Source organism: Grampus griseus (assembly GCF_964374135.1).
Source record: "Grampus griseus genome assembly, chromosome: 16".
In the NCBI taxonomy this organism is placed as follows: Eukaryota; Metazoa; Chordata; class Mammalia; order Artiodactyla; family Delphinidae; genus Grampus; species Grampus griseus.
Window position 1 is genome coordinate 12,930,376 of NC_139010.1, and position 132,064 is coordinate 13,062,439.

The 132,064-nt window shown below is 54.0% G+C and overlaps 1 protein-coding gene across 13 annotated transcripts; it reads left to right on the forward strand.

The window, feature by feature from the left end:
* Nucleotides 1-60,559: 60,559 nt before the first annotated feature.
* RET (ret proto-oncogene) lies at nucleotides 60,560-121,539 on the forward strand (the record flags this gene model as incomplete). Of its 13 annotated transcripts, none has more annotated exons than XM_082674286.1 (20): nucleotides 60,560-60,764; nucleotides 89,681-89,944; nucleotides 91,937-92,224; nucleotides 94,468-94,709; nucleotides 96,040-96,235; nucleotides 97,574-97,773; nucleotides 99,859-100,117; nucleotides 100,846-100,971; nucleotides 102,624-102,753; nucleotides 103,320-103,432; nucleotides 105,072-105,328; nucleotides 107,977-108,124; nucleotides 109,566-109,673; nucleotides 110,765-110,979; nucleotides 111,063-111,185; nucleotides 113,406-113,476; nucleotides 114,993-115,130; nucleotides 116,190-116,289; nucleotides 117,996-118,143; nucleotides 119,471-121,539. In XM_082674286.1, exons 1-20 carry the CDS (start codon nucleotides 60,698-60,700, stop codon nucleotides 119,626-119,628), a joined length of 3,351 nt encoding a protein of 1,116 aa, XP_082530412.1. In that variant the 5' UTR covers nucleotides 60,560-60,697. The 13 variants fall into 13 exon arrangements, with proteins under 13 accessions (XP_082530412.1, XP_082530417.1, XP_082530418.1 ...); XM_082674291.1 differs by having other exon boundaries at nucleotides 102,624-102,734; nucleotides 103,310-103,432; nucleotides 117,996-118,083; XM_082674292.1 differs by having other exon boundaries at nucleotides 102,624-102,734; nucleotides 103,310-103,432; nucleotides 105,207-105,328.
* Between the last annotated feature and the right edge of the window lie 10,525 nt (nucleotides 121,540-132,064).

Sequence of the window (132,064 nt, forward strand, 5' to 3'; positions counted from 1 at the left end):
CTTCATCTGTTTGGGGCAGTGCAGTCAGGGAGCACAGGGAGAGCAGACAGCACAGGGCCATGAGGCCACCGTAGACTTGGCTTCACTCAGAGCAGAATACACCTTAAACAGAGTCCCTCTTTTTCGTGCTTCTTGTGTCTGCCTGCCATTTCCTCCCTCACTCAGCAGTGTCCTTGGTCAGCCTGCTCTGCTGGCTGGGGCTCCGATCTCTTTGGCTTGGGGCTGAGGAAATAACACGGGTGGCACAATTGAGCGTCCCGACGGTCCCCACGTACATATGTGCCGCGCAGACCCCAGTGCCAGACTCATCTCCAAAGAACCAGGTCCCCGATTTGATTTGGCTTTGGCCTCCCAGCACCTCTCGCCCGTAGGCCGGGGCCTGTCTTTTTAGAGGATAATTGTAGGAAGTAATTCTATTTGAGGAACAATCACTCCAGCAATATGATGGTGTACTCAAAGCTAATGGATCCAGCGTCCTTGCATACTAAGGACATGTTTCCACTGAGCACAGGGTGTTCTTCGAGAGAAAGGTCTCATTACCCATCAAGGCTCTGCCCTCTGAGCTATCACCAGGCAGGCTGAGAACAGGAGCGTCAATGGGAGGCGGGGGCTCAGAGGGGCTGTGTGCGCTCAGCCCCTTCCAGGGTCCGGGGCAGCCAGGGGCAGAAGCTCAGCCTGCAGGGGCCTGGGCTGTGGGCAGCTGCTCTGCACACCAACCTCATCTAACTTCAGTCTGCCCTTGAGAGATTCCCACTGTTAGCCCATTTTACAGGTGAGGACATTGAGGATGGGAAAATAAAGGAACATACCCAAGTCCACGCAGCTGGTGAACGGGGAAGCTGCGAACCCTCTAGAAAATTGCTCATACGCCACCCCCCACCCCACTCCCACTCTCCTTTGGCCGACTCAGTTTCCCCCTTCCTGCCTGGCTCATGGTACTGCCCCCTCACTGTCCTCCCTGCATTTTCTCTCCCCTCCAATCCGTCCCGCCCACCACCAGCTTAAACTTCTAAATGCAAAATGTTCTCACTCCCTTCTTTTTTGGTGTCTTTTTAAAATTTATTTATTTTTATTGACGTATAGTTGATTTACAGTGAAAGTACTGCTGTACAGCAAAGTGATTCAGTTAAACATACATACACATTCTTTTTTCTTAATATATATTCTTTTCCATTATGGCTTATCATAGGATATTGAATATAGCTCTCTGTACTATACACTAGGACCTTGTTGTTTTTCCATTCTACAGTCTTTATAAAAGCTTACATCCGCTAATCCCAACCTCCCCCTCCATCCCTCCCCCAACCCCCTCCCCCTTGGCAACCACAAGTCTGTTTTCTATGTCCGTGATTCTGTTTCTGTTTCAGAGATAGGTTCGTTTGTGTCATAGTTTAGATTCCACATATAAGTGATATCACATGGTATTTGTCTTTGTCTGTCTGACTTACTTCACTTAGTATGATCATCTCTAGTTTCATCCATGTTGCTGCAAATGGCATTATTTCGTTCTTTTTATGGCTGAGTGATATTCCATTGTATATATGTACCACATCTTCTTTATCCGTTCCTCCATCGATGGCCACTTAGGTTGCTTCCATGTCTTGCCTATTGTGAATAGCGCTGCTATGAACATACGTAGGCATGTATCTTCTTGAATTATAGTTTTGTCGGGATATATGCCCACTCACTCCCCCGGTTAAAATTCTTCCCTGCAATTCAAGAGGTGTTGGAGCTCCACGATGCTGTGCTTGCACCCCTGCAACTAGTCCCTGCCTGTCTTGAGTTCACATTCGCCAGCCCTCTCCTGGCCACACTGCACCCCAGGCAGTGTGCTATTCAGGCCTGGACACTTTCATTCAACAGTCATTGATTGAGGGCCCACTGTGTTTCAGGCCCGACTCTGGGCACTCGGACACCGCAGCGACAGGACAAACAAGAAACCTGCCCAAAGGGCTGCATTGTTCACCGAGGACAGCCCGCATTGAGGAACCAAGCAGGACAAGCACCGGAGCTAGGGCCCTGGCCAGGCGTGGCCTGGAGGATTAGAGATGAGCACGGGGCCAGCGGAGGCAGGACCTGGAGGACGAGCAGGGCAAGGTCAAAGAAGTTGCTGTGGGGAGGAGGGCGGCCACTGCTGGGTTCTGACTTAAGCCTCAGAAGGACTACTGTGGCTTCTGGGAGAGGACAGACTGTAGGGCAGGGAGGCACAGAAGAACAGGCATTGGCTAGTGCAGGAACTGAGTAAGAGACGTTAGGGCTTCGGTGGGGTGGGCAGGGAGGTGAGCAGAAGTCAGGTTCTGGTGTATTTGGAAGGTGCAGGCCACAGGATCTGCTGGAAGATGCACCGTGAGGGATGGGAGGAAAAGGCACTGGGAGACACCAGGACTTGTTACTTAAGAAACTGGAAGGTCGGAGCTGCCATCAGCTGGGGTGGGGGGAGGGGAGACTTGCTGGGGAGGGAGACCAGGCAGGTGCCTTTTGAAAACCTACTGGGCACCCCAGTGGAAGTGTGTGTGACTGGACACTGGATCTGTGAGCCCGCCGTGACATCACCGCTCTGGGCCCTTGTCCCTGGCCTCCCACAGGGTCAGCACAGCACCAATGCAGCAAATCCCCTAGGGATCCTGGCGGATGTGATGGGACCTGGGTACCACACATGGGCCTGACACGCAGGGTTGCCTAGTGCCTATATTGTCCCTGAGGGCTGTCCCTGCCTTAGTGGACATTCTCTGGGAGCCAGTGCCCTGATGGTGGTGAGGTGAGGGACAGGTCTGTGCCTTGGACTGGAGCAGGGGGAGGGTAGCCTGGAAGCCATGGCCCTCAGACACCTGCTGGGCCCTGTGCATCCGAGCCCTCCACTCCCAGGATTGCTGCTGCATGCCTTCCCTGGGACCAGGCCCCTGGAGGTTGAACTCCTTGCCTGTCACTGTTGAGGGATGACTTTTCTTCTCTTCACAAGCGGGCAAATTAATTCATACCATCTATTTTCCCGACTCAGATCAAAGGTTGTCAAATTCCTTTACCCACTTAATGATCTGTAATATACCTTTCTATTTCCTGACCAGGCTATTAGATGCATTAGAATTCATAATAGCCTCCTGACAGCATCTGTGCACCTGTGTACATGTGCAGGGTCAGGCAGGACCCTAGGAGGCCCCTCAGCCAGGGTACAGACTTTTTCAAGAGAGTCTTCAAACCAGGTCTCAAGCCATGTGGCATTCTTGGTACCAAACAGATTCTGTGGTTCATCGAAGCTAAAAATATATGACATAGATTTTTATGTTCCACCACTGCCTATTCCATGCCCATGGCAGACATTATTAATCAATTATAGGCACTCTTCACCCCAGAGTTCAGACATGGCTCCCCTACACAGCCATCAACAGATGATATTAGTGAGCATGGACAAGGAAACTTCTTGACCATCTAGACAAGAGAAGTTAATTAATGGCTCGTACCACCCTTCCTTCCTCCCTCCCTCCCTCCCTCCCTTCCTCCTTCCTTCTTTCCTTCCCTCCTTCCTTCCTTCTTTCCTTCCTTCCTTCCTTCCTCCCTCCCTCCTTCCCTCCCTTCCTCCTTCCTTCCTTCCTTCCTTCCTTCCTTCCTCCCTCCCTCCCTCCTTCCCTCCCTTCCTCCTTCCTTCTTTCCTTCCTTCCTTCCTTCCTTCCTCCCTCCCTTCCTCCCTTCCTTCCTTCATTACAACTTCTGAGCATGGATAACATTAGGTGACTGTGTTCCTCCAGCTGAACTTCCTCCAGGCTGTTAAAGTGGACCCAGCCCAGGACTGTATTCCAGGGTCAGGAAAGAGCAGCCCCAAGCCTGCCTACCTCCCGTCCTACAGGGCTGTTGTGTAGACCACCCCAGATGCTTGCTAGACAAGGCCGGGATTACTGGCAGTCACCAGCAAACAAGCTGTGCTCCGTTGGTTTATGATATTGGAGAGTGAACATCAAGGCCGACTGTCAAGGCTGAGGAAAGCCTATGGCCGCCTGTCCTGCCTCCTTCCCTGCGAGGAGGGGTTGCTCTCAGCCTGAGTGTGACAGCGGGTTGGGGCACAGATTCCCCACCAGCTCCCTGGTTGTTTGAGAACCGTGTCAGCACTGGCCCCTCTGCTGGCCTTGGCCCACATGGGCCTGCCCGCTCCCTCCCTTCTGTCATGGCTCACAGGGCACGGCCTCCTCTCCCAGCTCTTCTCAGCTGGGCCCGAGGGACAGGCTGTTGGGAAGAGCAGAGGAGGCCAGGATGGGGGCCTGCAAGTGGGCTGAAGAGTTGCCTCCAGAGGAAGCCAGGACCTCACTGTCAGCCCGGCTCCGAGAAAAGGGCTTCAAGAAGAGGGGAGGACGGAGCTAGAGGGAAGTTTGGGGAATGGAGGTGACGCTGAACTGGCTGCCAGCTTTGCTACATGTCCCTTTGTCACCAGCCCCTTCTGGCCCCTGGTGGTTTCCGTCGACCACAGCGTGGTCTTCCTGGACCTGCAGCCATGCTCTCTGGAGCCGTGAGGCCCGCTTCCCTCACCCCTGCCTCGACCTGAGCCTTTTAAGCAAATCAGCAATGTAATTATTGATCCGTAAGAGAAAAGGAATTAATACGGCCGCCCACATCCTTTGTACAGAAGAGTATTTAACAATGAACTCTGCTTAAACTTCATAAGAGCCTCTTCAGCAAATCAGCGCACAAGTATTGATCTGGAAGCGCGCCTGTGAATCCCAGCTATCTGCCTCTCCCACTGAAGGGCCATTAGTTTGTCCTGCTGGACTCGTTTTTATGTTTATGGCCTGGCGCTTACCTCCCGGGACGTTTCTGCTGCCTCTCAGCGAGGGCTGCGCTGCCCTGTTTTGCTGACCCTCCCTTTTCCTGGAGTCCGGGCTATTGACTCAGGAGCGCCGGGCGGGTGCTCTCAGGCCGGGAGTCCTGCAGGCTCCTGCTGGCTCCGCACCCAGAGGCTCACCCCTGCCCCTCCCGCCCCACAGCTGGGGCACCTGAGCCCCTCTTCTCACTCAGCGTCCCATCAACCCCAGGCATTCCGGTCTCCACATTGCAGAGCAGAAAACCAAGGCTCGAGGTGTCCCCACCCTCCCAGGATTAAATAGATGGTGAGGGCCGGGCGCTGGAATTCAAGCCAATAGCCTGAACAACTTTCTTCTTGGAAATGGGAGTCCAGGGTTGGCATTGCCCACAGTAGAGCAAATTGGGCCAACTGTCCATGATACCACGGGCTGTAGGGCAGACGTGTCCCTCCCCAAGGAGGCCAAGGAGTCCAGCAGGGCTCAGCCTGGGCACCTGCTGAACCTGCCTCCAACAAGATGACTTTTTTTTTTTCTTTTTGATTCAGGGAACAATCTTTAATTGATGCTAAATCTAGAAGAAATTTTGATAAGGATCAGGATGTTTTTATCATCTTAAATGGTTCTCTCACAGATTGCTTAATTTTTTTTCAATATTTTCTTTTTTTAAATTGAAGTATAGCTGTTTTACAATGTTATATTAATAACTGCTGTACAGCAAAGTGATTCAGTTATACATATATATACCTTCTTTTTTTTTTTAACTGTATTCTTTTCCATCATGGTTTATCATAGGATATTGAATATAGTTCTCTGTGCTATACGGTAGGACCTTGTTGTTTATCCATTCTATATGTAAAAGCTTACGTCTGCTAACACCAACCTCCCACTCCATCCCTCCTCCAACCCCCTCCCCCTCGGCAACCACCAGTCTGTTATGTATGTCCATGAGTCTGTTTCTGTTTCACAGATAGGTTCATTTGTGTCATATGTTAGATTACACGTATAAGTGACATCATATGGTATTTGTCTTTCTCTTTCTGACGTACTTCACTAAGTATGGTAATCTCTAGTTGCATGCATGTTGCTGCAGATGGCATTATTTTGTTCTTTTTTACGGCTGAGTAGTGTTCCACTGTATATATGTACCACATTCTCTTTATCCATTCCTCGTCGATGAACATTTAGGTTGCTTCCACATCTTGTGTATTGTGAATAGCGCTGCTATGAACATAGGGGTGCATGTATCTTTTTGAATTATAGTTTTGTCCAGGTGTATGCCCAGGGGTGGGATTCCAGCAGGATGACTTTGACCCTTGACACTTTCCTGTCCACCCTGGACACTTTCCTTTCCACCCTGGACCCAGCCTATCAGCCCACCCATGTGCCTATCACTGCATATTCATGGCCAGGGGGCCCCGTCCTGGCTAACTGGGAAGTGGCGGGGGCCACCTGTGGGGAGGGTCAGTCCTACCCTCCATGGCAGTGCTCTGAGCCCCTCATCTGCCCAGCCCCGGGAGCCAGGCCACCTGTGCCTCTTGGCCTTTTCATGTCCACCCTCTTAGCTTAGGCTTTGATTTGGGGGGGGGGGGTGCCGGCGGGAGCCTGGGTGAGGAGTCTGGGTCTCTGGGTTTGGCCCAGCTCAGGGCTGACTTCCGGGGGGTCCAAAACCCATGCTTCTCTGGCCGCGGTGGCTGCCTCAGTGAAAGGGGCTCAGGCTGTGGTCTCTAAGACCCCTCCAGCCCTGGCACTCTGCACGGCAGCAGAGCAGGGGCCCAGAGAGCCCCACGCTAAGACCCCAAGTCACTGGCCCAGTCCCTCAGAAATGCTCAGCGCCTAAGTGTGCTGCCCCGGGAACTGGCTGCAGGATCGTCCTCCCCCTCCTCTCCATGAAACACCAGCTCCCTCCTGCCCTTGTCCTGGCTTCAGCCTCAGTGCCTCTCTTCCTTCTCTGGTCTCCTTCACACCGTCCTCTCTGTCTCTCTTTCTTCTGTCTTTGCCTCCCTGTCTGTCATTCTTTTTCCTTTCTCTTAGTCTCTTTCTTATTTTTCTCTGCTTCTCCTTCTGACATCCTGTCTGTCTGTCCAACCCATCCCCACAATGACCCATGTCCAGTTTTCCCTGGACCAGGATTGGTGATGTTCACGGCCAGGTCTCGGGAAGGCCCTCGGTGCTGGGATGCCTGAGCCTGGAACGGGTGATGGGCTGCCCTGCACGGGGGCCTTTGCCCCAGTGGCTCGGAGGTCTCCTCCTGCTGGGAGGCTCCTGCCCTGCCGCGGCATCACAGGGAACCGCGTTGGGTGGGCTCCCCTGAGGTGAGCTCACATGGTGCCCTCGCTGCCCCTGCAGGCCTCACTGTTCCCACCCACGTTTGCTGAGCCTTACAGGCCTGAACAGCCTGGAGGCCTGGGTCTGGGTTCTGGAGAATCTCCCCAGCATTCAGTGGATACCATGTTTCACAGCATCCCTTCCTCACGCCCCTCCACTCCTGGCTGCTGCTGGCAGGGAGAGGCAAGGTCAGGTTTGAGGGGTGACCAGGACTCTGCCTCTGTGTGGACCATCAGGGGCTGAGGGTCACTGCCAACCGCGGGCCAGGCTGGACGAGGTTCCAATCTCAGGCTCAGACAGCTTCCGTAGAACGCCGGTTCCCAACGGCATAGGCTCTGGTGAGAGAATATTTAGAGGCCCTTGACATGTGGGTACTGCACCCACTGGGAAGGGCGCCCTACTGGGCCATGGGCTGGATGCTTAGGCCTTAGTTGCCTGCACCCCTGGGGGAAAACTGGGGTGAGCCAGGCAGGGGCGGCCTGGGTGCCAGGCTCCATACGTGTCCGTAGTTGCGGAAGAAGGGGCACCATGCCTCAGAGCACCCTGCCAGCTCAGAGGCTGGGACCCCAAGCTTCGTCAGGCCACCTTTAGGGCCTTCCTTAAATTCAGGCTGCATTAGGAGGGTGTTCAGACCTCGGCACAGGGGATCGGAGTAGCATCGGGTCCTCAGATTTCTCAAGAAAGAAGCTGAGGTGTGGGCAGCTGAGGGGTCCCTGCTGGCAGGGACAGGTGGCCCAGAGGGGCCGTGCAGAGAGCATTTTGAGGAGCCGCCGTGCAGCTTGTTCACTTCAGCCTGTCTCCTGGAGGTTGTCACTTCTGCAAGGGCAGGGAGAGTTCCAAGAGGGGCTCTGGAAAAGGGTCGGCCCCACCCTCCCGGAGCTGCCAGCCCTCCTGGTTGGTCAAGGCATACTGGGGCCCGCTGAGCTCGCTCTGGAGCACCCTCCCCGGACCTCCCTAGGCTGGGCCCTTCCTCCGTGGACAGTTCCATCCAGGTCAGGGGCCTGCCCCGCAGAGCCCTGCCCTCCTGTCCCCTCACCTGCCACCCCCAAGTCCAGGACACTCAGAGAGCCGGTCAACAGTGGTGTGTGTCAGGAAGCGCAGCCCCCCTTCTTGACTACTCTGCATCCTGCCGCCCTGAGATCAAAGGGTGTCTCCCGGGTGGCAGTTCCTGTCATCAGCCTTAATGGAAGCTCTCCCTATTAGCACACGGGCCGGGACGAGAGGCAGCCAGGAGGGCAGTGCGAGCCTCAGACCTGGGCCCTGGCCTGGGAAGGAGCGAAGGGGAAGGCTCAACCCCCTCTGCCCCAGGTCCAGCACAGGATTTAAGAGTGCTCACGCCTGGGCCTTGCCAGAACACAGTCTGCAGGCGGGACTGCCCTGGGCCCCTGGTGTCTCAGAGCTGCCCACGTGGAGGGGACATGGGGTGATAGGGTAGGGGACAGGTATATCCTGCCTCTGCTTTTCAAAATCTCAAAAGGGTGGCCATTCCCCACAACGACCCTCATGAGTGTGCAAAGAGCATGGGTGGGGCAACAGCCTGGGCCCGGGCCTGAGTCCTCTCTGCGGCCCGAGGCCTGAGGTCCCACCTTCCTTAACCCATCTCCCCATGGGTGTAGCAAGGATGGGTCTCATGGCTGTCTTTGCCCTTGTCCTTCTGTGAGCCCCGTGCTCAGGCAGGGACAGCGTGTCACAGACAGCGGTCGAGGCCCTGCCCAGAAAAGCTTGTTGGGGGCCCACACCCGCATCCCTGGCAGAGTTCGATCTGGGCCGTGTCCTAGGCAGGGCACTCGGGGACAGCTCGCAGGAGGGCTGTGAAGACCTGGCAGTTGTCCGCGGGGAGAAGTGAGGACCCCTGACATTTCTGCTGCGCTCCAAAGGCCTCAGGGCCAGTGGTGCGTAAGACAAAGGACAGGAGGGGCGAAGGCTGGTAAGGAGGGTCTCTGGCCAGGCCCGGAAGGGCCCTGCATGCCCACTCTGAGACGAAGTGTCCTCAGCGGTCTCGGAGGTGAGGGACGGCCGCGCAGCACTGCCCCGCAGCCCTCACTTGACTCTCCTCACTGGGCCTCCAGCAGCACGCTGTCACCATTCCCACGGAAGCACCTGCTGACAGCAGCATCCCGAGGAGAACTTGTCGCCTTGTGGCCAGTGCAGGGCTTGGGCGATAAGCCCGCCCTCGTGGCACCACCACAACCAGCACCCCACTGGCTCCAGGCTGTGAAGCTGGAGGGCCGCCAGGCTGGCCCAAGGGCGCTAGAAGGCCCGTGAGACACACAAGCACCTGGACGTTGAGCCTGACCAGGGAGTGGAGCCCAGGGCGGGCAGCAGACGGACAGCTGGCTCACGACTCAGGGATCCGCAGCCTGGCCAGGCCCAGCTGGCTGTGCGGCCTTGAGCAGGCCCCTCCCTAGCAGTCAGGGCCTGAGGGTCGCGGCACAACCCCATCCTTCGGACACACTGTGGGCTCACTGGGGCCAGGGCCCCTTTGTCCCTCGTCCCTCCCAGGCTGGGTCCGCTGTCCGAGCCTTGGAGCCTCGCCAGGCCGGGAGGTTTGTGTCTGTCAGCTCCTAGCATTTAGCTGCCTCTAGCCAGGACCCCTCTGTAATTCAGTGCAGTGATATGTGGAGACACTATTACTGACAACATGCCTATCGGGAGAGAGATGGGGGAGGGTGCTGACCAGCTGCACCTTCCTCCATGTTGCCTGGCCAGGGGCTGGCATCCCGTTTTCACAGACGGGAGGTGGTAACTCCAAAGACAGGGGGTTGATAGAAGCCCATGTGGTTATTGCGTGTGACCTCCTTTCATTCCCTGGGAGTGGGGGTGGCACAGGGGCAGTGGCTGGCCTCTGGGACTCCTGATTACAGAAAGTCTGGGTCCCTGCACTGGCCAGGCTGGAGGCTCAGGCCAAGGGGCCATGGGTAGGCTGCGCCCTTGCACCCAGGGCCAGACCAGGCCAAGGAGCCGGAGGGCTTGTGCAAGGTGGTGAGGCAGCGGCTGTCAGGGCTTCGCTGTAGAGGGGAGGGGGCACCCGGGGGGGCTGGTCAGCCCCTTGGAGAAAGAGCCCACATCTCAGCCACATGAGCGGGTACCTTAGCTGTGGACCTCCTTCCCGCATCCCCAGCTCGCACCACTACCTGCTCTGGGCCGCAGGGTGAACCCCACGTGATTCAGAGGCCAACGTCACTTCCTCTGAAACACCAGCTCAGAGACAACAGCTTGTGGGCCTAACCCCCAAACTTTCAGCTCAGGAGGACGTGAACACTCCGGGGTGGACCCGAGAATGTTGTGAGGACCCCTTGTCACCTCTAGGCAGGGACAGGCCCAGAGGGGCTCACCGTGGGGGCAGATGCAGATCCCCAGGAGGAAGGAACTCCTGCTCAATAGCAGGCCCATCACACCCAGTGGTCAGCCAGCCCAGACCAGCTCGTGGTGAGGTGTTCCCCTCGGGGCCCGCCCTGCAGCCCTGCAGATCGCTCTCCGGCCTGCGTGGGACATGCACCCAGGGCCACCCGTGTCCACCACCTACGCTGGGGGCTGCTCCACAGAGATGACCGGAGGGCAGGCCTGAGGGGGCGGGTGGCAGGTGGCCAGGGACCCCCAGAACTGCCCGCGTCAGCACCAGGAGGCAAGCCCCACCTTGTCTCTTCATCCAAACAGGTCCAGGTAAAGGCCGTTTCCGTCCTGGGAAATGTGGCTGGTCAGGAGGCAGGAGAGAGCCTGCGCCATCCTGCAGGCCACAGAGACCAACGGTGGGCAGCTCTGGACGGGACGAAGCCTGCAGGCCAGCACTCCCGTGAGAGCTCCCCTTACACAGGTGGGATCTGCCTGGCGTGTCAGCCACCCATGAGGACAGTCTGTGACACGTGTCACCTGAGCTCGCTCAGGGTGAAGGTGAGCTTCAGTGGCTAAAGGATCAGCCGACTGCAACAGCCGAGGCTGAGGCTGGGGAGTGGCACAGGTGGGGGTCCAGTTCCAGGCAGGGGAGGGTGAGGTAAGGCAGGTCAGAGAAGGTCATGGCGGCCTATGGCCGCCAGTCGGAGGGGCGGGGACTCAGAGCCAGCCCCCCACATTCACCGGGCTCTGGGCTGCCAGCTGGGCGCAGCTGTGGCCGGGGGTGGGAGGGAGACCTGCTCCTCCCAAAGCAAAGTGGTCAGGGAGGAACTCAGGCCCGGCCCGGCCTTTCCAAGGTGCGATCGACCCGACGACCAAGCTATTGGGACCTCTGGGCGTTGAGCTCAGGGGCGGGTTGCCTGTAAGCAAGAATCCCGCGTGCTTCATCAGCAGGCTGCCTCATGCAATAGGTAGCAGCTCGTTAACGCGCACTCCCAGGACGGAGCCCGAAGAGGCACAGGAGCAGGCCTAGGTGGTTCCCCGGTGCGCCAGGCGGGGACGAGGGGTCTGCGCCCCACGGCAGAGCCTGCGGGCCTCTCCTTCTTGCTGCCCTTCCATCGCTACCAGGCCTGCAGTCGAGGTGGGCAGCAAAGCTGGCACCAGCACCAGCACTGGGGGTCACTTACACCCCCATCCCTTCTGAACCCAGATGAGTCGTCAGGATCTTTCTCAACTGGGGGCCCCGGGGGCCTTAGGGGGGCTCGCAGCCCCTCCTCCTCAAAGCCACTTTGTGAACCTTGACGAGGACTTGAACATTCAACGGAAGATCCTTCACCGTCCGTTGAAGAGGCCGCAGGAGGCAGAGCCAGGATCAAATCTCAACTCCACCCCGTCTCTGTGCGACTGTTGTAGGGCAGGTCTCCTGCTGCGGGCCCCAGCTTCCCTGTCCCCAAAACGGGCACAGCAAACTCCATTCCAGCCATCCTGGAGACCTTGGAAATCCTCTCCCCTTACCCCACCCCGTCCACACGGGGCTTAGAAAAACTGGGCAACATATAACAAACAACATTTAAATGCACGACTGAGCTTTCGAGGCAGCGAGGGGCATTTCCAGAGACAGAGATGAAGAGCGAGAAAGCACAGCATGTGAACCCAGGCACTGATCTGATTCTGTGCCAATGAGAGCAGGGCCGGGGACGGCTGCCTAGCCCAGGACTGGGGCTTGAAGACACACACAAAAGACCGACTGCACCCCACAACCTCAGCATCCAGCTAGCTGGACCTGCCTTAGAGGGCTGCCAGCAGCTAAACCTTCACAGAAAGCTTTAGAAACTGTTAACAATTCTATCACCCAATAGCTGCACACTTCATTTTCATCAAGGAAACAAATGTTTCTTAAATTGGTAAGTTTGCCATATTGGTCAGCTGGCAAAGCCTGTCTTCAGCAAATTGATTTTTTGAAAAACCGACTTTCAGCAAATTGACTTTCCATGAATTAGCCCTTTGGTGAATGTAGCCTCTTGGCCTGCTTCCAGTTTTAAAGGTCCTCACAGGAGAGGAGTCAAGAGCTTGGACCCTCTTCCCTGGTGGCACAGTGGTTGAGAGTCCGCCTGCCGATGCAGGGGACGCGGGTTCGTGCCCAGGTCCGGGAAGATCCCACGTGCCGCGGAGCGGCTGGGCCCGTGAGCCATGGCCGCTGAGCCTGTGCGTCCAGAGCCTGTGCTCCGCAACGGGAGAGGCCACAACAGTGAGAGGCCCGCGTACCGCAAAAAAAAAAAAAGAGCTTGGGCCCGTAAGAGAAGGTGGGAATGGATATACTGAGCAGCAAAGTCCAGCACACTCGCACGGAGCAGGGCAGAGATGCTGACTGTGTCTAAGAAGAGTCTGCATGTTCTAGTAGACAGGGAAAGAATTTCAGGGCAACTTATTAAAGTAGTAGAAGTAGAAAATATGACCTCTGTTTCCTGTGACCGCTACAACAAGTCACCACAGAATTGGTGGTTGACAGCAACAGAAACTTCGTCTACAGCTCTGGTGGCCGGAAGACAGAAACCAAGTGTCAAGAAGGCAGCGCAGTTCTCCCTCCTGAGGATTTATGGGAGAATCTTTCCTTGCCCCTTCCAGCTTCTGGTGGCTGCCCTAGCTTTCCTGGGCTTGTGGCCACATCACTGCAGTCTCTGCCAGTCTTTAAAAAGCCTTCTCGTCTGTGTAGGTTTGTGTAAGATCTCCCGCTGCTTCTCCCTTATAAGGATATATGTGATTGCATTTAGGGCCCACCCAGAGAACCCAGGATAAACTTCTGCTCTCGAGATCATTAATTTCAGGACATATTTGCATATAAGGTAATATTCTCAGGTTCTGGGAATTAGTGCGCGATTGTGTCTTTGGGAACTATTATCAGCCAACCACGACTTCCAAACCCTTAAGAAGAGGAAAAGGGAAGACAGAAAATTTAGTCACTCTGATAGGAGTTAGGAAGGAGAGGGAAAATAGAAGTCTAGAAAAATCCAGGACAAAAATTAAGAGCTGGAATGAAGTTCTCATAGATCAATAAAAACAATAACCACAAATGTACTCCACAGAGACTGTCAGATTGGACACAAAAGCAAAATCTAGGCTTCTGTTGCTGACAAGTGTCACACTGAAGCATAGAAAGGTAGAAGGCAAGAGGTTAGGGGAATCCTGTCACATGAGCACTAAATGTGGATGTGTTCATCCCCAAACAATATGGACTTTCAGATACCAAGTGTCACGGGGATATATATGGCCACTGGGAGAAGACACAGGAGAAAGTGAAGCTCGCTTTCCTCTACTGAACCCTCACACCTATGAGGTCAAGTCAGTCATGGCATGTGGCCTGGCTTTGCAAAGAAAAAGGCATTTCCTTGAAGGTTGTGGTGTCATGGTCAAGATCCGCTCAGGACAGCCTGGCTCCCAGAGAACAGCCCGACCAACCCCGTCCTTCTAGGGACGGGGCCGTCCAATGAGAGGCTGCAGAGCAAAGCTTGACTCCTTAAGTCAAGAACTGCCTGAACCATCTTCATCTCTATGAGTCATTTTCATCGAGACAGTGTGTGGAGGGAAAAGAGACCCAAGTACGTTGAGAGACTGTTCGAAGGCTGACATTGCTTAGGATGAGACTAGGTTAAAAAGCGAGTTGATTTACAGGAAGTGATAACAAAGCTAAAGTGATTGTGGACAAGACACAAAGGGAGAAGGAGGGGCTGACCCCTGGGGTCCAGTGTGGGGCAGTGACCAAGCACCTGGCTGGCCTTGGCATGTGGGGCCTGGCAGGAACCTGCTCCTTTCCCTCAGGGGCCTCATCTGGAAGACAGAGGAGGGGTGTGCGGGTCTCTGAGGCCTGGCGGGTGTGAACTGTGTGGACCTGGGTCTCGCCGTGAGCGGCCGTAGGCCAGAGCTTTCCCTGCCAGGGATGCTCATTGTTTTTCTCAACAGCCTCCATCTCTGGGTCCTGAGCCCTCAAGGACCCTGTCAAAAGTGTGCCAGCCTTAAGCAGAACCCTGGATCCACCCTCCAGGACCTTGAAGGCCATCCTCTGTGGTTGGAAGCCTGCTTAGGGCCACACTCACCCCCATCTCTCACACACACACACACACACACACACACACACACACACACACACACACACACACACACACACACACACACACACACACACACACACACACACACACACACACACACACACACACACACACACACACACACACCGGGACTTTGGACCCAGTTCTACAAATCTCAGCATGTACCAGAATTACTTCAGTATGTAATGGCCCATCCTGATTTTTAGAAGGAGCCGTTCTTAAACTGCATGTGAAGATCATTCTGTCTGGAATCTTACGGCCAGTCTAGGGGTTGCCATGTGGGGGTCATCTCACCACGGCATTGGGAGACTTGCCCCCTTCGAGGACATCCAGCCTCCCTAACTGCCTCTTCTGGACAATCCCCTGCGAGGCCAGCCCCTGGTGGGTTCAAGGGAGAGACATGGTCCTCTCTCGGCAGGAGAGAGTTGCCCTCTTCACCCTTGGGGTCCCCCACTCTGCATGCTTCCTCTTCACATCCCAAACTGTTCCGGGGACCCCAGGCTGGCAGGCCGCCCAACTTCAGAAACAGCCGTGAGCCCAGTGAGAGTGGGGAAACACACCATCCCCTAGCGGGAGGCAGGCAGCAGAATAGGCTGGGGCTGGGAGCCAGAGCACCTGGGTTCAGATCCCGGCAGCACCTCTGACTGACTGTGGGACCTCTCCGAATCCCAGTGCCCTGGTCTACACTGCATGGGTCACTGGTCATGGACAGTACACCCACGTACGGAGGAGGAAGGAGGTTCAGAGTGTGAAGGGCATGCCCAGGGGACGTGCTGTTAACTGATCTCATCCACATCCAGGCCCTACAGCCAAAGCCTGTCCCAGAGCAAGGTGTATGGCTGGGAGCTGGCGCGCACTCGGGGCTCCTGGGCCTGAAGTCTCAGAACCTGTGATAGTGAATTCTATGCGTCAGCATGACTAGGTCGGTGGGGTGCCGGGATATTTGCTCAAGCAGTATTCTGAGTGTTTCTGTGAGGGTGTTTCTGGATGACATTAGCATGTTTTAAATTGAAGTATAGTTGAGTTACAGTGTTGTGTTAGTGACATTAGCATTGAATCAGAAGACGATATAAAGCAGATTTCCCTCCCTGATGCGGGTGGGCCTCATCCAGTCAGTTGAAAACCTGAATAGCACAAAAGGCTGAGCCTCCCCAGAACAAAAGGGAACTCCTCCTGCCTGACTGTTGAACTGAGACATCGATCTTTTCTGACCTTCAGACTTGAAATACTGCGTCTCAAGCCTGTCAGACTAGAACTTATCCCATCAGCATTCCTGGGTCTCCAGCTGCCAACTGCAAATCTTGGGACTTCTCAGCCTCCACAATCAGGTGAGCCAATTCTTTATAATAAATCTCCCTAGATAGATGCATAGATAGATAGATGATAGATAGATGATAGATAGATGCATAGATAGATGATAGATAGGTAAATAGATAGGTAGATAGATAGATAGATAGATAGATAGATAGATAGATAGATAGATAGATAGATAGATGGATAGAAAGGGTATCTTACTGGTTCTGTTTCTCTGGAGAACCCTAATACAGAGTCCAAGAGTGGGGGATGACCCTGGGCCCACCGTACCCAGAAAGGATCCACTCTTCTGTGCTTCCAGGAAGGGTCCCTCAAGTAGGGCAGGACCCCACTGCCTCAGCCAGCACTTCTGGGGTCTGTGAGGTCGGCAGCCATGGGCTGAGGGAACCGCCCCCAAGGTCAATGCTGCTGTGAAGAGAGGCAGCCTGGGCTGTGAAGTTCAGCGGGTTGAGGTGTAAACCTGACTCAGACCCTCAACCAGCTGTGGCCTGGGGCAAGCTACCTACCCTCAGTTACCTCTCTGTGAAATAGGGATGTGAGAGCTCTTGCCTCACAGGGTTGTAAATACCCAGCGTAGTGCTTGTCACACAGCTGACACTGGATAAGTATTAGCTGGTGGCAGAAAACCTGGAACGCAAACAGCTGGCCCCCATAAAAAGGCCAGACTTGTCCCATATCTAGCCGTGGACAGAGGGTTGAGCCCCATTGCTGAAGAGCCCAGGACTGCATGCCAAGAGGCACCTGGCCCAGGACACCTGCAACTGTCCATCAGATGCATCTACTGGGAGTGGGAGCCCCAGGGGAGACAGAAGGTGCAGCCCCCGAGACCCCGACCTTGAAATCCTTGTTCCTCTGTGGTTTGTGTGCCCAGCTCCTCTGGGAGTGCCCAGGAGGGTAAGCCCGTACTCCCCACTGGGAGGCATCCAGGGCCTGCATCTGTGCCATGGGTCATACCCTGGAGGTTGGACCTCATGGAAACCTCAGGTCCCCAGCCAAGAGTAACACCCGCAATATGCCTGTCCCATGACAGCTGGCCCAAGAGCTAACTTCCAGGGATGTGTTGGTCACCTTGCACTTTCAACCCTCAATGCCAATCTTGTCATCAGCTTGTCATCAGTGGTCTCAGACACCTTTGAGGACTGCTCAGCACCACGATCCAGCTCCACAGTGGGCCCAGTATGTCCCTGGCTTCAGAGGCGTTCTCCAGGGGAGGGGTCCTGTGAGCCCCAGTCCCTATAGGCCCCACTTCCAGGCACCTGTGCTGTCTGTGCCTCTTGCTGATCATACCCCTGCTGCCCCAGACTCACAGCCCAGAGCATCTTTCTCTGTACAACATTCCTACTGGGGCCATTGTATCAGTCAGCTAAGGCTGCTATCCAACAGAAATTTATTTCTCACAGTTCTGAAGGCAGGGTTGGTTTCTGGTGAGGCCTCTCTTCCTAGATTGTAGGCAGCCACCTTCTCCCATGTCCTTACATGGCCTGTCCTCCATGCATGTGGAAAGAGGGAGAGAAAGAGGTGGAGAGCTCTCTGAGGTCTCTTCCTCTTCTTATAAGGACACCAGTCCTGGGACTTCCCTGGCGGTCCAGTGGTTAAGACTTCGCCTTCCAATGCAGGGGGTGTGGGTTCGATCCCAGGTTGGGGAGCTAAGATCCCACATGCCTTGCGGCCAAAAAACCAAAACACAAAACTGAAGCAATATTGTAACAAATTCAATAAAGACTTTAAAAATGGTTCACATCAAAAAAAAATCTTAAAAAAAAAAAATAAGGACACCAGTCCTATCAGATTAGGGCCCCACCCTCATGACCCCATTTAACCTTAATTACCTCCCTTTAGGCCCGGTCTCCCAGTACAGTCACAGTAGGGGCTAGGGCTTCAACATATGCATTTGAGGAGGACACAGTTTAATTCATAACTGCTCTCACAGCATGTCCCCTGCCCAGCTGTGTGCTGGTGAACCCCAGGAGATCCAAGGCCCTCAGACAGAGCCGGGACAGGTCCAGGGCACCCCCAGGGGTCCTGCCTGCCCTCCCTGGAATCCAGAAACCCTGAACCAGCCTCCCTTTAGAGGGATGGAGGTCATCAGGTACCGAGGGCTGTTAGTCCCCAGTTCTCTCCCTGCTGATCCCACCACCACTGTGCTGACCCCATGCCTGTGAGCCCACCTGGTGACCCCGACAGGAGCTGGTGTTTCCATGAGACATGTGGGACTTGCCATGTCCTGGAGAAGGCAAGGCCCCGAAAGAAAGAGGGCCTGGGAATCTGCATCCCAACTCTGATGCTCCAGAGCAGGTCCAGGAGCCCCATGCAGTCCATCTCCAGACCTCTGGCCTTAGGCCCTCTGCTGAGAGCTCCTTTCTGCGCTCTGCAGCTTTGGGGCCTCACCCAGGAGTTCCTCAGGGCTCTCCCAAGTGGCGGTGCTCAGCGCTCACCCCTCCCTAGACTAGGCTCCAGGCTTCCTGGCCCAGTACGGACGTTCCTCAGGGGCTCCAGCTTGCAGCTTCAGGCTGAGGTGGGGGTGTGGGGTTGAGGGTGGCAGGGCCTGAGACCCAGAGCAGCCCGTACCTCCCAGGCCCCTGAGCCCTCATCCTGCTGGTGCTCTGCACCCTAGGGTCCCTTTGGGGGAAGACACCCATACTGTGCTCTCCTCAGCTGGGCATCTCTGATTGATCCACTTACGGGGGTGCAGATGAGAGAGCCCTATGGAAGGCCAGGTTGCAGAGCCATGGCCCTCTGTGTCCCCCAAGGCTCCTGCATGGGCAGAGACCATTACTTCCTTTTAGAAAGAGCTCTTTGAAGAGGGAGCGCTTTAGAAGGAGCGTTTCCCAGCAGAGATCTCATATCAGGCCCTGGTGTGGGATTCGTATCATTGATTTTATTGATACACAGAAAACACAGCTTGACAAAAAACAAGAAAGGGCTATTATAAATACATGAAGATGGAGCAGAGCCTGTTTTCTGGAGGGAGTGGAGTGGGGCTCTCAGACTTGCCCTGAGATGCACCTGACTGCCGCCTGCCTGCCTGGATCCGGCCCCTGCCTGGGGAGAGGTGGTGAGAGGCACTGGGGCCCCTGACATTTGGTGGTGACCTCCTCGGGTGGCCTCACCTGCCTCCCTGTGAGGCCCCCCAGGTCTGCTGCTCTGAGCTCTGCTCTCAGGGATCTCCTTCCCCGTGCGGGCAGCACCTGGCAGGGGTGATGGGTCTAGAGGTGAGGTCAGGGCTGGAATGCAGTGAGGAGGGCTGCGTTTAGGGCGTGGTGCCGTGCCCCAGCAGGAGAGGGCACGCAGCAGAGGGGATGCTGAGGTCGGTCCCAGGAGGGCAGGGTGAGGGGTGGATGCTTGGGGAAGCTCCCCACCACCACAGGAGCTAAGCCTTGGTGGAGACACGGCTACTCACCCCTAGGAGGGGGCTGGGACCCCCACCCATCCCCAGGTAAATGGACCCGACCAGGTTGGCTGGAGGAGGCTTCGCTGGACTCTAGGGACTGAGTTAGACTGTGCAGGAGGGAACGTCCTGGGTACGCCAAGGCCTGCCTCAGCCTCCCAGCAGGGCTCCCAGGGCCGCAGAGCCAGTGGAGAGCAGTGCGGATCATGTCCACTTCCGTGCGGGCTGGAGGAGAAATGATGCAGTCCAGCTGCCAGGAGGTGAGAGCACCACACGGTTGTGGCATTTTCCATGCTGTGAGGTTGCTGGGAGGGGAAGGCCTTTCAGAGGGACATTCAGCCCAGCAGGGAAGGGACACCGCCTCAGACAGTCTCCCTGTATGGCAGGGGCAAGTCTCAGGCCAGCATCTCCTGGCCTGGTTGTCACCCCGAGTAAAACGAGGTGACACCAAGGCTGGTGGGCAACTGGGAGCAGAATCCCACACAGCATCCTCGTGGCTCCGGGGAGAGACAGAGCCCTGAGCAGCAGACTTCTAGAGGCAGCCTCTTAAGTTCTTTCCTGAAGCGTCACACCTCGTGTTCAGGCTACGTTGGCCTGAGTGACGGTATTTAGCTTTCCTTTTGTGAGGAAAAACCCATGGAATTGACCTCCTTTTTATATTTCCACTGGGGCTGCAGCTTACACCTTAAATGTGAGTATGTCAGGATAACAGGGGGTCAGGGGACTTGCTGGGTGCAAGTCCAGTTCTCTGAGTTGTCCATCAGGGCAATGGGAGCATGCCCGAGCTCTGCTGGCCTACTTGGGGATGGAACAGGGTGCTGGCTGACTTCATGATGGTGACTCAGGCTCTGTTGAGAGGCTCCTGTGGGCCCCAGTGAGATCAGAGCTGCCACGGAATTCCCGAGCCACAAGGCAGAAGCTGCCATCTACCCAGGCAAACTGATCCTCGGAGAAGCTCACCTGTATGGCCGTATTTCCTTTGAGGTAATGGGGTTGTGGGTTTCCAAGGGAAACTGGGGCTTTAGGGAGATGGGGATTGTGACTTTGATCTTTCAGCTCAGATATTTTATCTGCCCATTTTCTGATTAGTTTTTGTCTGACAGGAGCCTCAGGGCCAGCACTCAGTCCCAGGGTCTTAGGGTAGGAAATGTCATGCCCTAATTTTCCTACAGAATATTTGATCATGGTGGAGGAACCATAAAACTTTCAGTTAAACTTGGCTGATTGAGCATCTCATTTATTTTCGCTCTCTCCCCAAATCCTACCAAAGTGACCATACATAAAAAGAGAAGTTTGAAACCTACAAAGACAAAATAAACAACAAGTCAATTAAAACACAGGGGAAGAGACAACCGAACAACTGATACCAACACACTGTGGGAACATGGAAAGCAGGTGATGTGGTGGAAACAGCCCTGAGTCCAATGGAGGGAAATGGATGAAAAGCAGTGACGGATCCCCAGTGTCAGGCCTCAAGACCCCCACCGCATGCCTGCAGGAGGTAGGAGGTGTGTTCCCAGGTGAGCCAGAGAGGTCCTACTGAAAAGGGGAGGCATCATGTTGGAAGTGAGGGGCAGGTGAGTTAACATCTGCCTTCTGAGCGATGACATGGGCTCCCCACCCCCTTCTGCCATGAAGCAGCAGCGCAAGTACCAGCAGCCTTTCTGTAGCCCCCAGGCCAGAAATTAGAGGACTTTTCTCCAGGGAAATGAAATCATCCCAGAGAAAAGGCGTTTAGGGAAAGATCCTTTCCTTAAAATGCTGGCGCATCAATCACATCTCTCTATACAAAACTTCCAATCCATCTTTTAAAATAAAAATTTTATTTTAGAAGAGCGTTAGATTTACAGAACGATTGTGAAGATAGGACAGAGAGTTCTCCTATACCCCACACCCAGTTTCCCCTATTATTAGCATCTTATGTCAATATGGTACACTTGTCACAACTAAGGTACCGATATTAATACATTATCATTAATTAAACAGTACATCTTATTTGGATTTTCATGGTTTTACCTGATGTCCTTTTTCTGTGCCAGGACCCCATCCAGGATACCACATTACATGTAATCATCGTGTCTCCTTCAGCTCCACTTGGCCGTGACCGTTTCTCAGACTTTCCTTGTTTTTAATGATCTTGATAGTTTCAAGGAGTACTGGTCAGGTATTTTGTAGGGTATCCATCAGTTGGGATATGTCTGATGGTACATCATGATTAGACTGGAGTAATATGTTTTGGAGAGGAAGACCACAGAGAAAAAATGCCCTTCTCGGCTTCCCTGGTGGCGCAGTGGTTGAGAGTCCGCCTGCCGATGCAGGGGACGCAGGTTCGTGCCCCGGTCCAGGAAGATCCCACATGCCACGGAGCGGCTGGGCCCGTGGGCCATGGCCGCTGAGCCTGCGCGTCCGGAGCCTGTGCTCCACAACGGGAGAGGCCACAGCAGTGAGAGCCCCGCGTACCGCAAAAAAAAAAAAGAAAAAAGAAGGAAGGAAGGGAGAGAGGGAGGAAGAAAGAAAAGGCATATAGCTTGGAAAGGCAGAAGTAAAACCATCACTATTTGTAATCTTGTGCCTAAAAAATTCTAAGGAATCCTTAAGAAAACTATTAAAACTAATACATGAGTTCAGCAATCAACAGACAAAAATCCATGTACTTCTATATACTTGCAAACAACAATTTGCAAATGAGATATTTCATAGAATCAAAAAGAATTAAATACTAAGAAAACATTTTGATAAAAGATGTGCAAGATTTGTTCACTGAAAACTACAAACCATTCCTGAATGACCTGAAAGAGGATCTAAATAAATGGAAAGGCATCCCTACTGCCCCTTGGTCAGTTAAACTCACATGAAGATCTGAGATGAAACATTGAAAATCCCTGACACAGAATCGGTGCTCTGAAAACAGCAGTTGCTCTAATGCAAACGGTTCACACAACTAACTCAACTGTTTTAATTTCACTTCTTGACACCAGGGTACTTTCTACCAACACCCTCAACCTCAGCATACTGGCAAGGAAGGAAGTCCCTCTCCTTCTGTCATCATTTTCATCCACTGATACTGATATAGGAAGTGACGCCAGAAAGAAAGGACATGATGGGCCCCTTGTTTGGGTTTTAAGAAACACTGCCAGTGCCGAGAGCATCTGGATTCTACCAGAACGCACGGCCCTTTGGTCTCACTGCCACCCTTACTCAGTCATCGACGTGACAAGCTTTCCTTGTCCTCGCTGAGTCACACACCGTCCACCAGCACCCTGTGCTCATGAGGCTTCGTGAAGATAATGAGGATGGACCTGCACACGTATCCACATGTCTCCCCAGATCACGCGTGCTCCATTGTTCCAGAACCTCACTCAGAGAACACAAGTTCAAAGGTAAAATGTTAAGAATTTCAAGATGGCCATAGCCGAGATCGGCCATGCCTCCTGTCCCCTGCTCTCTGCCTGGGCTGATTCCGTGTCCACGTAATTGGGACTTCACAGGGCAGGGGTCCTCCCGTGCCCCGGGGCCTCTTCTCTCAGGGATGCCTCCTGCTGCCCAGGCTGCTCCGTTTATGGATCTGGTTCGCCCACTAGAACACGAGCTTCCAGGAGCAGGGCTGTGTCTGTCCTATCAGCCACTGGCCCCAGTCCCACGCCTGGCACCTGTGCTAAATAACTATTTGCTGAATAAACGCATCAACTACCCACTGAGTATCTGTCAAGCACCTAGGATGGGATGGGCACCTCCAGGGCCCAGAGATAGAGACAACGCAACAGCTTCTGCCCCCAGGACCTCCCACCCTTATTCCCACCTGGATGGCTTCTAACTTGCAGCTCTATGAGGTGAGTGGGGTCCGCAGGGTTGACCCATCTTGCTGATGTACAATACAAGCCTGGTTGCCAGGAGCAGAGCCAGGCCATGTGACAGCTGCCCTTTTGGCCCCAGGACCTCAGGATGCAGACCCACAGGAGTCTGAGAATGAGAAGGGCTGGGCAGGGCCCTGGCCCAGCACCCAGCTGACCCAGGCCTCCCCCGCTGCCCTGGGCTACTGGGTTGGTGTCCGGAAGGAGACCTCCCCGACTTAGAGCCGACCTGCTCCACCTTCCACTTTCCACTGCAGAGCTTCCAAGCCTGTGCAAGACCAAACATGGGTCTTCACCCGGATTTTGCAAAACGATTTGCGTTTCCTGATAGAACACCTGCTGGTGTTCAGCTGCCCTGTTTTGTATACTTTTTCTTTTTAGCTCAACCTTGTTTTCCCAAAGATGATGATGACTATTTCTAATGAACTTGAGCATACTAACATGAATTTGTCAGATTTACTTCTCACAACTTTCCTCTGAGACACTGGGCATGTAAATGAGATGCCTTCTGAGATAGGAGAGTTGGCTTCCTGCAGGGGCAGTCAGACAAGCGGATGTCTGGGGGGATGTGGCCTCTGAGCAGGGCCTCTGGCTCAGAAGACAGCCATCCTGGGAAGGGGGACCTGCACGAGTACAGTGTGAAGGTGGGAATGAGCACAGGTGGTCCAAGAAATGTTTGTAGGGGGCACGGCAGGAGCTAATGCTGGACAGACGGAGGGTGCCAACCCCAGAAGGGCCTTGGCCACAACCAGGGCTCCCCGTCCAGCCGTGTGCTGGGGTCACGAGGCACAAACATGATACTGCGGCAAAAGCTCTCTGCACAGGGTCTCAGGGTGCTGATTGCATTACTATCCTTTCAGACTCTCCCAGCTCTGAGCCTCCCTCCCTGGGGTCCGCTGTGAGCAGACACCATGGCCAGCTTCTCAGGGGGGAGATAGGGGGTGCAGCCCAGAAAGGCAAGCCCAGCTCCATCACCACTGCACTCTGCTGTGCGAACATGGATGGGCTCCAGCAGGAAGAAACAGACGTGACCGCAGAATTCTTTGACTCTAAAGAGTGTCGTGGGCTGTGGAGAGCACGGCATGATGCTGGGTCCCTGGAACGTATTTCCGTTCATGCCGAGTGCTGGTTAGAAGTCAAGAGACCAGCTCCTGCTCACTCTAGGGGTGGTGCACCCCTGGCCCCCGCCCCTGAGACCTGAGTAGGCCAGCCGGGGGCAAGGGTCAGGTGAAGCCTCTGGGTGCCCACGCCGTGGGGCTGTGAGGAGGGACCAGAGCTGGAGGGCAAGGGGCCCAACAGGTGACACCCCAGGACACAGTGCAGTGCCTACCTCACTCAACAGTGCTGGCCTGGACCCTACCTCTCCTGACCGTAGGGCAACTCTGTCCCTCCCCCAGCCCTTCCTCCCAAGGCAGGAGGGAGCTCCCAAGCCTGGAAGGGCAGCCAGCGCTGGGAGACCACTCATTCTTATCACCACTCAGATATGAGCTCACCCTGACTTCCATGTGTCAGGAACAAAAACAAAAAATGTCAAAATAATAGTTTTCCAGCCTTTTCCCCTCTCCCTGTCTATTCTGAGTCCTTTCCTTGTTCCTGGGTCTTGATTGGGGTAAAAGGAACATGGATTTCCCTTGTGAGGGGTCCTGGTCTCCTGGTGGTTGTGAGGGATAGATCAGTGATAACAGTGGATTCTAAGCACAAGATAAATGTGGGCTGTTATCTTTATAGCTCTGTTATAAACCCGGCTTCTCCTCCGGGCCCAGACCAGGAGGGGCGTGTGGAGGGCTGCCTGGAGCTCTGAGCTGGTCTGAGCTCTGGAGTCTGGGGGTGGCTGGGAGTGGACAGGGCTGACCTCGGGCTGGGGCCACAGCCACCAGATCCCCAAGCAGCTTCCTGGAGGAGGGTGAGCTAGAGACCAGAGGAGCTGCCCAGAAGTCAGAGACTGAGGGCCTGCGTGGCCTGAGTGAGCAGTGACTAGTTCTATAATCCAGGGCACCCGTGGGCGCCGTCCTCTTAGGTCAGCCAGGAGCCTCTGCAAACACAGACCCAGTCATGGGCTGGGTGAGTTCATGAGTGTGAAGCCCTGAGATCCAGCCTGGCCAGGGGCCTGCGCTGTTCTGGAGTAGCAGCGGCTGCCACTTTCTCCAAATCCACCCACCTTCTTTTAATACTTGTTTTTTTTTTTTTTTTCTAGTTAATTCCCTTGGTTTTCCTTTCTATTTATTTATTTATTTGTTTGTTTATTTATTTATTTATGGCTGCATTGGGTCTTCGCTGCTGCGCACGGGCTTTCTCTAGTTGTTGTAAGCGGGGACTACTCTTCGTTGCGGTGCGTGGGCTTCTCATTGTGGTCGCTTCTTTTTGTTGCGGAGCACGGGCTCTAGGCGTGCGGGCTCAGTGGTTGTGGCACATGGGCTCAGTAGTTGTGGCTTGCAGGCTCTAGAGCGCAGGCTCAGTAGCTGTGGCGCACGGGCTTAGTTGCTCCGTGGCATGTGGGATCTTCCTGGACCAGGGCTGAAACCTGTGTCCCCTGCATTGGCAGGTGGATTCTTAACCACTGTGCCACCAGGGAAGTCCCTGGGTTTTGTGGTTTTTTTCTGTTTAGAAAGTTTTAAAACTATAGAAAAGTACAGACTATAGCAGACACCAGTGTTGGAATTTATAAATGTTGAGACCTGGTCATGTTTACCTCAGAAGTTTTAAATTCATGTAAAAGCAACAAAATATTGCAGAATAACTTCCCTCCTGACTCAAGGTGCTTTCCATAATTTTGAGACATATAGACACACACATGCACACAGGGCCGATAAGCACATGTGGATGGTGAAGACATAAGTGCTTCAAAAATAGTGTCAAGCTATGAATTTTCTTCTAAACATGTTTAATGGCATCCTATAAAGTTTGATACGTTGTATTTTCCATGACATTTAATTAAAAATGGTTCTAATTTCAAAAAAAAATTACAATCTAAATTCGAGTTCATCCACATTGATATATACAGATCTAATTCACTCATTTTAACTTTTCCACGAGGATTCTATATCATAAATATCTCACAATTTGTCTACTTCTTTAATGATTTAAGTTATTTCCAGTTTTTTTTCTATAACAAACTATACCATAATGATAACATTCTTATTCAGCCTCCCAGTGGTACCCAAGGACGTGTACCCAGAGTGGAATTTCCACATCTTGAGGCATGCACTTTTTCAAATTCACACATTTCTGTCCAGTCCTCCACGTGGTTGAATTAATTTGCACCCCGTCTGTGGGTGTGAAATTTCTTACTGTTCATCATTTCATCCCCACGTGGGATTATCAGACACCATTTTTACCCAAACTGATGCATACAAAATGGTATTCCATTTTTGTTCATTTGTATTTTCTCAATCGTTAGTGATGTTGAACATCTGATTTCATATTTTTTACTGGCCATTCATGTTTCCTCTTCGGCAAATTGTTCTTTTTTTATCCTTTGCCCTCTTTTCCGATAGGTTATTTGTATTTTTTCTTATTGATGTTTAAGTTGCTAATCTTCAGTTTGCTGTATGTACAGCAAACATCTTCTCCCTGTTGGTTGCTTTTCTCACTGAATTGTTTTTGAAGTGTAGCACCACACAGAGACTGCGTAGCTCCAAATATGCAGCTCCACAAATTCTCCAAACTGCATATGTCTGTGTCACCCACCCAGGTCAGAGCACTGCCAGGTCCTGAAGCCCCTCCGCACCCTTCCAATCGCTGTCTGCCGTCTGACCCATTAACGAGCGGACTCTGTTAATAGCCTTCCTTACAGTGTACAGCCTTACTCAACAGAGGGATGGCCTCCTGGTTGTGGCATATTATTCCATTTGCTAATAATTTATTTAAGGTTTTTGCATCTGTCTTCATAGAGGAGGGTGGTCAGTGGTCTGGTGATCTCCATTTTTTGCTGTTTATCGAGTTATGGTGTTCATGATGGGCTGGCTCTGTAATAACTATTTTTCAAATATGACTTCGTAATTAACCCTGGAACCTGTGTTAGGGGTAACAAAAAGCAGCAAACAAATGCCTGTCTAACACTGGGCACAGAGTGAAGGATTCATCCCATCAGCAGAAGCCTGCAGCCCGGGGCAGGTCAGGCTGGGAGCTCAGGGACCTGGGACTGTCTGAGAGAAGAGCGTGACACATGCCTCCTGCCCATGGACTCGTGAACCGACCCATCCCCAGGCAGGGACCAGGAGCTTGGCCTGTTGGATGGAGTCTGTGATTCTGACTTTATCACCAGGTCTGTGACCCACTGGCCCAGCCCAGCAGGGCTTTGGAGAAGATGGAGGCCTGGCCACTGGGTACTCATTCATTTAACTTGCCAGCATGGGCCTGGGGGTGGGGCAGGTGACCTGCTGCCCTTCCCTGGAGCAGAACAGCCTGGAGACACAGAGAGGCAGGGAGCTGGCCCTCTCCCCAGTCCTGCAGTCACAGGAGGCCTCACAGAAGAGGCACATGTGGGGATACAGAAGGGACAGTGCAGACGATGCCTAAAGCCAGGACACACGCGAGGCTGAGAGAACGGGGTGCCCCAGGATTGCAGTGGGAGGGACCAGGGCCATGGCTGGCCACCGGGTGGAGGCTGTGTGTGGCATGATGGGGTGCTGATCCCCACCTCAGAGGGAGCTGGGGTGACCTCTCCAGTGTCTGCACCCTGCCTGTGTGACGACAGTCCCTCTGTGCAGAACCTCTGGGCCTCAGAGCTATGGTGAGAAGCACAGGGCCTCTGCCCAGTGCCCTGCGGTGCTGGGGGAGGAAGGGCTTAGAGGCTGGTGCCTGGTCTATGGTCCAGGCCTGCCTTCAAGGAGTCCCACCAAGCAGAGGGCATAGCCAGGTAGCCTCAGTTTGGCAGCTGGGCTGTCTCATGCTCTGGGGGATGTGCCCAGGCCATGGGAAACATGGGGTTCAGGGGTTCAGTGTCCTCCAGCTCCCATCCCCTGAGATGGCATGTACCCCTGGAGAGCTAGAACAATCCATGCCATGCCTCAGGGGAAGCCATCTTGGAAAGACCCCAGGGAACACAGGAAAAACACAGCTCAATTCAGAAAGGAAGAAAGCTCTGAGGCAACCCCATGCCAGTGCCCCAAATCCCAGGAGGAGAAACCGAGGTAGAGAGAGCGAGGCTCACCCACAGACCCACACGCAAGGCTTGGGGCCTGTCCTCCAGGCACAGACTGAGGCACCCTAAGCTGGGTTTCTGGTCGGCTGCACACAAAGGAATAAACTGTCCATCATCTCATTACACAGGAGGCATTCAGCTCAGCCCAGAGCCAGCGGAGTCAGCGGAACAAGGACATGGAGGGCAAAATCATAACCTGCTGGCTTGTTTTTATCGTTTTTATTACCTCCATCCTTTCACACAACACTGCCACTTGGACCTCCGGTGGCCCTGGGAGCAGGCAGGGCAGGCCATATTCCCATGAAACAGCTGAGGTCTGGGAGGTGCAGGGACCTCCCCCCACCCTGGGTGGCTAGAGAGCCTTTCCCGCTACTGCTTCTTCTTCTTTGTTTTTTTTTTTAATTGGAGTAGAGTTGATTTACAATGTTTTGTTAGTTTCAGGTGTATAGCAAAGTGAATCAGTTATACATATACATACATCCACTCTTTTTTTAGATTCTTTTCCTGTTTAGGCCATTACAGAGCATTGAGTAGAATTCCCTGTGCTATACAGCAGGTCCCTATTATCTATTTTATATATAGTACATTGGGATTGACAGCTCTTGTTTTTCATCCTTCCCGCATGCCAAGTCCGGCTGCTGAAGGAGGAGAAGAGCACCTTGGAGAGCGACATGGACCCTGAGCCTCCAGCGGACGTGCCCTGCAGACCCGCCTACAGCCTCCAGAGGCCTGCCCTGCGGAGACCAAGGGGTCGGGGTGTGATCTCAGCTACTCCCCTGCCCCTGCCCCGGCAGCCCCACAAAACCCCTTGGCCTGGACGGAGGAGCTGGTGCACACACCCCCTGCAGCGGAGGGCAGGTTCTGAAGCTGGTGCTCTCCATCTTCCCAGGCTGGAAAATCTCAGGAGGTTCCAGGGAAAAAGGCAGTTCCCCCAGATATGCCCACACCCAGCAGCTGAGGCCTGAACAGAGCTCAGATTTCAGCCATGAGAGTAACTGTCTCTCTAACTCCTGGCACCAGGCTGGGCTGCTTGGGCCCGCCTCCTCAGGGACCTTCACAGCTGCTTCCTGAGTAGTTGGGGAAGAGGTCACCTCTGAGGTTACCGGCTTCCCTGAGGTCCCTCCACTAAGTGGGCTGAACCCCGAGGTCTCCCTCCTGCCCCACCCCAGTCCGCTCAGTGACATCTCCCAGCACCTTCTCCGGGCGGGTGTGGCCCTCAGCACTCGTCATGCATGTTCATCCTCACAGCGAGCCTGAGAAGGAGGTAGAGTTGTTACCCTGTTTTATGGAGGAATATTCTGAGAACCTTGAGAGGCTGAGCCACTTGTCAGGGTCGGGCACCAGGGAGCGGGGCCTCTGAGTTTCCAAAATGCTTAGACAGCCTGTGACACATTCTTTTTAACAAGAAGTCCGAACTGTGCTGCCTCTCCACCCCAGACCCCTCGGTCCCCGAGGATCAGCTCCACACACGCACGTGCACACGTGCATGCACACGCACACCTGCAGGGGAGCCCACCCTCCGCCCACCCACAGGCGGCCATTCCCCAGGCTCCGGGGAGCAAATTACATCACAGGAAATCGCAGTGTGAGGGACGTCCCCAGTGGAAGGTATGAGAACACATGTGGCAGAGCGGCGGGCCAGGCCCAGCTGCTGCAGATGTCTGCCACAGCTGGAGGGCCACCAGGCGCAGGGCCTGGTGCGTCTCGTCAGGGGCAGGGCCTCAGCTGAGGGTCCACAGAGCCATAGCTGCACAGGCCTTCCAGCCAGCATGGGCCCTGTTGCTTCTCCACTCGGGAGTGCCCCTCCAGGGCATGGGGGCTTCAAGGCAGTGTTTCCTCATCTGTACAATGGGGAGAAGACCAGCACCATGACCTTCAGTGAACGGAGCCCACGCAGGTAAGGGCCTCACGGTGCCTGGCTTGGAGGCGCGAGGAACGATGTCGATGACAACGGGAAACTCGGCCTCTGCCTTCAATGAGCTGACAGCCTGCGGAGGGGGGCGAAACTGACGTGCCTGAAGCCGCGACCACTCAGTGCCCGGGCCGGACAGGTGAGCCCCCACCTCTCTTAGCAGAGAGAAGGCGAACAAGTCAATAAGGAAGATACCGGCCGACGCTGAGGGGCAGGCACAGAGAAGGGGGCGGACAGGCTAAGGGGACAGAGATTGCTGGGAGGCGTGATTCACACAGAATGGCCGGGAGTGCTCGGGGAGGGCCTCTCTGGAGAAGCGACAGCTGGGCTCAAGCTGAAGAGAGCGATAAAGCCAGAGGTGAGGAGAAAGGGGACCCGACAAAAGAAAAGTACAGGGGCCAGAGGCCAGAAGGACGGGCGGCAGTGTAGTCCCAGGGAAGGAAGTGGCTGAAGAAGGAGAGGGGCCAGGAGGCCACGAAGGGCCCTGGGGGCCAATGGAAGGAATGCGGAATTTATTCTACCGGCGACAGGAAGCTACTAAGAGACACGCATGAAGGTGCATCAGGATCGGACTGTCTTTTGGAAAGTTAGCTCTGGCTAATGTGTGCGTGAGTGGGGGAGGCGCTGGGGGCGCCCAGAGGGGAGCAGGGAGGCCAGGGAGAGGCTTCCGCGCTGCTCTCGGACAGAGGTGGTGGTGCTGTCCCCTCCCTTTCTTCGCCCGCCCCCCTCCTGTGAGGATGCCAGAGTTGCCCGGGCCTGACCCCTCAGGCAGGCTCTCAGCACCTGGGACTCCGCCCCCACCCCCATATGCTGACAAGACTAAAACTTTGTCCACAGGGGAGCTTCCTGGCAGTTGGGCTCATCCCCACCTCGGGCAGGTGGGCTCTGGGCTGCAGCAGGGAGGCATCCCCACCCCATCCCACCTACTCAGCCTGCATGGCCCCCTGGGCCGCCACAGGCCCAGCTCAGTCTCCTAATGGCAAACGTGTAGCCCTTTCCTGGTGACTGAGACAGAGGATCCCTAATTGTCAGCAGCTGATCTCAATTAAAATAGAAACGCCTCCCGTGATTTGCAGGTGGGAGCTGGAGTGGAGAGCTTGGGGATGTTTACACAGACTTGGAAGGATACTGCCCGAAATGGGTCCACAGGAGTGAAAGCAATTTATCTCGATGAGTTGGGCCCGTGGGTGATTTAATTAAGGCCAAACCAGTCCTGGGCTTTGGCCCTCCCTGCCGGGCGTTGCAGGATGACGGTGCTGAGCCGGCCCTTCTTTTCTCCTCTCCAGGACATGAAGGTAGGAACACAGTCTCGGCAAGTGCCGATGTTCCCACTGCTTACCAGCTCGGGTTCCAGGACCTCGTACCTAGACTGCATTCCAGGCATAGCGGGGAACACGGGGACCCCTAGGATGCTGCCCTGCGGAGGGTCAAGCATGTATGTACGGTAAGCACCCTAGGGCTTTCCACATGGCAACTGCGCACGAGGGCACAGCCAGTCAGGGGCAGGGCTGGGACCCACACCCCGGTCAGTGCGACTGACACCGCGGCCTAGTGCTGGGGAGGACGCAAGACCCGAGCGCAGTCACCTCCGAAGTGCCTGGGTGAGGGCTGAGGGAGAAGACTGTTCCTCAGGCCACAGGTGCGCCAGGCTGGGGAGGCCTCGGGGAGGAGATAGTCCTTGAGATGGATCCTGGAGAATAATTAGGACTGTTAGCTCAAAATGGAGCTCGCCAGCAGCCAACCCACCCCTTTGGCTACCAGGGCCCCTGGCAGACGCTGACAACAAAGACACAAAGGAGAGGAAAGGGTACAGCACACCGAAGCCCAAGACAGGCTATGGCAGGGCACAGCCGATGGAGCTGGGTGACAGTCACTGAACCACTGCCCCACGGAGGAGGAAGCTGTGGTCTTACGTGGCCTGTCTGTCCTGCCCCTCAGAGCACAGCACAGGGCCAGGCAGAGACCTGGAGGGTCCCTGTGCCTGGGGTCCGGGGGGGCTGCCTACCACCCCTCCTTCTCAGGAAAGAAGGCCGGGGGAGAGGCCGGCACCCCTGTTGCCTCGCCTGCCCACTCAAGGTGTGCAGGCCCAGCCGCTCCGGGGCCCTGGGGACAAGAGGCGGAGGGTGTAAGCTCTGTGCAAACATCCTGCCTTCTCCCCAGGATATTTTCTGTAATAAAAGACCATGGAAATGTCAGCTAGTCTAAACAAATAGCCAGGTTTTACAGAGGATGAGCAGCCTGCGTACCAGCACCTCCAGGGCCCGCTGCTTGAGGTGGCTTTGAAAAATTGTGCGCCAGGAAGGAAGCTCGGAATCCTTCCTGGCGGGGCAAGTATTTAGGGCCCAGAGAGGTAAGGCTTACAGGGTTCCTGGGGAGGAAGGGGCGGGTGGACCCTGGGCCTGGTGTGGGATGACTGTCTCAGGTGGCCCTGAGGAACTGGGCTCCCATCAGCCTGGGCTCCCTCCTGAGGACCCTCAGGCAGGGCTGGCCTGTGCCCTGCGGGCAAAGGGATGGGGGAGGGGCTGACAGCAGACGACTCAGGCTCAGGGTCTCTCCCTTCCTCCCCTCCCCCTACAGGGGTCCCCTTCCTGGAGCCCCATCTTTCCTCCGTCCATCTCTGTGTTAGGGAAGGCACCCGGGGGTCTGATACTGAGGGACCTCCCAAGGTGAGCTGGGCCTCACTGCATCCACTGGACAGGGGGACAGGGAGGCCCAGAATGGGGGAAGAAACTTAATACCAGAGCCTGAACATACTGGGGCCTTCTGGTTGGGGTGCTGTGGGAGCCGCTAGTGCCTCAGCGCACACAGCATCCAGGGAGCTGGAGCCATTGGGGCTGGGGGGTCCCCGAGACCCTGCCGCACACAGAGGGCCCTAGGTGCCCACACTCCTTGAGGGGCAGGTCCAGCTGCAGCCACTCACAGGGCGGGGACGGACTGGGCCCAGGCTATCACCACAGTCAAGGAAGGTTGTCAGGGTGCTGGGCCCATGCGGGTTCACACGACCCCTGTGCATTGTGTCCAGGCAAGAGCCACGTGCACGGAGAGCCGGCAAGTCGGCAGCGGCTCAGGACTGTGAGGCCGGCCTCTGGTGGGTGGGCTGGAGCTGCTCAGAGGGCCAGGAGGTCATTTTCAGGGCAGTGAAGGTGGGCCACCTGGCCCTGTGGCCTCATTGCAGACATTCACACCTCCTGTCACTGCTCAGGGAGGTTGAGCCCACCACAGGCAAGGCTGCCAAGACTGAGCAGGTGGGCAAGGAGCCAGGACCAAAGCCAGTGGTCAGCCCCCCGGCCAAGGCAAGGCCTCTGGGCCGGAGGCACGGGGAGAGGGGTGCAGACTCTAGAGCCCTGTGGGCCGGGCTAGAATCCCAGCTCTACTCCTGCGTTCCGGCAGGGGGACCTTGGACCAGTAAGTCACAGAGCCTCCCAGATCCCCATTCCTCATCTGCGGAGTGGGGAAGTCATTTCCACCGCACGTGCCATGAAGAGGAGACAGTAGGATAATTTGCTTGGTGCCGGGCACGGGGCAGGGCACTCAGTCAGTGGAGGTTCGTTCCCCTCTCATTATGCCTCTGAAGTGGGTGCCAAGGCGGGCGCTTCTCATGACGGAGGACACCATCCTTGGGCCTCTGGAGGAGGCGGTCCTGTGCAGCAGGTGAAATTTTCCAAAAATGGCCACAAAAGTATTTCTAGTTCCACACACTCTCTCAGAACCTTGCCACTTTCCGTCAAGAGGGAGTCTGTTTCCTCTCCCCTTGAACTCGAGGTGGGTGCCGAGCATGGGAGGCTGAGTGCCCACATCACCTGGTCCACCTCTGGTCAGATGAACCTGGGAGAGCCCTTGCCTGGTGCAGCCTGACTCAGGAGACAGGGCCCCAGTGACCGTTCTGTCCCTCTTAGCCCACGGCCCCAGGACCAGGCTAGACTTGGAGCCCAGAATTCCCCACCTGTCATGAACCAGAGGCTGGGCCACTCACCATTCACACTCTGTCTCATTTAATCCACAAGAGCATCCCATGCGGTCAGCCCTGTTATTTTTCATGTGAGAAAATGGAGGTTCCAAGATCAGCTGAGTCCCTTGTCTAATGTGTCCCAAGTTGACCTTGGAAGAGGCGCACTAGAAAATGATGTAAGAGCCCCCACTGTAGATCACTTCCCAGTGCCCCTGTGCCAGCCGCTGCCCCATATTGCTGGGGTGAAGCAGCAGCTCTCAGCCACAGGCGCTCCCATCAATCAATATTTTTAATTACTTACATGATTGACTAATAAAATTCTCCACTGACCAATTGATTTTGTGATCAAGCGAGAGCCTCTGTTTTTATTAAAAGGTTACTTAGATGATTTTTTTTCCCCACTGAAGTGGGAGGTTGTATTTCTTTTGGTCATTTCGGAAGAAGAAAAATGGGAGGGGCCAGGAACAGGAGGAGACCCAGAGGCCAAGAAGATTACAAGCCCAAACCAAGATACCCCGTGAATCGGCAGCCACTCGCCTATTTGTCCTGCCAAATACCCCGAGGCTCCGGCAGCGGGTCAGGCGCTGGCCAGAAGGACCCTCGGGCACACACTTTACCCAACCCAGGCTTAGCCAGAGCTGCTTCTATTGTTTTTAAAAGTCAACTGTAAACTTTCTTTTACATTTTAATGAAAGTATTGGCTTTTCAGTTCTAAAAGTAACTCACTCTGTGTGCACAGTTTGGAAAAGACAGGCAAAAACAACAAAGCAATGAGAGGGTTCTCAGCCTGGAGACTTGTCCTGAAAGGGCAGTTGATGGAGATGCTGTGAGAAGAACTGCAGGGCTGACTCCCACTTTTCCAGGGGTCCAAGGCCCCAAACAAGCATCACCATAGAAATCACCCAGGTCCCAGTGTCCAGAGAAAGCTACTCACGGTAGCTCATCAGCGGGCTTTTGGTTTTGGTTTTCTGCTTTACCACATTGGTTTTTGACGGGTTTGGTGATGTCCTATGACTTGCACTGACCTTTAAAACTGTGTTTGTAAATGACTCAGTGTGGCCTGTCCTGTGGAGGAGCTATTGCCTGTGACCTGTCCCTGTGGTACAGACCAAGGTCACCTTTCCTGGGGGGTGGCAGGCGTTGATGGGGCCAGGGGCATGGAATAGGCAGTTAGGGTGAGGGAGAGTGGGCCTAGGCCCTGGGAGAAGGGCACCACTCACGGGCCTGGGCAGCCCTTCCCTCTCCAGTCCTCAGATGCCTCACCCGGTGTGGCGATGCTTCTGCAAGGGGGCTCTCGGGCCTGGCCACGCCCAATTATCAACAGATCGGACTGCCACACCAGCTCAGCTCTGGGCCCCAGGCCTGCCTCTGCCTGTCATGTCCACGGTCACGGCCATCCCACTGTCCCTGATCTCACTCTGCCCGCATCTCCTGTTAACTCCTACATACCCAGCGACCAGAACAGTGGACGGCACACGGTGGGCGCTCAGTGACTGTGTGACAGGTGAATGCTGAATAAATCCACGTTAACCATGAACACTCGCGATGGCTGCCAAACGGTCCTTCTGAGCCGACCTTGGAGCTGGGAGATGATGACCTCCACGCCTGCCTTCTTAGGAAGGTCACGGCAGGTGAACAGAATGACAGGCGACGACACGCCTCTGCCTCGTGCCAGCCCGGTGTGCAGAGGCCACTCTTCCGCCCTCGTGGACAGAGGCAGGAACAGCCAGAGAGGGGCCAAGGGACTCCCCAAGGCCCCACAGTCGGTCTGAAACGGGGGTCTGGTTCTCTGCAGCGGACGCTTCTCAGGATCACCCAGAAGTCCAGCCCCACTGAACCAAAGCCCAGGTGACCTGCCCTCACCTGGGTGTGAAGTCCCCAGACCCATGAGGGAGCCGTGAGGCTCTCACCAGCCCACCACCATGCCTATGGGATCCAGAACATCTCTGGAACCTAACTTACATTTAAATAAAGTAAAATTCATGTTTTTTTCCTTACAAAAAAATAACATCTATTCAAAGTGGAGAATTGAGAAATTAAAAAAACATAAAGAAAAAAAGGTCAGTTGTCCTCCTGCCCTGAGTGCTAATGACATGTCAGAGATGCAACGGCCCATGAAGGAGCTGGCCACCCCTCTCTGGATCTCAGGACGTCTGAGGGATGTGCTCACATCCAGGCCCGTTGCGACCTCCACGTTACTGGCGGCCCTTGATGCGGTGAGTCACTCCCTCCTGGAAGCGCTTTCCTCCCTGGCCGGGACCCACGGAGCAGCAGCGGGTGGCCAAAGCAGAATCCCGGCCCACACAGATGGCCCTGGAGTCTCACCTCACCTGCCACCCACCCCCGCTGGTCCCCTGGCCGGCTCCGCCCTCTCATCCTGACGTGTGGACTTCGGAATGTCCCGGGAGCCTCCGTTCTTGGTCGTCTTCTCTCTCCCTACTCCCTCGTCGGTGAGCTCATCCAGGCCCTGGCTTCGTGCATCTGTGCACTGATGCCACCCACGAAGATCGCTCTGATTCTCTGAAAGGCACCTCCAGGGTGACTTGTAGCAACTCCTGCTCCGTCCCTGGCACTCACACTGCTCGGCCCAGGCCTCTCCTCCAGGGCAGCGGGTGGCAACCTCGTCCTTCCCAGTGCTCCATTCAAAAGCCTGGGGGCGAAGCCACAGTGACTCTGCTGTTGTCCCCCACCCTCCATCAGCAAACCCTCCCACCCCACCCAGGGGTCCCACCCATACTGGCCCTCAACTAGACCACAGCAATCGCTCCTGACTGATCTCCCAAGACGCACGGCCTCCCTGGGGCCCCTGGAGCCCACCAAGCATGTTGCCTCAGTCCCCCAAAGCCTGGCCTGAGACAGGGACATGGGGTGGGTAGCTGGTTTGGAAGGCGAGGGCAGGAGGCAGGAGTGAGAGAGAGGAGAGGGGTGGCCATCAGTGGGGGCTGCTGGGCTCCCCCTGAGAAGCTTTCAGGATCATGCATGGGGAGGATGTGCAGCTGGAACACTGACCACCCCCACTCCCACACCCACACCCCACTGCATAAGGGCTGCCACGACTTTATCTCCCCAGACCCTGGTCTGCCCTGGGAAGGCCCCAAGTTACTACTTTTCCTTTTGTAATAAACAAGTCCAGTGATTCCACTCTTGCTGCTCAAACGTTCACCCACAAATTTAGCATCTGCTGATGACCCTTGTCTGATCAATTATTATTACAATTGTTGCCAAATGATAATTTTCCTAAATTCCATCTCCGTTTATTAGCTGACGTTCTACTACAAAGACTAGCTTTTGCTTTTCTATTTACTTATTTAATCCTGTTATAGATGCATGGAGTCTTAATTCTAGTGGTTATAATTCATCACTGTAATTATTGATACTTATTTTAATGCTCAAAATGTCCTGATTGGGTCAATGGGAGCCCCTTCAAGTTGTCTCCTGTGTCCCCTTGACACGTCCCCATCATAGTTTGATTACTTCCTTACTTTCTGTCACAGCAAGCTATCCTAAGCCCATTTTTAAGTTCCCTGTCCCAGCCCTGGAATCAGTCATTTCTCCAAGGAGCCTTGGTCCCTCGTTCCTTTTAGTGGAGACTGGATTTAGAAACCAAGGTTTGGGTACTGGATGTTGTGACTGGGGTGTTTGCAACATTTTTAAAGACTGAAAGTATCCAGGATTAGTGAGGCATGGCTGAGGAACACACTTGTCCTCAGTCAGTGAGAGAGTGACTAGAGAAGCAGTGAGGAAAGGCATTTGGCCCTACCTGTCAGATGGTGATAGGCGTGCACATGGACACAGCCGTGCCACTTGTAGGAGTCTCTTCAACCCAAACTAGAACACAAGTACACAAAAGCAACACATCAGAAACGACTAGTGTCCATGGACTCAAAGTTAACTAAGGAAATTGCAGTACTCCTTCCTAAAGAACACCCAGCATACACTGAAATCAATGAACCAAATTTAAGTCGATGAATTATTTTCAGAGAAGAAGCAACTTACAGAATGCCATGTATAGACTGATTTTTTAAAAAAATTAAGATCAGATGTGTGCCTCTTACATAGGTGAGTCTGTTTGTGTAGGGGAAACTGAAAGGACACCCTCTAACCTCCTAGGCGATGTTATCCCTCTGAATTGTGGGGGAAGGTTGTGGAAGTTGAAAACATGGGAGCAGAAAATTATACTTTTCATTTCACACACTTGTGAACTATCTGAAGGTTTTATAGCAGCCACGTATTACTTTCACAATTAAAAAAAAAAACTTTAAGTGATAGTAGGTGAAGAAGAGACAGCCAGCTCCCCAGCTATAGACTCTACAGCATTACTGAATACTCAAGTAGCTTTAAAAATAAAGAAGGGGCTTCCCTGGTGGCTCAGTGGTTAAGAATCGACCTGCCAGTGCAGGGGACACGGGTTCGTGCCCCGGTCCGGGAAGATCCCACATGCCGCGGAGCAACTAAGCTTGTGCACCACAGCTACTGAGCCTGCTCTCTAGAGCCCACGAGCCACAACTACTAAAGCCCACGTACCTAGAGCCCATGCTCCACAACAAGAGAAGCACCGCAATGAGAAGCCTGTGCACTGCAACGAAGAGTAGCCCCCGCTCGCGGCAGCTAGAGAAAGCCCGCGCGCAGCAATAAAGACCCAACACAGCCAAAAATAGATAAATAAATTTATTTTAAAAAAATTTTTTAAATAAAGAAAATGATGTTCATCAGAAGTGAGGTCAATCAGCTTTGGAAACGGAAGAAGGAAGAGAAAATCTTGGCAGTGTTCGCTCATACATGCCCTGGAGCAGAGGAGGGGCCTTAGCCCAAAGTCTCTGTTCTCTGTGAGGAAGCCCCACAGGCTCCCCCAGGCTGAGGCTCTCAAACATTTTATTTTTTAAATTTTTTTAAAACTTTTTTTAAAAATTAATTAATTAATTTATTTATTTATTTTTTGGCTGCGTTGGGTCTCGGTTGCTGCGCGCGGGCTTTCTCAAGTTGCAGCGAGCGGGGACCACTTTTAATTGCTATGCGCGGGCTTCTCGTTGCAGTGGCTTCTCTTGTTGCGGAGCACAGGCTCTAGGCACGTGGGCTTCAGTAGTTGTGGCTCACGAGCTCTAGAGCGCAGGCTCAGTAGTTGAGGCACATGGGCTTAGTTGCTCTGCAGCATGTGGGATCTTCCCGGACCAAGGCTCGAACCCGTGTCCCCTGCATTGGCAGGTGGATTCTTAACCACTGCGCCACCAGGGAAGTCCCTCTCAAACATTTTAGATGGCACCGCCCCAGCTCTGATCCTGGCTCTCCACCCTCCTTTGGCAGGTAGCTGGCTTCCCCAGAGCAGTGCGTGGAGGGAGGGAATGAGGTGGCCGTGAAGCTCAGGACAAGACGCCTCATCAGGGCTGTGCTGTTCTTCCCTGCCTCCTGATCGTGGAGATACATGGTGAGTACCATCTGTGATTGTGAGGATGGATCCTAGAGCCAGACTTTCTGCATTCACATCTTGGCTCACTGCTTACCAATTTGGGCAAGTTCCCTCAACCTCTCTGTGCCTTGACACCTGTAAAATGTTCCCCCTCGGGTTACTGGAAGATCAGATGAGCCAATATGCCAAGTGCTTAGGATAGTTGCTAGCATGTAATGAACACTCAAAAATGTTATCTGTGTTATCATACCTAGTGGTTACAGTGGACACACCCTTGTCTCAAAATGCGATGGGAATGCAGCTAGGGTTTCACTGTCACATGTGATGCTGGCTGATAGTTACAGTGGTGTGCATTAGCCAGCAATGCTTGCAGCTGCAGAAATTCCAAACACAACAGCTTAAACTAATAAGGTTTCGTTTTACCTCAGTGTACAAGAGTGCTGCAAGTTGACAGCTGCTGGCCTGGGTTCAGCAGCTCAGCCATATCAGGGCCTGTCTCCACAAGTGCTTTGCCTCTTTTTCATGCATTCTGCCTCAGTGTTACATTATGGCTGCCTCAACTCCTGACATCACATCACCTGCAAGGCAGGAAGTAGAGAAATGGAGAGAAAACTGGAAATACCCGCCACATATGGCTCTTTTATCAAGAAAACAAGCCTTCCCAGAATCCCCCAGCTGACTGCCAATCATATCTCATTTACCAGAACAATGATATTTGACCACACTTAGTTCAAGACAGGCTGGGAATATAGTTAGCTTTTCAGCCTCAACAGTGCAGATCACAAGGGAGAGGAGGTTGGGAATGACCTTGCAGAGCCTGCCATTATTTTCTTTATCCCATGAAAGAAAAATCTGTGTGACCATGTTTAGTGAATTGGAAGTGGGTGGTGAGGTTCACCAAACATTTTCTCCTGCTCTTGGGGTCCACCTAAATAGAGGCCCACCCACTGTGAAACAAGAGGCAAATGTCCAGCTATGGGGACCAGCTGAGAGCTCACATTTTCTTGGGGACTTAGAATTTTCTTGGGGGCTGAGAGCCTTGCAGAGCAGGAGCCAGGGCTTCCAAAGCCCCCAGTTCCAACTTCCAAAGCCAGGCACCTCTCTGCCAGAAATGGCCATTGCTGCCAGCTCCAGGACAGTGAGGGAGCCAGAAGCAGTCTTTCTAGACCCAGCCCTTGGCAGCAAGGGCACCTCTACTCCTTTCCTCCTGGACTGTTAACCTGCTTTCCATCTTCTGGGCTATTGGGAGCACTGGGCAGGCCAGCCAGGGAGGAGGCGGCTCCCATGTGTGACCGCCGCAGCTTCCCTTCATGTCCGCTGGGCAGGCCAGGCTGATGGTATCTAGTTCCTGAGACCCTGCAGTGAACTCAGACCCCAGATACTGTTTCTTGATAACAGCTTCACCTTTTCCATCTCTTTTAACAAATATCAACTCCTGGCTGAAACCCAAACTCCTGGCTGAAGACCAACTCCTGGCTGAGGCCTCCTTGCTGCTTCCCAGAAAAAGCCTGGTCCGAGATGGCCAGGGGAGGAGAAGCAGGCTGGGCGCCCAGGACTCCCTGCGTGCCCCGGGCAACTCAGTGCCTTCTCTGGGCCCCAGTTCTGCAAAGCAAAGGGGGTGCATCAGATGCTTCCTGGGGTTGCTCTCCTCTGCACACCTTCTGCAGGTTCCCCTGGCTCACACATCATGGCACCTGGGCTCTGCCCCAGTGCCAGGTGCTGGCTCTGTGGCCAGGCACGGGCCACCTTCAGCCAGAGGGCCATGGCCACAGTCCCAGGCCTCAGCGGAAAGACAGTTCGATATTTCTGAGTTTGTGGGAAGTGCACTTTGAACACATTTGCATCAATGGAGGAAATAATATCTCTCCCAAGAGGACAGAAAAGAAGGAAAATTCCATTTGTCAAGACATCCAGCCCTCGGGTCCTGATCTTACTACCTGCTTTCTTGGCCATGGAGAGGCACCAAATCCTCCTAGGCCCAGATGAAGAGGAAGGGAAACAGATGCTGTATCAAACAAGGGGTTTTTCCTCAATTCAGTGGCAAGTTTATACTTTCAGGGTGATTTTGGCCCCCAGGCAGAGCAATACTTTGACTCTCCAGGGCACTCTCCCCACCTGCTGGTGCCACCTTGGTCACTCTCCCAGAACTACACAGAGTCACTGCCCCCCAAGGGCTCCTGCTCACACAGCCTGCGAGGTGGTGCTCTCAGTCACTCCATTTGCCAGATGAAGAAACCGAGGCTTAAGAAGGCCAGCCCCACAGCGGGCACCTGGACCCGGGCCTGGTCTTGCAGCCCAGCATGCTCGGACCCCTGACTGCACCCTCAGCTCAGGCTCCCAGAGTGTCTGTCCTGTTCCCAGCACCTTAGAGCTCAGTCAAATGTGTCTTGGGTTGGCTGCAAAGCTTAGGAGCCCTTTTTTTCCCCCCAGTTTCTCACACGCCACAGGAGACAAGGCTGTAGATGCAATATGAGATTAAAGGCTGAACCTCATCCAGGTCAGGAAATTCCGAGGGCAGTCGCCCAGCTCGGCTCCAGCTCACTCCGTCACCCCCAGGGTCACTTGTCCGCCGTGGGAAGTCAGGGGCCGGGCGTGTGCTGCAGGGGCACCTGTGTCCTCCGGAACTTCCTGAGGACCAGACGCTCTGATTTCCCGACTGGCTCCCAGGGATGTTTCTCTCTCCCTCTCTCGGGCCTGGTTCCAGCCGCCTCCCTCCCTGCTGTGTCCTGGGTGTTTCCCTCTCCAGCTCGATCATTCCCATCAGGTCCGAATGTACTGTTATTTGCCCATCTTTCAGACATCCCTCTGTTGGACTCAGACCGTCAGGTTGCTAAGTCAGCACTCAACCTCACCTTGTGGTCACTCAGCGCTCCGGTCCCGCTGCCCCACCCTGTCCTCAGCTGCGTTGCAGACTCCCTGCCCTGGCCTCCCCACCCCTCGGTCCTCTCCTCACCTCTCCCCACACTCATGCCTGTCCCGTGGCTACAAACACTCTACACACTGCCTGGCCTAACCGCCTCCTCAACCCTCCACCTCAAGGTCGGACGGGCATCTGGGGCCTGTGAACCCCGACCTCCAGGTTTCCCCAAACCTGCCCACCACCACCTGCCTTTAGATGCAGGAACGCCTCCCTCACACCCCACGTCTAATCCTGCGGTCACCTTTCAAGTAAACCCAGGATCTGACACCTCTGGCCATCTCCCTGCTGCTGCCCCCCACCTTCCCTAACACTTATCACCTGCCTGGACCCTGTTAAAATGTGCATCTGCTCAAAGTCTTAAAGGCTCCCTTTCCCCAAGTTCACAGTTGAAGGTCAAATGCTAGTGTGACATCCCTCCACCCTCCCTGCCCTGCCCCTGCCTCTCGCCCCTCTCGCTCTGTTCCAGCCACCTTTGTCTCCTGAGCTCCCACCAATTCCTGTTCCGAATCTAACTCTGCCCGTGGGATCCTGGGGCTCAGTCTCTCCCTTCTTCAAGTCTTCTCAAATAACTCCTCCCCTCCCACTCTATTTTAAACTGCACCCCCTACCCTGGCACTCTCTACTCCTCTTTGTATGAGTTAGCTACTGCTGAGTGACAAATAAGCCCAAAATGTAGAGGCTTAAGACAACATTTGTACATTTATCTCGCAGGTTCTGTGGGTCAGGAATCTGGGTGTGGCTTAGCTGTTCCTCTGGGTCTCTCATAACTTCAGTCAAAGTGTTGGCTAGGCTGCGGTCCTCTCAGGGCTGGATCTGCATCAGGCTGTCTCATGAGGCTGTAGGCAGAAATAAGCTCCTCTTGGGCTGCCCTCAGTCCCTTGCACATGGGCCCACCTGGTGCCACTCGAAACATCAAAGTGAGCAAGGAGGAATGGGGTGGGATGCCAATAAGACAGACTCACGGTCATCTGTAACCGAGTCTTGGAAGTGCCAGCCCATCACTCTGCCTTTCCTGTTCATGAAAAGCAAGGTCCATGTCCAGCCCACACTCAGAGGGAGGGGATTGCACAAGAGTGTGAGCACCTGGAGGTGTGAACGCCTGAAGCCACTTCTGAAACTGGCGACCACACTGTTCCTGCTGGTTTTCTCATAGTATTTCTTCTCATCCGACTTACCATTCTGTTCATTGTCTGTTTCCTCAAGTGAAAATGCAAGCTCTTTGAGGGCAGGGCTTTTCTATGTTGTTGCAGGCTGTATCCTCACCACCCACACCGTCACAGCACATAGCCGGCACTGAATAGATGCTTGTTGGGTTGGTGCTGGTAAACTTCAAGAAGTTCTTTACGATGCAGGAAAACAGCCACCCTCAGTGACTGTCCTTTTATTTTCCTGTGTTACAAAGTGATCCAGTGACAATCACTGAAGGTTGATTTCTGTAAGAGTGAAAGAGGCTGGGGTGTGAGACCCCAGTGCTGGAGCCATCCTGGTTACCATGCCCACAGTCAAGAAATCATAGACCTCACGCCTTCTCTGAGACTCAGCCTCACCCTTGTGAAATGACACTCAGTCCCTGAACCTGATCTCAGAGTCTCCAGGGCTTTATAAGGGAGTGATGCTAATTTCATTCTTTTAAATAGGTGTTTTCAAATATTTTAAAAATCATAATTTGTTAAAAATACTCTTGGGGGACAGTTTAGCACTATCTCTCAAAGCTTTAAACGCACATACTCCTTGACCCAGCAAGTCCAGAGCCTGGAATTATGGATTTTTCACTATATTCACACATGAATGTAAGGATAGGTATACAAAGATGTGCAATGCAACTTTGTTTATTATAGCAAAAGAATAAAAACACTCAATGTCCTCAAGTAGGGGGCCAGTTAATTAAACGTGGGCTCATCCACATAATGGAATAGCACACAGCTATTGGGAAGACCCAGGGAAGCCACATGTCCTGATGTGGGTGCATCATCATCTCATTTATTTAATCAACAGCGATTTCTTTAGCCTCTACTGTGTTCCAAGCATTGTTCTAGGCACCAGGGACACAGAAGAGCAAACTCCCTGTTCTTGGAAGCTTACGTTATAGTGTAAAACCACACACACACACACACACACACACACACACACACACGTGCAAGTGAGCATGCAAAGAAATACAACAATGCAAATATAACAGGGTTCTAAGGAAAGCAAAGTGGAGCGGGGAGAGCGTGGGAGTACTGCTTCATAGCGCGTAGCCACTGAGGAACATCTGAGCAGACATCTGGGCAAAGTAGGGAGAGGTCAAGGGCATGTGGCACTAGCACCTCCCAGATAGAGCAGACAGCCAGTGCAGAGGCCCGAGTACCAACAGACATGCTGTATTTAAGGACAAGCACAGCAGGCTGGAGGAGGCCAAGTGGAGTGAGAAGGAGGGAGAGCGGGAGGCGGGGGACGCTGAGGCCAGGAAGATGGGGTGAGCTCAGGGGGGGAAGCACCCACCCATCTGAGCAGGCTCTGGACCACTCATCTTGTAGGCTGCAGACTCAGGGGCAGGCAAACTGGTGCAGCTGCTGGGATATCGCCCCAGCTGGGTTGGGGCCTCAGCTGCCTCCTCCGTGTGATGGGCCTTGTTTTTTTCCCAGCATCACTCTGGGGCTGTGAGGAGGACAGAAGAGGTTGAGGACAAAGGTGGGAGCCCCACAGGAGGCCACTGCAACGGCCTGGGGAGGACTGCAGCTTGGACCAAGGTGGCCATGACCAACACAGGTGGGTGAGATTCTGAATGTGCTCTGGAGAACCAGCAGAACACGCTACTGGATCAGATTCACGGTATAAAAGCCAGAAGGGGGCTTCCCTGGTGGCGCAGTGGTTGAGAGTCCGCCTGCCGATGCAGGGGACACGGGTTTGTGCCCCGGTCTGGGAAGATCCCACATGCCGCGGAGCGGCTGGGCCCGTGAGCCATGGCCACTGAGCCTGCGCGTCCGGAGCCTGTGCTCCGCAACGGGAGGGGCCACAACAGTGAGAGGCCCGCGTATCAGAAAAAAAAAAAAAAAAAAGGCCAGAAGGGAATCACTCGTGAGCTCTTTGTTCTCTGTCCTGAGAAACTGAGTGAATATGGCACCTTTTACTGAGATGGGAAAAACTGAAAGAGAAGCAAGATTTGGGGGTGGGAAAAGCAGAAATTAAGAGTTTGTTTTGGGGAGTTCCCTGGCGGTCCAGTGGTTAGGACTCCGCGTTTTCACTGACGAGGACCCGGGTTCAATCCCTGGTCGGGGAACTAAGATCCCACCAGCTGCGCGGTGTGGCCAAAAAAAAAAAAAAGTTTGTTTTCGATGCATTAAACCTGAGTTGCCCACTGGAGGCCATGGAGGGCAGGCAGCTCAGTAAGTGGACTTCAAGGGAGAGGAGAGGCTGAGGGAGCAGAGGTGGGTTGGAGGGGAGCGTTGGGGGCAGGGTGGGCTGGGTTCAAAGCCAGGCCTGGATGAGGTCGCTCATCCAGGAGTGAGTGTGGGGTAAGCTGACGGCCCAGCGTGGGCATCCTTTGCGAACACATCCATGTTTAGAAATGGAGCCGAGGAAGGCACACGGATGAGCAAGAGGAGGGGCTGTGTCCGGGAAGCCAAGCGAGGAGAGGTCCGGGGTGGGTGTGGGGCGGCCGGCAGGCAGATGGGCACATCCAGGGCTGCCGGGCGCTGGGCACATGTGGACAGTGGAGGGTCACCGCAGGCCAGTGGGGTGGAGGCCTTCAGCCTTCAGGCTTAGACAAGACTGGAGTCAGTGCTTCCGGCTGAGCCCTTTGACATATATTGCTGCGAGGTGGGTGTCACCTGTGCGCCAGGTGAGGAAGGAGGCCTCAGGTGAGCCGGTGAACACTGGCCCACACCAGGCAGTGGAAGAGCAGGGAGTGGGTCTGGGTCCTTGTGTGCAAACAGCTGTCCCTGCACCCGGCCAGCGGCCCCCTCGTGTTGGGGTCCAGGGGAGCCTGGCTCAGGGCGTTCTGTCACTCACAAAAGTGTCACAGGTATAGAGTGCAGGCTTGGTGAGGCTGCAGCCCTACCCCACCCAAATACCCTGGCTGGGAGGAGCCGGCCACCCAGGGTCCCCCTGAGGCAGGTGGGAAGAGGCAGCCCGGGCGTGGGTCACACGTCCCTGTCCCTCCCGTGTGCCCTTGATCAGAGCGTCCGCCCTGGCAGCATCACCTCGTGCTGGCTGTGTCGTTACTGATGGAATCACAGCTTGCCGGACGAAGCAACAAGATTCATAAAACGCCCCAGGCATGACACATCCTCCCTTTGAGTTGGTCATTTGCTGAAGGAGATTCCACCGATGACTCATTCCGTAGATTGGAGAGTCCTGGCATCACAGATGGCCGAAGCTGAGGAGCCTTGAGAGAAGATTACAAATGGTCTTTGGGCTGATGGCCCACGGGGCCAAAGGGGAACACAGGTGTTGCCTGTGGAGTATGGACTCAGACTCACTTCAGCGGCAGTAGGGAGGCATTTTTTGCACTGTGTCCCTAACTCCTGACGGTGAATCGTATCAGGCACCTGCCCCCTTGACCCAGACTCTCTGGTGTGACCTCTGGGCCATGATGTGGCAGCCTACATTTTCCCCAAATGACCACAGCAATATTTCTGCCCTACATGCTGTTCCAGAATCTTGCCATCCACCCCACCGCACCCATTCAGATTCTATTTCCCCTCTCCTTGAAACTGCACAGGGCTTCACGGCTGCCGTGATGAAGAGAACATGGCAGAGGGATGTAGGGTGACTTCTGAGGCTAGGACGCAGAAGGTGATATGACTTTGACCACCATGTTGTAAGCAAGCCCAGCTCCTACAGGGCTGTATGTCTGTGTCCTGGTGGACGGTTCCAGTGAAAGCAGAGGGTCTGGGCTGGCAGCCAGCACCCACCACAGCCTCATGGGGGGGAACCCTGGGTGATTCCAGCCCTGCCTGCAAGCCACCCTAAGCTAAGCGGAGTGGAGCAGAGACAAGCTACCCCAGCTGAGCACTACCCATGTTACAGACTGACTCATAAGCAAAAGAAATAATGGGGTTGTTTTAAGAGTTTGGGGATGGTTTGTTATTCAGCGATAGACTGAGCTATAGACCTGAGAACAGTGCCCTAGGTGATCCCTGATAGACTGAGCAATGGACCTGAGAACAGTGCCCTAGGTGATCCCTCGCCTTCCCTGCATTTCTCTGTCCCAGGGATGCAGCACTCGCTCTGTGGATGACCTACTGAGGACGTGTGTGGACCCAGGGCTCCTCGTCCTGGGAAGCTCTAATTGGTTTGGGTCTGTGAGAGCCACTCAAGGGGGTCTGGCACGCATGGGAGGGGAAGTGAATCATGCCTGGAAGCTTTGCCTGGGGGTTTCTATTCAATGGGAAATGTTTTCCTGGTAGCAAAATGTTAAGTATTAGCCTTCAGAATGAGATTTGGCCATTTTCCCAAAGGTTGTGAGGTCTCTGAATCCCTCCTGCGATCTTACAGCAAGCTGAGCTCTGGCCTGAGGAGAAATTGCTTTTTTTTTAAGCCTCCACTGAAAACCACCAGTGGCAGGGCTGCTGTGAGAGCAAAAGCACACTGAGCAGGGTGGGCCAACGGGGCATCAAACAACATGCTGAAATTCTCTGGAATAAGTTTCACCAAGTGGGGGTCTGTGATTTTGTTTAAAATACATATTGTGTGATCACGCCTACACCAGTAATGCCCGTGAAGTCCCTTTCATTAGAACAACACTGACCTGTTACTACGTGAAAGGGCAAGCAATCACTCAGTAGCCCATTCCTTCCATCGCTTTGGCTGGATGGAGGTGCCCTAGATGGGTCACCATGGGGTTTTGGATCCAAGGTCTCTGCCATCAGTGGGTACAGAAAACCACCAAGACAGCAGGAGATGTGGGCTATGGCTCTCTTGTCCACTCCAGGCCTCCCAAAGCCCACATCTCCAGCAATTCTCTGACCTCTACCCCAGCAACATCAGAGCCAACATCCCCAAAGGGCCTCGGCCCCTAGCATGCACCAGGCAGCCTTTTCCTTCAGCATCTCCTCCTGAACCTCTGGTCGGTAATAAATACATTCCAATTTGTGGATCCATAAAAACAAAACAAACTAAAAAATTAAAAGCACACAAAAAATCTGAAATACCAACACACACCCCCGCCAAAAAATTAAAAAACAAATAAAACTTCTAGTGCTGTAAGTTCATTACCAGAACCTTCCTTACGGTCTATCAGTTTCCCGTGACTGCGCGGCTTGAACAATAGAAGTTTATTATCTCACAGTTCTGGAGGCCAGAAGTCTGAAATGAGGGTTGGTTCCTCTGAGGACCGGGAGAGAAGGATCTGTCCGAGGCCTCTCTCCTCAGCTCATGTCTCTTCACCTCAACTTCCCTCTGTGCATGTTTCTGTCCAAATTTCCCTTGTTTATAAGGACACCAGTTATATTTGATTGAGGCCCACTACAGTGACCTCATTGTAACTTGATCACATCTGTGAAGACCCTATGTCCAAATCAGGTGACATTCTGAGGTACAGGGAGTTAAAGACTCCAACATATGGATTTGGGGGGATGCAATTCAACTCCTAATGCAATGAAAAGAATAATAATATTAGGGTTTATGTTTGTCTCAGTAGGATTCAGGATGACTGCACGGTAGCCCAGACCAGCGACATGGGCGATTCGGTGGGCAGAGGGCACCGCCCTGGGGCCAGGAGGCCTGCTTTACTCTGTGGCCTCGGCCCATCTGTCTGGGGCCTCAGTTTCTCCATCTATATGATGAGGCTTAGATTGAGTGGTCCCTTTGGGCCTTTCTATCCCCGAGGTTGCTCAAGATCACTAGTCCCTGGCTTTACGCCACATAAGGCATGGAAGCCTGCCCCGGGGCCACCCACTGTGACGGTGAGCAGAAGTGTGGGGATCACCCAGGGCACCCTGCCAGGCTGCGGCACGCAAAGGAGACACCAGTAGGCCTCCCTGGGAAGGGCCAGGCTCTTGTGTCGTCAAGAACAAGGGACCAAAATTTCCCTTCCCCCCAAAGTTTCCTCACTACTAGCTCTACAGGAGTTTTCCTTGGGGGCTGTATGGTCAGACTGCAGCAGCAGACGACACGTCTGAAGAGCAATGACTAGAGTTTAACGTAAGAGCAGAGGGCAGGGCAGGACGTGATGAGAGGCTGGCACAGTGGGGAGTTGGTGCCTCCCCCGGACAGAGTAGAGAGTGTGGCTGAGGGACAGTCGGGGCTTGGCGGGGAGGGGCTGTGGGATCAACACTTTGTCCTCCTTGCATCAGCCTCCTCTGGGGTCTCCACATCGAGGGCCATGACAGGATCTTCCTCTGCCCCGCCCCCCAGGAGCAGGTCCAAGGAAGACGGAGAGCAGGGAGCCAGCTGGGGGCAGCCTGGCTGGCCCTGACACTGGCTTGCCCACCCCCAACACGGGTGTGGCTGGTGCGTAGTGGTGCAAATCTAAGCAAGTATGGCCCTCACCGTGGAGGAGCGAGGATAACTCACCGCTCACCTGGCACAGCAGGAAGGCCAGCCCTGCAGCTGCGGTGAAGCCCATCTGCTTCTGGGCATGAGCCCCAGCTCGAAGCTCCCTGCAGAGAAGCACCCCGGGGACTGACCGGCAAGGGCTTCGACTTAAAGCTCCTCGACTGAAACAGCAGATCCTAAGTTTGCGATGGTGAGAATAAACAGTCGCTTAGGCAAGTTTCACCCTAAACCAAGAGTTTGGAGCGGTAATTCTTGCAGAGCAAAGATGGGTGAGTGAGTATTACCGTCAGGAGGTTCAGCTAAGCCCAGCTCCCAGTGGGGGTCCCACTGCTCTGGTCTCCGGCAGCACCTGGCCCAGTCTGCCCTGCCCTCTTCTCCCCCGGCCGTACCCCCTGTACCCCCAGAGGAGTCGGGCGCTGGGGTGAGGCCTCGTGAGATGGTGCCATGACCCAGACTTCCAGAAACCCATCAGCTGCAGGCCTGGGGCTCACCAGGGAGGTAGAGGAAGGAGGAGAAAGAGCGGATGGCTCAGATGGGCCCCTGCTCCCAGCAGCCTCCAGGGCAGCCCTAGCCCCCGGCCCCCCGGCTCCCTTCCCCAGCCCCATGGGTAGGTACGGCTGGGTGGCCCCATTTCTCATCCCTATCGATTATGCCAGCAGAGGCCTGTAGCACAGAATATAAATCATCGTCCCTGGGGTATTTAACCCAGGGAGGGTTAGTTGGAGGTGGCATCCCTTATAAGTCCCGCATCTGATGTTTTTATATTAATTCCTATAGTGGCCAGATTAATTTTTATTCCACTGACTGTTATCTCTCCTTCATTGAGTAGGAGACATTTCTGAGCAGTGCGTACATATCTCGTGGAGTATCAGTCATTTAGTGGGGTGCTTCCTCTGGCTGCAAGGTTTTCATTAATGAAAAAGGAATGAAAATTCCTTTGCTCCAAAGACTCAGCCTTTGGAAATAACAATGCACAGGCCAGCCAGAGTCACTGCCACCGTCACCACCGCCACCTATGTGTGCTGTCTGGAGGGGTCTATGAGACCCTGACTAAGGGTGCAGGGTCCCCTGGCCTCCCCTCTTCCCTCAGCTTCCCCAGTCCCCCCCTTGGCCATACACAGGTCCTGAGTCAGGCTCTACCAAGTGACCATGCCTTGCCAGAGACCAAGTCCCCTACAGCTGTGCATCTGGTCATCAGGAAGATGGCAATAGCCGTACTGCTCTGAGGGACCCAGTTGAAGAAATAGGTCCCCTGCAGGGGAGCAGAGCAGGCGTGTTCTGGGTGATGGCGATGGCGATAGCCCTCTTGCTCTGCAGACGGGGGAAATGCGTTTGCTGTAGCCTCCCTGAAGCTCAGTACTGTGCAAGGGTTGGGTCACAGGTCACAGTAGGATCCAGCCCAGTCACAGAAATGACCCCCCCTTTACCTACACAGTGAGGGTGCTGGGTCCCCCAGTGGGCTCCAACAGGCCTGAGTCTCACATGAGGGACCCAGCTAAAGAAATGGGTGTTAGGAGGAGACAGCTGTATGCAAACAGAGGTGAGTCCCTGCAGGGGAGTGAAGAAGGAGTGTTCTGGGTGGGCTCCCAGCAACGCCAGGACCACGGATGTAAGCCAGGGCCGGAAGGAGGCTGGGAATAGGGAGGAGACACAGAGGAGGAGAGGCTAACTGGGGACAGGGCGTGCTGGCGGGAGGGTGAAGCGGGTACCTTCCACCTCGAGACCCTTACCCGCATCTCTCCTATCCCATCATGCTCTGGGGCAGTGGATCCCACAGTGTGGACCCAGGACCAGCAGCATCAGGAACCCCTGGGAACTGGTCCTGAGGGCAGCCTTAGAATCTGCGGGGTGGGCTCACATAGTGTTTGACCAGCCCTGCCCTAGCATTTGAGAACTGGAAGCAGTGTGGAGTGAGGGAAAGAAGCCCAGAGAAAGAACCCCTGGGCTTGCACCTCACCTGTAAAATGGGATGCTGCTACCACCCGGGCAGGTGCTGTGACCCTGAATGAGTTAGAAGCTCCAGTCCAGGGCTGCCCCCAGGTGGGATGTCCATAGCCATTAGCTGTTCTCACTTGCGCCCACCCAGGACCTCCCTCCTTTTCTAGGAGAGATGATTCAGACCCCACAGTTTTGCCATCCAGGGTGACCTCACTCAGCCTTTCTTCTAGGGGTCAGACATGAATAATTAAGCCCCAAAAATCCTTTAGGATTTTGAGAATGCTGATAAATTACAGATGCAAATGGGTAACCAATCAACCTCCGCACCCCCTGCCCCAGCCAGGGTATCCACCTGGGAAATAAAACAGAGGTCGTTCCCTCCTGCCCCCCACACAGGCAAGGTCATGAGAGACCCCAACAATGATATGTAGTTTATGGGCTGCTTTCAGTTTGTGGGCAGCTGCTTCCAAGACAACCATGAAAAAAACAAAGGTTGTTGTGAATGGGGTTAAGAAATGGGCCGTATCCAAGTGTCTGGATCCTGTAAGGAAATAATTACGAGGCAGGAGCGAAGCTTTAGAAGATCATAGGTGCTCCATTCAAAGTCTTCTCATCCATCCCTTACGCGGACTCCTGATGAGGGTCTTGACAAGTCCCAGGGGCTGAGGGGGTGACTTAGTGGCCTGGGGTGGGGGGCTGGGCGGGGGATAGGGAGGGCTGGCACCCAGGTCCCTGCTCAATCCCAGCCTCTCTGCATCCATCTCCTTGTGCATTCATTCCTGACACAGCCTGGGATAAAATGACCAGGACCAGGAGAGGGGTCTGGGGTGAGGAGAGGGTCTGAGACAGGCCAGGGCTAGTGGGGCGGGAGATGGAGGAGAAGGGTGGGAGGGCTGAATTATCCACAGAAATGGAAAAACTGAGGTCAGGTTTCTCAATTACAGCAGCTGGAGCTGTTGAAAATGTGGTTCCAGGTGTCCTCAGAAGGTCTCCCTTAGGTGTCACCTGAGGGGAACGAGGGGACCTCCTTGCAATCAATGTGGAGTCTCGGTGTACTGGTTGATGAGAACATTTCTCCTGCCCCCGGGAGATGTCCCGTCTGGACAACAGCACAGACACGACTGTCCCTCCCCTCCCATCCCCCACTACCCCAGTGCTCATCTCACAGCTGTGCTAGGAAGTGGCCTGCCCGTGCCCTTGAAGCCCGCGCCACCACTAAGTTCACTTGGGCTTCCTCTCAGTTCCATCTGTGTGTTTTCTGTGAGCCAGGTTCTGGATCTCAGTGGGCCCCTCCTTTTCCCGCCTGGTGCCACGTGCCCCTGACCCACCCACACCCACTGTGCTGGGAGGACAATCCCAAGGTCCGTCCACCTCGGCTAGGGGTCCTCCCCACGTGGCCCAGAGCCACAGCACAGATGACCTGGGGTGAGTTCTTCCACGCTGGCCTCATTCAAGGATGGGAGAGCTGGCATCCAGCCCCTGTCTTGGGGGGCAGGGAGAGGGCTAAGCAGCACGCACGGGGTACTAGAAGCAGCCCCACATGTGGCCACTTGGTGCTCAGGCAAGAGCTGGGCAGAGGGCGGCTGCAGGACCCGGGGCTCCCTGAAGGTCCTGGGACAGAGCCCAGGATGGGCAGGTGGGGGCCTGTCTCTAAGTCGGAAGGGAGAAGCTTCCAGACATGATTGCATCTGACCTTCTCCTTGTGTCTCCTCGCTGGCATAGGGCCTGTGGTGAGCTCAGATCCTTTGTACTCCTGGGCTTCAGCGTGAGGGATCTTTGTAAAGTTTCCAATCCACAGAAAATTGCCAACCTCCAGAGGCCTCAGGGACCCCCGTCCTCCATACAGAGCCCTTCTCATCCCTGAGGACCAGCCATCAGCCTCCTCTAGGTGGGGGGATTGGGGAGGAGAGGAGTTGCTCTGAGGGAGGAGGGTGCTTCTAAGCTTCTAAATCAGCTTCCCGAGAGACCCCCATCCTCCACCCCCCATGGCCTGGAGCACTGAGGTCTTCAGAACCTCCCAGAACATTCCTCAGTTGAGCCATCCCAGCCCAGAGCCAACCCCCAGGGAACCGGGAGAAAGAGAAGCTTCCCTTGCTGAGGATCTCTGTATCCTTCTGTTTAAAGGGCCGGAGGGAAAAGAAGGATTCTGAGCTTTTAAGAGAAAGTCTCTCAACAAAACACTTCCTGATGCTCGTCTGACACTAAAAACCTATTAAAGTCATAAACGTCTCCTGCAGAACACGTCTCAAAAATGTATTTATCTAAAGGGCATCTGTGTTTGGTCTCAAACTCAAACGCTCCAAATGTCAGGCCCCAGATGATTTATTTGGGGTGCCTTGTTCCCTCCTTGTGAGTCATCTTCCGGCTCCAGCCCCTGCTCCTGTCGCCCCTTCTGCTGATGTTTATAGACCAGACGGGCTCCCATTCACACTGAGAGGGCAGCCCAGAGGAAGAAGGGGCGCAAAGGGGTGTGAGTGTGCACACGGGTGGCAAGCACTGATGCTGTCACCGCAGACGGCCACGCCCTTCCCTCCTGCCTCCTGAGCATACCTTGTGCCTCTGCCCAGGTTGTCCTCTTGGCCACGAGGGTCATTTCTCATGGCAGGTCACCCGACCGGCACTCTGAGTCCTCAGCAGGTCCCCACGCAGAGGGCTAGAGATAAATACAGCACAGTTAAACCAGGAAGCGGGACTTCCCTGGCGGTCCAGTGGTTAAGACTCTGCGCTTCCAATGCAGGGGGCGTGGGTTCCATCCCTGGCTGCGGAACTAAGATCCCGCATGCCTTGCAGCCAAAAAAACAAAAACCAGGACGCACACTGGGCCTCCTTCAGATTGTCTAGACGGAGCATTTGAGCACGGACTGGGGAGAGGGGTACTTTGGAGCCGAGACTTCTGAGCATTGAATAGGAGCTGAACAACAGAAGGGGCCAGGAGGAGGCATGAAGAGCTTCCCAGGCAGAAGGAACAGCCGGTGGAGGTCAGTGGCCAGAGAACACGTGGGGAGTCTGGGACCACGGAGGGGTGCTTAGGAGCAGAGGGACAAGGGCCCTGGAGAGGGGCCGGATGCTGAGCTCCCAGCACTAGCGAGCAGGCCCTTGGGTCTCAGGCTGTTGCACAGAGTCCCCTGACAGCCCTTCATCACCGCATCTTAATATGCACGAGCTCATCAGCCCCTTTCCAAAGAGGCCCCTGAGAGCAGGGCCCTGCAGGGCTCACTCTGCCTACAGGAAGCAGGGATTTCAGGAGGCCTGGTCAGGCTCGGGGGCCAAGCCTGGAGGGGAACGGAAGATTCCCCAGGGCGAGTGAGAGAGCGTGCCCAGGGTGAACCCCAGCAATGCCACTGTCGTTCTGGGCAGGGGGGTGACTACGGCATCTTCAAACCACCAGGAAACAGAGCGGCAGCTGCTGGATAAGAGAGCCCACTGGGGCTGGCGAATCGGCAGGCTCTGATTTCTCCGTTCTCCCTCCAGTGGGGGAGCTTTGGGCTAGGAGCCTGCCCAGCGCCCAGAAGCCTCCAAGAGAGGCTGGGAAGGTGTTTCTTAGAGCATCAACGCCCAGCAAGTACACTAGCCACATATGACTATTTAATTTTACGTTATTATAAATTCAGTTCCTCGGTCACACCAGCCACACTTGGCCAGTGGCCATCGTGTTGGAGAGCAGAGGGCAGGAAGTTACCACCACTGCAGAACGTTCCACTGCACAGCGCTAGGGGATGAAGGCCTGGCTGGCCGGCTTCTCAGCAAGCAGGGAGGGGCCCCATCCGGGCTGGGTGAGGGGTCTTCAGCGGGACTGGGAGCCCCCAGTGCGCCTAAGCTCAGGTAGCAACCCTAGGGAGGTGCTGGAGAGGAAGCAAGGAGGGCACCCTAGATCTACCTGAGAACAGCGCCCCCTCCCACCTGGGGCAGCTGCAACAGCTGAGCGAGGTCTTCGGGGCACTTCCGGGGTGGGGGTGGGGAGAAGGGGGCAAGTAAGTGCTCTGCTTCTCCTGGGCCTGTCTGCAAGCACAGGGGACTGGGGGAGCCACCCAGGCTGTGCCCTCACACCCTGGCCCCCCCCACAAGGGCAGGTGGCTGGCCCCCCTCTCCCCCTCTCCTCCAGCTCACAGCGCACCGCCTCATCACCCGCAGGCCTGAGATGGATGTGGAAGTTGCACACTGTGCCTGGAGCTGCAGCCCACACCATCCTGGGCAGGGAGGCTTTGGAAGACATCGTAGGGTGTTAAGTCAACGGACTTCCTATTTGTCAGAACACCAAGAGCACAGCACGTTTTTTCGGCTCCAAAAGACTGCCCAGGTCAGAGTCTTCACTCTGCAGATCCTGCAGGCTGTAACCCTCTCAGAGACCAGAGCTGCATCTTCCAGAGGGGTGAGCTGAGGCTGCTGAGAAGATGCTATCGTGAGGAGACAAAGGACGGCCCCCTGTCCCTGCTGGGGCAACGCAGGGAACTCCAGGGCACGTCCTGTCACCTCCCTGCTCCCTGCGGGCAGCGCTGTCCCCACAGCTCTGTCTTTGCCCAAAGTCAGCTCTTCAGGACATCCAGCCCTGATAAACACCCCGCCCCGCGTCTCACCCCATCTGGGGTCACTTCTGACTGGGCTGCATGTGTGCCTTACGTGTTGATGATTGTCCTTAAGAAGCACCCAGATTGCTTCGTTCACTGGACTTTGGAAAGGGTGCCTGGAATACAGTGAGTGCCCAGCAAATGTTTGTTAAATAAATGAACTTTTCAAGAAGAAGGGCAAATGGGAAATGTGCAGATGGGGTGAAATACAGACCCAAATATGGATTTTTAAGCAAAAACAAGTCTCAGCTTTATCCTAGTGGATCATTTTAGGTTCCATGACTGGGGAGGGGCATCCAGAGCTCCTCCCTGTGGACCCTGGTTGAACACCCCTCCCACAAAGCAGGCTCCCCTGCAGGGCTCCTGGCTCAGACCCCCCCAGCTTTGTGATTCTGCCCTCCCACAGAACATGCTATCTGTCACCAGTTTTGTTTTGGTTTTTTTCACTGTGGCCCGTAGACCAAATTGAGAAGCATCGTCCATCTTACCTGAAGGTTTTGCCATCTCAGTCTTGAAAGCGGAGAAGTCGTAAACAGGTTTTGCGACGGTAAAGGGGAAGCTTCATTTTTCATTCACCTCTAGCTAGTAACTGATGGGGAGGTCCTCCTTCGCTCCCAGAAGCAAAAGGGAAAAGAAAGGCTTCCCAGGGACAGGATAATTTGTCAGAAAGTTATGAGAGAGCACAAGCAGGGCTGTATAGGAAGTGTGTATTGAATGATATGACACACTGGCTTCTAATTGCTGCTGCCTTTCTGATCAATAATACATGTTTTCAAAAAGCCTTCTGTTTGCATTTACACAATGGACTGTAACTACTGCAAAGGATCCATTAAGACCTATTTTAAAAAGTGCATTCGTAAAAACTTGTCTAAATCTGCATTACAAGGCAGATTATGAAACTGCCTTGGGAGATGCTTTTTCCAAAAAGCATTCAGGCCGTATCTGCCAGACTCGCCAATTCAAGCTCCCTGTTATTACCACGCTCACTCATGAGCCAGGATGGGCCTTCTTTGGTGTCCTTGAGGCAAGAGGCGGGCACTGCCAGGCCTGAGGCCCCATCAGGTTCCAGTGGTACCCTCGGGCTGGGGACTCGGTGTGAGCAAGCCCCCAAAAGCCTCAGTGAGGCGTCAGCATGAATCAACCCACTGCTCCTGAATGTGTAAGTATACGCCCAGATAAGTGCTGCTGTGGCAGAGAGGCCTCTGGGGCTCCAGGGTTCTCCCTCCTATCACTGAGAAAGCTGCAGGTCCTATGGGGAGGGCCAGAGACAGGTGTTGGCTCCTACAGGCCGGTCTCACTGGCTGCCGTCCCCATACAGGGTGTGATTCGTTACCTATACAGGTGGGGAGCCAGAGCTGAGGGCAGCAGACAGCTCGATGTAGGGACCACCTGCTTTCCGTGTCACCTTAGCAATGTCCACCGACCACTTTGGCCTCGGCCTCAGCGTCACAGCTGATGGGAATCAATGGTGACAGTGACAGCTCATGCTGATTGCCGGGGACTCACCTGTCTTCAGGCACCTGGGGGGATGGAGCTCCGCCTTCCTGAGGCCCAGAGACGTTGCAAACTTGCCGAGGTCACACAGATCAGAGACCCAGCCAGGATACAACTCAGAGCACACCTTCAACCTTCACACAATGTCACTGCCCCCAGCCTCCCACCCAGACATCTCCTTGGATTTCAGAGGACCCTGGAAGAAGAGAAGAAAAAAAAAAATCTCATTTTCTGGGGAGCCAGAAACTGTGCTGATTCTGTCAATGCTTCATTTGGGTTCAGCCTCACAACACTGCAAGGCAGTTACTGTATCGTTATTTGCATGTTACAGATGAAGACGCTGAGGCCCCAGTGAGGCAGCTAGCCTGGTTCTTGTGCTGGGGCAAAGGAATGGAGAAGAGATTCTTGCAGAGAATGGGAGGGAAGGAGGGGAATGAGGAGAAGGGGAGAGCAGAGGAAGGAAGGGAGGAAAGGAAGGTGGGGCAGGAAATTGAGAGGAGAAAAACAACTCCATTGAAGAACCCATGGAAGGGTGAGTAGGGCAGAGTTGAGGTCAGGCCTTGTCTGAGTCTCACAGGGGTGTCTCTTATGGATATGCAGGACCCGAGGTCAGCAAGCCAAGCACTTCACCTCTGTGCTTTCCTGGATCCTCCTCTGGTCAGATCTCTGGGCATGCACGCGGGTGAGGGTATGCATCCATATCCCTGTACGTGAACACAGGTGTATGCACATGTGGGTACAGGGGTACAACATATGAGGGTACAGGGGTACACATATGAGGCTCCCCAGACCTTTTTCTAAGAAGAGGGCAATGTCCCCAGCATAGTGTCAGATGTCCTCTCAAGACCCCCAAGGGTGGTGGAGGAGAGTGGAAGGGCCTGAGGACTGAAGAAGGGACACAGCCTCAAATGGGTCCTTGAGGTGGTCACACGGAGCACGACCAGACATCCAGCCTGACCCGTGTCAGCCAAGGCTTGGCCAGGGTGGTCCCTGGGGGGGCACAGGGGTGGGGCTGGTTGCAAGAATGGGCCAGGCCACCCCTCTTCCTTCTGCATTCTTCTGCCACAGGAGCCTGTTGGTAACAAAGAAGTTCCCCTCAGGCCCTCCTTTCCCACTCAGGTCCCTTCCCTGTGCACAGGCCTGAATGTGCAGCCTTGGTTGTTGTTACTAGCACCAGAGGTAGGGCCTGTCTACACCCAGGGGAGTCCCCCACGGCCAACTCCGGCCCCATAAATCCAAGGGCTTGGGGCTCGGGGAGCGTGAGGCAGGCAACACAAGGTCTGGTGGCCGCAGGGTGGCTCTCCCGAGCTGGCAGCACTGTGCCCTGGCCTCCAGCCAGCAGGCCGGCTTGGACATCTCAGCAGGCAGAGCCCCCAGCCAGCCTGTCTTGGCAGCTCCTCCTCATGCCTGCGAGGGTGACTTCACTTTGACTTCATATCTGCAGAGTGATGTGCAGAGAGCCCTTATTCAGCCCTGAGCTCAGCCAGGCAAGAGGGCGGGGCTCTGTGCACAGCCGGAAGAAGAGACACTGAAATAGGGGCACCCCAGGCCTAGGTACCCTGGACCCTCCCACCCCAAGGCCCCTTAGGCTTGCATTCCTCTGTGCCTAGGTGAGGGCCAGACCACAAAAGGCAGCTAGCAGGTGGGAGTAGAACAGTGGACTTTTCCCACAGAGGCCTAGAGCTCACCTCCAACCTCCAGGACCCCCCATGTTGGGGACCCAGAGTCTTCCCTTTTGAGTACTGGATGTGTTTATGGACATCATTTCTTGGGGCAAAAATTAAATTCTTTGGGGCTCCAGTTCCTCCTCGCTACTTGCTCTGCTACCCAGTCAGCCCCCCATCCTAAGAATTCTTCTGTTTGGTTGGGGAGAGGGAGTACCTACCCTCCAAGCACCCCATTAAAGCCAGCTCCAGAGTCAGTTTCCTGGTTTCATTGGTTGGACCAGTCCTAAAGAGGCAGGTTCACAAACTAACCCTAGGACACCCCTAGAGGGACCGCGGACATTGGAAGCCACAGGCCAGGCTCACCCCTGGCGTGCGCAGAAAGTGCCCAGGCTCCCCTTCCCCCACCCGGGCACTTCCCCTCCTCCCGCCTCCGGCCCCAAGAGAGGCCGCGCTCCCACCGCGCCTCCCCCCTCCGAGAAATGGCTGAGGATGCGCACCGCGCCCGGAGCCTGGAGGCGGGGCGCCTGCCTAGTCTCCACGTCCACTCGGGCGCACCCCCGCATCCCCGTGGTTTCCCTGCCCTCTCTGGGCGGCGGGGAAGGTCGAAGCGCACAGACCGAGAGCGAGCGCATAGAGTGAGGAAGAGTGGCTGTGCGTGCGGAGGTGCGCGGATTGGGGCTGCGGCTGGCGGGCCGGTACCCCGGGTCCCGCACCTCGCCCCTACTCGCGCCCCGCCCGGCCCGCACCCCGCGTCCGGCACTGGTCTCCTAAACCGCGCCCCGCGGGAACCGCACCTGGCATCGCCTGGGCGGGTACCCAGTGCCCCGCCCTTACTCCCGCACCCCGCCCGCACCCGGGCCCCGCCCGCCCCGCCCGCCCCGCCCCCTCACCGCCCCGCCCCACCCCGCCCCGCCTCGCCTCAGGCCCCGCGACCGGAGCCCGGCGCGCAGCTGCGGAGAGTACCGTGGAGCCCGTGCCCCGACGCTTTGCGCCCTCAGTGTTCATCTCGTCCACCGCGTCCCGGCCGGGCATGGGGCAGCCCGGCTGAGCGCCGCACCCCGCCGCCGAGACCCCCAGCCCAAGCCACCGTCCCTCTCGCCGCGGCCCCAGCGTGCACCGGCGATGGAGAAGGCGACGGCCGGCACCGTGGGGCTGCGGTTGCTGCTGCTGCTGCCGCTGCTCGGCGAAGGTGAGTCCTGCCGGGGACTGGTGCCCGCAGCGGCCGAGGCGAAGTTGGCACCGCGCGCCGAGCGGCTGAGTGGACGCATTCGGAAACGCCTTTCTGTTTGCGGTGGGCAGCGGGCTGCGCAGTTGCCGGCCGCCCGGGCTCGGCTGCGAGCGGGGTGGTGTGGTGGGCAGGGCGCCTCGGGCCCCGCGCACTGGGCGGGTCTCGGGCTGGAGCCGGACTCGGGTCGGAGCGGCACGCGGGCCGGGTGGCCGGGGTCGGTGCCCAGGGCCCTTGTCGCAGCCGCGCTCCCCAGCCTGGTGGCGCCTCGCACCACAGCGGCGTCTTGGAGCGAACCGAACGGAGCTTGTAGCCGTTTCGGTGCAGGTGGGGGAGGGCGGGTGAGGTAGCCCTAGAAAGTCTGCGACTTGGGCGGGGAGGAGTTGTGTTTCTGTAAAAGATTGCTCCGTCTTCGTTTCCTTGTCGCTCTACACGTCGGTGCATTCTTCCTCCAGCTCTGATACCCTGGCTAGCCGCGGGATGCGGAGGGGATCTGCTGTTTTGAAGAATGGTTGCTTTTCCCTTGTGCGTTTTTGCCGCTCTAGTCCTTAAAAAACCCAAAAGGCTGTGGTTTCTAGGGAGGCTGCCCTCGAGGGCCCGCTCGGACTGGCCCAGCACAGCCGGCTGAGGGCCCGCCGTGGCTCCACTCCCACGCGCGGCTTCCGAGTCCCGCGCTGATGCCAGGCGGGGACACCTGAAGGTGCGGCCTTTGGGACCATTTGACGGCTCTGGGCCGACCTGTACCAAGTGCTTTTGACCATCCTGCAGTGGAGTAGGGCTGTGTGCCGCCAACATCGGTGCTGGGAGGATTAGATGTGGCCTTGCAAAGGCTGGTCACTGCCACCACCCCCAAAACCCTGACGGGATGAGTGAACCCCAAGGCTGTCGAATCTTTGCCCGCCCCCCTGCCCACACACCACGAATTTTAGTTTCTCTCGAACTGTCCTTGACTTCCTCTTCTTCAGTACTCAGTATGCACCAAGTTTCCCTCTGAGAGAGGAGTTCCGGCCACCCTCCCCCTCTGCTTACAAAGGGCTTTCTCTCCCTGTGGCCTTTGGGAACAGAAGAGGTGGTGGTCCCCTGCGTCTGGCCCTGGGTCCTGCACAGACTCTGGGTTCCCAGGCCTGCCCAAGGCTTCATTTGTGTGACTGCATCTTGAGCTCACGAGGCAGATACTGAAGCTAGAACGGGCCCCCAGCCCATCATAGGGAAGGCAGGGGAGAAACCCTTTCTTTGACCTGGGGAAGAATGGGGGAAAGCATCGGGAGTCTGGGGGTCCAGTGCTGTGAGGGGAAAACAGGCAGGAGGAGGCTGCAGGCAGGGCAGAAGTAAACACAAGGTGTTCAGAAGACCTCTTGTAACTCGGGGTTGCAACTTTGTAGTTGTGGGCGGGTGATCAGGTGTGAGCCGGAAGCCAGGGCGTGCTGGGCAGCCTCCGAAGCTTGTGGAGGATTTCCTGTGCCTGTCCCACGCTTAGCCAGGGGTCCCAGCTGAGGCCGTGGGGGGCTGGAGTTGGGGGGTAGGGGTGCGAGGGCAGCCTGTGACACTTGGCGGGAATGCAGGTGGCTTCTTCACAGCCTGGACGCATGGAGTTGGGTGATCAGAGAAAGGCTCTCCAATCCAGGGAAAGCAAGTCCCCTGCCTCACCCACCCTCCCATGGGATGAGCAAGAAACCACGATTGGTGGCACTGGGGGTTGAGAGGTGGCCCCGCGATACCCAAGAGGAGACAACGGGCCCGTGGAGAGGCCTCCGGGCACCCTCTACCCGGAGTAGCAGTGCTGGAGCTGTTGAGCCTGGCTCTCAGTGAGCTGCTGCAGACCGCCACCAGTGAGCTGGGCCGCTGCTCCCACCCAGACTCGACCAGGCTGGGAGCAGCTCGGCCCCGGGGCGCCCTCTTGTGGACGCAGCCCTCCTGTGGCCAGGCCTGTTGCCTGGGGCATGGGCCGGGTCTCCAGAGGAGGAAAGCCTTCCCTTGCTGGCCCAGACACCTCCCCGAGACGCGAAGCTCTCTTCTGTGCTGGGGGACTGACGAGAGGAGGGTAGGGAGGCAACCAGATGAAGAGGCAGCGGCCAGGGAAGGGAAGCACTGCCCCAGGGCTGGCAGGGGTGGGCTCGAGGGCCTAGGGATGCTCAGAGCAAGGTCCTGGGGCATAAACAGACCCTCACGGTGTGCCCCCCTCCTCGTGTACACACTCTCATTGTGTGTGAATGCACACACCTTCAGAAAAAGGTGCCAACCCAGACACAGACTCCCAGAGTAAGGCAGGACTCCTCACCCACACGCTGGTATCCGTGTGAGCGCACGCACGGCCCCCCCTCACACACACACTTGAATCCACGCTCACACACTGACACTCACTCTTGGTCATCACTAAGACACACTTCTGCCCTTTCTCAAGGATATGTGATCATGAGGCCTGTGGACACACACACACTCACGCAGCGTGGCTTGGCCCTTCCCACTCCACCCTCCCCCAGGGAACCCAGCCCCTCTCTCTGCCACTCACACACACTGGGACCCCCACATGTGTCCCCCCACAGGGACACCTGCCCCTCCCCGCTCATACTCAGGAGCACAGCCCATCAACCCTGGGTATCCTGGAACCAGAGCTAAAGAACTTCCATCTAAAAGTTGTTCTTAGAAGTTTCTGGCCTTTTGCTGCTCCAGCGCAGGTACAGGCATCCCCATGGCATGGATGAAGAAACTGAGCCCCGGCTTCTGGGGATCCCCCTGAATGTCTCAGGCTGACCCGTCACCCATCACCATCTCCCTGACCTCCAGCTGCTCCTCACCAGGCCTCACATCGCTCATCTTTCTGGCCTGGCTTCTTGGGTCCCTTTTTGCTCAGCACCTCTAGCCACAAGGAAAGACCTGCCCTCTCTGTGTGCACACCCTCTGGGCCTCTCACTCCCAGGTACTGAAGAAAGGAAAGCTGGCCACGACTTAGCAGCCCCCTCTCCAGGCTGCGGGGCCCACCCCTCTGCTGTTGGACCTGGGTTTGCCACTTCTGCCTGGACCGGCAGGTGCCCAGAGCAGCCCCTCAGCCAGGAGGGCTGCCCTGCTCACTTCTTTCTCTCCCTTTCAGCCCCTTCCCTCTTTGGCCAGAGATGAGTGGTGTCCTGCTCCACCGGGCTTGCCTGGGCCCAGCCTTCTCTCTCTTCCGCCCCAGCCCACTAAGCCACTCTGGCCTCTGGGAGCTGCCTGTGGCCCACACTGGCTGTCCTGGGCCCTAGCAGAGTCCAGCCTACTCAGGGGCCAAGGGGCTGGGTCAGCTGGTGGGCTCCTCAGGGTGGGGTCTGTGAGCAGAAAGCAAATGGGGAAGTTTATTGAGACCGTTGCAGAATTGCCTTTATTCTGCAGAATTGCTTTAGGGACAGCTAAGTAAATCAGTTTCCTTGGTGGTGAGAAGAAAATGGGACGCATTCACCTAATGGGGAGCTAATGGCCTTTCAGCCAGGGGAGGAGAAAACTCATTTAAAATTATGGTATCTCTTAAACTGGAGCATGGGGTGCCAAGGGGAAGGGAGGGCCAGGAAGCTGCTGCTTCCTCTGAGGCCTTCCCGCCTCTGTGACTTGAGAGAGGACTCCTGCATCCCCTGGTCTTCACTGGATAAGGCTGATGCCAGCAGTAGCCACCCCCAGGGGGCTCATGGCCTGCCGGTCCCGTCCTGAGCACTGCCTGTCTGCTAGCGCACTGTATCCTCCCGAAACCCTGAAGGATGTAGCCTTATTTTCCCATTTCACAGGTAAGGAAACTGAGGCTCCCACAGCCTGTGAACTTGAATCCATGGAGAGGGCTTTGTGTCTCCCCGCTCGGGTCCTCTGGGCCCCTTCTCTGGGCCAGTGGCGGTGGGGACCAGGAGGGGTCCTGGGAGAGGAAGGTGGCCCTGAGCCCACTCACCCACTGGTGACCCTCCTGCTCGGGGCTCCAGGGGCCCTGGGGACAGCCTGGCCCGGGTCTGGGAGGGAAGTGTGCCACTGTGCTTCAGCACCTGAATCAGGAGCCCCTCGGGGTCTGGCTGATGCTCAGGTGGGACCGCTGCTTTAGCTGATGTCTGGGAGTCCTGCAGGTCCGGGAACTGCCACCAGCTGGGGTCTGGTCATAGCCAGCCCCAGGGGAGGGGCGTGTGTCCTCTGGTGTGGCAGGAAGAGAGGCCTCTGTGCTGGTGGTGTAGGCTGGATGTGTGGCCCCTGCACCCACCCTCTGCCTGGGGACCCAGAACCCGACAGACGCTACTGTGCTGAGGAGGGGCTGGACTTCAGGGCACATGGGTACAACTGTGTCTCCTTGTCCAAGAAAGGGCCCTCCTGCCCGGGGCTCCAGGACAGACTGGGAGAAGAAAGTGCCCAACTGGGAAAAAGGCAGAGCTGGAGAAGCACCCCCCCAAACAGTAGTGATGCCTTCTGTCCTATAGGAGCGGCTGCATTTCGGCTATGGAACCCCTCCCCCTTCCCGTGGGCGTGACAGGGCACGCTTCTTTGTGTGGGCACAGTGTTCAGGCTCAAGCCCCCGTGTCCTCTCCTCCTTCTCGTGTTTTCTTCCTTCTCCTCGTTTTTTTCTTCTTCCTTCTCATTTCTGCAGTTGTTTTTCTGAGTGACTCAACAGTAACAGTAATAGTGATGGGCCCACAAACACTCCCCGAGGGACCACCTGCCGCCTGGGGAGCTTCTCCGGGGCTAGGGATGCACTCCGGGAGACAATGGAAGGTCCCTTTGACCTCAGAGCTGTCTCCTTGTAGGGAGAGATGGGCAGTAAAGGAGGCCCTAAGTAGCCACTTATCTCAAATGTATGGGTGTGATTTCAGACTGAGGTACACGGCAGGAGGCCGGCTGAGGGGTAGGGTGGGAGGGGATGGTGGGCAGCCAGGCGGGGAAGTGGCCCTCCTGGCCCTGGGCCACAGGGGTGTGATGGCAGCGGGGGTCATCTTTTGCCATCCCCCCCCATTTGCCTCCCCTGGGTTTTCAAGGGCCCATCTTCCGTGCTTTCTGGGTGGGGGTCCTTAACCCCTGGAAGGCTGGGGCATTGGTATGGCTCAGAGAGACCAGGCCCAGGATGTCCCTCTGAGGGCCGTGACCTGGGTGGCCTGGGGAGGGCGCTCCTGGGGGGCTTGAAGGGGTGGGAAGGCTCAGGCCTCCAGAACCCACACGGCTGTCCTCTCCCTGCCTCAGAGCAGCAGAGAGTTGCGGCGTGTTTAGGGGTTCAGGGGAGGCTGTAACTCCTGAGACAGGGCTCCATCGCACCTCAGAGGACCTTAGAGGATGGGGCCCTCTTCGGGCTGCAGCTCCAGGACACCTGGGAGCCCCTGTGGACGGGACCCTCGTCCTGCCCTCCTCCCCCTGCCTGGTCCTCCCACAGTCCACCTTCCCTGAGCTCTGGGGCCAGGTGACACCTGGGCTTCATCAAGCTCTGGCCTCACAGCTATGTAATTGTGGGAGCCCCTGGGACCCGCTTCTGTCCCTGAGGCTGGAGGATGTAAAGCCAGTGGCCCTCTGAGCTGTCCACTGGGCAAGGTGGGGGGCGGTGAGAGCAGCAGCGAGGTGCCACTGTTCCCTTAGCTCCTCCCCCACTGGAGCTGACACCCCCAAGAAAGCATGGTTGTGGGCGCATTGACGCCAGTGGGACCTTGGGGGAGGCAGTTCAGGCGCCACCTGGGCCCTCAAGGAGAGCAGGTGGCCGGGCCCGAGCAAACACCTCTGTTTGCTTTCGCCTTGTGAGTGGCTCCACAGAGTGTAGCAGCCAGGGCACCTCTGCAGAAAGGTCACCTGTGCACCTGCACAGGCGTGTGCCCACCTGGTGGTCCAGCTGGTGCAGGCTCTCCATGACATCAGCGAAGCCTGGTGGGCTCTGGCAGGCAGGGACCGGTTCTGGGACCTGCTCAGGGGAGATGCCCGTGGGGGCCCCAGCCCCCCTCCCAGATTTGGGTACCGGCGGTCGCACCTTATCACAGTCTTAAGCCTTCGCTCTTCTGACATGGGCTGCTACTGTCTGGGTTCCGCAGGGCCCTGGGCTCCAGAGAAGTGCCTGAGGGGCAGGGTGGCAGGGAGAGGGAGGCAAAGCTCCGAGCTCTGCCCTGAGCACTGGCCCTGACCTGCGCTCTGATTGGAGAAAGGGTTCCGCTGCTAAAACAATCAGAAAGCCCCTGGCAAGACAGTGGATGTCAAAACTGGTTGCAGTCTCCCCCTCCCATGTGGCTATGGGATTGCCAGAAAATTCCGAGGGTTCTCACTCTTAACAAAAAGGGGAAAGGGAACAATGTAAGTTCCTAAACTTTAACTAACAGCCTGGAAAATGCTTGGGAAGATGTGCACTCTGTGTGCCAGGACCTGAGAGCGGGGTGAATGGGGGATGACCTGGGGGCACACAGAGCGATGGTGGGAGTCCGAGTGGAGGGAAGGAGTTTACTCAGTTTCTTACTCAAACTTTCCTGCCTCTGAAACAGCCAAAGACACAGACAAAGTGAAGTGGTGGGAGACCCAGAAGCTGGGGGCAGCTCTTGGGTGGGCTTTCTCCTTGCCTGCTCCCCCATCCTGCCCTTCCAGCATTGCCTGTGGGCCGTCCACTGCTGTCTGTTCTCTTCTTTCTGGGAAGGAGAAAGGCTGGAGTTGAGAAGCAGGACTCTGTTCCAGCCGCTACTTAGCCATGAAGTGGGCGCAGCACCCGCTGCCTCCTCGCCTGTGGAAGCAGGGTTAACACGCACTTAGCTCTGTGAGCACTAGCTTTGCCCCTGGGAGGGGTTGAGCCTTGTCAGACGGGCACCTGCAGGTGGTCTCTAGGCGACTCATCCAGCAGGACCACACACGTGACTCCACAGGGCCTCGTAAAGTCGCCGCTGTGGACCCTCCCGAATCTTTGCTTCTGCAGCCTCCCACCCACCTGTATCTGTGAGCAGGAGAGACCGTGTACTTGGGGGCGACAGAAACCCCCAGTCTCAGCGTCTCAACACAGTCCGTTTGTCTCCTGTTCGTGGTGCCCCACCCCCCTGCCCCTGTCAGCCGCTCCACACCTGGCCGTGTGCACGGGGAGGGGCACAGAGCCCTGAGGAGCCAGACCTGGAGGGGCCTGGGGCACTTTGCCCATGTCCACGGGCTGGTCTGTCACAGGGTCCTTCTCTCTGCAAGGGAGGCTGGCGCCTAGAACATAACGTAAAATTAACTGTTCTCAAGTGAATAATTCGGTGGCATTCAGTACATTCACAGTGTTGCATAGGCATCACCCCTGTGTGGTTCCAGAACATTTTCATCACCCCCAAAAGGAAACCCCATACCCATTAGGCAGTGTTGCCTAGTCCCCCCACCCCAGCCCCTGGCAGCTGCCCCTCTGCGTCTGTCTCTATGGACTTGTCCATCTTGGATATTTAGCATAAGTTGACCTTTGTGTTAGACTCCTTTTACTTAGTTTGACGTTTTCAAGGTGCGTCCACATTGCAGTATGTATCAGTGCTTCGTTCCTTTCAAGGCTGAGCGATATCCCATTGCGTGCATGTATCACATGTATTTATTCGTTCATCTCTTGGTGGACGTTTGGGTTGTGTACACCTTTTGGCTCTTGTGGATAGTGCTGCTGTGAGCATTTATGTGCAAATATCTGTTTGAGTCCCTGTTTTCAGTTCTCTTAGGTGTATACTTCGCAGTAGAATTGCTGAGTCATATGGTAATTCCAAGTCTCATCTTTTGAGGAACCGGCAAACTGTTTTCCACAACAACTGAAACATTTTACAGTCCCACCAGCAGTATGTGAGGGTTCCAGTTTCACCACATCCTCACCAATCCTTGTTATTTTCTATTTATATTTTTAAATTGTATCCATCCTCCTGGGTACAAAGTGGTATCTCATGTGGGTTTGATTTGCATTTCCTTAATTATTGGTGATGTTGAGCATCTTTTGTGTGCTTCTTGGCCGTTTGTATCTTCTTTGGAGAAGTGTCTATTCAGGTCCTTTGCCCATGTTTTAATTGGGTGGGTGTGTCTGTTTGTTGTTGAGTTTGCTCTATCAAATTTCCACCAAGTGTTGCAGATCAGTTTTTGTCCAGGGACATTTCAGTGTCTGAGCCGGAGGTCCCTTTTGAAGAGGACATGGGTTCCTCCAGTGTCCTTCTGTGGGGGCTGAGTCACCATGACCCCACTGGGACCCTGAGGACATTCTCAGAAGACCCGGACCCTAAAGCCACATTGAGCTCCAATGTCCCAGAAGCAGTGGTGTCACATCTTGTATGTGAGGTGCCAATGCCCAAAGACCATCCTGTGAAGGACCCAGGGGGTGGGAGGAAGGGAGGGGTTCTGGGAACCAGTGACCCATCCTGCCCACCTGACAAGGTGGGACTCAGCAGCAGGGGAACCCAGGGCTGCCCTGTCTTGCTAAACTCTCAGTCCAGACTCTAAAAATAACCAGGCGGATCTGGTATAAGTTGATTACCGTAATTGCAGCTGTGTGATGTCATGCTGCCAGTCCCTTGAGGCCGTTTTCCCGGGACAGCAGAACGTACCAAGGCAGTGCAGTCCACCCGCCACCGAGAAGCTTGCACTCAGAAGCTGCATGAGGGCTGGGGTTAGCAGGAAGCCTTTGTGGGCCCAGGCAGGTCTGATTCAAGAGTCAGGGAGGGAGAAAGGAGAACTGGCTCTAGCTTCTACCAGCAGGTGCTCTGTCCCAGCAGTGCTTCTAGGGAGGGGTTCCTATCCCAGTTCACAGCTGGGAACAGACCCAGAGAGGCTGAATGCCGAGCTGGCCATACAGCAGGGCGGTGAAGGAGCACGGCTCTGGCCTGCCTCTGCCCTTGTCTCTCTGCTTCCGCAAGTCATACTGAAATCTCTCCTTTGTATCTAGACCCACTTCTCAAGGTGGTACTAGGACCTGACAGGGGCAGAGTGAAGGACCCTCAAGGCTCTCTTCTGTGTCCAGCGGGCAAGGGCACGTCAGGCCTCCAGCATCCATGGGTGTCCGCGCACACAGCAGCTATGTCTGTGTCTGTACCTGTCAGGCGGGCGCTGGCTGAGCGCCACCTGGTCATGCCTTCCTGGGCCTTCGCCCTCTTTCACTGAGACGTGAAAGAGCAAATTTACATGAGGGGCTTATAGGGACTCCTGCCTTTTCGAGGAGGCTGAAGGAGGCTGTGGATGGTTATTTATGGTTGCATTTTCCGCCTGGTTAACAAGCAGGTGGGTGGGTGGCCCGGAGTCCCAGGTCACGGTGCCCTGGCTTTTCCGCACACGTGTGCACGACCGTCACTGAGCAGAGGAGCCTGGTGGCCGCGTACACTGGGCTGGGTGGGACCCTTGGCTTAAGTCCTGGCTCACTCTCTGTGTGGCCTTGGGCAAGGTAGCCTTTCTCTGCCTTGGTTTCCCCTTCTGTAAGACAGGGAACAAAGTTGTCTTTGTTACCTCTGGCAGATGTCGCGTTGATTAAGTGGGACAACGTGCGTGAAGCGCTTAGAACAGGGCCTCTCGGGAAGAATGTAGAAGTCTTGCCGGTTAATGTTGAATCAGGGTGAGAGGGGTGCTGGGGGAGGGGCAGAGATGGGCAGGACCACCTCTGTCTGAGGAGCCCTAGATAGGTGGGGTGACAGATTTAAGTCTGAATCGCAGTGCCCTGCTGGGTGGGAGAGGGGACGGTTGCCCAAGCAGTGGCACCAGGGTCCAGGCCGGGGATGTCCTGACCCATCACCCCCAAGCCGGGGCTGGCACTTCAGGGCACAAGAGCCCTGGAGCCGAGCGAGCCTGGTGACCCGCACAGTCATCAGCAGGCCACTTGGGTGGCCAGTCTTTTTCCAGCCAGGCCTTGCCCTGGGTAAGAAATTAATTGTAACCTAATTGGCAGTTTCCTTTGCACAGAAGCCGGAAAGAACTGCCAGTGAGGCTGGTGATTAACTCGGCATCAGCTGGGAAATCACATTTGGGCAGGAGCGTCCATCATCTGAGCGAGGCCTCTGCATCTGGCCTGGGCGGGTGGGGAAGCATGGGTGGTGGCCCCGGGTGCAGCCTGGGTGCAGCCTGGGCCCCAGGCCTCTGGGAGCAGAAGGCTGGGGCTTGTGTGCCGGGTATGAGTCTGGGCTGCTGGCACCCGGGCTGCCGGGCTGCAGACCTCGGGTGCACGCCTCACTCCCCCAAACTCCAGCCTCACCCTGACGCCTTCCCCACTCTCAGCAGAGGGCTGCGTGCATGGCGTGGTGGGGTGTCAGGGGACCTGGGCCTGGTTGCGGTTCCGCTCTGAGGGCAAGAGGTGAATTGTGTTTCCCAGTGTTGGATGGGGAGAGTGAGGTCTACAGCGAGAGCTCAGGCAAGGTGTGCATGGCAGAACTTTTCGCACGTGTGGAGGAGGATGCCTGTCCGTGCAGGGCCGGTGGGGCCTCTGAGGCACGGGCTGGCCCTCAGGTCTCTCCTCCTCCGTCCAGCTGCTCTTACAGGCCGCCGGCCGCCCTGTCCAGCCAGGGCCCAGGAAGACGGGCGTCCGGGGAGACACTGCACCCCCAAATGGGGTCCCCTGCCCTCCCCACCACGGACCACACAGAGAGGGCTCAGGCTGGAGGGATGATGGTGGGAAGGGCCCAGAGAGCTGTGCTGTGTGCGAAGCCGCAAACCAGACAGGCAGGCAGGAGCGCGGGCTCTGTACCAGGCAGAACTCTCAGGAGCGTGGAGAGCCCTGGGCACCCAGTGTGTGCCAGGATGGCTGCTTGCTCTTGCTTGTGTGTGGGCCCAAGCAACTGGCCCTTGCTGGGTGCCCAGGCCAGACCAGGAAGGCCACTCAGACTTGTGGCCACCCTGGCACGTGCTGCCCACTGAGGGCTGCTGGCAGCATTTGGGGGAGAAGAAATTGACGACTGGAATCAAGGCTGCACTAGTGGTGACTGCTGTCGTCATTGGGCGTCAGGGCAGAAGATAGCCCTGGCATTTACTGAGCGCCCAGTGTATGCACTAAGCTGGCCATCTGTTGGGTACGCCTGCAGAGGCCAGAGTTTTCTCCATGATTTTGTAGACAAAGGCTTCAATTCGCAGCATCGGGACTGGGACAAGCTGTCAGATTCCCCCCCTCAGGGAGACATTGGCTTGTGACTGAGTACAGCTCAGCTGAGCCAGGGACGCATGGACAGAGGCAGCTGGCTCTCAAAGTGAGCTGTCTGGGCTTCCCTGGTGGTGCAGTGGTTGAGCATCCGCCTGCCAACGCAGGGGACACGGGTTCGAGCCCTGGTCCGAGAAGATCCCACATGCCGCAGAGCAGCTAAGCCCGTAGGCCACAGCTACTGAGCCTGTGCTCTAGAGTCCGCGAGCCACAACTACTGAAGCCCACACACCTGGAGCCCATGCTCCGCAACAAGAGAGGCCACCGCAATGAGAAGACCGCGCACCACAACAAAGAGTAGCCCCTGCTCGCCGCAACTAGAGAAAGCCCGTGAGCAGCAACAAAGACCCAGTGCAGCCAAAAATTAATTAATTAATTAATTATTTTTAAAAAAGGTGAGCTTCCTGTGGATGTCAAATTACTAGAGCCCACCCAGGCCTTCCCTTCACACCTCCTCTGTGCCAGGCATCAGGCAAGGTTGTGGGGATGCAGTGGTGAGCAAGACAGGCCCAGTGCTGGCCCTGTGGGTCTTTACAGTCTCTGCTTCTTTTAGCATCAGGTCGGTGCTCTGGGAGTGAAGGGGGGAAAGGCCAGCATGGCTGGGGGAACGCGGGGAGAGGGCTGAGCTGGGCAGGGGCTTGCCTAGGAGAGAAGACGGGGTGGGGGACCACATACCCGGGGCTCGTTGGCAAGGCTGGGAAGAGTGAGCACGAGGTCCGGAGCCAGGGTACCACAGTGGGACCTGCAGGCATCGGGCACAGGAAGCCCAGCGAAGGGCTCAGAAAGACACCTGGGAGCAGGCGTGTGTGGTGGCTGCCCGGGGCAGGCGGGAGGCCAGGAGCCCTCTGAACCCTGGGTGCAGGGAAGGCAGGAGGAAACTGAGTTGTTGGGCAGGGTGCACTGAGTGGTCACACAGGACTTCTGGGGTTGGCACCTTGGCACGTGTGGGGAGGAGGTGTGGCCACACAGGCAGAGGGAAGGGCTCTGAGCCAAACTCAGCTGGCCTGGGACTGGGCTCTGCCTTCTCTGTGGGGAGAGCCAGGGCCAGGGCCACGTCATGACTACTGACTGTGGGTTCAGGCCCTGTGACCTCTGTGGGCCCCTTTCCCCATGAAAAAGTAGGATTATATTTCATGACTATTAATATAAAGACAAATATAATCCAGGCTGCTTTATTGTTACACAGTCCTTATTATTACATTTTTTCTTCCTTCTGACTTTAACGTCAACTAAAACATTTGTGTGGGCCCCTGGGCACTGTGCCCACTGTGTGCGCTGAGGCAGTTAGAGTGGGAAGCGCATGCCCCAGCATCTGCAGTGTCGGTGCCTATTGGAAATGGAGGACCCCTGGGACTCTGGCACTAAGGGTGGGCCCACATGGCCAGGCTTGTGTGTGCGCTCTCCCAGTGGATGGTGAGCCCCTCAGCCATTCAGGTCTCTCCTGTACCTGGGTACTGTGGTGCTGTGAGCCAAGGCAGGAACCACAGCAGAAACCTGCAGTGCATAGGCATTTACCTGGCTGGTGGCAGGCAGCCAGGGCAGCGTGGGTAGGATGCCAGATGGAGCCAGGAATTTACTGGTTCTGTTCTTACTCGGTTCTAAAGGAAGAGTTGTGGGCACATCTTTAAAACATACGTGACACCAAAGCACAGGCAGCAAAAGAAAAAATAGATAAATTGTATTGCGTCAAAATTTAAAACATCAAAGGACACAGTCAACAAAGTGAAAAGGCAGCCTGTGAAATGGGAGAAAATATTTGCAAATCAGCTGTCTGATAAAAGGTTACTATCCAGAACATATAAAGAACTACAACCCAACAACAACAACAAAACCCAATTCAAAAATGGGCAAAACGGGACTTCCCTGGCAGTCCACTGGTTAAGACTTCACCTTCCAATGCAGGGGGTGCAGGTTCCATCCCTGGTTGGGGAGCTAAGATCCCACGTGCCTTGCTGCCGCAAAACCAAAACACAAAACAGAAGCATTATTGTAACAAATTCAATAAAGACTTTAAAAAAAAATGGGCAAAGCACTTGAACAGACATTCCTCCTGAGAAGAAGTAGCCAGTAAGCACATGAAAAGATGCTCAACATTACTGATCGTTAGGGAAATGCAAATCAAAACCACAGTGTGATATAACCACACACCCATTAGGTTGGCTACTGTCAAAAAAAATGGCAATGAAATTGAGTTATTTGTAATGAGGTGGATGGACCTAGAGTCTGTCATACAGAGTGAAGTAAGTCAGAAAGAGAAAAACAAATACCGCATGCTAACACATACATATGGAATCTAAAGAAAAAAAAAAAGGTTATGAAGAACCTAGGGGCAGGACAGGAATAAAGACACAGACGTAGAGAATGGACTTGAGGACATGGGAAGGGGGAAGGATAAGCTGGGACGAAGTGAGAGAGTGGCATGGACTTATATATACTACCAGAAGTAAAATAGGTAGCTAGTGGGAAACAGCCACATAGCACAGGGAGATCAGCTTGGTGCTTTGTGACTACATAGAGGGGTGGGATAGGGAGGGTGGGAGGGAGACACAAGAGGGAAGAGATATGGGGATATATGTATAGGTATAGCTAATTCACTTTGTTATAAAGCAGAAACTAACACACCACTGTAAAGCAGTTATACTCTAAAAAAGATGTTTTAAAAAATGGCAAATCACAAGTGTTGGCAAGGATGTGGAGAAATTAGAACCCTTTATTCACTGTTGGTGGGAATGTATAATGGTGCAGCCACTGTGAAAAACAGTGTGAAAGTTCTTCAAAAACTCAAAAATAAGATTACCATATGATCCAGCAATTCCACTTCTGAGTATACACTGAAAATCAAGGTCTCAAAGTGATATTTGTATGCCCATGTACATAGCAGAATTATTCGCAATAGCTAAAAGGTGGAAGCAACCCAACTGTCTATCAGTGGATGAATGGATAAACCAAATGTGGTATATCCATACAACAGAATACTATTCAACCTTCAGAAAGGAAGGAAATTCTGATACATGCTACAACATAGATAAACCTTGAGGACATTATGGTAAATGAAATTAAGCCAGTGACAGAAAGCCAAATGCTGTATGATTCCACTCATATGAGGTACCTGGAGTAGTCAGATTCAGAGGCAAAATGTCACATGGTGGTTGCCAGGGGCTGGAGGAGGTGGGGAATGGGAATTAGTGTTTAATAGGTGTAGAGTTTCAGTTTTGCAAGATGAAAGAGTTCTGGAGATGATGGATGGTGGTGATGGTTGAAAAACAATGTGAATTTATTTTAATGACACTGAAATGTACACTTAATGGTTAAGATGGTACGTTATGTTATGTGTATTTTATCACAATTAATTTTAAAAACTAGGATCCTCTTTACCCCCAAATTCATTATGCTCAGTAGAGCCTTCCCTCATCTGTGCTTTTTTCCTAAGAGCAAAATTACATTACAATCCCTTGCAAAGCCAGCCTCCAGCTGGGACAAAGCATCGAGATGACGGTGTGTGAACATAGTGCAGGGTGACCCTGCCTGAGAGTGCACACATGTGTGTGTGTGTGTGCGTGTGCACGTGCACATGTGTGAATGAGCACACATGTTCTGCCTAACGTCTCCAAGTGACAGTGTTCCTCAGTTACCAGTATGTCATTTCCTGAGCCAGGGTCAGTGATTTTGTTCTCAGCTGTTCTCATGGCTATTTGCTCAACACCAACTGCTGGCCTCACTAAGGCGGCTAGTGCGCTAAAGGGCGCCTGCGTGCTCCACGAGAGCCTTGTGAGCACAGGAGGGGCATCCACGAGGCTCCATCCAGCTCATCCTGCTGCTGACCATCCACCTATGGCTCCCAGACCAAGCCAGAGTGTCATAGCCAAGTCTGATCTGATCTGAACCACCTCCCTGGCCCCACCCCCTCTCCTATCCCCAATTCTGACCATTTCCCAAATGTGCCCAGCCGTTACCCACATGTGTTCATGAAACCATTTATGTATCAGTTTGTTGCTTCCTTGATTCATTCATTGGTTCACTTATTAGTTTGTTCTGTCAGACAGTTCTTTCAGGCAGAGGGTGACATGATTTGACTAACCCTGGCTGCTCTGGGGCAAGTGGGCTGTGGGGTCAAGAGTGGGCTCAGGGAGACTGGTTGGCATCATGGTGTTGTCCAGGTGAGCGAGGTGAGGGTGCACAGCAGCTTGGGCGGGGGGTGGCAGAGGGCAGTCTGTGGGCTGGTGTAAGGGATGGAAGAGGGAAGGGCTCAGAGCGAGTCTGAGGTGCATGGCGCCTAGACTGGGGTGGGGAGGCTGTGTGGTTCTCTAAGCTGGACTGAGACAAGGGAGAGGATGGAGCAAGTTGGTAGGGGTGCATCTAGCACTCAGGAGGAGGTCAGGGCTGGTGAACGTGGCAGTCCTCAGCCCAGAGGCAGTCATTTGAGCCATGGGACTGGCTGCCGTTTGCTAGAGGAGAATCTGGAGAGAGAGCACCCGGAGGATAAGCTGAGAAGGAGGAAAGGCACATGGGGGTGAGCAGGCTGGCTAATAGGAGTGAAACTGGAGAGCACCAAACACAGGAGGTCCTAGAAGCAACCAGAGAGAAGAGAGAACACCAAGGAGGGACAATTAGAATAAGCACAGAGCTTTCAGAAGCAGGGCAGCAGAAACATGCCTTTGAAGGACAGAATAACAGTCCTGCAGAATTCTCTACCCAGCAAAAGTGCCTTCCAAGAATGAGGTAAAAGGAGATAGGCAACATTCCAGAAAAAATTCAGAATAATGATAGTGAAGATGATTCAGGACCGCGGAAAAAGAATGGAGGCAAAGATCAAGAAGATGCAAGAAATGTTTAACAAACACCTACAAGAATTAAAGAACAAACAAACAGAGATGAACAACACAATAACTGAAATGAAAAATACACTAGAAGGAATCAATAGCAGAATAACTGAGTCAGAAGAACGGATAAGTGACCTGGAAGACAGAATGGTGGAATTCACTACCACGGAACAGAATAAAGAAAAAAGAATGAAAAGAAATGAAGACAGCTTAAGAGACCTCTGGGACAACATTAAATGCAACAACATTCGCATTATAGGGGTCCAAGAAGGAGAAGAGAGAGAGAAAGGACCAGAGAAAATATTTGAAGAGATTATAGTCAAAAACTTCCCTAACATGGGAGAGGAAAGCCACCCAAGTTGAGGAAGCACAGAGAGTCCCAGGCAGGATAAACCCAAGAAGAAACATGCTGAGACACACAGTAATCAAACTGACAAAAATTAAAGACTAAGAAGAATTATTGAAATCAACAAGGGAAAAATGACAAATAACATACAAGGGAACTCACATAAGGTTAACAGCTGCTTTCTCAGCAGAAACTCTACAAGCCAGAAGGGAGTGGCAAGATATATTTAAAGTGATGAAAGGGAAGAACCTACAACCAAGATGACTCTAACCGGCAAGGATCTCATTCAGATTCAATGGAGAAATCAAAAGCTTTACAGACGATCAAAAGCTAAGAGAATTCAACACCACCAAACCAGCTCTACAACAAATGCTAAAGGAACTTCTCTAAGTGGGAAACACAAGAGAAGAAAAGGACCTACATAAACAAACCCATAACCATTAAGAAAATGGAGTAGTAACATACATATCGAAAATTACCTTAAACATGAATGGATTAAATGCTCCAACCAAAAGACACAGGCTCGCTGAATGAATACAAAAACAAGACCCATATATATGCTGTCCACAAGAGACCCACCTAGGGACACATACAGACTGAAAGTGAGGGGATGGAAAAAGATATTCCATGCAAATGGAAATCAAAAGAAAGCTGGAGTAGCAATACTCATATCAGATAAAATAGACTTTAAAATAAAGACTGTTACGAGAGACAAGGAAGGACACTACATAATGATCAAGGGATCAATCCAAGAAGAAGATATAACAATTATAAATATATATGCACCCAACATAGGAGCACCTCAGTACATAAGGCAACTGCTCACAGCTCTAAAAGAGGAAATCAACAGTAACACAATAATAGTGGGGGACTTTAGCACCTCACTTAACCAATGGACAGATCATCCAAACAGAAAATTAATAGGGAAACACAAGTTTTAAATGACACAATAGACCAGATAGATTTAATTGATATTTATAGGACATTCCATCCAAAAACAGCAGATTACACTTTCTTCTCAAGTGCACACAGAACAGTCTCCAGGATAGATCACATCTTGGGTCACAAATCAAGCCTCAGTAAATTTAAGAAAATTGAAATCATATCAAGCATCTTTTCTGACCACAACACTATGAGATTAGAAATCAGTTACAGGGAATAAAACGTAAAAAACACAAACACATGGAGGCTAAACAATACATTACTAAATAACCAAGAGATCACTGAAGAAATCAAAGAGGAAATCAAAAAATACCTAGAGACAACGAAAACACGACGTTCCAAAGCCTATGGGATGCAGCAAAAGCAGTTTTAGGAGGGAAGTTTACAGCTACACAAGCCTACCTCAAGAAACAAGAAAAATCTCAAATAAACAATCTAACCTTACACCTAAAGAAACTAGAGAAAGAAGAACAAACAAAACCCAAAGTTAGCAGAAGGAAAGAAATCATAAAGATCAGAGCAGAAATAAATGAAACAGAAACAAAGAAAACGATAGCAAAGATCAATAAAACTAAAAGCTGGTTCTTTGAGAAGATAAACAAAATTGATAAACCATTAGCCAGACTCATCAAGAAAAAGAGGGAGAGGACTCAAATCAATAAAATTAGAAATGAAAAAGGATAAGTTACAACAAACACCACAGAAATACAAAGCATCCTAAGAGACTACTGCAAGCAACTCTATGCCAGTAAAATGGACAATCTGGAAGAAATGGACAAATTCTTAGAAAGGTATAACCTTCCAAGGCTGAACCAGGAAGAAATAGAAAATATGAACAGACCAATCAAAAGCAATGAAATTGAAACTGTGATTAAAAATCTTCCAACAAACAAAAGTCCAGGACCAGATGGCTTCACATGTGAATTCTATCAAACATTTAGAGAAGAGCTAACACTCATCCTTCTCAAACTCTTCCAAAAAATTGCAGAGGAAGGAACACTCCCAAACTCATTCTGTGAGGGCCACCATCACCCTGATACCAAAACCAGACAAAGATACTACAAAAAAAAAAAAAATTACGGACCAATATCAGTGATGAATACAGATGCAAAAATCCTCAACAAAATACTAGCAAACAGAATCCAACAACACATTAGAGGGATCATACACCATGATCAAGTGGGATTTATCCCAGGGATGCAAGCATTCTTCAAATCAATCAATGTGATACACCATATTAACAAATTGAAGAATAAAAACCATCTGATCATCTCAACAGATGCAGAAAAAGCTTTTGAGAAAGCTTTTGTCATACATCCATGTATGACAAAAACTCTCCAGAAAGTGGGCATAGAGGAAACCTACCTCAACATAATAAAGGCCATATATGACAGACCCACAGCAAACACCATTCTCAATGGTGAAAAACTGAAACCATTTCCTCTAAGATCAGGAACAAGACAAGGATGCCCACTCTTGCCACTGTTATTCAACAAAGTTTTGGAAGTCCTAGCCATGGCAATCAGAGAAGAAAAAGAAATAAAAGGAATCCAAATTGGAAAAGAAGAAGTAAAACTGTCACTGCTTGCAGATGACGTGATACTACACGTAGGGAATCCTAAAGATGCCACCAGAAAACTACTAGAGCTGATCAATGAATTTGGTAAAGTTGCAGGATACAAAATTAACGCATAGAAATCTCTTGCATTCCTGTACACTAATGATGAAAAATCTGAAAGAGAAATTAAGGAAACACTCCCATTTACCATTGCAACAAAAAGAATAAAATACCTAGGAATAAACCTACCTAGGTAGACAAAACACCTGTATTCAGAAAAGTATAAGACACTGATGAGAGAAATTAAAGATAATACAAACAGATGGAGAGATACATACAATGTTCTTGGATTGGAAGAATCAATATTGTGAAAATGACTATACTACCCAAAGCAATCTACAGATTCGATGCAATCCCTATCAAATTACGAATGGCATTTTTTTGCAGAACTAGAACAAAAAAATCTTAAAATTTTGATGGAAACACAAAAGACCCTGAATAGCCAAATTAGTCTTGAGGGAAAAAAACAGAGCTGGAGGAATCAGACTCCCTGACTTCAGACTATACTACAAAGCTAATCAAGACAATATGGAACTGGCAGAAAAACAGAAATATAGATCAACGGAACAGGATAGAAAGCCCAGAGATAAACCCACACACCTATGGTCAACTAATCTATGACAAAGGAGGCAAGGATATACAATGGAGAAAAGACAGTATATTCAATAAGTGGTGCTGGGAAAACTGGACAGCTACATGGAAAAGAATGAAATTAGAACACTCCCTAACACCATACACAAAAGTAATCTCAAAATGGATTAGAGACCTAAATGTAAGACCGGACATTATAATGCTCTTAGAGGAAAACAGAGGAAGAACACTCTTTGACATAAATCACAGCAAGATCTTTTTGATCCACCTCCTAGAGTAATGGAAATAAAAACAAAAATAAACAAATGGGACCTAATGAAACTTCAAAGCTTTTGTAAAGCAAAGGAAACTACAAACAAGATGAAAAGACAGCCTTCAGAATGGGAGAAAATATTTGCAAATGAATCAACAGACAAAGGATTAACCTCCAAAATATATAAACAGCTTGTGCAGCTCAATATTAAAAACACAGGGCTTCCCTGGTGGCGCAGTGGTTGAGGGTCCGCCTGTGGATGCAGGAGACACGGGTTTGTGCCCCGGTCCGGGAAGATCCCACATGCCGCGGAGCGGCTGGGCCCGTGAGCCATGGCTGCTGAGCCTGCGCGTCCGGAGCCTGTGCTTCGTGACGGGAGAGGCCACAACAGTGAGAGACCCACGTACCACAAAAAAAAAAAATCATAAAAACAATCCAAATCCAAAAGTGGGCAGAAGACCTAAATAGACATTTCTCCAAAGAAGATATACAGATGGCCAAGAAGCACAACATCACTAATTATTAGAGAAATGCAAATCAAAATTACAATGAGATGTCACCTCACACCAGTTAGAATGGGCATCATCAGAAAATCTGCAAACCACAATTGCTGGAGAGGGTGTGAAGAAAAGTGAACCCTCTTGCACTGTTGGTGGGAATGTAATTGATACAGCCACTATGGAGAACAGTATGGAGTTTCCTTAAAAAACTAAAAATAGAATTACCATACAACCCAGCAATCGCACTACTGGGCATATACCCAGAGAAAACCATAATTCAAAAAGACACATGTACCCCAGTGTTCATTGCAGCACTATTTATAATAGCCAGGTCATGGAAGCAACCTAAATGCCCATCAACAGATGAATGCATAAAGAAGATGTGGCACATATATGCAATGGAATTTTACTCAGCCATAAAAAGGAACGAAATTGGATCTTTTGTAGAGATGTGGATGCATCTAGAGACTGGCATACAGAGTGAAGTAAGTCAGAAAGAGAAAAACAAATATTGTATATTAACGCATATATGTGGAACCTAGAAAAATGGTACAGATGAACCAGTTTGCAGGGCAGAAATAGAGACACAGATTAGAGAACAAACACGTGGACACCAAGGGGGGAAAGCGGCGGGGCTGGGGTGTGATGAATTGGGAGGTTGGGATTGACATATATAGGCTAATATGTATAAAATGGATAACTAATAAGAACCTGCTATATAAAAAAATAAATAAAATAAAATTCAAAAAAAAAAAGAATGAGGTAAAAGTTTTAAAATGGAGGGAGATAAGAAAAACACAGACACAGATTCACGTTGGCTGTGAATGGATGAGGTGGAATGTGAGGGCGTGGGAGGGGCAGCAGTGTTGCCAAGTGTCCAGTTACGTCAGCCATGGGTTCATGGATGTTTGTCACAGAATATACTTTTGGCATAAATGTTTTGCAAAATATATTCTGTACATATCAAATATAGAACTGGAATAAAGAGAAAACGTGAACGGGATATGGGAGGAGGGGCGTGAGGTGGATGAGGAAAGGGTGATGGTGCCAAGCACCCTTGTCTGGGCCTTGGGGCTGGAGGGACGCCCCACAGGGACAGCTGGCCCGCAGGGGGAGGGGCCGCCCCCGGGGAGGAGCCCACAAGATCTGGTTCCCATTCCCAGTGAAGATGATGGCATTAGGAAACCGTCTGTTAAGGAGGTTCTGCTGGACCATAATAAGACTCATCTGCATGATCTGGTGCTCATCAAGGGCAGGAGCGGGGCTGCCTGGTGAGTGGATTCTGCAGGAAGGGCCTGCCTTGCACACAGATTCAGGCGCTGCTGTAACCCCACACGGTTCTCAGATCATACCGTCTCACAATGTTTTTTCTTTCTTGAGAGCCCCAAATTCTGGCTTTCAAGGTATAGTCCTAGGACATTTCTAGTTGTCTGGGGCCCTGGGTGTGTCCATGACCACAGTGAGTGTGACTCACCCTGGTTAGCCAAGGGCACCCGGTTAGGAAGTAACTGCCTAGATCTGGCCTGGCATGGTCAGATGGCAGCACATCCTCCACTGAGGGTGGCGAGGAGGTCGAGGGAACCTCAGGGGAGCTGTGTGTGGCCCCTGATGGCCAGGGCTGATCAGGAGAGCTGGTGAGGTGAGCCTACGGTCAGGGCTGGGCAGGCTCAGTGTGTCTCACTAAATGAACGAGAGAATGGGGAAGGGGGGGTGAGTGTGCAACAATGTGAGAGTGTGGAACCACGTGCGTGTGAGATAAGAAGTGTATATGTAAGAGGGAGATGTGTGTGTATCAGTCTGCGTCCAGTCAGGAGACAGTACCCACACAGCAAAGGAACCAGGAGAGGTTAACGTAAGAGTTGGTCAGCAGTGGTGAGTGTAGGAAGGCTCTGTGGGCCACCCTCAGGCTAAGGGCGGACACCCAGGGAAGGGGCCCCCTCCCCAGGCTGGGGTCACAGCCCACTGCACGTGGAGAAGTTGGCTAGGTTGTGCAGGCTAGCAGGAGGCCACCGTCCAGGCACAGGGGAATTGAGGCTGTCAGCGGGCATACAGAGGCGTCCGGTCTGGGAAGCTGTGGGAAGGTGATCGCGGGGTAAGGGCGTGGGCTGTGCTGGCACCGAGGGACGGTGTGCGTCTGGCACGTGACTGAGGTGGAGCCCAGGGGATGTCCCCACACCCTGTGCCGCAGAAGCAAGGGGTGACAACCAGAAACTCTTGTCCACCTGCGGTGTCCTCCACTGCAAAGAAGGGTGCTCAGAGCATCCCATGCATGTCTGAGAACGTATGCCCCTGTGACCAGTGTGGGTAAGAGTGCCTGTGTGAGTGTGCACGCACGTCTGAGCTTGTGGAGAGTTAAATGAGCGAGAGTGAGGTGGGGATTTGGGCCTGGTTCTGTCTGCATCCAAATACAAGTAAATGACACATCCCAGCCAGGTATGGAACATTGAAAGCTGCCCTTCCGGGGTAGAAGAAGGCTGGTGACTGCATGCGCCGCATGAGACCGTCAGCGCCCGGGTCGCTCTACTTGTAAAGATGTTGAAGGAGGCCCTGCTCGGAGCAGAGCGGCACCTCACCCCCACTGAACCTTAGTTCCACATCTTCTCCCTGCAGGGGTGGGGCAGGGTGGGAGCAGATGGGGTCTTGGACTGATGCACCTCTGCCACCTCCTGCATGCCCGGGCACACACACAAACACACACACACACACACACACACACACACACACACACACACACACGCCGTGAAGTTTCTTGGGGTCTCTCCAAACGTGAGCAGCGACTTGGGCCTTTGGCAGTTGTGTCCTGAGCAGTGCGGGACCCGCCCCTCCTGTGTGAGCAAAAACCAGCTCCTTACCCCTTGCTGTGGTGCCGGGGCAGCCTAAGGAACCAGAACCTCGAGGTGATTTCATGTTCTATCCAGGCAGAAACATGAAGCTGTGTGGGGGGACAATTCTGTCACCCGGTGACATTCAGGGATGGAAGGCATGGATGGGACAGGCTTTGCAAGTCCTGCTGTGTTGACCTGCCCGAAGTTCCAGGGGAGACTCTCACCAGAGGCAGGTCTGAGCTTACAGGCCGGGAAGCTCTTCCTGGCAAAACGATGCCGGCAGGGAGGGGCGGTCAACCGGCAGGGCCCTGGGCTTCTCAGCGGGACCAGCGTCTGCCCTGATCCTGACTTCCACCACCACTTTGTTAGCCATTGTACCAAACCCCGAGATGCAGAATCTCCAGCTGTTTGACCTTGGGAAAGCTTCTCACCTCCCAGCCTCAGTGTTCCTACCTGTGAAATGGGACAGTGAAGGGATTTGCGCATGGTGATTGTGAATCCGAAGTGAGAGCTTTGTACAATATGAACCTGTGCAAAGGCTGCTCCTCCTCTCCCCAGCCTGCCCTTCTCTTGTTCACAGTTGAAGAAAGCGAGGTCCAGAGGAGGCCACCACTCTGCAGAGGCTGCACAGCCCCACGAAACTGGACACCAGCGACGGCCCGTCCCAGGCTCTCCTCATTCACCCACCAGGATTGGCCACATCATTTGTGGGGCCCAGCGTGGAATGAAGATGTGGGCCCCTTGTTCTAGAATTTTGAAGGGTTTCAGGACAGTGACAGCAGGGCATTAAACCAAGCACGGGGCCCTGTGGTCTCCCCAGGCTATACCCCCTTGAGGCCAGCCCTGCACCCACGTCCTCATTCCCCACCTCGGACCATGTGTTTTTCCATCTGAAAGTGTTTGTGACAAGGAGGAGATTAAGGCAGCCGTGCCCTGAGCAGGGACCACCTGGGAGGCATTTTACATGCATTTAAGTCTGTTTCTGCTCACAAGCATTGCCCAGCCCACAAATCCCTTTAGGCAGCAACAGACTGAGCCCCACACAGATCCCGTAGGGCTTGGCTCTGTGAGATGAGAGCGGGCAAGGCCCATTCTCTCCTGCACATGTGGTCTGTATGGTGGGGACTGGACCAGCTTGGAGGTAGGGGCTCCCGGGAGCTCGGGCCCCTCCTACCTCCCAGACCCCGGACCATTGAAAGTGCATGCACCCCAGGGGGCCCCGGAGGAGGAGCCCTGTTCTGGATCTGTTCCTCCCTACCTGGCAGGCGGGGCAGGCCTCTCCCCCCCGCCACAGAAGACCCATCTGTAAGGTCCCCCCACTGGTGGCTCCAAGGGCAGCTGGTTCTTGCACAGCTGACCGGGGCCGGGGACGGGGTGTGTGCGTGTGTGTGTCCCCAGAGGATGAGCCGGCAGAAGCTGTGTTCCTCTCCTGACACAGGCTCAGTCGTCACACAGCATACTCTCGCTGGTACTCCGGGGGCCAGGAACGCAGACCTCACCTCTCCACGGAGGGGTCTGGCAGACCACGGAGAGCTGGTGGCCTAGCGGGCTGGCAGACACAGGCTGCCCTTGGCGGTGTGCTGTCTTGTGGACCAACATCCACCCTGGGCTCCCCACCAGCAGAGTTGCCTGCAGCTCTGTGAGACGGGACCCGCTGGCAGCATCCCAGATCACTAGCAGTCGGTGCGCACCTGTCTGCCAGGATGAGGAGGATGCTGGCGGCCCTGGCCCTGGCTGAGCCCCTTCCCACCCAGCGTGGTGTCACGAGCCTGGGCTGCCACCAGGCCACCACCACCCTGTCAACCACTGGGAATTACAGTCTCTCAACCTCTTTGTTGCCGGGAATGCAAGCTTCCCAAGAGAAGGTGAGCCCTTGGGGACCACCTTCTTTGCAGGCTGGTGTTGCTGACTTGCGGTCACCACGCAGGGCTCAGCGGGGCAGCGGGCACGGTGGCGGCAGGGCCCGGCCCGCTGTGAAGTGGGGTTGAGCAGGCCGGAGAGGGGTGTGCTGCTGGAGGGACTGCCGTCCGAATCCCAGTTCTCTGGCTGGCTGTGTGTGTGCCCTTGAGTGTGCAGACAGCTTTCTTTTGTTCCCGCCTCAGTGTCTGTTTGCAAAGCAGTGGTCCCGTTGGCACCCCCGTCTGGGATTGCGAAGAAAATGGAGGGTCGGTGTGTGTGTGTGAGGGCCGGGGGGGCTTGGCCTTGCACTCTGTCGGTCCAGCCGGCTGCGCTCACTGCACACCACACCGCTGTGAGGCAGCGGGCCAGGTCCTCTGGAGAAGGCGGCGGTAGAGGGAAGGGAGACCCACCCTTCTCCTGTCCGCGGGGCAGTGAGCAGCAGCGTCCTTCCCCCTGCCTGGCCACCCGCCACCCCAGAGCTCCCGCTAGAGCCTCTGACTCGCAGCCTTCATGGACCGTTGGTTGGAGGGAAAGGAAGCCTGGCTGCTGCTCGTGATTCGGGCCCTTGGCTTGTGGCAGCAGAGCTGTGGCTGGTTCTCATCCCCCTTCTGAGCCTGCCTTCCCAGACTCGGCCAGGCCGGGCCGGGCAGAGTACTGCTGTAGGCTGGGAGCCCATCTGATTTCTGTGAGGAGCACAGACTGGGGGTTACTCTGCCAGGCGGCGTGGTGGGGCTCCGGCACGCTCCTAGTGGGGGACGAGCCCCATCAGGGTCCCCTCTGCGGCTGTCCCTCCCCTCCCATTGGGTGACTCTCCTCTCCTGTTGGGTGAGGAGACACCACAGGAAGTACTCCTGCCTTTGTCTCAAAAGCAGTGATGAAGATGTTAAAAAAAAAAAAATCAATATATAAGTCATAAATTGGAAGAAGATATTTTCAAATGAAGAAAAAAGAAAAAAAAAAGCAGTGATGAGCAGTGTTGTAGGATCCTCTTTGGAACCCCAAACTGTGAGCTTCTCCTGGGAAGCTCGAGCCTGTGGAGTGAATCCTAGCTGTGTGGGAGGACCTGTCAGCCGTGGCCCATCACTCGGCCCAGCTTGCACAAGGTCTGCTCCGAGGCGGTGCCACTGGCTGCCCTTTAACAGGAGCAGGGAAGAGTCCAGTCCTGTGGCCGTTTGGGGCTGACACAGCCCTCTGAGCTGCCTGCCTGTCTGTGGGCATCAGCTACTAAATCCCAAAGAAGTCAGCCCTGAGTGCATCTGCGGGGCAGCCTGTGTCTTCTTGGGCCAGTAGGGAGGGTGTGGGGACAGGAGGGTGGCGTTCAGCCACGTGTGGGCAGCTCCTGCCGGTGGTCTCTGCCCACGAGACCCCAGGGTGGGGGAAGCAGTGTCTCAGCTCTCCCTCCCCAGAGTTCCCCAGCATGACTTCTTTCTGCGGCTCCTCGAGCGGCCTCCGCCTTGGATGGCAGGCAGTGTGATGCTCTGGGGTGGATCCTCCCCCAAGAGGCTGCAGGGCAGGAAGGCCACGGCATAGAGCCTCTCTCAGGGCACGGGGCTGGCTCCTGGAGGTCCTAGCCTGCCCTTCCCTGTACCGCACCTGCAGAGGCCCAGGAACCTTGGGTCCCACTCCAGGGACAGCACTCCTAGGGAGCAGATTCCTGAAGGTCTAGTAGGTCAGCACCAGGCGGGCAGCCCCCTTCCCTCCACCTCTGTCTTTAGTGTGGGGTGTGCAGGGCCAGGCCTTTGGCTCTAGCCAGAGCATCGCTCTTTCCCCCCCTTCCTCTCCCCCTTTCACCTGATCCCCTTTCTCTTTCCACTCCTTCCCTCTCTCTCCCTCTGTTTCTCTCCTGCTCTCACCCTCTCACCCTTGCTCTGTGGTCCAGGCCTGTCTGGCAGGGCAGCACCCACACTGGGCACTGGGCTGGCAGGACCGAATGCACACTTCCCTCCAAGTTGGCATTCCCAGCCTGGCTGCCTTCGAGGTCATCCTTGGGAAACCTCCCTCAGTGCAAGCAGCCTTCTAGTTTTCTTACTGTTTTACCACTTTGGGATGCAAAAGGTCTCACCTGTTCTCTTCACCCGACTTCACCTGGCACTTGGTTGTTTCCCACACCCAAGGGAGTCCTCAAGGGCCCAGGCAGACCCAGGGTTCCTCTGCTCGTGCGGAGTGGACCGGCCACTCACCCCCATGGCTGCAAGGGAAGCGGGATGTAGGTGGAAACAAACCGATGGAAAGGAGAAACCGGTTACACAAAAGTACAGTGTTTCTCATGTTTGCTTTGTGCGCTGGTACTTTTTTGTGCTTCGTAGAGTAGGTTTTTAAGCACTTGCAGGTTTTTTAACCATTGCTTGCCCATTTATCCACCTTTTAAAAAATTCTTACTATTTTATAAAACTTCTTGTGATGAAAAATGCTGAACATACACAAAGTCAACAGAGTTAGTAGGATGAGGGCTCCCGTGGGCTCACCCAACGCAGCCACGGTCAGCATCCGCCTTCCTTATGGCATTTACAGCTCTACCCCCAGTCCCTTGGCGATCAATTTCGACAGAATCTACATAGGTTGAAGCATAAATCTTGGCTGTACACTGTTAACCAGTGGATGTGCCTGTGTGAGCCACGCCCGTATCGGGATACAAAGCCTTTATGTTCCCCAGAACATGCCTCCTGCCCTTCCTGGTCTGGTGCCTCCCCCCACCACCAGCAGGTAGCTGGTCTGATTTCTGTCGCTTAAAATCAGTCTGGAGCCATGACGTGTGATTCTTTCATGCTGCCCCTTCTACTTGGCAGGATGTCTGTGACATCCGTCCAGGCTGTCATGTGTATCAGTGGCCCTGATGGACCACCGTTTGCTTATCTCTTCACCCGCTGGAGCACATCTGGACTCTTTCCAGTTCTTGGCTCTGTGAATAACCCCAGCATTTGTGAATAAGTCATTTGATGGACTATGTTTTCATTTTTCTTGGATAAATGGAGTGGAATTTCTGGGTCATATGGTAGGAGAGTGATTGACTTTAGCTAAAGATTTATTAGTGCTCTGTTCGTCTTTGGTGACTCCTGCCTGCCCTGCTTGTCTGGCAGCATCTTGTACCCTTGAAAACTCTGGCTCCAGGTGATTTGTTCAGAAGCCTGGGTGAACTCCCCGCTGAGTGGTTCACCTGCTTATCAAACTTGGGTAATTGAGAGCGATTTTGCAACGGTTTTAAGCTGCCTCACTTCCTCCTTTTTCTGTTTTAAAGCGGTGTCCTTTCAGCTAGTGTTTTTTATTTAATATTTATTTAGTTAGTTAGTTCGTTAGTTATTTAGTTGCGCTGGGTCTTAGTTGCAGCTTCCAGGCTCCTTATTTGTGGCTCGCAGTTCTCCTTAGTTGTGGCTCACCAGCTTCTTAGTTGTAGCAGGTGGGCTCCTTAGTTGTGGGATGCGAACTCTTAGTTGCAGCATGCATGTTCCCTGACCAGGGAGCAAACCCGGGCCCCCTGCTTTGGGAGCACAGAGTCTTAACCACTGCACCACCAGGGAGGTCCCTCAGCTAGTGTTTAGCTACATAGATAATTGTGTGTTGATGTACTTAGGACTGCAGATGAGAAAGACCTACTAAGATCAGAATTTTAAATTAGTGAAGTTTTCTTTTCTGGTCCACAAAGAATCTACTATTAAAATGTAAAGTGGGGGATGATGGGATGAATTGGGAGATTGGGATTGACATATATACACTTTGCATACTATGTATAAAATAGGTAAGTAATGAGAACCTATTCTATAGCTCAGGGAACTCTACTCAGTGCTATGTGGTGACCTAAATGGGAAGGAAATTCAAACAGGAGGGGATATATGTATACATATAGCTGATTCACTTTGCTGTACAGCAGCAACTAATGCAACATTGTAAAGCAACTATACTCCAATTTAAAATACTGTGAAATAAAGCCGCTGGGGAATACTGGTCCGCCTAGGAGGCCTGCTCTGGGCTCTGTCATCACTGTCATCACCCCTCCCTCCCTCCCTCCCTCCCTCATGTGCTTCCCTGCTTCCTGCAGCCCCACTGGGACTCTACTTCTCAAGGGATGCTTACTGGGAGAGGCTGTACGTGGACCAGCCGGCCGGCATGCCCCTGCTCTACGTCCACGCCCTGCAGGACGTCCCCGAGGAGGTGCCCAGCTTCCGCCTGGGCCAGCACCTCTACGGCGCCTACCGCACACGGCTGCACGAGAACGACTGGGTCCGTATCCAGGAGGACACGGGGCTTCTCTACCTTAACCGGAGCCTGGACCACAGCTCCTGGGAGAAGCTCAGCATCCGCAGTAAGGGAGCAGCCCTGACCCCTACGCACCTCACCGCCCCCACCCCCGCCCTCGCCTTAGCCCCACACAGCACACATCACACCGAGGGTGGCTTCCCCTATGGCTCCTGCTGTGTGAGAGCGGAGAGAGTGAGATGAGGCTGGCCTGCCTCTGTGCGCAGCCAGTGAGAGAGCCAGGGTGAGCTTGGGGACCACTGATGACCCTTAGGCTTTCTGAGGCTGTTTGGATTTTGGAGAACCCACGTGAAGGATTTGGGTGCTCTGTCCATGCAGGATCCAGATGCCTTTTCCAGTTGGGTTAACAAGGATTTGGGGTTGTGAGAGAGGAGTTAAGAGGAGAAAAATCCCAAGATCTTGCTTTAGCAAATGGTCTGCAACTTGCTGGAGAAGCAGCAGTTCCCACGGAAGGTGTGGCTCGCAGTTCTCCTTAGTTGCAGCTCACCAGCTCCTTAGTTGTAGCAGGCGGGCTCCTTAGTTGTGGGATGCGAACTCTTAGTTGCAGCATGCATGTGGGATCTAGTTCCCTGACCGGGGAGCAAACCCGGGCCCCCTGCTTTGGGAGCACAGAGTCTTAACCACTGCGCCACTTGCCAGGGACTTGGGCCTGGAGCCAGAGATGGAAGTGAAGCAGGGAGGGAGGCCTGGCCAACTCCTCAGAGCAGAGGTCCCAGCTGGAGCGTAGGCCACGTGGGACCCTGGGACTTGAGGGGAGCAGGGGTCGTGGAGCAGAGTTGTGCCTCATGGCACTAAATGGTGATCACACACCCAGTAGTGCCCCCCTCTGAGCCCCTCCACCGTAGACATGGCCTCCCTGGACCCTCACGCCAGCCCTGAGCCCCCGTGTGTGCTGAGACAGCCGGCATGCCTGGGAACACGGAGTGGGCGGCACCGCCTGGCAGGGGCAGAATGACCACACCATCTGCCAAGTGAAGCCAGGGTCCACAAGTAGAGATGCCCCCCGTCAGGGCACCCCAGGCGGCTCCTGGAGGAGGTAGCACCTGACGTAGGTCTTGGTTCCGCACACACTTAGTTGCCGCCGTCTGCATCTCGAGCCCCCAGTGGGGAACTTGAAGCACCAGGGCCACTGGGGTGGAGGCCAGAGTGGAACCTGCTGAGGGTCTGAGTTTCGTAGGAGGCCTGTTCTGTTCGTGACTGGAGAGTGACCTCGGGTACCTGTCGGGTCCAGTCAGGGGAGAAATCAGTAATTTGAACAGGGAAAGTTTGTATAGAGAATTTTTAACCACAGCAGGAGATTGGAGCAATGGAGGACAGCCTAGTAAGAAGCACAGAGAACGAATGAATACGGGAGGAGCAGATGTGAGGGGCAGCCGCTTCCCCAGGGCTGAGATAGAGGGCCCTGGAAGAGCCCCCGACCCGAGCTGAGATCCAGACCAGTTGGAGGGGGAGCTGCTGTGGTGCCTCCATGCTGGAACTTGCCAGAAATCCCCTCCTAGGTGCTGGGGAAGTCTGTGTCTCCGAAGACAGTGAAACTGCCTGGGGGGCGGGGGTGGGGACGTGGATTCCCTGGCAGTCCAGTGCTTAGGGCTCTCTGTGCTTTCACTCCCGAGGGCCCGGGTCCAATCCCTGGTCGGGGAACTAAGATCCCACAAGCGGCGTAGCCAAAGATAGGAAAATAGAATAGAATAAATGAAAGTGTTTCTAAAAAAAAAAAAAGAACTGCCTTGGGGAAAGGGGCGGGGCAAGAGCCCTCCCTGGGGAAGCTCTCCACTTGGTGTTAGACCCGGGGCTCAGGGCACCTCCCTGAGGAAGGGTATTTGAGCTGAGACCTAAAAAACAAGGGAGGTGGGCCGGTGAGGCACCCTGAGGAGGTGGCGGCCGGGCCAGAGAGCCCAGAGGAGCCCTGTGGACCCCGGTGAGGACTGGGCTTTGCCCCAGCCCCGAGCTCCTGCCCCCTCCCCTCCCTGTTCCGTTCCCCACCGCTGGGCAGGTGTGACTGACACCCCGGCGGGCCTGACGACTTCTCTCTCTGCAGACGGTGGCTTCCCGCTGCTCACCGTCTACCTCCAGGTCTTCCTGTCGCCCGCGTCCCTTCGTGAGGGCGAGTGCCAGTGGCCGGGCTGTGCCCGAGTGTACTTCTCCATCATCAACGCCTCCTTCCCGGCTTGCGGTGCCCTCAAACCCCGGGACCTCTGCTTCCCCGAGATGGGCCTGTCCTTCCGCATTCGGGAGAACAGGCCTCCCGGCACCTTCCACCAATTCCGCCTGCTGCCTGTGCAGTTCCTCTGCCCCAACGTCAGCGCAGCCTACAGGCTTCTGGGAGGTGAGTGCCCGCCACGTGGAGCCTTCCTCGGTGCCTGCTGGGTGCTAGGCATGGCGCTGCGGTCCCTCTGCACAAGCCGTCGAGTTTGCTCTGCACCACCCCATCATCCGTTCATTCAGAAGTCCACAAGTATCTCATGTAAGCCTGCCATGGGCCAGGCACTGTTCTGGGGACCAAGGATGAGAGAGCGAACGCATCAGGCCAAAATCCCACCTGCCTGGAGCTTCCATCCCGTGGGAGATGGAGACCACACACATGTGCTAAGGAAATCGGGTGGCCTCTGAAGGGACTAGGTGGGACGTAAAGCTGAGAGGGTGTGGAGTGGTGAAGACCACTGTCTCAAATCAGATGGCTGGGAAAAGGGGACACTGGAGCAAAGGGGAGGGGTGCGGGGCAAGCGGGGCGAACCCCTTCAAGAGCACCAAGGTGGGAGCCCCATGTAGCTGGAGTGCAGGGAACCGCAGGGCAGGGCGGAGGCTGCTGAGGCAGAGCAGTTCCAAGTGGGGGGCAGGGCTTCCTGCCGAGGGACTGGGGAGCCATGGAAGGTGTTTGGGAGGGGGCGTCATTGACAGGACATACCTTACCGTTAAGAGCTTAGTCTAGCTGCTGTGCTAGAAATGATTGGGGGTGGGTGGTTTAGGGGCAAGCAGAGAAACAAATTAGGAGGCAGGAGAAATCCTTGAGTGAGAGGATGAGGTCTGGGGTGAGGGTGGAAACCTTTGGGCAACAAGAAGCAGGCGAGTTGTGGGCTTGTTTGGAAGAAGGATCCTGCAGGATATCCTGGTGAGTTGGACATGGGGTGTCGAAAGAAAGAAGGGACCAAGCATGGTTCCAGGATTCTGCCTGAGCAGCCGCAAGGACAGTGGACCTTGCCACAAGATGGTCCTGCCACAAGATGGCCCTGGGGAGGCCAAGAGCACGGATGTGGGGAGGGGAAGGGAATTGGATCCCGGTGGAGATGAGAGAAGGCAGCTGAGGTGCCATTAAACCATTTAAAGGCGAGGAACTGGGACTCAAAAGGGACACTTACAAGCTGGACTTACTAGTAAGTAGAACCTGGATTCACACCAGGTTGATGGCATACACACGGTAATAATGTTGAAGAAAATCTCAGTAGCGTAAGGAAAGTAGTCACTCACATTGTCCCAGCATCTTTTCATTTATCCTGCAGCAGGGATAGATGTCTTTGTACAGAATTGCCGGCCAAGTGTATGATTTAGCGAGCTGCCTTTTTCGCAGAAAAGGGTTTTTTGTAACCGTGAACAATAGAGGGACATGTTTGCATGATAAGCATTTCCCACATGTGTAATTCACATGTAATGTGTGGCTCTGATGTGATTTCCCACTGAGTGGAGTTGACAGCCCTCCCGTGCTTGGCTGTGGGGTGGTCAGTGTTGCCCTTCAAGCCTTCAGCCTTTCCCCTTTTCTGGGTCATTTCTGGAGGATGAATTCCAGGACAGGCTTGGCTTGAAGAGTGTATTGTTGTTACTGGTCCTCCCTCACCGGGTTGTGGGAAGACACGTGAGTCACTGAACGTACAGCAGTGTCTGGCAGGGAACAGACACTTTTGTCTTCATCATCTCCTCTTCTGGTGAGGAAACTGAGGCACAGAGAGACAGAACCACCAGCCTTGGGCCACACAGCCAGAAGGTGTATAGGACAGGGATTCAAACCAGGCAGTCAGAAATACTTGTGTGTTAATATAAAATCACACCAGATGTCCACCATGTTTGTTTCCAAGTGGTGGAATAGCTTTATTTCTCACATTCTCTAAAACAGGCACATATCACTTCCATAATTTAAAAAAAAAAAAAAAAATCCTAAATCTTTTTTTTTCAGAAACCAGCAAATGCTGGGAGCTGAATCTCTGGGCTGAGCTGGTGCCAGCCCTCCCCACAGCAGAGGCAAGGTGTGTGAAGGGGTGTGCCCAGCCCTCCTAGGTGATCAGGCTGAGGTCCTGATGCAGGCATCCTGGTCCCGGTCCCTCTGTTTCCCATTAGCACCAGTGCAGGCTGCAGCCACAGTGAAACTCAGAGCACAGTCTTCACTGCAAACTGTGCTTGGAGCGCCGTGCCCCACTGTGGAGCCGAGGAGGAGCCAGGGCCTGGGGCCAGCATGCACCCCAGCTCCATCCACAGGGCCCCCTCCCGTGCCGCCACTCCCGGTGGGCCCCTGAGGAAGGCAGCTCACCCTTTCCCCAGCCCGGGGGTCAGCCCAGGGTTCCTGGTCTGCTTGGTGCGCAGGTGAGAGTCTGCCCTTCCGCTGCACTGTGGACAGCCTGGAGGTGAGCACGCGCTGGGCCCTGGACCGCGAGAAGCGGGAGAAGTATGAGCTGGTGGCTACGTGCACGGTGCATGTCGGCACGCGTGAGGAGGAGGTGATGGTGCCCTTCCCCGTGACCGTGTACGACGAAGATGACTCTGCGCCCAGCTTCCTCGGGGGCGTCGACACCGCCAGCGCCGTGGTGGAGTTCAAGCGGAAGGAGGTGCCTGTCCGTTTGTCTGGTGCTTGTCTGGTGTCTCTCTGTTCCGTGTCTGGATTCCTCAATCCGCCATTTATTCCTCGGTCTGTTCAGCGGTTCGTCTAGCCATCCAGACATGTGGCTGACCGTCCATCTATCTATTCGTCTTTCATTTGTCCATCAGTCTGACGGGGTTTTCTGTCAGTGTCCAGGACAGCTGAGGAGGAGGGAGGAGGCCAGCCCCACCGGCACCCAGCTGACCACTGCCTTGGGAGGCCGGGGGCCCTGAGTGCCCAGTCTGTGTCTGACGCTGTGGGCTGGGGGCCCCAGGGCTCACATCGGCAGGGATCTCCCTGCGCCCCATCCAGGCCCCACCCTTTTCTGGTCCACGCAGGTGGAGCGTGACTGCCACCTGCTGGACCTCGGGCTGTCCTGCAGCTGGCAGGCCAGCAGGAGCAATGGAAGGGTGGGGACGTAGTATGTTGTCACTGCCTGCTTCTCTGGGCACCCCAAGAGCAGGTTTGGCGGATAAGCCGGGGAGAGGAAAGCACATGACACGGGGAATGTCTCATGAGCCTGGCAGGACCCCCTGGTGGTGACATTGGGGAGCCTGGTTAGCAGTGAGAGCAGAGATGCCCTGTGACTTTGCTCAGAACCTTCCTCGTGACCCTTTCCAGCCTGGTGTACAGAAGAGACTTGGAGAAGAGCATTAAGATGCTTGGAGGAGGGCTTCCCTGGTGGCGCAGTGGTTGAGAGTCCGCCTGCCGATGCAGGGGACATGGGTTCGTGCCCCGGTCCGGGAAGATCCCACATGCTGCGGAGTGGCTGGGCCCGTGAGCCATGGCCGCTGAGCCTGCGCGTCCAGAGCCTGTGCTCCGCAACGGGAGAGGCCACAACAGTGAGAGGCCCGCGTACCGCAAAAAAAAAAATGCTTGGAGGAGAGCATTCTTGTGGATACCTGGGCTTGGATCCCAGGTCTGCCGTCTGTCACTCTATGGCACTGAGCTAACTCCTCCACCTTGTGGGGCCTGGTTTCCTCAGGGAAGAGTAGGAGTGCTTGCTCTGCTCTGTGGGGACCTGGATGAGGTCTTCAGCAGAGCACCAGGGCATGTGCTCTCATCCATCCTTATGGGGCATCTGTAGATGCCTGTCACACCTGCTGCGCAGGTGAGCTGCAGTGGCCCAGGAAGGGTGACCGGGGCAGGCTGACCAGGGGCCCCAGGGAACTTGAACCCAGGTCAGTCTGTCCCTAGAGCCAGCTCTGACTGCACACACCTGGTCCACTCGTGGGGCACGTGCCTTCCCACGGTCTCTGGCTTTAAGGGCCCTAACTGGCACCCCCTGTTCTCTGCAGGGCACTGTTGTGGCCACACTACGCGTCTTCGATGCAGATGTGGTACCAGCATCCGGGGAGCTCCTGAGACGGTACACAAGCACGCTGCTCTCCGGGGACGCCTGGGCCCTCCAGACCTTCCGAGTAGAGCACTCGCCCAACGAGACCTTGGCCCAGGCCAACGGCAGCTTTGTGCGGGCAACCGTGCATGACTACAGTAAGAGAGGCCAGATGCGGCCTGGCTGGGCCCCCTGGGGAACCGACGGCCCACTCTCCTTGGACGGGGCAGCACCCTGCACACACAGACGCCTGTCCTGGCCCTCTGAGCACCAGGCAGCCGCCCCTTCCACTCCTCCTCCCAGCCTTTGTCTCTGCTGGGCTTGCCTGGGCCACCTTGGTGGGTGTTCGCAGGCTGTCCTCTCCATGAACTGTCCTGAGGCCGACCCTGGCAGGACACCACAACACCTCCCCGTGCTGGCCACGCCAGGACTCACTGCAACACGTATGTCGTCACCGAGCCTCCCTCTGGCTCCTGGCACCTGCTTTGCCACCTCCCAGGTGCCCGAGTGCCCAGGGGTTATTATTGCCCCCTCCCCCCACCAGCAACTCTCTACTCACAAGGGGTTGATGTATCCATACAATAGCAGCTCAGTGTCCTAGAGTCGGAGGGTTCCCCGATGATTGTCCTGTCTGGCTCCTGGAATGCGCCCACCCTCAGGGCTGAGCTCCAGGTTCCCGCATTGCTCACCTGCCGGACGGGGCATACTCATCCTCAAGCTTCCCCGCCTCCCTCCCCTGCCCTCCTGCCCGTGTTTTCTAGCATCACCTTTCAAATACCGCACTTGCACTTGGGTCCTTGTTTGGGGGTCTGCTCTGGGGAACCCAGGATCACTGGTGCCTTTACCCCTTTCTGGGTGGCCTGATCCTATTTGTTTCTCATCCTCCCCTCCCCACCAGGCCTCTGAAGCCGTCTGTCCTGTGAGGGAAAACGTCATCCTTTTCCCTGCATGCTCACTCTGGTGCCATGTGCACCAGAGCCTTCCCTCCCCTTTCTGTCTCCACTAAACTAAAACCTTAGCCTTGGCACACGGCAGGTGCTCAGAAGCGTGGAAGCTCCCGGGTGCTGGAGGCCTGTGGAATCCAAGGGTCCACGGGGCTGCTGCTGTTGAGAGTTCCCAGGGGCTAGCACTGCCTTCCCAGGGCCTGGGTGGTGGCGGTTCTTTACCTTGTGTGGCCTACCCCACACTCACATCACACACACACACACACACACACACACACCCAAGGTTACCTCCCAGCTGAGAAGGGTCTTCTGGGCTCCCAGCTCAGCACAGCGACTCACTACTTTTAAATAGTAGTGCTACCTTAATGCCTCCCGCCAGGTCTGTTATCTGTGTCCGTGTGGGTGGAGGTACCTGTTTCCACGTGTGTGGGGGGAGTGCGTTGGGGAGGAGGCATGCAGCGGCGTGGGACAGTGGTCCCAACCCGCAGGGCCCCCGCCCATCATCACCGTGTGCCGTCCACACAGACACACCCCCTCCCCCACCCTCCTCAGGGCTGGTTCTCAACCGGAGCCTCCCCATCTCAGAGAGCCGGGCCGTGCAGCTGGCCGTGCTGGTCAACGACTCGGACTTCCAGGGCCCGGGGGAGGGCGTCATCCTCCTCCACTTCAACGTGTCTGTGCTACCCGTCAGCCTGCGCCTGCCCAGCACCTACTCCTTTGCCGCGAGCAGGCGGGCCCGCCGCTTCGCCCAGGTGAGACCCCAGCCTGCTGCCTGCCTGGGGAGGGGTGTGGAGGGGCAGGAGACCCCCAGGGTGGCGTGCTCCGTCGAGCAGATTTCAAGCAGGGCTGGGGGGTGGGTGACACCCCCTCCCTGAGCTAAGTAGTGCATGGAGTGGCCCCAGGGAGCTGCAGGCACGGGGCCAGGAGGGCTGGGGCCATGGAAGAGTCATGAGCAGGGCTCGTAGGTTTTGTGGGCCCCTCTTCTTTGCTGTCTCCTTTCTTGGCATCTTTAAAACATTTTGTACTCATGAAAGAGCAGCGCCAGGTAAATCTATGCATGCAGACTTGGAAAGACGTTCCTGGTGAATTAAGTGAAAAAGTGATTTGCGTAAGTGTTGGTCTCAGGTGGCTCCCTAGGTTCAAAACGAAGTCCTCATTGCTGGGAGTTTGCAAGAGTGCAAATGCAGGCAGCGATGAACGGTGGCGCCCTCTGCAGGGAGAGATAGGGAGCGCGTCTACTTTCCACTTTTCTGCAAGTCTGTTTACTAGAGCTTATTTTGCATTTGTCGTTGGAAAATAACGATTAGAAGTGGAAAAAATAAAAGTAAAAAGTATTCGTCAAAGAGATAAGGGATAGACAGGGGTGATCTCTTTTTCTCATATTAGCCAGTGTGTAACATTTTGGTGCAGTTCTTCCGAGAATGTGTCTCTTAAGCGCTTTTTAAAGTTCACTTGTGGTTACAGCAAGCATATGACTTAACGTACTGCGTTCTCCTAGTGGGGCAGCTGTGGCCACATCCTCTTTAGAACATCCCGTTTAGGGCCATCTCCTATTTTCCAGTGGTTTTGCCAGTTTCTGTGGTTGGTTCCCTTACCTCCTGGCAGCCACCCGGGGCCAGCAAACGAAGAACCCCACCCTTGGACACATCCAGGCTCCCCAACCTGCCACCCGACCTCGGGCCTTGCCTGGAGGCAGGGGTCAAGGGTGGTGGGAGGTGACAAAGCAGAGGGGCCTGAGGGGTGTCTGGGGGTCTGAGCTGGAGCAGGCATTGCTGGAGGTGGGTCGCCTGTGCTCCGGCAGACTCAGGAGGGCACAGGGACCCGAGTCCCAGTGCAGCCTCAGACGCACTGTGGCCTCTCACCGGCTCCCCAGTTTTTATGATTGTAAATTGAGGGTGATGACCTTGGGCAATTTTGAGGGTCACTGGAGAGAGTGGAAGTGAGCCCGGTTTGTACAGGGAAGTGCTTGGAGTCCAGCAGGTGGTTTTATTGTGGCGTCGAGCGTGGGCTTGGAGGAGCCTGGCTCTGCCCTGGGCCTGAGTCGGGCTGAGCAAGGGCATGGTGTGTGGCTGCAGGCAGGGCCCTATCCCCGCTCGCCCCACCAGGCCCCCAACCCTCAGCCTTGACTAGTCAGAGCTTCTGATCTCAAGCCACGCGCAACCCTTACGGTAACTCAAGTGGCTGAGGGGGTAAAAAGGAGAGTTCAACTGACCAGCTCCAGGCCCCAGGCCACAGCTGCCAGCATAGCATCCCTGGGAGAAGCATCCCTTCTCTCCCAGGGGTTCCAGCCCAAGTCCCAGGAAGGCCCCCTGGGTCCCAGGTGGGACAGACAACCATGTTGCATGAATCATGGCCCGGGTGCCATGTTCTGACTAACCAGGCGAGTGACCTGGCTCGCGCGTGGACCACCCCAGGTGGGAACTTTGCTTTGCTCCCAGAGCAAAATTGGCCTGGCCAGAAGAGAGGGAGGTGTGTAGGTAGGAGGCATACAGGCTGCCTTTGTGCCTGAATGAGTGAGCAAGTGAGGGATGAGCTGGGCAGGCCAGCAGCACCTCCCTGGAGGGCCAGCCCCCAAAACCAACCCCAGTGCCCCGTGTTCCTTCACCTCCGGCTCTGAGGGGTAGGTATGGGTGGTGGTCCCATGTTCTGGGCAGGGCAGGACCAGGCAGGCGGATGGTCTGCAGGTTCCGGGGGCGTGCGAGATGGGGGGATGGGGAGCTACCGTCCTGGGCTGAGTAGGAAACTGTCCTGGGACTCAGGCTGCCAGGGAGCCCCTCCAGCCACCCTCACAGGTGGTCCAGCCACCCAGCTAAGGATTCCCTGTGTCCCATGCCTAGATTGGGAAAGTCTGTGTGGAAAACTGCCAGGAGTTCAGTGGCATCCACGTGCAGTACAAGCTGCAGCTCTCCAGCGCCAACTGCAGCGCCCTGGGGGTGGTCACCTCGGCCGAGGACACCACGGGGACCCTGTTCGTGAACGACACGGAGGCCCTGCAGCGGCCCGAGTGTGCCCAACTCCAGTACACGGTAGTGGCCGTCGAACGGCCAACCCGCCGGCAAGCCCAGGCCCCACTGCTCGTCACACTGGAGGGGACATGTGAGTGCCAGGGCTGCGGGGAGGGTCGGGCTTCTCCCACAGAAGGGCCCCAGTCCCGCTCCCCCTCACTAACTGGTGGCTTCCCTGAGCCTGAGCCTTCTTCCCTGTAAGATGAGAAAACGGTGCACGCTGCACAGTCAAGCTGGAAGGATGACAGGGGGAAAGTGTGAAACGGTTTAGCCCAGAGTGACAGCATTGTGGACAGTCACTGCTGCCCACCACCTCTGTCAATGCGTCCTACCTATGCACTTGCTTTAGGGCTGCCAGATACAATAGAGGACCCTGGTTAAACGTGAATTTCAGGCAAACAACAAGCAATTTTTTTGGTGTAAGTACGTCTCGTGCAACTTTTGCAGTGTCTCTTAGAAGACAAACTTCCAAGTGTGTCACCGTGATATTAGGGACATATTTACACAAAGCAGGTGTTCACCGTTATCTGAAGGTCAGGTTTAACTGGGTGTCCTGTGTGTCACTGGCCGAGTCTGGCCACCTCACACCCTCCCTCCATACTTATCTCAGCCCAGTAGCTGTCCCCGCTTTGTGACTGTGGTACCACCCCTTCCTCAGCAGCCCCCTCACTGCCCTGTGCCCCGGTGCTTAGTTACTACCTCCCCTCTGGGCTCAACCCGTGGGGACAGCTAAGCCACTGCTGCCCTCGCCCGTGGGTGCTGGCGGCTGGACACAGGGCCCAGGCTGGCCCCCTGTGACTTGCTTTCTGCCACCCCCAGATGTGGCAGAGGAGCCAGGCTGCCCCTTGTCCTGCGCGGTCAGCAAGAGGCGGCCCGAGTGTGAGGAATGCGGCGGCCTGGGCTCTCTGACGGGCAGGTGCGAGTGGAGACAGGGAGACGGCAAAGGTAGGCCCCGTGCAGAGCCGGGTGTTCGGGAGGGTGATGACGGCTGAGTGGAGAGGGCGTCTGTGTGGGCCCTGCCAGCCTCTGCGATGCCCCCCACCCCCGTCCACGCTGAGTCTCTTCCCCAGCGCCTTGTCCCCTGCTGTGACTCCTGATGCCAGGAGAGGGTGGACATTAGTGCAGGGTGGCATGAGGACACTGGGACTGTTTATCACCGTGGGATCACAGGTGCCTGAGGCTGGACTCGCTCTGGGCTTGGGAGGGTCTGGGCCAAAGTTGGGATGTGCGTGTTTTCTTTTTATTTTATTTTATTTTCTAAATTTCTGTATATGTATTTGTCCCTAAACTAGATGTGAATTGGCATCTGTGTCTCCATTTCTCCACCCATATACACATAAATTACATGTGCAGTTGTGAACGTATTCACCCAATGCCTTTATTTTTTTTAAACTTTTTATTTTATATTGGAGCATAGTTGATTAACAACGTTGTGTTAGTTTCAGGTGCACAGTATAGTGAGTCAGTTATACACATACACGTATCTATTCTTTTCCGAATTCTTTTCCCGATTAGGCTGGATGTAATATTGAGCAGAGTTCCCTGTGCTCTACAGTAGGTCCTTGTTGGTTATCCATTTAAAATATAGCAGAGTGTACATGTCAATCCCAAACTCCCTAACTATCCCTCCCCCTAACCTTCCCCCATTCCCCCTCTGCTTTTATTTTTTTTTTATTTCTTATAAATTTATTTTATTTTATTTATTTATTTTTGACTGCATTGGGTCTTCGTTGCTGTGCACGGGCTTTTCTCTAGTTGTGGCGAGCAGGGGCTACTCTTCGTTGTGGTATGCGGGCTTCTCACTGCGGTGGCTTCTCTTGTTGGCAGAGCACGGGCTCTAGGCGCGCAAGCATCAATAGTTGTGGCACATGGGCTCAGTAGTTGTGGCTCGTGGGCTCTAGAGTGCAGGCTCAGTAGTTACAGCACACGGGTTTAGTTGTTCTGCGGCATGTGGGATCTTCCCGGACCAGGGCTCGAACCCGTGTCCCCTGCACTGGCAGACGGATTCTTAACCACTGCGCCACCAGGGAAGCCCTCACCCACTGCTTTTAGACACATAGTTCACAGACCCTTTTCAAAGATCCAAAAGGTGGATGAGTATAAGGTAGGTTACACTGTGCACATCATTCATAGTTGGCTTTAGTTCATAAAAACACAAACCTTAAAAAAAATTCAAAATATCCAAGACAATCTTCAGAGAAGCTCTACCTGGGAGATCCCAGCCCAGGGAGCGTGGCCTCAAGCAGGAGGGGCCTGCACATCCTTGGGCTTAGCCCACTGCTGGCTCCAAGCCTCGCCCACCGGTGTGAGGGTCCCGCCTTGTCTGGTCTCTTCTGGCCTCCTTGATGTGAGCCCGGGCACAGCCCTGGGACTGCCCAGCCCTCACTGGGCTTCCCTGTACACCCCGGACCCCCAAGCTCTCCCCAGGGATGGGCTCCACGTGTGGTTTTTCTTGGCTCAGGCCTCGGTTTGCTTCTCCTTGCGGGGGGCGGTGCAGGCTTGGCCTGGGAGGCCCTGGGGTGCGGCCCTCCCGGCTCTGGCAGTCTGACCAGGATGGGTGCTCCCTCGTGGTAGTAACTGCCTGCTGTGTGCCATAGGGATCACCAGGAACTTCTCCACCTGCTCCCCCAGCATCAAGACCTGCCCCGACGGCCACTGTGACGCCGTGGAAAGCAGAGACGCCAACATCTGCCCCCAGGACTGCCTCCGTAAGCACCGAGCCTGCGCGTGTACCTGAGCCAGGGCAGGGCCTGGGAAGGGGGTGTAGGTAGCAAGCTGATGGGGCTCGGACTCCCACCTGCACTTCAGCCAGGCCAGCCGACTTCCTGGGTTGCATGTGCTGAGCCTTTTTCTAACATTTCATTTGAACAAAGGGCTCTCCTCCCCCAAGACTAGCACCTGCTGGCCTGACCCACCCTCTCCAGTGTTGTCCTGGCCGACTCACGGGGGTGCAGCGCCCTGTCCCCCATTCCGCTGGCTCCAGGCTGCCCCTGCTGCCCGTGCTCTGCTTCTGAAAAGTAACCATGTGTGGACCTCAGCAAGGGCCCTGGGCAGCCTGTGGGTTCCTCCTCGCACCCGCTGTGGCCAGGGGACTGGTTTGGGGGCCTGTCGTGCTGAGACTCCTGCCTGGGTGACACAGACTTCTGAGCTCACCGCGCTCCCTGGGCCTGAGAGTGCTGACCTCAGGTGGGGAGGGGCCTCTCACGCTCCTGTCTGGGTGGTCTGGCTGGTCAGGTCCCCCCGAGGCTGAGTGGGCTGCTGAGTGAGTTGTGTCCATCATCAGGGGGCGGCAGCATCATTGGTGGGCACGAGCCTGGGGAGCGCCGGGGGATTAAAGCCGGCTTCGGTATCTGCAACTGCTTCCCGGAGGAGAAGAAGTGTTTCTGCGAGCCGGAAGACAGCCAAGGTGAGCTGGCTGGGGCCACGTGGGCAGGGATCCCCACACCTCCCTGAGCCCCGAGGAGCGAGGGAGGAAATTGCAGGAAGGCGCAGAAACCCAGGAGACCTTTTTCCTTCCCTCAGGGTCTTGGTTCCCCCATCTGTGCAGACTGGTAGCTGGGTCAGGGCCTCTAAGACTGCCTTCTGGCCTGAAGTTTGGTGGTGTTTTGGGGGTTTTTTTGGCGTGCCATGCAGCTTGTAGGATCTTAGTTCCCCAGCCAGGGAATTTTTTTTTTTTAACATCTTTATTGGAGTACAATTGCTTTACAATGGTGTGTTAATTTCTGCTTTATAACAAGGTGAATCAGCTATACATGTATCCCCATATCCCCTCCCTCTTGCGTCTCCCTCCCATCCTCCCTATCCCACCCCTCTAGGTGGTCACAAAGCACCGAGCTGATCTCCCTGTGCTATGCGGCTGCTTCTCACTAGCTATCTATGTTACATTTGGTAGTATATATATGTCCATGCCACTCTCTCCCTTCTTCCCAGCTTACCCTTCCCCCTCCCCATGTCCTCAAGTCCATTCTCTACGTCTGTGTCTTTATTCCTCTCCTGCCCCTACGTTCTTCAGAACCTTTTTTTGTTTGTTTTTTTAGATTCCATATATATGTGTTAGCATGCGGTATTTGTTTTTCTCTTTCTGACTTACTTCACTCTGTATGACAGACTGTAGGTCCGTCCACCTCACTACAAATAACTCAATATCGTTTCTTTTTATGGCTGAGTAATATTCCCTGGTATATAGGTGCCACATTGTCTTTATCCATTCATCTGTCAATGGACACTTAGGTTGCTTCCATTTCCAGCCAGGGATTATAGAACCCGTGCCCTTGGCAGTGAAAGCACAGATCCCTAACCAGGGAATCACCAGGGAACTCCCTGGCCCAAAGTTCTGTGGTAAGGGTTGGGCTGGAAAATTATTTCTTTCACCAGATAACTCAGGGTCTGCTCGGACTGTCCCTGTGCAGGGCCTTTGCTGGGCCCATGGCATTGGCCAAATGGGTCCCCATCCTCCTAGCCAGAGCCTCTAGGTGCTTCTTCTGGGACAGCAGGTGCCCCACTGAGCACATGCGTATGTGCTGAGCCCAGGGATGCTTTTCTGGTATTTGGGTTGTTATTGCACAGCCCTAGGTCCTGGGCCAGTTTTCTTTCCTCCTTCCTTTATACTGACTATAAAGAAAATACAAAAGACATCAGGAACACAGGGGAAGAGCTGCACCTCCCCACCAGCGCCCCTGGGCCTCTGGCTTCAGTGCAGCATTCTAGGGTGGGTGGGTGCAGGTGTGCATGACATCCGTTGTGTGACCTTAGGCAGGCTGCTTATAAACTCTCATTCCTTCTGGAAAAGGGTGGTAACAGTCTCCAACAGCAAGAACGTACAGACCAGTTCCTCCTGTGGGCCGCTTGTGTTGGAGGGCTGGCAATTACTCTCAGACCTTCACACCAGCAGTGCTCTCCAGGGTGCTCAAAGCTGGTCACAGCAGACGCTTCCCGGCTATCCTGGGCGTGGCGGGCTGGAGAGTTGCTCTGTACCAGCTCCTGAGGGTATTCGGGGTCCCCCTCCCGGGGTGTCATCTCTCACGGCCCACCCCCGCTGCCCTCAGACCCTCTGTGTGACGAGCTTTGCCGCACAGTGATCGCGGCAGCCGTGCTCTTCTCCTTCATCGTGTCCGTGCTGCTGTCCACCTTCTGCATCCACCGCTACCACAAGAACGCCCACAAGCCGCCCATCGCCTCAGCTGAGATGACCTTCCGCCGGCCTGCCCAGGCCTTTCCGGTCAGCTACTCCTCATCCAGTGCCCGCCGGCCCTCGCTGGACTCCGTGGAGAACCAGGTCTCTGTGGACACCTTCAAGATCCCGGTGAGGTTCCCCGTGTGGCCTCGGGGCTGGGGAGGCAGCCACCCCCGGGGGGAGGGGGCCTGCAGGTGGCGCCGGGCCTCTGGTCTCGGGCAGCTGGGAGGGGAGGAGGGGACGGGTCACCTGGGGCTAATACGTTCTCACCCACCGGGAGGACACCCTGAGCATTCCAGCAGCCCCCTGTCTTCACTGAGCGGCCTTCCAGGGAGCGGCGGAGAGTGTGGAGCAGGGTGGAAAATGATGGGTGCTGATTTATATGGACTGAGATCTGGGCCGTTAGGATACGGGGAGGGTGGGCCGTGCTGAACCTGACCGGGAGCTATCCTGCAGATGCCCCAAGCGTTGGGAGGAGGAAGGCTTGGGGGAGGCGCTGAGGAGGACCGTGGATTTTATTCTCAGAGGGTGGGACCCCTGGGGGTGGGGCCCATGTTCTGCCTTCATTTCCGTAGGCCGCTCTGTTGGGAGTCTGTGGGGTGGGAGCCCCGTGATGAGGCACTGTCTCCATCCAGGCAAGAGAGGCTGGCAGGCGGGGGCTTTGTCAGGGTGGCAGAAGCAGAGAGGGGAGTCTGTCTCTGGCCCCGAGGGAGGGGGCACTGAGGGGCCTCTAGGGCACCTGCGGGGGAGCCTGGCCAGGGCCTGTGGCTGGCCGATCGATGAAGAGTGCCACCCAGAGCCAGCAGGCTTCCCGAGCCCCTCCTGCATGGCAGGGCCTGGGCCTGCGGTCAGCGTGTGCGCATCAGACACCACCCCGACCTGGCCAGGCCACTCCTCTGCCTGCCGTGCCCTTCAGCGTGCTTGCTGGGAGCACCCAAGTTGCTGGCAGCCGGGTGCTGAGAGGGGCTGAGGGAGGTGGCCAGAGCCGAGGGTGCGTGGGAACAGAAGTTCCCCCCACGAGGCTGGGTAGGGAGCGTTGCGCCGTGTGCAGGAAGCTCGGCAGCCGGGGGCCACCGTCCGCAGCCCAGGGTAGGAGGTAGCCAGGATTCATAGGAGGTGCCACCCAAGGGGTGCTGGCCCCTCGGTGAGGGTCTGGGCCGTGAGGGCTATTCCCCGACGTGGTGGCCACAGAGGCCTCCCTCCTGACTTCCCTAGTTCCCATCGCTCCGCAGGTGGGGTTCTCCGGCCCCAGCGGCATCTCAGCCTCCACAGCAGGCGTGTGGGACGAGCCGTTTGATTCCTTTAAATGCCCTGGCAGTTTGGGGCTGAGACGCACAGTGAGAGTGGTGCTGGTAGGTGCATGCGCAGGGGGAACTCCTCCGCAAAAACCACCCTCGGCCCGTGTTGCCTCCAGCCCAGAGCCCAGAGCAACTCAGAGCCGGGCCCAAGGTCCGGGGGCCCCGCTGACCAGCTCCGAGGTCTTCGATGTGCTACGCAATCTTTTGGCCTTTGTTTTGTCTCATGTAAAGTGGGGAATGGTTTTTGACATTTTTAAGAGGATCAAATCAGTGATATCCACCTTAGCGCAGTCTCTGTGAGCAGTAAACTGTTATCCAGTGCAGTGTGGACGCCAGGGCAGTGGTGACCGTGTTGTCAGCACTGACCCTGACTATGGGTTCTTGGGGAACCCGAGATACCAGGACGCCCGGGAACTGGCTGGAAGGCGCCCCTGGCCATGGTGTTGAGAGGAGACTGCCTTGCTCCCAGATGTCAGAACACAAGGCTCTGTTCACTGGGGGGCATTGCATCCCCAGTGGTGTCATCTCCGTGTGTTAGGCGAGCCTGGCAGGGCACGGCGTAAACAGCACCTGAAGCCACACCCACTCACCACCCAATTGCAGCGAGGCTTGGGGGTAAAGGATGCCCAGTGCTGGCACAGGAGGGCAGGTTCCAGACTGGATTCAGCATCCCCAGAATTCAAGTACATGAGCCAGGCTGGGGGTCTGGGAAGCTGCCCTGGTGCGGTCTTGAGTGGGCATGGCATGTGGATGGGACTTCGGTGGGAAGGCGGGGGGGTGCAGGTTCAGGGTAATGACTGGGCCTATGGGAGGAGCAGGCTCTTCCACGCGTTGGGGTGGAGGTTCCCGAGGAACATAGTGGCACCTTTCCAGGGGCTGCCACACAGGGAAGGTGTCCTTGACACTCCCACCAGTAGCCAGGGGTCCTGGGCTGGCTGGTAGGCAACTTGGGCCACTGGTGCCAGTTCGGTTCTCTTGGGAGTCCTGGGGGGGGGCGGGTCTCTAGAAAGGGCACCTGAAGATCTGGGCTGCTGGCCAGTCAGTGCCTTGTGGCCTGGTGTCCAAAGCGGAGACGGTGCTGAGCAGCTTGGGCCTGACTCCCAGGGCAGAGGCCATGCTCCCCTGTGAGCACCTGTGGGTGCTGAGTAAGCCCCGAATCCCTCATTGGACAGACAAGGACATGGGCCTGGGTGGCACAGGGCATCTTCAGTAGACAGGGGCCAGCAAGGGTACGGACATGACGGAGTCCAGGCTGGTTTGTGGCAACACCTGCCTTCCCATGCGGGAAACACATCATGTCACGGCACCTCAGGGCCTGACTGTGGGGTCCTGCCCTTGTACATGGTGACTGTCACGGGCTGGTTCAGGTGACGGTCAGTTGTCTGCACACTGGAGCTGTCCACCAGGTCTTGCCTTCTTTCTTTTCTCACCATCTTTCTTCCCTCTCTTCTTGTCTCCCTTCCTTCACACCCAACCTAGGAGGATCCAAAGTGGGAATTCCCTCGGAAGAACTTGGTTCTTGGAAAAACTCTGGGAGAAGGAGAATTTGGAAAAGTGGTCAAGGCAACGGCCTTCCGGCTGAAAGGCAAAGCAGGGTACACGACTGTGGCTGTAAAGATGCTGAAAGGTATCTGTCCAGGCAGTACACAATGATGGTTCTGCCACGCACACCTGCGGGCGCCCCAAGGGATGGGTGAAGCCATGCGACAGCCAGGGTTCTGGCAGCTGGCCTGCTGCCTCCTGAAGAGGCCCCCCCGTTGCTCTTCCTGAGTGGCTGCAGTCTGGGGATCCCCACCATGGATGATGTGGGCTGGCGTGGTCCCTGGAGAAGCAGGGTGAGGATGTTCCTCCCTTGGAAGGTTCTGGAGTGGTGCTACTTCTGTACCAGTGTTGGGTAAAGATCCGAGTTTAAATTAAAAGCCCTTTGGGTTTTGGACTGACAGCTCTCCCCAACCCAGTCTGCTGCATTCATTTCTCTCAGCCAAGCATCCACCAGAGTCCTGGTGAAGAGACCACCTGTAAGGACCAGTCCCTGCCCCCTAGGGCCCTGCCTTGCCCAATCCCCACTGGTCCTCAGCGGGTCTGCCCCGCCCCAGGCTTGCCGCAAGCTAGGCATCCTCACTGGAGTTTCTCAGCAGAGACTGGGCACAGCCGGGCTCTGCCCCAGGTGGACCGACTGAGGGCCCAGCGGCCGTGCAGTGGACACAGTCGACCACTGCACACGTGGGTTCAGCAGTCGGGGGGCCGTGCAGTGCAGAGTGCTTCTGGATACTTGCCCAGGCCCTCAGACTGGGGTCGCCCCTTGCCCATGAGATCCCAGGCCCTAAGGGGCACAGTGAGACTGGCCCTGGGTCACCTACATGTGGTCCAGAGAGTCCCAGTGCCCCATCTCCCAGCTGTCTTCTCATCTCCAGACAAGTCTGCACCCAGAGGAGGTGACACAGCTGGGCACTGGGCTGTGGGGCCACCGACCCAGGAGAACTGGGTCTCAGAATACCTCCACACCCAAGCTTCTGGTGGGAGCCCGAGCATGCTCTGTCCACCCTTGGGACACGCGTGCTCAGCGTGGCTGGAGGACTTCTGTGATGTCTGGCGGTCTTCACCTTTCTGCAGGGCCTCACCCGCCACTGTTGAGCGCTTGGTCAGCAGGTGTTTGGGGACAACAGGGAGTCCCTTTACCTTCCCAGAAGGGTTAACGAGGGGGTCTCTGTGCACCACTGTCTTTGAGAGGTGGTGATTGCAGGGAAATAATGCCATTTGTGCGTACAGCCCAGCCCTGGGAGGCTTTCCATGGAAAGATCCGCTCGTGTGGAAGTGTGCTTCTCGGGTTCTTACTCCCCGGAGGCACACGAGGCTGCTGTTGACCCTCCCACGGGCTGAGAGTAGCTCCAAGCAGTGGGACCCTTGCAGGCCTCGTCTGAACCTGGGTAGGATGTCTCTGAAGGGGATAATGGGTCTGTGCAGACCGCCCCCGCCCCCCCGCTGTGGGTGCCATGACCCAGCAGGGCTGCAGAAGGGGCTAACAGAAGGGACTGCTTTGCAACCTGCTGTGTTTACGTGCATTTCAGAGAACGCCTCGGCGAGCGAGCTGCGGGACCTGCTGTCAGAGTTCAACCTCCTGACGCAGGTCAGCCACCCGCAAGTCATCAAGCTATACGGGGCCTGCAGCCAGGACGGTAAGGCCAGCCAGGGACGAGCAGCCGCCAGGCGCAGGCCAGGGGGCTCTGGGCCGCTCCATTCTGCCTCCTTCCCCTTCCCCATCCTTTCCTCCTTGGGCGCCTGTTCTCTCTCCTCCCGGAAGCAGGGGCTCTGGCTCCTGCCTGGAGCGTGCGTGTCAGTGAGAGGGCTGGAAGGGGTGCAGCAGGAGTGCTTGTGTGAGGCCTTCCCCGCAGTGTGTTCCCTCGGCCTGCCAGGGCTGCCATGAGGTCTCTGGGGACATCCTGGTTGTCAGCCCCCTGCTCCAGGCAGAGCCCCCAAGGCAGGGAGCTCCAGAAATGAGCACTGCCTCCTGGGCACGGGGAACCAGACATGCCATAAGCTCCGGGTGACCCCAACTGCAGCCCTGCGTGGCAAAGGCGTTGTCACCATCTCTCACATAAAAGCATCCTGCTCTGCTGGTTTTCCAAACCTGCTGTACCACCCAAGGGACCTCCCACTGTGTGCGTGTGTGCGTGTGTGCGTGTGTGTGTGTGTGTGTTTGGGGTGTGAGGGAGACGGGGCTGACAGGGAGAGGGCAGCAGGGACACTGGTCAGAGCCAGCAGAACTCAGGGCTGGGCCTCGGGCAGGACTGCAGCCCAGAGCTGCTGAGAGCAGACAGGAGCAGGGAGCAGGTGGCCATGGGCAGATCCAGACCCTGCCTCTGTCAGCCGTCCCCAGGCCATGCTGTGGCAGGACCGAGGATGCAGGAAGGCCTGACATTCTAGCAGCAGAGAGTGCCTCCCAGGACAGTCCTGAATGTAGTGACCGCCTGCCTGGGGCACCCAGGGAAGAGGTCACGCTCGACCACCCAGGCAGCTGGCTTTGGCATGGCCCCCGCAAGGCGGAGAGCCAGTGATGTGAGAGTGAGCTGGGGCTTAAGTCCTCAGGCTGCCAGAACGCAGGCACTTGCCCCCCAGAGCAGGGCTGGGTCTGTCTGCCCGGGTGCAGAGCCTGCCCAGGGGCCCTGCGGCCTGGCCCGTGCTCTGGGAAGCAGTTGCCCAGAGCTGGCCTGACTGCGCCTGCCCAGGGCACTGCAGGCAGCCAGCCCACAGCCCCCTCTGCCCCCAGGGCCGCTGCTCCTCATTGTGGAGTATGCCAAGTACGGCTCCCTGCGGGGCTTCCTCCGAGAGAGCCGCAAGGCGGGGCCCGGCTACGTGGGCAGCAGAGACAGCCGCAACTCCAGCTACCTGGACAACCCGGAGGAGCGGGCCCTGACCATGGGCGACCTCATCTCCTTCGCCTGGCAGATCTCGCGGGGGATGCAGTACCTGGCCGAGATGAAGGTGTGTGCCGTCCCAGCCCTGCCCTCCCCTCCGCCTGCCATGGGCCCGGGTGTCAGGGGTCCCTGCCGTTGTCTCCCTTGCAGCTCGTCCATCGGGACTTGGCAGCCAGAAATGTCCTAGTAGCCGAGGGGCGCAGGATGAAGATCTCGGATTTTGGTCTGTCCCGAGATGTTTATGAAGAGGATTCCTACGTGAAGAGGAGCAAGGTACCGGGTCCTGGGGCTCCCGGGCTGGGTGTGGGCAACCGTCAGGGTACCCACAGGGCAGGGGCAAGATTTTTATCTGGAGAAGATAAAGCAGGTTTTTAGAGTATAAATTTCCAGCCCTCATCCCTAAACCCTTCCGCAGTCCTGAGTCCCCAGAGACCCAGCTCAGGACTCAGCCCCAAGTCTGTTTCTTCTCTTCCTCAGGGCCACACGTGGTCTTGCGGAGCTGCCCACTGGGTAGTGGGGACCCTGCAGCTTCTCTCGCTTTTGATCACTATCCTTTTTGAAGGTCACCTAACACTGCAGAAATAACAACCTTCTTCTCTGCAGTTGTTCCTCTTGATTCTACAGGGCGAAGGTCACTGTTTCCTTTAGTCCTTTGCTTAGAGGAGAGAAATGAAATAAACCCAAGCTTGCTATTCATTCCTTGCAGAAGGGAATGAATCGCTTTACAGGTGGGGATTCTCCTGGGACGAGGGCCTGGGAACCCCTGCCTAAGAGAGTTTGGAAGATGCACCAGGAGGCCCTGGAGACAGGGTCTGGAGTCGCAATGTAGGGATTTCAGAAGCTTTTTCCGAGTCACTGAAACAGGTGGTCAGGGCCCCTTCTCGGGAAATCTGGTTCCCTGGCGCGGTCCAGTTCTCTGTGGCATTGGTCTTGACCCTCTAGTTCTGTTGCCCTCTCAGCCCCTCTCCTGCAGCCTCCCTGTGACAGACTGGACAGGGCCAGCTCACGGGTACCTTCAAGACACACGGCTAGCCTGGCATTCAGAACATATGCTGCTCAAAAAGAAAAACACAAAAAGTGACGGCATACACCTCAGCTTTGCTCTGAGGGTCAGGAGAAGACCTGGTGTTGCCAGGGGCCGTGAGGATGATGTTTAATTTCTTCTGGGGTGTCTGTTGTGACAGCACATCTCAGAAGTGCTGAAGGGGAAGTGGAGAGGGGCTGCTCCCTGCCCTGTGGAGGGCGGTGGACAGAGCTTTCCTGTTGACACATAGGTCCTCAGGAAGGCCCCGTGTCATGAAGCAAGAAGCACAATGTGGCCAAGCACGTCCCCCAAGAGCACAGGCTGTAGGCAGCATTGTTAGGAACACACACCCCCGAAACAGTCACACTTCATTAAGGATATAAATCCTAAAGAAAATTTTTTTTCATTTATTTAATTTTTATTTTTGGCTGCGCTGGATTTTCGTTGCTGTGTGCGGGCTTTCTCCATTTGCGGCGAGTGGGGACTGCTCTTCATCGCAGCCCGTGGGCTTCTCATTGCAGTGGCTTCTCTTTTTGCGGAGCATGGGCTCTAGGTGCGTGGGCTCAGTAGCTGTGGCTCACGGGCTCTAGAGTGCAGGCTCAGTAGTTGTGGCGCACAGGCTTCATTGCACTGCGGCATGTGGGATCTTCCCGGACCAGGCTCAATGTCCCCTGCATTGGGAGGCGGATTCCTAACCACTGCACCACCAGGAAAGCCCAAGAATACTTTTTTAAAAAAGAATTATAGTAAACGTTGCATTGAAGTCTAATGCATGCCTTTTAAAAAAAAATTGATTTCTGCCTTAAGGCTGACCTATTTGTACTGAAAAGCTATTTCTCGAGTTGCATTAGAAAGGATTTGTTAGGTCTGACCCCAGCACCTCTGTGGTAGGGGGCACTCTTTCAGAGGATGCTGAAAGGGCCCTGGGATAAAATAAGAGGTAAAAACCAGCCCGAAGGCACACACACTGATTTCTTCCCTCAGAGCTTCTCAGAAGAGCCTTTAGTGTGTTTGTTTGCATCCGAAGTCCCCAAGATGGAAAATGCTGGATGTCAGTTTCCCAAACTCGTTCACCCTCAAATCAAGGGAGACGTCGCTGCATGGTATTCCTGGCCCACCCACTGGGCGGCAGCAGCCAGGGAAGCGGCCATAGTGGGACCTGGCTTGTGCTCAATATCAACTTCTTGGGTTTCTTCTCAACAGGGCTGTGGTGCGTGACAGGCACACGTTGCGTAGATGTGGGCAGGCCAGCTGACTCCCTCTGATGTCTCAGCCAAGCCTGGGAGGGCCAGGCTGGGGCTCCGGCCCCTGCGAGGCGCCAATCCTGTACCCAGGAACACTCTGGTGTCATTACTCAGCATCCGCTCAGAGCTGGAAGAGCCTGGGACGTGGCCCCCCTTCACCCCACCCGCCGCCAGTTCCCAGGATGTCAGAGCTACGTTAATGCCTTGCTTTCACACCCTCTTTAGGGTCGGATCCCAGTCAAGTGGATGGCCATCGAGTCCCTCTTCGATCACATCTACACCACCCAGAGTGACGTGTGAGTGGGTGTTGCCTTCCCGGGAGCGGGGGAGGTTACATGTGTATAGGGCCATGCCGCCTGTCTCAGCACCTCCACTGGGGAACAGTGCTGGCCCTGAGTGCCTGCCAGCTCATGCCAACCATCCAGAGTAAATCCTCCAAGCTGCTGGGGCTTTGTGTATTCCCTCAGCAATTGGTGAGGGCCCAGGCAGTAATTCTGAAAGCTGCTTCTTTCAGAGTGTAAGGGTGGAGGGTAAGGGTGTGAGCCATAGCTGCAGACCCCCTCGCTTCCCTCCCTCTCCCCTCCCCTCTCCTCTCTGGGTGTCTCTGACACACAGGCTTAGCCAAACAGTTCCCCTCCTGTGGGCCTGAGCACAGGCTGGGCTCAAGCAGGTCCCTGGGGACTGGTCCCCGCCCATAGGCAGAGGTGGTCTTGAGTGAGTTTCTAGGCAGGTGCCCCAAACTACTCCAAGTTGGGGACCAAAACTCAGTCTTCCAGGTCCAATTACATTTTTTTTTTTTGGCTGTACGCGGGCCTCTCACTGTTGTGGCCTCTCCTGTTGCGGAGCACAGGCTCCGGACGCGCAGGCTCAGTGGCCATGGCTCACGGGCCCAGCCGGTCCGCGGCATGTGGGATCTTCCCGGACCGGGGCACGAACCTGTGTCCCCTGCATCGGCAGGTGGACTCTCAACCACTGCACCACCAGGAAAGCCCCCAATTACATTTTTGATAGTTTTCAAAAATACAACAGACTTGTTTCCAAGTGTTCTGCTCTGAACAGGCTTGCATATTTTGAATAATGTGGGCTGTGAAAAGGCAGTTCTTAGACAGTTTTAACAACTGTGTTCTGATTACAAAGTTGACCGTAAGAAAATAAGAAATGCAGGGGAAAGCAAAATGAAGAGACTAAAAGCCACTAGGATCCCACCACCCCTAAGTAACTACTGCTGGCCCTCGCAGGCGTGGCCTGGAGTTTTCTGTGGTGTGCAGGTATATGCTTTTTGTTACTGTAAGTGGGCTCATGTGATAATACTGTTTTGTGATATGATTTTGTCCCCACTTCACAGTAAATTTTCTCTCACAGTTAAGTATGTTTTCTATAGCAGTGCTTTATTTTCTTCTAAGATCTTACTAAAATTTGCAAGCACAAGAAAAGGTGAAGGAACTGTGCAGGGAGCCCTCTGCCCTGTGACCTAGGTCCCGCCTACGTTTTGACGTGCTTGCTTGGCTGCCCTGTGCCATCTCTGATGCTTCAGAGCATCACCTCAGGGGCCAGCCGTGTGCCCTTTCGGGTGAGGGGGCTGAGCTTGGGCAGCGGCGTGGCAGGGGTGGGGGCAGGGCAGGCAGATGGCTCATCCCCACCTCTATTCCCCACCCCATCTGTTAGGTCAGCACAGGCTGAAGCTGTGAGCACTTGGGCCTCTCTCTGTACTGGGGACTCGGGGTCAGACGCTGCTGGGGGGATGAGTGTCTGGTGCGCAGAGGGCACTGCAGACCCAGTGCAACCACTCACTGGTCCTCTTGTTCCCTGCAGGTGGTCCTTCGGTGTCCTGCTGTGGGAGATTGTGACCCTGGGGGGCAACCCCTACCCTGGGATTCCTCCAGAGCGGCTCTTCAACCTTCTGAAGACAGGCTACCGGATGGAGAGGCCAGACAACTGCAGCGAGGAGATGTGAGCAGGCTTTGCTCCGGCCCAGGCTTCCTCAGACACAGACACACCGGACTTTGATGGGGATGAGACACATGCACTCATTCCTTCCCGCTCCTGGGCAGCCCTGGGTGCCAGCCCAGGGCGAGCTCGGTGGCGGGTAGTGACAGGCAGGGCATGACGGGGAAGAAGTCAGAGAACCACCCTTGGGTGTGACGGCAGATGCTGGGGACCCTTGACTCCACTGGGGGCTGGGTCGGCCTCCTGGAGGGACTTACAGGGGTGAGGGGGGGGAGCAGGACCTGGGGAAAGGTGGTGGAAGGATGAGAGGGTGCTTCAGACCGAGGGATCAGCTTGAGCCAGAAGCCAGAGACCTGTCCCAGGATGCTCGGAGAGGGGTGGGTAATTCAGAATGGCCCCAAGGGCACATATAGGGGAGCACACAAGTGGCGGCACAAAGGCAGGCAAGGAGTGGGCAGGGGGAGCCTGGCCTCTAGCCCTAGGGCACCGGAATCTTCTCATCTGATGGTGGTTCCATCAGACGATTCTCAGAGGACAGGTTGAGAACACATGAGAAGGGGTCATATGCAGGCACAGAGACACTGGTCCATTCATTCTATGAAGTCTGTCATGCGCCTGCCACGTGCTTGGCTCGAGGCTAGATGGGGGAGCGCAAGGGTGAGTAGGTTCCACCTCCCTGGACGGCCTGGGCTGGCAGGCAGGGGCCCAGCGCACACCCACACAGTAGCTCTGGAAGCCCTGCAACCAGGCCAGGGCCGCAGGGGAGGGAGGAAGGTACAAGTCAGAGTGTGATTGGCAGGTGTTTGTGTTCATACCCGGTTCGTCCTTCATAAGAGTTTTAACGACCAGCATTTCTGCCTTAGCCATCATAGCACCAGGCGCTGTGAGCCCCTGCTGACCCTTCAAACTCTGGCCCACCTCAGAGAAGGATGTCAGTGACACAAAAACAGCTTTGAGGTTCAGGAACAGAGCCCGCGGGGCCCAGGGCACTGTACTGAGTTTGGTGGCCATGACCGGGCAGTCCTTGCTGGATCGTCACCGCCCACCTGTGTGTCCCATCAGGTACAGTCTGATGCTGCAGTGCTGGAAGGAGGAGCCAGACAAGAGGCCAGTGTTCGCTGACATCAGCAAAGACCTGGATAAGATGATGGTTAAGAGCAGAGTGAGTACCCCGAGACGATTCCTGGTGCCAGCTTCCCGTGGGCCTCCCGCCCTCCGGTCAGTGGAGTTCCCAGCGCGGAAGGCAGAGCGAGGCTGCCTGGAGGGAGTTGGTCGTGCTGCCCCCAGGGGGAGCCAGCGACTGAACCCTTGTCCTTAATCCAGGCCTTTTGGGCTTCTTTTAAATCAGGAAGAAACCAAGATTTTTACCTTGACCCTTAGGAAGGGAAATTTCCTTCCTTAGGAAGGAAAATATTCCAAAGCCAAACAGAATCATTTTCAATAACAGAACATGAGGAAGTAGAGTTGAAATGACTGTGTCCTAAATTCATATGCTGACAGGGGCCCGGCTGGGGGTGGGAAGTGACTAGAGACCAGCAGAGACTGTGACAGACAGGAGCCCACCAGCTGCCCCTGAAAGGCCCCTCACTGTGGACACTTGTAACCTGTATGAACATGAGTGCCGGCATGCCAGGTCTTCTGAATTTTAAGGGATATTTATTTTGTTTCCCAGTTTTTTTGTTTTTTTGTTTGTTTGCGGTATGCGGGCCTCTCACTGTTGTGGCCTCTCCCGTTGCAGAGCACAGGCTCCGGACGCGCAGGCTCAGTGGCCATGGCTCACGGGCTCAGCCGCTCTGCGGCATGTGGGATCTTCCCAGGCCGGGGCACGAACCCATGTCCCCTGCATCGGCAGGCGGACTCTCAACCACTGCGCCACCAGGAAAGCCCTGTTTCCCAGTTTTTAATAGCCACTCATTTAAAGTTCCAAAACCTCTGTGTGGGCCAAACAGTCATATCTGTGTGCCTCCAAATTTACAACTCCAGGTGACTGAGGAAGTCAACAAAGTTTCCACTAACATTGATTAAGCAATTGCTGACTCCCATGTTCTGTGTTAGATGCTGGGCACGCAAGTAAACAAAACAGGCACAGACCTTGCCATCGTGGTTTTGTCCTTCCATTGACACATTTACTAAAAGTTATTTCTTCAGAGCAAGATGCATGGACTCGGCCACTTGTAATAAAACTCAGCATCAGAGCATCAGTGTACCGTTTGGGTGAACCCTGTGAGTGCAGGGTTGTCCCAAACAAAGGCGATAGCTGATGCCAAGAGATGGCCTTCTTAGAACAGTGCCGAGAACCAGCCAGCAAAACGCTGGAACCATTCTTTACACGTTTAACCAGGGAAGTGGAAATAGCGGGTATTCAAGAATCGTCATGCTTGGGAGCTGAAGCCTATCTATAGCAGTGTCCTCTGCAAAACCCACATCAGTGCCTCAGATTTCTGAGTCCTGACATGATGTTCGAGATGCTTGGAGGGAAGCCGGAGAGTGCTTCTTGGCATTCCTGCAATGAGTCATGGAACTGCAGCGAGCTCTCTCAGAGCCTTGGGTTTTGTAAACAGGCTGATTCTGCAGTGCTGGGCCTGGTGCCCCAGTGCTGCAGAGAGAGAACGAGGACAGTGAGGGAGCACATTTGTGCCCCCAAGGAGGTGATTTTCGAAGAGGGAGCGATGAGGATCATGGAGCAGGGCCAGGCGAGGCAGGGTCTGGAGGAGCTCAGTGCTGGCACCCTGGCGAGGGGCTCCGGTCTCACAAGAGGCCAGTAGGCATGGGGTGGGACTCTGCTGGGGCTTCTGCTCTTGGGCAGGGAGTGGCGGGCGTGTCCAGTAGTGGCCTGCGCCGGGGTGACCAGCCCTCTCTCCCTTCCAGGACTACTTGGACCTGGCCGCGTCCACCCCATCTGATTCCCTGCTGTACGACGACGGCCTGTCGGAGGAGGAGATGCCCCTGGTGGACTGTAATAACGCTCCCCTCCCTCGAACCCTCCCCTCCACGTGGATTGAAAACAAACTCTATGGTAGAATTTCACATGCATTTACTAGATTCTAGCCACGTTGTTCCTCTCTGCACTGTCCTTACTCTCTGTAATGCTTTTTAAGAGTGTTTCTGGTCTGAATGAAGCCAAAGTCTGCTCTGAACCTTTTTGTTTGTAAATGTCTGACTTTGCATCCGTTTACATTCAGGCATTTTTACTATTATGTTTTTTTAAAAGGATGTGAAAATATGTGTAATTACCACACTGCCCAGCAACTTAGGACGATAGAGAAGAAAGAGAGCAGGGCAGAACTCTCAGGGGATATTGAGAAAATGATGACTAAGTCATTTCCTGGGTGGGTATCAAGTCATAGTACTTCTAATTTAACTACTGGGATAAATTTACCTGATCCGGGGAGGCATTTAATTTAGAAAGGAGGAGCCAGCACCACTCTGCCTGCACTAAGAGCACAGCCAGTGGCCGCTCCCCCAGACCCTGCCTGGGTGGAAGGCAGCTCTTGGAGGCCACCTGGTGCTGGAGACCACAATGGCGGGGGGAGGGGAATGGGAGGACACACGCAGACTGCTGTTTTCACATCCTTTGCGTTACAAACTGTCATGACAGTTGTCACTTATGAAGTCAGTGCAAAAAGCTGGAGCAAAATGCTTTTTGAAAGAACGTAGTCTGTGGTGCTGTGGTCTTGCAATGGACAGTAAATATGGTTCTTGCCAAAACTCCTTCTTTTGTCTTCGATTCAGTACTTGAAATTTTTTCCTGTTTCCTAACTTCATCATGGATTGTTTTGAAATCTTGGGAGTTTCAGGCATTTTTCTGCCGAGATTGTTCCTTTTGCATGCCTCCTGGGTCACTGATTCCTTACTGGCTAGGGCTGCTTGCCATTTGTCCTGTCGACGCTGTGGGGCTCGCCTGCGTGCACCCTTGGTTTGGAAGATTCTCCTCCGTGGTAGGCTGGGATGGAAGACAAGTAGGCTCCTTTACGTTAGAGAACTTTTTATAGAAAGTTTCCTGCTGCAGTAAGCCATGTAGTACAGCGAGGTGCCGATGCCTCATGCTGCCTTAGAAAAAGAGTTCAACAGGTCAACAAGTATTTATCAGATTTGAGAGTCTGAAGCTTATAAAAGTCCAAATCGGTAGTTTCTGGTAAGCTGCAGTTACCAGAGAGCACGTGATGTTTCCGCCCAGATGTTACCCATGTTTTGGAAACCTGGAGCACGAAACTCTGCAGGCAGTTGGCCCAGAAACCAGAAGTTTGGTTTGAACCTCAAAGGGAGTTTTGCCAAGGCCTTACTGTCTGCACGTGGAGTTTGGGTTCTTCAGTGCAGAACAAATGATCTGTTTTCATTTTTAGGCATGTCAGACCCGAACTGGCCTGAAGAGAGTCCTGTACCACTCACGAGAGCCGATGGCACCAACACTGGGTGTCCAAGATATGCAAATGATAGTGTATATGCTAACTGGATGGTTTCACCCTCCGCGGCACAATTAATGGACACGTTTGATAGTTAACAGTTCTTTGTGAAAGGTAATGGACTCACAGGGGAAGAAACATACCGAGAACAGAGAGTCTGCTGGCCCCTCCTTGCACATTTCACACTGGCTGGTGATTTTCCCTCCCAGCAGACTTAGCGCTCTGGACCAGTGTTCTGAGTCCAGCATGTAGGTGTCCCTTCCTCTTCAGTCCACGGCAGCACCCAGCGCTGGTCTGGGTTCAGCAGTGAGCGCCACATACTCCGTGCTCACACGTGTGGGTCCCTCACGCACTCTCCGAACTGTTTGATTTTTCCGGTTGCCGCCAAACGAGGCCACACGATTTAAACATGAAGCACACACACCAAAAAGGCAGCAGGAAAAAAAAACTGGCCCAGACGACCTGTCCTTGTTCAGAATGAGAGCCCGGCCAGGCCTCATAGGGTTGTCAAAGCCCAGCCAGGGCTGGAGAGGGAGAGGGGACCTCGGGACAGGCCTCGGCTCAGCCTTCGAGATCCTGAGAATGTTTTTTTTTTTTAAATCATGGAACCTTTTCTTAGGGAGACATTTGATTTTTATCATGATTAAAATGATTCTTAGATTTAGCACAGTGGAGAGACATGATGCCGCATTTGCTGTGTAGGTAGGTGGTGTGAGGGGAGAGGGCTCCCAGGACACAGTTGTTCCCATCGCTGAGTAATCACTAACCCCCTGACGAGAAGTGTGTGGAGGAGTGGGGCCGTTGAGTGGAGTGGCCTCATGTCCAAGGACTGCTGACCGCAGAGACTTGTGGTGAATCCCTGCACACCACAGCCTTCAGCGTCCCCCCGTCCAGTGCTGAAAAGTGGCGGAGGCTCATCTCACACATTAGTGGGGTGGAACTTGTGCCCAGTTTCAAAGGGACAGTTCAGCTAGTTAGGTTAGAAGTAGCATCGACATTGACACCTCTGATTACGATTCTGATGGAAAAGACAGTGTTTTGGCTCTTATAGAGCTTGTGTGAAAAGGTACATGTGTCCACTCTTCCTGTGTTTGTAACATAATGCTGCTATGGGAAGACCTTTTTGTTTTTTAGGTTCTGACCGTGACTCGTAAGCTTCTTGTCATTCTTCACTGCCTGTTTGTGGTCACAGACACTCAGCACTCCTCCCATCCTGCCGGGTGGCTTTCAGGAAGTCCCGGCAGCTCTTCTTTCTGTCCCAGCGCTGTCACTTTGCAGGAGAGGGTCAGTTACCAAAACACTGCCTGGGCTTCATACTTAAACCACTGTGAAAGGACTTAATGTCGTCTCATTAAAATACTGGATTTTATAACCATTTCACGAAAGCAGTAAAATTATGGCATTTTTGTGGCCAGGAAGGCTTGGATGAGTATGTGGAGGAGCCGTGTGTGTGTGTGTGTGTGTGTGTGTGTGTGTGTGTGTGTGCGCGCGCGCATGCCCATGTGTGTGCACACACCCAGGAAGAGCGCTGGAGAAACACTTAACTGCAGATGCATTGCGGCTTTAGTTTGGGCCGTTGTTCAGACACGCTGTGTGATACGTTCTTTTACAAATATCTAGTTGTGGTAAATTTTGGGGTTTCAGCTGTGCTTAATGATAATCTTGTTAAATGCAGAAGTGGGGATAAACTTTCTCAAGTTATTAAGAATGCCTACTCAGTGTGAGTGGGTGCAGCAGGTTGTCCTCGGCAGGGTGAGAACTCCAGGTCTAACTGGCTGACCCAGTGATGGGGAATTAACCCTTGATTCATAATCTAATTGTCTATTCCTAAGTTATAAAGGTACTCATACTTATTAGCCCTATCAGACAGAGTTTTCATATGCATATACGCAGAGATGACTAACTATTAAGCATTACTGAGTATTAAGTAGCAATCTGTCCGTTATTAAAATTTGTTAAATCTATTTATGAAAGGTTATTAAACCATACCATGTTAATTTGCTTTTGTAATCAAGGTGACTAAGAAAATAATCTCAGTTATGTAAATAAAATCGTGTATCTTAAAATGTGTAAACTTCTTTTCTCTTTTTAACTTCCTAGTTGGGTTTCTGATTTTGAAGTTTCAGTGTAAGGAGTAAGGCGTCACAAGGGAATCTGTTGTGGTGACCACCGGGGAAGTGATACTGATTGAAGGACTAGGAGGTTCTTGGTGATACTGTTGACTTGTCTTGCATAATATGTACACGAACAGCCACATTTATAGTCATTGTTAAAACTCAGCTCATCCTGCTATTCAAGGAATTCCTTCCTTTAGGTTTCCTTCCTAAAATAGAGCAGCAGCCAGTGTCGAGTTCAGGTATTCTCTAGCAATTTGCTGACTGCTTATTTCTTGAAGCTGGAGTTGGACAGTTGTGGGAGAGAATGTAAAATGCATAGACGTGACCGAAGGTCCATGAGAGGAAAAATTTTGACCCGAACCACTGTGAAACTTAAAATACTAAATGCTTCTGTTTATGTCTTCCTGTCGGGCTGTGTAGGAATGGTATGAGCTCCTCCTCAAAAACCTGGCAAGGAGCAGGTGGGTCAATAGGGAAACGTGAGTCGTTACCAGCATAAATCTGATTTGTGGTTGCCTTGTGCATTGGGTGCTGAGGGCCTGTGTCCTGTCCTGGGTGCACATGTGCACACACAGTCACGTGCCCACATCACCCAGGGGCTGCCCCAGGCCCGCGGTGCCACAGCTCCCGCCCTCAGCACCTGCATCTGTTCTCAGTTTCCTCCTTCAACCTGGACCACAGGGACAGGAAATAAACGTAATTTCTAGGGTCAGTTATTTGCTACAGCCTTTGCCTCTGAATGTTTAGAAACCATGTTGAAAAAAGCTTATACTAAAATACTAAAAACCCCTTTTTCAAGAGCAGAGAACTTCCATTAGGGGAGTGTGTGTGTGTGTGTGTGTGTGGTTTATTTTTCTGAAAAAGCACGTTCTCCACCAACCTCCACAAAGGATGGCATGAGGCCAGCTTATTTGGGTGGAAATGTAGTTTGAATATAATGTCTGAGAACAGGTCTTGGACAAATACTTAACGCATAAGAGAAAATTCAAAGGGAAAGCATAATTTCCCCCACTATAAATAGAGCATTTTCCCAGGCAGAGGAGCAAATGGTTTCCTCTCCTCCTTTGAAAATGTTAACATGTAGGATATTTGGATGGTGGTATTTAGGGTGGTTCTAGAAAGTGCCTAAGAAATCCTTATCTCCGTGGCCCTGGAAAAGATGTAGTAATAGTGGGCCCCAAGGGCACATGCAGCGGTTAGGGCACACCTTCTCTTTAGCGTGAACTTGCATGTGGTGCTTACCCTCTGGGTGGGCCTGTACATCCAGAAAACACCCTCCACTGAGGCTGCCTGCCCCGCCCCGCCCCTGCTCCACGGCAGCAACCGTGGTAGCCTCATTCCGAACATTGTAGGGACTTCCCTGGCTGTCCAGTGATTAGAACATTGAGCTTCCACTGCAAGGAGCGCGGATTTGATCCCTGGTTGGGGAATTAAGATCCAACACGCCACGCCGCGCGGCCAAAAAAAGAAAAAAGAACTTTGTAGAGTCTCCCACCTCTTTAGGGAACTGAGATTCACGTGAATGATTCTTGGCTGAGATCATGAGAAACCAGAACCTGTATGTAGAGAGTTTTTCAATGTGGGGCGCATTGCTGTGCCTGCAGCTGAGGCTGGATGGGTGACTGGGTGACAGCTGGGAGAATAAGCTTCACACCCAGAGTTAAAGAGGCACGTGTGTGAACACTTGAAAGAAATCCCGGTTAATCTGTGCAACTCAGGCTTTTATTGCTGTGTCAAATGGCAAGATATTTTTGCAGATGTTTCTGGTATGTGCTAAACCACAGGGCCTGGCCAACACAGATCTCTCAGGGGAGCTGTGACAGGGAGGCCGTCTTGCTGTGGCAGCTTCAGGGACATCAGTGTCACGGGGAACTGGGCTAGGCAGTGTGGAGGGAGCCGTGACCAGAGACCATGCCAATCACTGTGACTTCAGGACTTGGGTTCCACATCAGGAGAGACCATAATCCTGCATCCTCTCAGATGACACTGAGCAATCCAAGTTCAAAATTGGCGTGGGCAGGCAAGGTAAGGAAAGTACATTCTAAAACTAAGGGGAAAAAAAATCATTTTTCGAGAAAGAAACCATTTTGATATTTCATACACAGACTGTATTTACCACGCAGACTGTCCGTTTCTTGAATAAAAGTTCAAAGTTCATTTTTCGTGTCCCTATTTATTGATGTCAGTTTTGTCAACAGTACTCTTTGGCTGCACTTGTTTCTCACCTGTAGTCCAGTCCTTTTCTGCACTTGTCATTTCCCCACAGAGGAAAGTCATTGCTGTGGGTTGGGAAGAAGGAGGAACGTTAAGGCTGCCTTTTGCTACCTGAGGCAGGGGACTTTGTTTGGAGGATTGCAGGTAGCCCACGCATGCCTGTGTCACAGCCTCTGTCCTCGGAGTTTCCTCTCAACCAGAGCATGTGCCTTGCTCCATATTTTCTACCTTTTTTCTGGGAGTTTTAAAGAGCTTGAAAATCTTCCTTGAGGCTTTGTGGCCACAGGGCTTGAGAGGCCATAGCTCTTGGATTGCTCAAAACTCCAGGGTAAAGGGGTTGAGGGACTTCATGAATATACAGAAAGAAAGGTAAGATAATAGGAAACAATTTTTGAGGACCGGAAGGACACAGACGCGGGAAGGATTCCGGTGCCTCACGGGATAGTCACTGAAAGAAGTTACAAGAAGTGTTGCGGCAGAAAATTCTTCTGTTTGGCTGCAGCTTGTGGGATGTTGGTTCCCCAACCAGGGATCGAACCCGTGCCCCCTGCAGTGGAAGCTCGGAGTCCTAAGCACTGGACTGCCGGGGAAGTCCCCAAAAGTTGTATTTTTTAAGAGAGGTAAATTACCTAATAATCTTTAGCTTCGCAGAAATAAGTAAGACCACCTGAAGGAGAAGGAGCAGGAGCTATTTATTTTGAACTTAACTACAGCAAGGGGAGAGGCCACCATCACTTGCTTTTGGCAGAGACTCAAAGGCAGGCAGAGGAGTGGGAAAGCTTTACAGGAAAAAAAAATAGTGGGGAGGCTTCCGGTGTACTGTGATTGGAGGCTGTTTACATGGGGAGACTGGAGGCAGCTAACTAGGAACAGAGCGTCTTGTGATCACTTGGAGAATATATTTGGTTTTCTCTCGTTGGTTTCAAGTTGGAAATTGGGGCCAAAAAAATGGGGACTCTGGCAGTCATTGACTAAACTCTGACCGTTCTGGGCTAGTTACTGCAGAGGGTGTGGGTCAGAGTTCGTGGGTCAGAGATCTTCGGTTATATGTGGTCTGGCCACTGTCTGTCCGCATGTTCAGTCTCTCAGTTCCCCCCTTTCGGTAATTTTCTTGCTTGTAGGTTGATGAATTCAGGTAAGTTTAGAAGTCCAGATCTTCACCACTTAGAAACTGATTGTTCAGTCATCTCCGTGGTTAACTGTACTGTGAGGTATTCTTGACCTTTCTGTTGTTGTATCATGGTGATCATCTGACGAGAAAGTGGCTGTGCAGAAGCATTTGAGACCTGGATAGAATGCAGTGGATCAGCATCATGACCACTAGGACAAAAACAAGAACAGTTAATAACCCCTGTAAGATGCTTTGAACCAAGAACCCCAGTCCAAGCCAAGAATAAATCCCATATAGACCATGAGGATCAAATTTAGAGAGCCCAGTAGCTTTGCCTTAAGGCATTGGATGGTCTGTCCCAGCTTCCCTGTTTCATTGATCCAAGTGTGGTATTAGGAATGGTACAGATCATGACTAACGAACAAGAAATCTAGAGCAATGCACCTGTCCATCCCTACTTGTGCCAACAAGATGGGACTGATCTGTGTTCCATCTACGGAAGAGGTGGTACCGCTAATGACTTCTGCCAGAGTTAGTGATAAGTTTCTTACAATCCTATATGCATGATTCCTACCAATGGGAACACTGCTCTAATTGTTCACATAAATAGTAAGTAATTCCCCCAGGTAGAGTGCTAAATAATCAAGGTGACTGTTTTGGAGCTCGGATTTTTCAGCCTTGGTAATTTACAGACTTATACAGACAAGACTTGTACAGACAAGTCCTGGAATATTATTCCTAACGTGCATGAGATGTTAGTCTGAAGCAAACAGGACCAGGCATCCTGACCACAAAAGATGTAATATCTGGTAGGGATACGTGGAGATCTAGGAAAGAAGTTGTTCGTGACAGAAGGCTGGAACCAGGTCTTACATGAGTTGTGTTACATGTTTAGATCTCTGTTGGTCTCTTACAGGTGGCAAACATTTGACTCATCACCCTATGGAAGTTATTGAATCCGAATTTAGAATTACCTAAGGTCTGGTCAATAGATTGTAATAATTGTTTCTTTTTCTGGGAAAGCAGAAAATTCACAGGTTAACTTGTTTAAGGTTGTTTTCCATGTTGCTGCAAATGGAGCTGCCAACAGCTGTAATTCCTTATTGCCTCCCTTAATGAGATGATAACTTCCTTGTGGTTTTCATCATGGGGTTCTGGGGATGGAGAGTAGATTCAGCAGTCAGTTTAAGATCTAGGGCACTGGCTACTGCTTGGGATAATCTAACAATGGCATTTAGAATTAGTATGCTCTGACCTAACCATTGTAATAAAGAGAAAAAACAAGAGAGGAAAAGGTCCATTATTGATGAATGACAACCAGGGATCTATGGAAAATGACAAGAAGAATAAGCAAGCAAATAAAAAAAACAAAACAAGAATTAGGGTCTTGATCCGACATCTTGGGCAGAAGTTGTCCACTGTCCTCGATCATCTGTTGTTCTAAAGGTCTTGAGTCAGCTGTCTGCTTCTGAAGATCAGCTGCTTTTAGAGGGTCTCAGAATCCTCAGTTTGAGGTCCCCTATGGGAATAGCCCTCCAATTGTGTGGAATTCCAGATTGCTTCCTAGTTGTGAAAGGTGAACCCAAGGATTGACGCCCTAAAGTTTCACTGCTGTAACATATTCCCTCCCCAGGTGAAGGCAAAAGGGTATTGACTGTCATTATTCAGCCTTAAAAAGGAATGAAATTCTGACATGTGCTACGACATGGATGAAGCTTGAAAACATCATGCTAAGTGAAATAAGACAGACACAAAGAGAAAAGCCCTAGATTATTCCACTTATATGAAGTACTTAGAAAAGTCAAATTCATAGAGACAGAAAGTCAAATGGTCGTTGCCAGGCGCTGGGGGAAGGGAAAGTGGGAATTTAATGTTTAATTGGTACAGAGTTTCAGTTTGGGGTGATGAGAAAGTTCTAGAGATAGTGGTGATGGTTGCATAACGATGGGAATGAACTTAATGCCACTGAACTGTATACTTAAAAATGGATAAAATTGTAAATCTTATGTGTATTTTACTATACACACACAAAGAAAACTATTGATTGTCTTGTTCTAGAAGCACACGGAAAAAGCTGAGCTAAGATTCACTACAGCAAGTGGCCTGCAGGATGGTATTTGAATTAGGAAATGAGGAATAACTATTTCGTTGATGGCCCTGCGGTCTTAAACCTGACCACGGGTTTCTTTACTGCCAGGATGGGCATATTAAAAGGGTGGGGTTTGAGAAGACCTTTGGAGCTAAGGCTTTCAACTATCTGTTTGATCCCTTACTATGCTTATGGCTTCAAGGGATATTGGGGAAGCTTAGGTAATGGTTTGGTAAGATCTATATGAACTTTAGTAGGTTCTGCTCCAATTATTTTTCCGTATCAGTGGAAATTTGAGCCCATAGAGTGTCAGGTTCGGTTTCAATACTTGTCTGGGGTATGCATTAAATATAAGAGAGAAGGCAAAGGTATATCCAGAACAGAATCAACTTGCTTATGAGTAGAGGAGTCCTCTGGAATCTCACAAATAGTCCCAGATACTCTGGTGTATATTTAATATTGCAAAGTAAGTCTCTCCCTGTTAAATTTGCAGAGGTGGTATCACAGAGCAGCAAGGAATGTTTGCAATCAAGGGCTCAAGGCTTACAGTTAAGGGCCGGGAGATAGAGAACAGCTGTGGATTACCTGAAACGCTTACCACCTATGACGTGTGTTTGTTTACTGCCAGGCAAAGTTTGAGCAAAGGTGGCAAGGTTTAATGTAGAAATATTAGCACCAGTAGCTACCTGAAACTGATGAGTTACCATCTATAGTGGCACTGTGCTCCCCACAAGATATGTCCTCACCTCCAGAAACTGTAAATTTGACCTTATATGAAAATAGGGCCTTTGTAGATGCAAATTGAGATGCGGGCATACTGGATTAGAGTGGGCCCTAATTCAATGATTGGAGGATAATTGGGACACAGAGAAGACACGGGGAGAACACCATGTGAAGATGGAGGCAGATATTGGAGTGATGCAGAAGCTAGAAGAGGCAAGGAAGGATCCTCCCCTGGAGACTCTGGAGGGAGCATGGCCCTGCCGACACCTTGATGTTGGACTTCTGGCTTCCAGAATTGTGAGAGAATACATTTCTGTAGTTTTATTCCACCCAGTTTGTGGTAATTTGTTACAACAGCCCTGGGAAGCCAACACACTTTCTATATTTATAGTTAATTCACCTGAGTGTTTAAGGGTACGGCAGGTATTGTGTGCTTTTCCTTCCTTGGAGCACGGTTGTTAACCTGAATTGAGGGATTTTTCTTGGTCTTGGTGTTTCTCTCGTAAGATGAGACAATCTTCTTCCCAGTGTCTTTTCTGTTTATGATATCTGCAAGAGTCCTTGTCAATAGGTGGTTGGTTGAGGAGTAAGCTACCTGACTGATCTGCAGGGCCACAAGTTTATCTGGGGTCCTGTCTTGTTTTTGTTCTAAAGTCCTTTTGAAATATTTGCTGGGTATTGTTGTTCAGGCCAAGAGGCTATTTCCCATTTTAATTTCTGTTTTTGAACTGGGTCTCCAATTTCAGGTTTAACTACATTAACAGAATGAATGATGAAAGGGCAACTTTTTAAACTCCCAAATGTTGCTACAATGTATTTTCTAGCCTATCCCGAAGGTCTCCTATAGATTCATCTTTTCTGTTTGCGTGATGGAATTATGGCTCAGTCTGGTTTTATTGGAAATGTTTTAGGTAGGGATTTTAGGAGACTTCACCCTACCTTTTGAGTCTTTTTGTGGATTCTCAGGTTTATTATGGAAGGAAGGATCCTGTAGAGACTCCTTTCCAGGTGAGTCCACTCAGCTTTTCCATTCAGGATTTAACATCTGAGGTTCTGAGCAACACGTGTGCAAGTTGATAGAGGTCAGGTAACCTTGGATCACATACTTCCCCAAATATTCTAAATTATTCTATGAGTAGTTGCTGGTCTTGTCTGGGTTTGAGAAAGTCCTTAATTATAGCTCTTAATTCAGCTTGGATCCAAAGTTTAAATTCTACAGCTGCTGGCTTCATACCTAGTTCATGAGAGGAATGGACCTTCAGAGGCAAATGGAATTGGGGGGTCTTAGGAGAGTTGTTGGGGAGAGGGAAGGGGTCTGGACAAGGGAAAGAAGAAGGAGTGGATGGAGGCTGGTAATAGGTCAGAAGGATGGGGGGAAGGAGGGAGGGTGTATCCAGGAAGGCAACTGGGGGACAAGCAAAGGAAGGTTTTTCTAGGAAAATAAGTCTAGTTAGTTGTTGCTTAAATTTGTCAAATTTCTCATTAGCTTTGGCCAAAGAATCGTTTAGGGAAACAGTTTTTGAATCAGGATTCTATTTGGTGACCTCTGAGTACCAATCAAGAAATGCTACCACTGGGCCTGAGAAATCCTGTTCCCTTTCTTCTCTACTGCATCTCTCAAATGAACAAACTTGTTCACATAGAATGTTCAGAGTGGCCACTGAAGGCCCAAAGCATCCTTGGTGAAGTTTTGCCATTTAGAGAGATAGACCCAAGAACTGGGATTGCAAAGAGACCACGTAAAAGAAGCAGGAGTTTTCCTGGAGGAGGAGAGAATTTAGACTTAGGCAACACCATGAAAGCTGGCAACGGTGGGTAGGAATGTAATGCTTGTGCACCTAATGTCTCTCCGGACACAAAATTGAGATCGAAGAACCCCATCCAGTTTTACTGGCAACTGCAATAACGTTGGTCCTAGTGGATGCCAGTCCAGTGAGAACCCCAAACTCACAGGTCAGTGAGGCTGGCTGGAGCAACACGTTGTAGGGCCTACTGTGCCTGTGTTCTATACCATGATTCTCCTTCTTATGACAAACAACACTTTTAGACAGTACAACACAAAACAGTAACACAAAAGACAGCAAAAAGGATGCAAAAGAATGAACTGATTATATCAAAGATGCCAAACAAATGTGAACCAATAACAAAAGCTGAGTACCAAACTGAGAATAGATAGCCAAGGCACTCAACACAAAGAGAGCAGAGGTAAGACCCAAAACCAAGAACTGCAAGGCACAAGTAGGCCACTGTGGCTGCCACACCTGATTGAAGGCTGTAGTCTGAGGTAACAAGCAGACTATGATGCAGACCATATCTTGGCGGGGCTACCAGGAAAACTGGAAGCAAATGAAGATTGTCCAAATGAAACAGGCAAAGGCTATTTATTCAGAGCTTGTGGTAGCCAGGGCATCAGACCTGTCACTTACTTTTGGCAGAGACTCAAAGGCAGGCTAGGGGCATGGGAAAGCCTCATAGTTTAAAAAAAAAAAAAAGCCTCAGATTAGAGATTGATGGGAAATCTTTTTTTAAAACTACATTCTTCTGATACTAATCATACCACAGTTGTGCTTTAGTATTTTTCCCAAGTGAGCTACTTATTTTATAAGCCCCAGTATATTATCCATTATCTGCCATAGAATTGGAATTAAGCATTATCTTCTCTCCAAATTCAAATTACATACATTTAGTATTTGATTTGGCAGTTAATAATAAGCTTACAATTTAAATCCATTGATGGCAGAACCTCAGTTATTTTAAAAACAATTCTAATGAAGGATTCAAAGAACAGTTTTAAAGAAATAACCCTATGCTATGAGTTCATGCCAGGTCCTGTCCTGGGAGAGCTTATGCAGTTTCCTCTCTGAGTCCGTTTTCTCCGTTGTAAACTAAGGACCATAACCTACTCCACAGGGATGTCAGGAAACTCACACTAGAACATGACCAGCCAACCAGACCAAAACCTTAATTACGGCAGGCAGAAAATGTAATCAGGCATGCCGTCTGCTCGAGGAGCTGGTCAAGTGGTAGAGATTCTGAACAAGAGAGGGATTGTTGCATGCTCTTATTTTAAACAATTCAATTCATATTTGTTGAACACTTAATATGTGCAAAGTACTGGGTGATGAAAAAGACATGGTCCTTACTTTCAGGAGCTTACAGACCCATGGAGTCTATGACTAGATGAATTCTTTACTCTTGGGCCAGGTTGAGGAGGAAGGGGTGTTAGAACCATAAATGTTTTCATTTGCTCAGAAGTGACATGAGAGAGGAGTGAGATCCTGAAGTTGGGTAGAGACTGGACACTCAGCAAGCCTGACTTAGAAATAGGCTGTCCAGACTCTCCTACCCATGGAATTCCCCACAGGACATATCCAAGGAGACCATCCGAGTTAAAGGCATCCCAACAACCATCATCCAATGAAGACAGCTGTGATTAGGAACAGATGCCCCTGGAATGCTGCCACTCCTAAAGGATGTACCACCACAGTCGCCCCAGACTTCTGTTCTAACTAATGCACTTAATGATAACAATGAGCTCTGACTGCCTGCCACCTACCTGCCAAGCACAGTGCCAACCACTTCAAATGCAAAATTGCGTTTAATCCTCACAACAATCTTAGGAAGCACGTACTATTATTGTCCCCATAACACAGCTGAGGAAACTGAGGCTTAGAGAGGCTAAGCCCACATAGCCTGCCAAGGTAACCCGCTAAGGAGAGCAGAGCCCAGATGGGAGGCAGATCCCCTCTTAGCCCACCCATGTCCTGCCCAGACACAGGCAGGGGCTGGTGCTGCCCGGTATCCCCTCACCTGCTCAGCTCAGGGCCGGACAGAGTGCCTTGGGGATGTCCCTGAAATAAGCATCTGAGTGTAGGGGATGTCAGGGCCACCCACTAAAGTCATACAATGTGAAACCTCGAAGCCATTTTCCAGAAAGTCTACCTCAACCCCCTCCTTTCACATATACGGAAATTCAGATCCAAAGAATCTGACTGGCAGCCCAGGGCTCCTCGCTGGGGCCTCACGCGCAGCCCAGCCCTCCTGAGGATGCTCGGACACTTCTGGCGACCTGTCAGTCCTTAGCTCAGTGCCCACGCAGGCACTCATCGACCCCTCCAGCTCCCAGGGCAAAGGCTCCCGGGCAGAAAAGCGCTGCCATCCCCCGCTGAGTCCCTCCCTCCTGCAAAGCCAGTCGTCCGGCCGGAGCTGGTACTCCCATCCCTGCAGACGCTCGCTCGGGCAAGAGCGGTTTCCTTCCTCCCGCACTCTCCTAGCCTCCA